Source organism: Gossypium raimondii, chromosome 12 (assembly GCF_025698545.1).
Source record: "Gossypium raimondii isolate GPD5lz chromosome 12, ASM2569854v1, whole genome shotgun sequence".
In the NCBI taxonomy this organism is placed as follows: domain Eukaryota; kingdom Viridiplantae; phylum Streptophyta; class Magnoliopsida; order Malvales; family Malvaceae; genus Gossypium; species Gossypium raimondii.
Window position 1 is genome coordinate 5,337,154 of NC_068576.1, and position 144,179 is coordinate 5,481,332.

At 33.3% G+C, this 144,179-nt stretch overlaps 9 protein-coding genes and 1 long non-coding RNA gene across 14 annotated transcripts; 8 read left to right on the top strand and 2 right to left on the bottom strand.

Annotated features, from left to right (window-relative positions):
- Positions 1 to 10,704: 10,704 nt before the first annotated feature.
- LOC105762981 (lysM domain-containing GPI-anchored protein 2-like) lies at positions 10,705 to 12,964 on the top strand. Its single transcript, XM_052624837.1, is given in 5 exon segments — positions 10,705 to 11,500; positions 12,124 to 12,126; positions 12,129 to 12,243; positions 12,340 to 12,533; positions 12,659 to 12,964. Coding segments are annotated over 5 exon segments (1,047 nt in total). The 5' UTR covers positions 10,705 to 10,857; the 3' UTR covers positions 12,751 to 12,964.
- Positions 12,965 to 15,181: 2,217 nt separating this feature from the next.
- Positions 15,182 to 19,982, top strand: LOC105762982 (protein LAZ1). 3 transcript variants are annotated; one of them, XM_012580979.2, is made up of 8 exons: positions 15,203 to 15,579; positions 15,669 to 15,725; positions 16,423 to 16,531; positions 17,430 to 17,614; positions 17,704 to 17,792; positions 18,123 to 18,384; positions 18,572 to 18,823; positions 19,184 to 19,982. In XM_012580979.2, the coding sequence occupies exons 1-8, from the start codon at positions 15,442 to 15,444 to the stop codon at positions 19,532 to 19,534; spliced, it is 1,443 nt and encodes a 480-aa protein (XP_012436433.1). In that variant the 5' UTR covers positions 15,203 to 15,441; the 3' UTR covers positions 19,535 to 19,982. The 3 variants fall into 3 exon arrangements, with proteins under 3 accessions (XP_052481312.1, XP_012436434.1, XP_012436433.1); XM_052625352.1 differs by lacking the exon at positions 19,184 to 19,982 and having other exon boundaries at positions 15,182 to 15,579; positions 18,556 to 18,761; XM_012580980.2 differs by lacking the exon at positions 19,184 to 19,982 and having other exon boundaries at positions 15,185 to 15,579; positions 18,567 to 18,735.
- Positions 19,983 to 20,115: 133 nt separating this feature from the next.
- LOC105762983 (phosphoglycerate mutase-like protein 4) lies at positions 20,116 to 22,912 on the bottom strand. Of its 2 annotated transcripts, XM_012580981.2 has the most exons (6): positions 22,735 to 22,909; positions 21,913 to 21,993; positions 21,534 to 21,662; positions 21,240 to 21,302; positions 20,921 to 21,045; positions 20,116 to 20,485 (listed from the first exon to the last, which is right to left on the bottom strand). In XM_012580981.2, exons 1-6 carry the CDS (start codon positions 22,825 to 22,827, stop codon positions 20,293 to 20,295), a joined length of 684 nt encoding a protein of 227 aa, XP_012436435.1. In that variant the 5' UTR covers positions 22,828 to 22,909; the 3' UTR covers positions 20,116 to 20,292. The 2 variants fall into 2 exon arrangements, with proteins under 2 accessions (XP_012436435.1, XP_012436437.1); XM_012580983.2 differs by lacking the exon at positions 21,913 to 21,993 and having other exon boundaries at positions 22,735 to 22,912.
- A 10,853-nt stretch (positions 22,913 to 33,765) lies between these two features.
- Positions 33,766 to 35,425, top strand: LOC128035321 (uncharacterized). The gene is made up of 2 exons (XR_008191690.1): positions 33,766 to 33,819; positions 35,212 to 35,425. It is a non-coding gene; the product is annotated as an uncharacterized LOC128035321 (long non-coding RNA).
- Positions 35,426 to 43,352: 7,927 nt separating this feature from the next.
- LOC105762984 (SEC1 family transport protein SLY1) lies at positions 43,353 to 46,088 on the top strand. The gene is made up of 2 exons (XM_012580984.2): positions 43,353 to 43,521; positions 43,824 to 46,088. The coding sequence occupies exons 1-2, from the start codon at positions 43,491 to 43,493 to the stop codon at positions 45,659 to 45,661; spliced, it is 1,869 nt and encodes a 622-aa protein (XP_012436438.1). The 5' UTR covers positions 43,353 to 43,490; the 3' UTR covers positions 45,662 to 46,088.
- Positions 46,089 to 46,764: 676 nt separating this feature from the next.
- On the top strand, positions 46,765 to 48,817 carry LOC105762987 (isocitrate dehydrogenase [NAD] regulatory subunit 1, mitochondrial). Its single transcript, XM_012580986.2, has 4 exons — positions 46,765 to 47,323; positions 47,409 to 47,648; positions 48,184 to 48,262; positions 48,348 to 48,817. Exons 1-4 carry the CDS (start codon positions 46,820 to 46,822, stop codon positions 48,620 to 48,622), a joined length of 1,098 nt encoding a protein of 365 aa, XP_012436440.1. The 5' UTR covers positions 46,765 to 46,819; the 3' UTR covers positions 48,623 to 48,817.
- An 8,483-nt stretch (positions 48,818 to 57,300) lies between these two features.
- Positions 57,301 to 63,194, top strand: LOC105762988 (ubiquitin domain-containing protein DSK2a). The gene is made up of 8 exons (XM_012580988.2): positions 57,301 to 57,883; positions 58,789 to 59,553; positions 60,273 to 60,484; positions 60,563 to 60,676; positions 60,911 to 60,969; positions 62,350 to 62,378; positions 62,562 to 62,651; positions 62,742 to 63,194. The coding sequence occupies exons 1-8, from the start codon at positions 57,640 to 57,642 to the stop codon at positions 62,888 to 62,890; spliced, it is 1,662 nt and encodes a 553-aa protein (XP_012436442.1). The 5' UTR covers positions 57,301 to 57,639; the 3' UTR covers positions 62,891 to 63,194.
- Positions 63,195 to 86,986: 23,792 nt separating this feature from the next.
- LOC105762989 (protein NLP2) lies at positions 86,987 to 91,697 on the top strand. Of its 2 annotated transcripts, none has more exons than XM_012580989.2 (5): positions 86,987 to 87,448; positions 87,731 to 88,815; positions 89,020 to 89,067; positions 89,149 to 90,169; positions 90,648 to 91,697. In XM_012580989.2, exons 2-5 carry the CDS (start codon positions 87,925 to 87,927, stop codon positions 91,535 to 91,537), a joined length of 2,850 nt encoding a protein of 949 aa, XP_012436443.1. In that variant the 5' UTR covers positions 86,987 to 87,448; positions 87,731 to 87,924; the 3' UTR covers positions 91,538 to 91,697. The 2 variants fall into 2 exon arrangements, with proteins under 2 accessions (XP_012436443.1, XP_012436444.1); XM_012580990.2 differs by having other exon boundaries at positions 87,781 to 88,815.
- A 614-nt stretch (positions 91,698 to 92,311) lies between these two features.
- On the bottom strand, positions 92,312 to 94,865 carry LOC105762991 (cytochrome b-c1 complex subunit 6-1, mitochondrial). The gene is made up of 5 exons (XM_012580991.2): positions 94,728 to 94,865; positions 94,373 to 94,420; positions 93,565 to 93,649; positions 92,673 to 92,762; positions 92,312 to 92,599 (listed from the first exon to the last, which is right to left on the bottom strand). Coding segments are annotated over exons 2-5 (210 nt in total). The 5' UTR covers positions 94,375 to 94,420; positions 94,728 to 94,865; the 3' UTR covers positions 92,312 to 92,566.
- An 11,210-nt stretch (positions 94,866 to 106,075) lies between these two features.
- On the top strand, positions 106,076 to 110,667 carry LOC105762992 (WAT1-related protein At1g68170). Its single transcript, XM_012580992.2, has 7 exons — positions 106,076 to 106,301; positions 109,093 to 109,152; positions 109,233 to 109,349; positions 109,436 to 109,682; positions 109,759 to 109,917; positions 109,993 to 110,144; positions 110,220 to 110,667. Exons 1-7 carry the CDS (start codon positions 106,105 to 106,107, stop codon positions 110,461 to 110,463), a joined length of 1,176 nt encoding a protein of 391 aa, XP_012436446.1. The 5' UTR covers positions 106,076 to 106,104; the 3' UTR covers positions 110,464 to 110,667.
- The last annotated feature ends 33,512 nt before the right edge of the window (positions 110,668 to 144,179 follow it).

The window sequence follows — 144,179 nt, forward strand, 5'->3', positions numbered from 1 at the left end:
ACAATAATCAAATTTCCATATACATATACTTTCCACATCATGTGCCCATATAACATTTACAAATTATATCCATGTATTTCAAATATATTTTCGTAATAATTCGTCTCGAATTTAGATTGTCTCATATCAAAACTTTAAATTATAATATATTTCCACATCATGTGCCCATTGAACCATTTAAATATCATTGGATACATGGGTAGTACACATGAAGTGTACAAATCTGTAATCCGTTAATTTATATACAGGTATGCCCCATACGAGCATATAATCGGAAAGCTCTTTCGGGCCATGAAACAGGAAGCTCATGTAAGTCATGTAACGGGAAGCTCATAAGAGTCGTATTCAAGAAGCTCATGCGAGCCAATATCGAGAAGCTCTGGAGAGCCATTAATCGGGAACCTCATGAGAGCCAATTATCGGGAAGCTCGTGAGAGCCAAATAACGGGAAGCTCAAGAGAGTCATATATGCTCATAAGAGCTAAATAACGGGATGCTCTTGCAAGTTGTGGTGTGTCTGCAACACATGTAGGACCACAACCAATCCAAGAACCCTTAATGATAATGTCATTTGTATCCATCGAATTTCTTAGGTTCAAACGGGACTTAGTACTTGTTAGATATCTTCGGATATGTGATCAATATTTATACATGGCAATTATACATTCCACAAAAATAATATTCAATTTAAACATATAAACATACAATTTAGAGTCCGTTTGATTTCCAGTAAAATATTTTCCGTAAAATGATTTCTGGAAAAGGTTTTACTTTTCTGTAAAATGACTTATTGGAAAATATTTTCGGTGTTTGATTGAATCTGTAAAATATTTTCTCATTGTTTGGTGATTTCAAAATATTTTCCGAAAATTTATTTTACATATATTAATATATATTAATAAATATTTATATTTTAAATTATTTTTACATATATTGCAATGATTTATTTATAAATAAATAATCAAATTAAATATATAATAATACTCAATTATTAAGCTACAATATTAACCGTCATAAATTGAAAATAACCAAAGTCAAATAAATTATTTGTAATTGTGTTAAAAAATAAAAATAAGGGTTGAATAATTATAAATTTAGCTTCCAAACCACAATTAAAAATACTAATCTATGCATTTATTTAAAACATATAAGATGTATTTACCTACCAATATGAAACTTTGGATCTTTTAAACAGATTCAGCAAGACCAAAATGTTAAACAAAAGACAAGACATATTCCAAATCCTTAGTAAATTAGTATAGACTGTGTTTGGCGTAACTGCTTAAGTGCATCTGCTATCAAATTGCTAGCCATTTACAACTAAAAAAATGGCAATGTCTGCTGCCAGGAAGCTTGCTGGGTTTAAATCAAAACACACAAAAACCAAAACTTAGCCTAAATAATCTAATCATAAAACACTACTCCGACTGTTAGCGTTGCATTAACTGATTCACCATCTGCTATCAAATTGCTAGCTACTTGCACCTTTCTTTAATAAGACTTTGATTACTTCCAGATGGGACCCTTGAACAGTATAGTGAAGTGGAGTGAATCCCTTGCGATTAGTGGCTCTCACTTGAAACTCCGATGAAAGCGAGTTCGACAACCTCTAGATGTCCTTTCAGCAAGAAAATGAATCGTACCCATGCCATCCATGGCAGCAGCACCAACATCAACATTTTGCTTGCAAAGATAACTCACTACCTGTGCTTGCCTTTTGGAAGGCAAAAACATATACAGATGGATATTCTGAACAACCCAAAAGAACAATGTTGTCACGGGGCAAAATTGAAGTTAAATATCCAGGTAACTATCATGATCTTTGAAGCTAATAAGATAACAACCTCAAGACATAGATTCAACTTCACATCAACCTCTAAAATGGTTCAGACATATTTGTGTCCCAAGTAATATGATTTATCATAGTAGCTGCAAAATTCAAAGCAACATTAATAGTTACAACATGGTACCAAATACTGTTTTATATAACACAACATGCATTCTTAAATATTTTGAAAAGAAAAATCTTCATAGGTCAGTCCATCTTAATTACATTATCAAGGATACAACCAATGAAATCTATCCAAGCACACACAAAAAAGCAGTGTCGTACCAAAGGCACAAGGATCTTGGCTATAAATAGGGCGGGTCTAATGTATGTTGCCTTCCCCTATTCACAAAGGCTGTTTCAAGGTTTGAACCCATAACCAAGCAGATAGCAAGTCAGGGACGACCTTCAAAATCTTGCCTATTAAAACACAAAACTTGTGGCTATAGTTTGTATCCAATTGGGTGATAAGAGGATAGCAGCTAGGGACCAAATGAAAAGTTTAGCCATAGTCTTTAAAATCCCAAAGGGCATACATTTTAAGTTTAAAATGATTGGTTTTCAAACAATAGGTTTAACACTATGAAACAAGCATTTTAGTCCATCTAAACAACATCATCACTCTAAATAAAACCAAACCTATATTTGCTCGAGGTATACAAATGCCATAATAAGTACCGAAAAATGGTCATTTTATGTTCCACAACATCTCGAACCCTTGAACTGCATACAATTTAGCAACAAGTATATATGCAACTTTCAACAGTCATCAAACAGAATATGAATAACAGTAACCATTTTCTTTGTAATACTTGAAAAATCTTTTATTTTCAGGATTCAGTGAAAATAGACATTCTCATTCTCATCTAATAAGCACAGTAGCAAAAATTAGCATTTTGATATTGATGTTACTTATTAATGTGTATGCTTCTGATTTGTGACCAACTAGAATCAGCATGACAGAGCACTGATGTCTTTCCATACGTGTAATTTTCATAGATTAACTGTTCAAATTTTGAGCATTCTTCACTTTTGCTATAGAGGCTTCAACGCTAAGAGGAATCTTTGGATGATGCATTTTTGGATGACATAAAATTTTCAGAGAACTTAGCGTTGTACTTGCAAAATATAAACTCTCTTGATGAGTTCGAATGCTAAATGAGTTCTTTGCATTTATTTCCTTTTCTTTTCATTTTTCCTCTTCACTTGTAAGCAAACATTTTACCCCACCTTACTTTTACCTTACAAGATCTAAAATGTAGGATCAAAGCTCACCTTGCAAGAAAATAACTCAACAATGCAGTCTTCTTTTGTGGGGATCACTCGCAAGTCAAGTACAGGACTTGCTTCAAAGTTGAAGAGCGCAAGTTTTGGAAGTTTGCACCTGAACAGCATCGAAGAACATATATATAATCAACAGATAAAGAAGATGAAGATAAAAGGCATCAAATTAAGCCCTGATGTTAGAGCTTTAGAATGAATGAGAAACTTGGAATAAGTCAATTAAAAAAATAGTTCCTTAATAGCCAAAGCAAAAAAGAGATTATGACTGAACAAATCAAATTTCCTTTTTCTTCTTTGGCCTCTCTTCTCAAGATTCAGCCATAGAAGCTGGAAAAGCAGAAGAAATACAAAGAATGACAGAAGGAACTAGACTCAATACCCATTCTAGATTCAACTGGACACACTTAAGGAATCTAATAACCAGAATTAGAGAGAGAAAATTCTGTATTACATTAAACAAAAATTAGAGAGAAAAGGAAGGAAAACAGAATGCAGAGGTAAAATATTAGAGAAATATGCAGATACCTCGAGGAGATTAGAGATGAATTTTTCTCGATTGTGGACCTTAATTTTTTAAGGTTTCTTCAAAATACAGATGTAAGGCTGACGGTCGAGCGACAGAGACGACGATGTTGAGATGGTGAGGTGAGGCCAACGAACGGAGATGAGGAGCCGAAGGAAGATACAGAAATGAATCGAAGAACAACAGGACAGATCACATCTACATTGAGGAGGACGTGACGGTCAGACGACGAGAGCTTCGATTGGGGGGAATTGAGTTTTTCTTGGGCATGGGAACAACCGATCAAGGATGGGGGAAGGGGAAGGGGAAGGGAAATGGAAGATTTGTGTTCCTTCTAATTTTCCTGAAAATGTCTTACCGAATTAGAAACGGTAAGACATTTTCCAAAATTAACACCTTCTTTTCCCTTGTTTTGTAATTGGTTTTACAGTAGGAAAATATTTTCAGCCAATCAAACACCGGAAATTTCAGAAAATGTTTTCCGGAAAACATTTTACACCAATCAAACGGACCCTTAGTTACACGAACTTACCTCAATAAGTGTTCGTAAACACAAAAGCTACTAATCTGATACTTTCTCTTTTCCTCGATCTAACTCCGTATTGTATCTATCTGGATCTAAACGGATGAATTTAACTCAATTTAAAACAATTCATACTCAATTTAGTCCAATACACATCTTTGGTAAAATTACTATTTTGCCCTATACTTTTAATTAATTACAATTTTGTCTCTAGGCTCGGAAAATAAAATTCATACAATTTAATCCTTATTCCAAGCCTAGCCGATTTTCATGTATCATAATAGCAGCCCATGCATTTCATAAAATTCATAATTTTCCATGAATTTTCCATCTTTTCAATTTAGTCCCTAAATCATAATTTCATCAAAATTCTCTTTACAAAAGTTGTTTATATATCAACAATCTTTCATTTTCTACCATAAAACTTCATAATTCAACCATATTCATCCTTGACAAAACCTTAATACTTTAATAGTTTTACAAATTAATCCCCGAGATAGCTAGATTAAGCTATTACGATCTCGAAAACATAAAATTATTAAAAATGGGACCAAAATACTTACCTAATTAAGAAAAATAAGCTTGCTTGAGCTCAACTATCATGGCTAGGTTTTCCATGTCTTATTTTAGGAAAGATGATAAAATGATGATATTTTATTATTTAATTCATTCATCATCTTTTATTTAATAATCTTTCCAAAATTAACCTTAATAATTTACTAATTTTCAATGATGAATAATCATTCTTATCTACTAACTCCACTAAATGGCCTATTTATCATATAAGGACCTCAAATTTTGAATTCCATAGCTATTTAATACCTTTAGCTACTAGAATTCATCTTTTGTATTTTATGCAATTTGGTCCTTTTTATCGAATTAAACATGTAATCGGTAAAATTTCTTAACAAAATTTTTATACGATATTTCTATCATACTATAGACCATAAAATAATATTAAAATAAAATTTCTTTCAGCCTCGGATTTGTGGTCTCAAAACTACTGTTCCAATTTCACTGAAATCAATATATTACAGCAAATGTCGAAAAACATGGTTGCTGACGCCACGCGGCCGTGTGTCAGGCTATGTGGTAGGCCGTGTGAGCCACACGTCTGTGTGTCAAACCATGTGGCAGGCCATGTAACTCACTGTTTTCGAATTTGTGGCACACGAGCTAGGGACACGAGCGTGTGTCTAGACCGTGTAACTCACTATTTTGAATTTAGGGCATGTGTCTAGGCTGTGTGAAGGAAATTTTAGGTTGTGGGTCACACAGGCGTGTGCTTGGCCGTGTGGACCACACGGGCTGGCCACCCAAGCCGTATGAATCCAAATGAGCGTATAGGCCAAAAATTAAGATTTTTCCCTAGGGCCGTAATCATCGTTCGAATCAAACATAGGCCTATCGTAAGGTTCGTATTACCTGAATTAGACATTGAAACTGTTATCTAAAAATTTGTTATTTTGGTATATACATTTGTTATGAGATCTTATAAATAAGTGTGATAGCATTACATGAGCATGATCTGAAATTGTATTATTGTATACTTATGTCTGATATCTGTTAAATCTGCATCTGCATCGGTATTGGGACTGTATAAAGAAGGAAGTGTGGGCAGTTTAATAATCTACTGAATCCGGTAGCTAAGCCACACACACTCCAAATTCTGGCGATCTTTCACATTCTAATCTGGCAACTATGCTGTAATTATTCTGAAACATGACATATAGTCACTACGCGGTGTGTAGGGATGGAAGGGTACTTGATGCCCTATTTGGTGTGTTGGGATGGACGGAGATGGTGTGTAGTGGATAGGGGTAGGAATCTGCATATGAATCTAATATGTTCTGCATCTACATCTGAGATACTCTGTGTCTATTTCTATATTCGATTCTGAGAATTTGATTGATTAAAGACGAACTGAAATCAAATATGTTATATTATTGTTTAATTGAGAATATAAGTTACACACTGAGTGTAAACTCATTTAGCCTATTTGTTGGGTTACAAGTAACTCACAAACTTAGGCGGGTTGGCGTGGAAAGAGCTCGGTCAATTCTCTATAGTTATTTTACCCTTTTTTTAAACTTATGCTATTGCGTGTTATTTTGGATTGTGCCTTGGAGGTTTGAATTTCTATGTTTGATTTAACTAATTACATGATTTTCAACTGTTGAATTTCAAGTAGTAAAAGGTTGGTTTATTCTGATATGGATTGATGTAGCCTTCAGACTTGGTCTTAACTTCTAGGTCGAGTATAGGGTGTTACAACACTTCAGCTTGGTCTTAATAATGTCAAAAATATATTATGATAATGGTAGAAATATACGAAAACATAGACTAAATTACACGTTTGATCGCATTATTGTGTTTTTGTTTGATCACCTAATTACAAAATTTCCAATTTTATTATGAGCTTTATTCACATCAATTTCTTTTGTCACTCTTCCATTAAATTACTAAAGTAAAAATGATGCAATATTTTTAAATTGATATAATGGTAATTTAAGCTCTCAATATTTACATATTTTATCAATTTGGTCCTTATTTTAAAAAATAGCTTTCAAAGTTTACATATTTTATCAATTTAATCTTAATTCTAAAAATTTATTTAAAAATATATTTACATTATTGAAAGGATTTTACCTAAATACTACCCCAATTCAAGTAGAATTAAAGCTTAGACAATAAACTAAATCACCCAAGGTTATACCAAAAATATTCAAAAAAAATCAAAAACAAAATAAAAGTTCAAAAAGAATACATAAAAAGTTATAAAATTTTAAAGACATAAAAATTTGGGTAAATTACTTTTAACTTCTTTTTTTTATATATTTTACATTCTCTTCTGCTTCTCTCTCTGTTCTCCTACCTTCTCCATTTCTTTTAAATGCATCAGGAAGTTGAATTGGAAGTCGAAAGTCATCATTGTCTATAACCAAAACCCATAAACTCATACCATTGCTAACTATCAAAACCCTCCACTACCATCTATCATCTTCATTTTATCCACTAACACCTTCACCACTGCCATGACCTCCTTTCGAAAACATCTCAAAAAATCCCCAACTTTTGAACTACCCAAGACCGAATCTCCATCATCGGCCATTAGATTGGCTCGGTTTTTTTTTATATGTGCTCCTCCTCACCAATACCTCCTTCCTAACTGTTAGGATCAACAAAAAGTTGTTGGAGTACCTCAAACCCCCGACTTGAATCTAACCCCTCTCTTTTTCTCTATTTCTCTCTCTTTTTTTACACTATTTTTCTTTGTTGCAAGTCTAACCTTTGGCTCTTTATGATTTTTTGGGGCTTATTAATTGTTGTTTACTGGATTCTTGATTGATTTGAGCATAGGTTTATTTGGTGAGGGGATGTTTTGTTGGGTTTGTCATGAATGAGGTCATGGTAGTGGTGAATGTGTTAGTGGGCGAAATGAAGATGATGGGTGGTGGTAGAGGGTTTTGATAGTTAGCAGATGGTATGGGTTTATGGGTTTTAGTTATAGGTAATGATGGCTTTCGACTTTCTGCTTCTTTTTTCATTACTAATTTGACTTCCTGATGCGTTAAAAGAAATGGAGAATGTGAGAAAACAAAATGAGAAGTAGAAAAGAATGAAAAAAAAAAGAGAGTTAAAAGATTGTAAATTAATCACCCGTAATGATAAAAAAATTCAAAAACAAAATAAAAGTTAAAACAGAATACATAAAAAAAATTATAAAATTTTAAAACATATGAAAATTTCTAAAATTATAAATAAATAAATGAGGGCCACGAAAGAAAAACAGGGTTAAAATTTAAGAAAAGCTACTATTTTATACACCAAGATGGCAGCCATTAATCCCATTGATGAAGGAAAATCAATAAATAAGAAAAGTAGAGCAGAGATTGAGATCGTAGACCTCGTAATGGCTGTGGGGAATTTCAAAGGTTGCATACAGATGATATTATGTTGAAGAAGCTTGTGGGTTTGGTGCCCTAACTGTGCCAGAGCTTTCTTTTTCAGTTTTGAACTTTTTAGGCATATAATTCTGGGTTTGATTGCAAGTGCTTGAATAGGGGATTCTAATGGCATATATACATATGCTTATGTTTGAGTTCCATACCAATTTTTTTTTAATTTTGATACAGATCTGGCTGCTTTCACATTTTTCATCACAAACAACTTATAACTAATCCTAGAATGAATGATTGTACAGCATTATTCATTCTCTAAAATCACACATATGAGGCCCAATACATGAGAATTAATTTGCTATACTAATATTACTTTTTCCTTAAAAGCAATGTTGTGGGAAACCGGATTCGACAGGCTGATTAGTATATTAGTTCCGATAAAGGAATTTTACAAATTTTAAATATACTTTTATATTCTTATGATTTTTTAGTTGTTTATTTATTATTGAACTAAAATTCGGTAGTTTGACCAATTCAACTATCTATCTAGTTTTTAAAACATTAGTTATAAACTAAATAGAAAGAACAATTTGTTTATAAAAATTTGCACTAAAATATGGTACTCGCGATGAACAAGATTGTATAAAGTACAGTAACAAGCCTTCGATTAGATAAACATATTTTAACTTGATAAATCTTCAATTCACGTAAACTTCAAATTCCTTAAAATAATTCGAGTAGGTCTTTAATAAGGAAATAAATATCAAACGAAACTTGATATTTTTAATTAAGAAAACTCAATCACTTAAATTCAACATAATCCAATATAATAAAATACTGCTAAAAATTCTGAAAAATATGTACAAGAAATATTTTGATAAAAAAGATGCTGTACAATAACTTAGTTGCAAAACGAGTTATGTTGTGAAGTGTTTTCTGCTACTACCGTGGATCAACCAAGTGGATCATAGTCAACATTTTTGCTACTTCTGTAAATATTAACATGAAGATCTAAGATAAAAAAGTTGATATGAATAACTTATTCTAGTGACACATGGACAGTTTATCTTTATGCCACTTAGACAATTTTATATTTCTCCTAATTTTTTAACAATTTAAATATGATAAAATTAAAATATACAAAATAAGTATTCAAAATTAATAAATATACACGAAATAATATAATTTAAAATTGAAATTTAAAAAATCAAAAAATTGATGATATAATTTCACAAAATCAAAATTAATAAATTTAAAATTTATCAAAATTTCTAATTTTACATATTTAAATTCTAATCACATTTATAATTCAATTATAAAAATTTTCATTGATTCCATTTCAATTAAAAAATACCTACTGTTTTCTCTTCGTTTCCTCCTTCATAACCGTAGTTTCTTATTTAAGGACTTCAAGTCTAAACCTCAAGGTTCTGTAAACATATTTCAACTTTGAAAACACTCGATTAAAATTTAATTATTTAAAACGCATAAAAATAAAATAAAATCATTAAAAAGATAAATAAATGCAAATGTGACAAAAAAACATGTATCAAGAACTAATATACAACATTTTATTTAAGGATCAAACAAAATACTAAAAATAAGGATATAAAGTATGGTAGTTGGTAACATTCCGCTACCACTCGTACCAAGCGAAACACTCCTTACAGGGTGCCGGTGCGTACCAGTTGATTTCTCCCGTATCGACTGGAATATGGTGTATCGGTCGATACCAATAAATTTATTTTAAAATGTATTTTAAATTTATATTTAAAAATTTTATTTGTACAAAAAATTTTAAAATATAATTTAAACTTAAATTTAAAATTTTTGTTATTTATTTGTACCAAAAAATAATTCTAAATTTGAATTTAAAATTTTTATTATTTATTTTGAATTATTAAATGTTATAGGCGGAAATCTTATTGTTTAATTTATAAAAAAAATTTGCTTGTTTACTTATAGATTGCATTTATGAAGGTTATTAAAGAATAATTTAAATAATTGATGGGTATTTTTATATATATTAAAATTTACATATGGTGAGATTGAACATATGCCACCAACATTTTAAAATTATTTTTACCACTCTAATCAAAGTTTTATTTTTTATGAATATTTCATATTTAAGATTTATTTAATCTCAATATTTGACATTAACAAATACTTTATATATATCAAATATTTTTTTAAATAGTGATAAATCTAAAACGATACATCGGGACAGACTAGTACTGGTACATACTAGTATCAATAGAAAACAGTAATCCTCGATACGGTATTGACTATCTTGATATAAAATATACGGAATATCGTATTGTACAAATTATTAGAATTTTAGCATTATTTTTGTTTTAAATTTAGAATTATTTTATGTAGCACTAATTATATAATTATTATATAATTATTAATGCCCGTGAAATACGTATATAAAATTATTAATCAAAATGACCGGTTATATATTTTTCCGCTATACGACCAAAAGTAAGAAAAGTGTTTGCCGTGTTTGTTCATTTAAAAAATGCAACTACCGAAAGTCGCAAGTCAATTGGAAAATTTCCTTGGACCACTGATATATGGTTGGATTATTCATGAGAAATTTCTGGTCATTGTAACCATGACTTTTCAAAATTGAAAACACTGTCGTAGAAGTGTAGAACAAGGCTCCGTGCGCAGGAAAAACTCAGATTTAGAAGTCTCGGATGAAAAGTAACCCTGCCTAACTGACCCCACTGCACCATTTCTCATTTAAAAACCCACCCACTGTCAAAGGAAATCTCTTGCGAAGACCAGAAACATGGGTTTTGCTCTCCTTCCAGTTTTGGTCTCAGTTCTCACCATTCAGTACTCTGCAGCTCAAAGCTTCAAATGTAGCTCGAGCGACCCGAGTACATGTCATGCATTGGTCGGCTACATCACTGTTAACAACACCAACCTCGGCGCCATTCAATCCCTTTTTAGCGTCAAGAACCTCAGGAGTCTCCTTGGAGCCAACAACTTACCTCTCAACACCAAGCGCAGCTATGCCATACCCGCACAACAGGTCATCAAAGTCCCCATCAATTGTTTGTGCAACAACAACACTGGAACTTCCAGCGGTGCTCCTATCTACACCGTTCAACCAGGTGACGGCCTCTACCACATTGCAGCTGAGGTGTTCTCGCGGTTACTGCTTTACCAGCAAATTGCAGCAGCCAATAATATTAGGGATGCCAATTTGATAACGATTGGGGACAAGCTCAAAATCCCCTTGCCCTGTAGCTGCGATGAAGTGGACGGCCAGAAAGTGGTGCATTACGCACATATGGTGAAGTCAGGGAGTTCTTTGGGGGAGATCGCTCAAGAGTTTGGAACTAATGAGGAGACTTTGGCTAGGATTAATGGGATCAAAGCCGACAGTGACTTAAAAGCTGACCAACCAATTGATGTTCCTCTCAAAGGTATAGTAACTTTTGTTTATCCCTCCGCTCTACAAGCTGTCGTTAAACTAGGCAAGTTACTGTATTTTGGGTCTTGAATCTCTTGATATATGTAGATGGACTTGTTACTTCCATTTTTTTCCTGCAAGTTCTGGTCAATGCAAGTTCTGGTCAATCTTTTTCATTAAATTCATTAAAGATAACAATTATACTTGGTTAAGACTGATTCGATAGTGTGAACAGTCCGTTCTTTTCAAATGTTACTATGATATGGCCTACCACTTGAATTATTTTTCCTTCCCACTTCTGATTTCCACTAGCAAATGTTTAATTCCGTGGTATGGTTGTGTCAAGCAATAACTTTGACTATGATGATTTTTTTGGAATGGGAATAATAAAAATACAATTTTAGTTGTTGGGTAGCTTTTATTTGTCATACATATGAATGATTCCTTTCCTCTGTTTTGTTCCACCAAAATAATCCTATGATTTGGGTTTTATTATGTATTATTTTCCATTCCATTCCTGTGCAGGGTGTTTGGGCTTTATCATTAGGTCTAGGTGGTGAAAAATTACTGATATTTCATTTATAACCTTGTGTCATGGTCGTTGTAATCTTTGATGTTGTCCATCCTTCTCAACAGCCTGCACTCATCCATAAGCAGTGACTCCTTCGACTTCCCTTTACTTGCTGCTAATGGCACATACCTTTTCACTGCAAATGGTTGTGTGAAATGCATGTGTGATGCTGCTAACAACTGGACGTAAGTTTATATCTTCAAGCCCCTTACTATTTCAGGAATTTTGGCCCTTCAATCTGCTAATTTTCTCAGCATATATAACTATGCTGTCTTGGTCAGATTACATTGTGAACCATCCCAGAATAAACCATCCAAGTGGGATACATGCCCATCCATGAAATGCCAAGGTGCCGAAGGTTTGTCTATTGGAAATAGCACCGCTGCAGGTTGCAATCGATCAACATGTTCCTACGCCGGCTTTAACAACTCAACCATCATGACAACCCTAGTTCAAGACTCCTCATCTTGTTCAAGTAAGTAAAATATAAGTCTTTAAGCCTGTGTCTTAAATTGCAGACAGTGCCCCATTATATTCTCAAGTGTTGCCTAATCTCCTCGAACCTAGAACTCACAATGTTTCTCTGTTTTGAAGGAACAGTATCCCCTCCAAGCAATGATGTCTCAAGAATCAATTCGAGTTGGGACTGTCTTTTCATCTTGGTCTTGCTTGGTTTCCATTTATTCCAGTGAAATGTTAGTGCTGCCATTGAAGTCCTATGTTGATCAACATCATGATTAGACTATTGCAATGTAAAGGAAATTTATTTTTGATGATATACGGATATCAGAAATTGTTGAATTGAGTGAATAAACTCATTCACAAGCTCACTGGAAATGTCATCTCCAGAGCTTCAAAACTTTTTCAAATAAAAATAGTTCATTCTAAAGGTTTTTAGTTGATAAATATGGCTGAAACATTTTATATCTCTGGCTACTTTCTCTTATGGTCCATACTCGGAAGCTTTATTTTAATTGTGATCATGGGCTAGACTAAATCGGTTCATACTGGCTATGCAAGATATCCAAATCAATTTTTTAATTCTAGGCTCGGCTCGAAACATGAGTTTATTTTCTGTCTAAGCCCGATCTAATTTAAGAAAGGTAAATTCGAGTCTGACTCAATTTACCTCTATTTGATTTTTTTAATTAGTTTTTATTTAAAGTTTTTTTTTAAAATATAATATACTAAATGCAAGACTAAAATAAATTTTTCTAACACGTTAAAAAGCATTTATATTAAAAAAACACTACCATAAATATAATAAATGTTTTATTGTATTTAAATATAATTTTTATATTTTGGGTTGGGTTATTTAGTTGGGTAAACTTTTTTTTAGGTTTTGGGTAATTGGTTTGATTATTATTGAGTTAGTAATTTAATATAATTATTTTTTTATAACAATATATATTTGGGTTGGGCCAAAAAATTTTACCTAAAGCTTTACACGTATAGAAAATGAGCCTTCAATTTTACCCAAGTTTATTTTTCGGGCCTCATATTTTTGTCTAAACCTTTTATTTTTCAAGTAGGTCTTTGGCCTAAGCAAGTGGTCCAACCCATTAGCAGGTCTAGTACACTGTCAGTGTTAGTAGAGTTTTTAAATGTCAAAAGTAGGATTACGAGTTGACAAGTGTGCTATAAAGATATAGTAAAATATTTAAAAAGAAAGGCACGTGTTAATTTTTTAAGACTACTTGTAGTATAAGAGAAAAGTACACTATAAGTAATAGTATATCAAATACTTGCCCACTAATTAATGAGTTGTTTCTATTTACTAGATATTTTTAAATTGAAAATACTAAAAAATATGGATAATATTTTAATTATTCATATTAAAATTAAAACATTGAAATGTGCCGGTTTTATAATTTATTTTCTTTTACGAAATTTTATGATTGAATTATATTTTTAACTTCTACATCAATTTCAATCACATACGCTTGATAATAATAGGGTTTTTTAAAAGAATTATTAAGGTATTATTTGATAGATTGTTAAAATTTCAGAAAATTATTGAAAAATTAAGTTATGAAATATATTTGATATCTTACTTAAAATTAAGTATAGAATATAATTAGACGGTTTAATAAATATAAATTTTAAATTATGATAATTTTATTTTATATTGTTATCCTTATTTTAAAAAAACATTTCACCTTATCTATAATTCATAATTAATATATATATAAAAGCACGAGTTTAGAAAAATTTTTGAACTGAGGAGAATACTTGTTATTTTTCATTATATTACTAAATAATTATAATATTTAACTTAGAATTATTAATTAAAATTGAAATAAAATAAAAGTTATAATAATTAAATTTTTATTAATTTATAATTAAGAATAGAACAATGACTAAAATAAATATAATTATTTTTAGTTAAAGTTTACTTAATAAATAAATGTGATTTTATCAAGATAAGTAATTGTTGAAGTCCAAAATTTTCATTTATTTCATTGCTTGTTTGTTTCTTACCGCATTTCATGTCATACATTTTCAGTTAATTTTCCTGCCCATAATTTTAGATTTTCTTTGAATTATAAAATTTTATTTACTCTAAATGATAAGTTAACTCCTTCAATCCTTTTCTCATTCACTATTTGTTGAATACATTAAACAAATCTATTTCATAAGCAAAATTGAATAGATATCCTTAAAACACACACGTAAAGGTGTTTATGAGTAGAGTCCGGCTTAAGCATGATATTAACATATTTTAATATTTCTTAAGCTCGACTCAACCGGAGAAGATGAGTTTAAAATTTTGTTCAAGTCCGTTTATATTTGCAAAAGATTGACCTAAGTTTATTTTAGGCTCACCTATATTATTTTTTAAAAATATTTATATTATCTTAATTTAATATTTAATAATTTTAAATATTTTCTATTTATTAATTTTTTTTATATTTACCTTAACATTATTTAAATATTTTCATTAGAGATGTATTATATATTTAGTATAGATTTATTTTTTATGTATTATAAATAATATAATATAAAATATTATAAACTGGAAAATGGGTCAAACTAAACCCGAGCCTTGAATCAAGCCTAACTTATATTTTAAATACAACTATTTTTTTACTGCGTAATATTATTGCCAAAAATCTCTTTCAAATTTTGAGCCAACCAAGTAACCAAACATCAACCCTCTAAAAATATGCCACAAGAAGAACCAGATTGAAGTCAGATGCCCTGTAACACGTGCAGCGTCCGTGCCGGCTTCCCCCCTCACCTATCGATCAAAGTCAAAGCTTTTTCTAGGGTTTGAAAATTTTCAACCCTTTGATTTTTTAACTACTTTTTCTTCTTGGCTTTTGTAAATGGAAAATAAGTTACGCTGATTGTCATCAAGGTAAAAGAAAGTTTAATAGCTGATGAAGATTACAGATTATCTATTGGGTTATTCGCCTCCTATTTGGGCGACTTTGATAGCTGGAGTGTTTTTAGTCATAGCACTTACGCTTTCAGTGTATCTTATCTTCCAGCACCTCTCTTCATACAAGCATCCTGAGGCAAGCTTTTGTTTTCTTAGTCGTTTTAGTTTTTGGCTTATTTTATATTGCTTTTGTTTATTTTTCCTTGGGTGATCTTGGACTAGCAGGAGCAGAAGTTCTTGATCGGGGTAATTCTTATGGTTCCTTGCTATTCTGTAGAATCAGTGAGTTTCTTTTCATTGGATTTTCACTTATTTTCTTAGTTTAGTGGGATCTTTTGAAGCTAGAGCTAGATGTTTTATTTAGTTCATCTTAGTGTTTTGCATTAATGTTTAATAATTTAATATTAAAATCATCAGCATGTATCTTGAGTTTTGATGAATTACAAAATGCTCGTAATTTGTTGTCCTTTGTTCCTAATTCAATTTTGGATCGTTTGGGGGAAGTTGGTATTTTGGTGATTATTGGAATGTACTTGGTAAAACCACTAGCTAAATGTTTATGATCAACTCTGGAAATGTCATGCTACTTGCAGTGGGAAATTTCTGTATCATGCTCGATTATTTTCAAATTTTGAAGTAAATTTTCGAGATTGCTGAATATACATCTTATATATTTGTAAAATTCATTGATCTGGATATGTACATTAAGACATTTAAGTAAAATTCATTGGCATGATCTTCACCAGTGCTGAATTGCTAACATACTTGATTTAAAGTTGTGGTTGGTTGAATTTACTTAATTTTGTGTTTGGATGAAATTTGATCCGTATTAAGCTTAGGTTACTATTTTAAGTTTCTTGTGCCTTTTAGTCTTAGGTATGGTTTGGGCAAGGTGCTTTAAACATGCTTTTCTTTGCACCATGCATCCAGTGCAATAATATGCTATATTTTGTCTTGCTAACATGGATTATGTTAACAGTTTGTATCATTGGTGGATCCATCGATTAGTGTCTATTGTTCGATTCTACGTGATTGCTATGAATCATTTGCCATGTATTGCTTTGGAAGATACCTTGTTGCTTGCTTGGGTATGTCCATTTCTAGAGCCTTGAAGTTCTAATAAAGATTTATTTCTTATTTCTGTATCAGCTTTGCCTGTTATTTCATTGAGATTACAGTTTCTGTGGTGGCATTATCTTGCTATTTCCTTTTAATATAACCTTGAATCTGAACTTTGGGCACCCTGATATTGTTTCCCATGTCTTTGAACAGAATTTCAACGCTTTTCTTCTTCATTTCTCACTGTTTAACAATGTATGTATTCTTCTGATGTCTAACAAACCATGCTGACTCATAATGCCCCCAAGTCACTCTAGTTAAATTCTAAAAGAAAATGTGCTCTACTTTGTTTGTTTTACTCAAGCAAGGTCTAGGTCGTGATTATTTGCAGCCCTCACCTTTAGCAATGATGACTTGCTCTGAAGGCTCAACAGTCAACATTTTACATGGTGGCTCTAGGCTTTTTTTTCCAGTTACTAGCCAGTAACTGGTATTAATTTGAAGTTGTTTGTTCTAAGAATCTCATGCATTGAGCTATCGATGACACATGAAATAAAATGAAAAGCTTACTGTAAATATTTCATTAAAGAAAGAGGTACAAAAGAAGATTGGAATAGGACTGTTCGATACTTCTGTCTACCTGATATACAGGCTAGTTTTTTCTTGTATTTCATACTAGGGGCCTAAAATTCTAACAATAATTACTATCAAAATATTCAGAAATTGAAGCTTGTGATAGACATGCATTTGTGGAGTTTCCAAAGGTCCATCATAGAGGCTATTTGTTAAATATTTCATTTTACTTTTTTCTTCTCCCTTTAATTTTATGATAGTCTTCATTTTTCAGAGTTGAATAACTTTTACATTTGTGGCTCATGTTGAGAAAATCATTTTATTGGAATATTTCTTTCAATTTCTGCTTTTAAGGTGGGGAAGAGCGGACTATTGAATTCATGGAGAGACTAGGATATGCAAGTTCTAAAACTCCACTATTGGGACTCGATTGTGAAAAGGGAACTGTTAAGCACCCCTTTCCTATGAATTATATCCTAAGACCATGGAAACTTGGCCAATGGTTTTACCAAGTTGTCAAGTTTGGCATTGTCCAATATGTAAGGGCTTTTAGCTGGAAGAAATAAAATATTATTTTTGTTTCTTTCATTGTTTCCTTTTTTAATGTAGTTGTATTTTCTGTCTGCAGATGATAATCAAGTTATTGACTGCTCTTTTATCACTAATTCTTGAAGCTTTTGGTGTATATTGTGAAGGAGAATTCAAATGGGGATGTGGGTAAGATGATATTAATGTAGAATGCTGCTGGTGATAATGTGGATTTTGTATGAATTGTCTGTAGGCAAACCTTTTCTGGGTAGAACAATGTAATTTTGAATGATTGTGAATTGTATCGATGCCTGTTTTAGTTCTTCACCTACTAAGCAATAAGCCACCTTAAACCTGAATTTATGATGTTGTTTCACTTGTGAGCAGAGCAAAAGTGTTTGTTTGAAACATTCTGGTACTCTGTTGTTGCAGTAAAGTGATGAATAATCATTAGTGAAAAGTGAATTGGCTCTCTTAATAAATTTCTCATTGTCTTATCAAATTTTCCTCTTTTTTCAGGTATCCTTATATGGCAGTGGTTCTCAATTTCAGTCAATCATGGGCTTTATACTGTCTAGTTCAATTTTATACTGTCACAAATGATGAACTGGCACACATAAAACCATTGGCCAAGTTTTTGACTTTTAAATCAATTGTGTTTTTGACTTGGTGGCAAGGTGTAGCTATTGCCCTTTTTTATTCTCTTGGTCTGTTCAGAAGCAAAATTGCTGAAGGCTTGGAGTTGAAGTCAAGTGTGCAAGACTTCATCATTTGTATAGAGGTAGATGTCTTCAACACTCTTATTTAATATTGGTTTGCACTTATGTAATAAGGATGTAAAAATTAACCTGTGTATGTAAACTGGAACATTATGCTTGCCAGTTAATCTAAATTAAAAAAGCTTGTAAATTCTACAAGTCTTTTTCTCGTATGAAAGTTTGACATGTCATAGTATTCCTCCAGCACAGATGGGCATTGCTTCTGTAGTTCACCTATATGTTTTCCCTTCCAAACCTTATGAGCTTATGGGAGATCGCATACCTGGAAGTGTATCAGTCCTTGGAGACTATGCATCTGTTGATTGCCCTCTTGATCCTGATGAGGTTAGGGACAGCGAGCGACCCATAAAGCTACGCCTACCTCAGCCTGACATAGAGGCTCGAAGTGGAATGACCATCAAAGAAAGTGTGAAGGATGTATTTATTGGTGGCGGTGGATATGTAAGTCTTAAGTTTATACTAATAGTGCAATTTTAGATTACATATTGTACATAGAGATTAGTGGTTAACAATTAGCGACAAAATAATAACAGTATACTGTAAATACCTCAAGGGTGAACCTTTATTGTTGGTTCTCCATAATAGCATCTTTTCAGGAGGATAGGGATTAAGTTGATAATAGAAAACCTGAAAGTATGTTACGCATTCTCCCACTATATTTGTTGGGGGCTTTCTAGACCATAAAACCTTTTATTTTTTGCTTTGTTTACATTTACGTGCCTATAATGTCAAATATTTCAGAGACCAAATTGTTTTTCTACAACATTACTACTGCTGAATCTTGCTCTTTTCCCTGTGCAGATTGTTAATGATGTAAAATTTACTGTAAACCAAGCAGTTGAGCCTGTTGAGAAGGGGATTACTAAGTTCAATGAGAAACTGCATAAGATCTCACAAAACATCAAGAGGCATGATAAAGACAGGAGAAAGACAAAGGATGATAGTTGCATTACAACAACAGCTAGAAGGGTAATTCGCGGCATAGATGATCCCCTCTTACATGGGAGCATTAGTGATAGTGGTATTGGAAGGGGAAAGAAACATCGTAGAAGATCGGGATATACTAGTGCGGAAAGCGGAGGAGAAAGCAGCAGTGATCAGAGCTATGGTGGATATCAGATCAGGGGTAGTAGATGGGTTACAAAGGACTAAACCTTAAATGAAAAATTGTGGTTACATGAACACAAGACATGCTGGCTGGTGTGATTGCTTTGGCAGATATGCTGCTGAACATTATCTCTGCATGAGGCGGCTGAAGATTTGTTTCAAGTTTCTTGCTGTCAATATTCTCATCAATGGGGTAGTTGTTTATTCAGGGCATGGCCATTGCATAAAATGAATCAAGTATTGCTTTTTTTGTTTGGGAGAGATGTCCACGTGGCAAGTTTTTTTCCGGCCTAAGGTATTCCGGCAGAATCAAAGCTTGACTAATGTCTATAAATAGCATTTTGTATCCTTGCTGTGAAATGCACGACATTTGAAAGCATTTTTGCTTTATCTTTAATGTAATTTGGAACATATATGTGGCTTTGTGCTATGAAATGACGTAATGTTTATTCATATGTTGATGACGTAATAAATAAGGCATGGTGCGTTTTCATTTCATGGTTCTCAATGTTTTATAAATACAGGAATGCTGAAAATGTTGAATTCCCATATCAAGGTAATTAGCGATTCATGAAACATCCTGAATAGCTTACAAGTTAGTCTTTACCATTTGTGAGTCTTTACCATTTGTGACCAAGCAATCTCTCTGACTCACTTCAAAATTATTCTTTAAAGTTAACGTCAACAATACATGAAAATTTGATCAAAGGAATGTCAAGTACATCATTCAGTCATGAAACACAGGGCTAATTTTTTCCACATTATTACTTCACACGAGAAATAATATTATGGGAAACAGCTCATTATCGAACAGCTCTGATTTCTCCTGTAAGCAATGCGAACTTTCGATGCTGTGAAAGAATAGAAGGGATTCTAACTGCTTGAATTCTCGATGCTAGGTCATTGCAGCTTGGTTCCATCTGTTTTGAAGCTGCATTGAGTATGGTTTGCAAGATTTGCAAGGGATCGCCATGGCTGACAACCAAGATCGTACATCTGCTTCAGAAATTAAAGAGTATATTAACTTGAACTAATCTTGCAATCTGAGATCAGATCAATATCAGCATGTTATCATGATGTTGCATACCATGTTATTGATATAGCATGTTTGGAAGAACCAATTTGGTAAGCAATTCTACTTTTGATGCCATAAAACTTGAGCAAATTTCTACTCTTGGAGGAGTTTTAGGATTTCAGTCAAAAATGCTCCATGCCTATTATCATATGGCTCTGCTCACAATGACTAATTCAACAGTCACCAGTGTCCAGAGCTATTCATGTTATAAATATATTTCCTGGAATTTGACATTCTAACAATTTGAGATGTTTGCTAAACATTTTGTGTGGTAAAACGGAAATTACCATTGATATGGAACTTTTTACTGGTAGTGTTTGCTCCAAAGTCACAAAAAGAAAAGGCAGAAAATTTACCCTTCGTATTCTGATTCCATGGTAGCCATAGCACTTGCAAGTCTAGAAGCCACATCATCGACACTTTCTCCACCTTCTGGCCTTGTGAATGGATCTTTTTCATCCATTGCCCATATTTCTGTATACTGTTTAGGATGTAGAACAAAAGTTAGGAAAGACAAAAGGCCCAATAGCACTAAACTCTCTGGCTGTTGCTTAAACAGCCGCAAATATCTTCAAAACCCAATAATTCATTTCTTAAATGGTAGACCTCATAATCCTTCAGCTGTAACATTTGCTTGGCAAAATGTAAATTGAGTCCTGCTTAAATTTTACTTACTTTGTCATGAGACAGAAGTTCAAACGAAGGACCAAAGTAACGTTCTCGAAGATCTTCCATGACCTGTCCAACCAGTCAATAGTTTTTATTTACTTCCAATGAGTAGGAAAGTAGAAACAGAAATCTTCATCTAACATGTAAATATGTTTTAATCTTGCCAAGAAAAGATCTGAATCAAAAGCAGAGACATGATTAGCATCTCAATGATGAGCTTTCTTTTGATCCCCTCAGTGCCTCTCTTCTCCAATGGAATATTGTGATTTGTGAGTATTTAGAGATGATAAAATAGCTCACCTTGCATTGAGGGCCCTCAAATGGAAGATTCAAAGTGGATGCAACAACCTCTGCCGTATGTCTTGTCCTTGCAAATGGTGAGTAACACATGCGCACATTTTCAAGTGGTATGTCATTTTCCTTCAGTTCCTGCACTTGGAACGCAATCCATCTGTAAATAAAGCAGCTTTTCTTTTTTCCTTCCTATTAAAGGGGAAAGGAATGACTGTATGCATACGGCATGGCTAGGTGAAGAAAAAGAGGAACAAAAGAAAGCCCTGAAGCAACTTGTTTAGTTCCATTAGAACTAGATACAAGGAACTTGTTTAGTTTCATTACTCAGTGTTGATATCTCAGAAAAACTTCAGCAACTACCGGTTTAAAGTAAGAAAGCAGATACCTTAAGGAATAATTTTCCAGCCAACTCAGCCTGCTCAACACCTTCAGATGCTAATTGGTATTCAAGGCGAATGCCATTTTCCTGGTGAGTTCTAACCAATGGTTAATAACCGGCACCAAGTAGCAAAATCGGAAACTAACAAATGCAGAAGGATACAAATTACAGTCTAGAGTGACAAATTTTATGGTTTCTTTTGCAAAGGGAAGGGTTGTTGCATTCTGTTGTACATCTCCACCATGCTTGGAAGACCTTGTCAGGTCAACCATCACGCATGGAGACCTCGCTCGGTCAATCTCAGAGATGACCTCGTCAAAACATTACATAACTACAGACAGTGGACTATACGCTATTTATACGCAGCCTTAGGCACCCCACACTAATCCCATGTAACTTGAGGACTATATAAGCCAGCCTTTATGACTTAGAAGACGAGCTGTGGCTCTCGGCCTTTGGGTGAATCGCCATCAACTGCCAAACCCGTATTTTCCCATCAACAGATTCAAATCTAAACCTATTGTATGTCACTTCATGAAAATAGCTGTACGAATCAGCTAAGATAAAACCGGGTTCGAATTTTATGGTTCGGCAAACTCCATGAAAAAGAAATTATAGCTAAAATGGAGCATAGCATCACTTGGCATCTCAAAAACATAAATCCTGAACTTGGTAGAAACATAGATAAATTTCACTTTGGGTAGACTCAGAAAAGATGGATGAACCATTGTTTAACAAAACAAGAAACCAGACAGGCAAGGCAATAAAGAAGTGTAAAATGAACCATAATCAAAAGACAGAACGTTAGAGGTGAAGGGATTGACTAACCAATGAAGAAACAATAAGACCTTTCTCGTTTGGGATGCTTTTGCCATGCCTCAGGACCCAGTATCTGTTACGCAGAAACGACGATGTTGCCATCTCTCTTGCTGTTTCTTCTTCTTCTTCTTCTCCCCTTATAAAGCCAACCTGCGGCCAATATTATCTTTTTAAGGCCGCGTTTGGATAGAGAGGAGTTTTGGTTTCACTTTATATGTTACAAATTGTTGTTTATTTCATGAAATTTACCAAACATGCCTAATCTTTATTTTTAAAAATATGTTTTGGTCATCCAACTTTTAAATCTTACAAAATTATCACTCACATTATTAAGGTGTTACAAATAATCACTTAATGTTAAGTGTTGTTTATAGTGTAAAGTTTATTTGATGTACCACATTAAATATATCACGTATTTAAGAAACATCATTGCTTTTTCTTAAATGACCATGCAAGTTTTTTTTTTCTTTTTATATTTTTGTTCCCCATTCTTTTTCTCTTTTGTCTTTCATTTCTTTTCTTTTTTTCCTCCTCTTTCCTCCCAAATGAAATCCTAATTGTCGTTGCTTATCGTTGATTATCTCTCCAGCAACTCAAATTGTCAAAAGCCTCATATTTTCCTCATCTTCTTCCTCTCTGATCTCGTAGCTCTATCGTCAAATCGTTACTAGTTTGTGATATGTTCTTTTCTCTAGATGTTTCCAAGTTTGTGGTTTGCCAATGCTAAATTCCTTTTATTGTTGTTTTAGTTGTAGTCTTGTTTGGTTCAAGTTAGGTAGGTTTTGGGTTTGTGGGTGGTGGTTTCATTAGGTACTGGTGATGGTGGTTACTATGGTGGAGGGGAAGCTAAGTGGCTTTGCATGAGTTCGAAGGTGTGGGGGTGAGTGGGTTAGGTTGATATGTAAGAAGATGGAACTCGGGACATGAGTTGCGTGATACAATTATGGTGGTTGTAACGACTCGTTTTTCAGTGGTATTTGAAATTACGATTTTGGAACCCTGTTTTTGTAAACTAAGTTCATAAATATTAAAGTGGGATATTTATGAAGGTATTATAAAAATATATTGAAATTGGTTAAGTAATTTAGTCGAAAAATAGTTAATTAAGCTTGGAGACTAAATCGTAAAAATTTAATTGCTATAGAGTTTTAATTAAGAAAAAAATTTGAAGACCTAAATAGTAATTATCCAAGGGACTAAAATGGTTAATAAACCAATTTAAAAGAATGGTTAGTGGATTTTGATGATGATATCCATTAAAGATTAAACTATTATTAAGGTTAATTAAATGTAGAAACAGGTTTAATTAAATTAATTAAGGTTAATTAGTAATTAATTCAACTATATAAGTTAAAGGTTAGTGGAAAAACATCATATTTATTATTCGTTGCCTTCCTCCATATATGAAAGAAAGAAAAGCTTCAAACCCCTGAACATTTGACCAATTTAACAATTAAAGATGACGTTGAGCCGTTGAGAGGGAAGGAGAAGCGAGAGTCGTCAACGAGTTATGCGAGACCCTGATTTGTACTTTTATGATTCAAGATTGATTTAATTGTTTGCATATACATGTTAATTGCATGATTAAATGTCGAAGTGAGTATATAACGATCGTATGAGTTGACCTGTTGCGATTGATATTGAATATTGAAATAATGGATTGAATTGAATTTTGTGACAATATGGAATGTCGAAACAGAGAATTGGTTTGAGTATAGTAAAAATGAGTACAATATTATTTGCTAAATTATATATAAGGTATGGAATGATTTGATGATAAGATTGGAATGTTATATGTGGTTATAATGTATATTGATCCAGTATTACCCTATTAATGGTCTTGAGTACCGTCGAATTAGTTGGCATGCCTTAAGTTGCAAACTATTGTTGCCAGGTTATCTGAGATGGTCGGATGTATATATAGCAGAAACCATCGTTTTTTAGCCACCCGGGATGGTAAAATATAAAAATAGTGAAAATCATCATTGTCAGGCCATTCAGGATGGTAGAATATTGTAATAGAGCAGATCATCATAGTCGAGCCACCCGAGATGGGGAATTGTGTATATTGTAAATGTCATCGTTGCTGGGAAACCCGGGATGATGAAAATGGAATAAAAGGTTATAGGATGTTGATGAAATTAGTATATTATGTATATATATGTAGTTTATGATAGAAAAGGCATGTAAACTACCATGTGAACTAATTGAAAACGAGCCCTAAGGACCAAAACGAATACGAATGAGTCAGTGGACTCCGGAAAGAGATTTGGTTGATAAGTTAAATGATTCGTTGATGTTGATTGAATATGATATTTGGATAGTTTGACGTTAAAAGTATATTGTTGATTCTTGAATGGTATTGAATGTACAATTGGCATAAAGATTGACACTTGACAAATTAGTATGAATTAGTCAATCCTATTACAATGTTGAATGGATTGTTTTACCATTTGTTATATGTACACTCGTATACACATATGATGGTAGAATTGCTTGGTATGATAATGTAACAGCCCGTTTTTTAGTGGTTTCAGGGCCACCAAATCCAACAAGTAAGTCTGTAAATATTATATTTAATATTTACGAGTTAATTTTGATTTGAAAAAGGTTTTTAATATAGTGATTTTTGTTGTATAAATGATTTATTAAGTTCAAGTGGTTTTAGAAAATGAGGTATCGGGACCTCGTTTCTATAAATCGAGCCGTAAATATTTTTATAAATATTTACGAAGTGTAATTAAGGTGGTATTAAAGTTTTATTGGAAAATTTTATCGTTTTGATAGTTAAATAAGCAAAAAGGACTAAATCGCGTAAAGTGCAAAAGTTGTGTTCTATAAGTTAAAGGTATTAAATAGCTATAGAAATTTGATGTGGAAGTTCTTATATGGTAAATAGATCATTAAAAGTGTTAGTGGATGTGCATGGCTTGGCAATTGAGTAATTTTTAAAGTTAGGTAAGGGTAATTTTGTAAATAGTTAAAAAGGTGATAAAATAAACAAAAATTAAATGACTTCATCTTTATTGTTTCTTCACCAACCGAAAATGTAAAGAAAAGAAGCCATGGATTTTGGAAATTTTCACCTAGTCAAATTCCTTGCATGTAAGCCCCTAAACTATTAGTTTCTTGTAATTTTTATGTTTTTGATATCGTTGCAACTAGGTCCAGCTAGTCTGTACCTTCGATTTTGAAACTGTTAAAGATTTTGAATATTTAAATTGATGAATATTGTGATTTTTTATGTTAGATGATGAATTTGGAATGTTGATTTATATTTAAAAGTATTTTGTTAAGTGATTTTGATGAATTTTTTGATTAAGGACTAATTTGTTAAATTAATAAAAGTACAAGGATTTAATGTGAAATTTTTGCATAAATGAGATGTTTTGGATACCATGAACATTCGTATAAGCTCAATTCTGGGTAAAAATGGTTAATTTGCATGTTTTGGGCTCAGTGACTAAATTGAATAAACGTAAAACTTTAGGGAAATTTTTGTAAAAATTTAAAAAATGACCAAATTGTATGAAATGAATTTTTTTATTTTCTAAATTAATATATTGAATAAAATTATTAATTTAGATCAAGATCGGGTGGGAAATCGAGAAAAATAAAAAATTACCAAAATACCCCTAAACTTTGGTATTTCTGCAATTTAGCTAGGTAAGTTCGTATGAACTATACTATGTATATTATTGATTAAATTGAATTTTATTATATGAATTTTATTGAAAACGAAACGATATATATATGTTATTATACCATTTAGATTATAATGAAACGAGGAAAATTCAACGACGCACGAGGAATACCGAGCCCTATTTGAACCTTAGGAATTCGTAGAATACAAATGACATGTCATTAGGGTTACCGATTCCAGCTCTTATGAGCTTACCGATACTCAGCTCGTATGAGCTTACCGTTATTCAGCTCAGAAGAGCTTACCGTTTATAGCTCGTATGAGCATACATGTACAGGAATTGACAGATTACAGTTCAGTATACCTCGTGTATAGTACCCGCATATCTAACAATATTTTAAGTAGTTCAACAGGCACAATTCTGTTACGAGATGATATGAGTTCGATACGAACTAATACAGGTATATACATAAAATACATGAAAATGATGGTACAAGATATATTGATATATTGTAATGGATGATATATGTATATAATGAAACGGTAAGATAATGATATGTATCATGACATGTACATATATGAATATCTTTGATATATTGATACATGGTAATTATGTAAGTTGAGATGAGTAATGAACTCAAGTGTGACATGTTGAGAAAATAAGGTTATCAATATTGAATTTATATGAAATATGTTCAAGTATGCTAACATGTGTTGCTGTTTGAAGCTTAGGCAAGTGCCAAGCTATTGGTTGAATGGTATTATGTTTACTTATAAGTCGTATTGAAATGGTAACTGCTCAAATGAAAATATACTTGTACTCCTGAATAAGTGGTAAGGTTTAAATAATGCAAATTCTTATGAAATGGTTTATATTGTGATTAAGGCTCTGTTTGGCAACTTGTAAAGCTTTTTCGTTAAAGCTTTTCAGGCCTTTCTGATGTTTGGTTGGCTGAAAATAATTTTCTATGGTAAAATATTTTACTAAACACGGGAAAATGAGGTCTTTTTTTAGGAAAATGTCTTACCTTTTGAATTCGGTAAGACAATTTCCAAAAAATGACGCCTTCTTCTCCCATTTCCCCTTCCCCTTCCCCTTCCCTTTGGGTTGCAAATCAGTTTGGTTAATGACCTTTTCTGGTTCCTCCTTCATCCAGGTAAGGCTCATTCTCCTTCTTCCGCTCTTCATTCCTTTTCCTTCTTCCGTTCTTCATCTTCTCTTCCAGGTAAAAGCCTGTCGCATATCTTCTCTTCTCAGCATATTCTATTTTGTTTCTTCTCTTTCTCTCTTTATCAGGCAAATCTACCGTGAATACTTAACTGGTTCTTGGCTTAAGGCGATGATCGTTCTTTGATTTCTAACATTTTTATTTTAATGAATTATGTTGATTGTCATCAAATTGAGAGAAAGTGTAGTAGCCGGTGAAGATTACATATTATCTATTGGGCTATTCGCCTCCTATTTGGGCGACTTTTGTTGCTGGAGTTTTTTCAGTCAGAACAATTTCCCTTTCATTATTTCTTATTTTCGAGCACCTTTCTTCATACAAGAATCCTAAGGTAAGTTTTTGTTTTTTCTTTTTTTTCTAATTGAAATTTTCATTTTTTTTCCTTATTTGGTTTTGCATTTAAAAAAATTATGTGTTCTTAGATTGACAGGAGCAAAAGTTCTTGATCGGAGTTGTTCTTATGGTTCATTGCTATTCTGTAGAATCGGTGAGTTTATTTGTATTAGTTGAATGGAAGCATTTGAATATTATAGATACATATTTTATGTAATTCAGATCGTGACACTCCTAGTGTTTTGCATTAATTTCTTCTATATTGTTTGATTAAAATAAGAGTCTCTAATAATGTAAGGCTAAAATCATTATAACTTAAAATTTTTTACAATGCTTGAAATTGTTGTTTATTGTTGCTCTATTTTATGGATCGTTAGGTGATAGTTGGTCCTTTGGCGATATAATAAAATGCACGTCTGAGTGAATTCACTAGCTAAATGTTTTATGATCAATGCTGCAAACTTTTGCTTCTAAATATGCTTGCAATGGGAATTTTTGTTGTTAGACTCTTGTGACTTCTTTTATGCCTCTTCAACAATCTGATCTGATATTGCTAACATGCTTATTTGAAGCTATGAAGTTAATCTACAATGAAAGGTGTGGTTGTTAGTTGGATACGTTTGTTCATAAAAAAGTTGACCTATATTCAACTTAAGTTACTATTTAAGTTTTGAGTATAGTTTTGGCACAGTATGCAACATGTTAATTTTGCACCATGCATCTAGTGTAATTATATGTTATTTTCAGTCTTACTAACCTGGATTATTTTAACAGTTTGCATCATTGGTGCATCCATCAGTTAGTGTTGATTGTTCGATACTACATGATTGCTATGAATCATTTGCAACGTATTGCTTTGGAAGATACCTTGTTGCTTGCTTGGGTATGTTCATTTCAAAGACCTTGAACTTCAAATAAAGATTTTATTTCTTATCTCTGGATCAGCCTTACACAATATTTCATTTAGTTTACAGTTTCTGTGGTGACATTGTCTTTGTTATTTGCTTTGCTTATGCCATTGAATTTGAATTTTGGACACCCATATATTATTTTCAATGTCATTGAATAGTCATTTCAACACTTTGCTTTTTCATATCTTTACTTTTTAAGAATATATAGGTTCTTTTGATGTCTAACATACCATAATCATAATTCCCCTTAATGCACTAAAAGGATATGCACTACTTTGTTAGTAAGCAAGGTACAAGATGTTGTTGAACTTTGGCCTACAATGCAACAGAAACCAAAGAAGAAACCAAGATGCAAACCAAAGATCCAATTTGAACCGAGAAGCAAAGAGATTTTTTTATTTTGTTCATTTGTAACTTGATTTAGTTCCAATGTAATTTATACTTAAAGTTAGTAGGAGTAGTTGTTGATTTAAGTTTGATGTTATAGCTGGCATGTCAGCTACATTTTGTGTTTAATTCTAGCTAGGCTTTAGTCATGTATTAGTGGGAGCAGTTATACATTAGGTAACTACCATATTTCATTGTAACATAAATGCTTCTCAAGTCAATGAAAAAGATCTGATTTTTGGAGATCAAATTCAGTTTTCTTCTTGTTCAAACTTCTTTGCATTCGTTTTTCTTTTTCCCCTTAGTTTTATGCTAAAAAACCCAACACATGTAATCCGAACTACTTATGTATATGGCATATTGCTTATTCAAGTAATGAAGTTAAACTTTACATCATCCAGGTTACTTGCTTCTGTTTTCTTCCTCTGCTGTCAAAACCCCAAAAGATGTGATTTGCACCTCTTCCCTTTAGCATTGATGACCAGCTCAAGGCTCGACATTGCACGTTCTACATGGTGGCCATAGGCTGTTTTAGTTGCTAGCCAACGATTGGTTTTATTTTTAAAGTTATTTGGTGTTAGCAATGTCTTGCATTGAGTTACTGATGACAAACATTTGAAATAACATGCATTAAGATGCACAGACATTGAGAAAAGGGTATTGTAAATATTTCATCAAAGATATTTGAAAGAAGAATGAATAGTTCTGTACTTATGTCAAACTTATTTATACATGCTTTTTTTCTCTTCATGTATTTGCCATTATGGATCTATATGTCAGAATTCATAAATTGGTTTATGGAACTTTCAAAGCTCTGTCTTACAAGACACGCGTCGAAGTGCAGTAATAGTTTTTTGTGCTTTGACAGCACAGGTTAATTTTAAATATTTCTCATTTTGCATTGTTTTTCTCCCTTTTATTTTCTAATGTATATTCTAGCTTAATAATTGAGTATTATTATATATTTAATTTGATTTATTTATAAATAAATAAATCATTGCAATATATGTAAAAATAGCTTTTCCGAAAAATATTTTCAGGAAACCTGCCAAACAACAGAAAATATTTTACACAAATTCATCCAAACACCAGAAAAGTAAATCATTTCAAGAAAAGTAAATCATTTTCTAGAAATTATTTTTCGGAAAATATTTTACTGGCAAACAAACGGAGCCTAACTTAAAAAGAACTATGTTTAAATGCACTAACTTGTGGCTATGGTTGATGATAGGCTTATGTCTTATGTATTATGCATATGAAATGGAACGATGAGTTAAATTGATGATGTTATTTAAGCTAAAGAAAGTAAATGTAATGGAAAATAATGACATGCAAACGAAAATAAAAAAACTGAAAGAGATTTAAAGTTTTTATAAAATCCTACTTTGTTAAGGATGATAGGTATAAGTGATGCTATGGAATTATTCAAATTGTGAGTTGTTGAATATGGTTTCATGAATCGTGTGGTACCGATAAATGATTATTCTTGATATGTATAAATTTCATATTTGAAATGGATAGTTATGATTAAAGTTTATATGATCTTATTAAGCATTCATTGTTTACGTAGTTATTTTTCTTTATTTTTCAGACTATCGGAAGCTCGATTGGGTTGGAAGCTCATCGGGGATTTATCACACTATTCAACGATTATATCGGTAGATTTTGATATCTTGGTTAAGATTATAATGACATTTATAGGTATTTTGGCTAGTGTTAGCCTATGTATTTTGGTTGTGGAAATGATCATTTGGTTAGTTTGCATTTTGGCCTTGTGTTAGTAAAATGATATATATATTATAAGGTGTATATAAGTAGCCTTGTAATGTTTGATATATGCCTTGTTATGGTTGAATGATGGTAGATAGAAAAGTAGATGAATGTGCATATTAGATATGGCATATAACTTGTTGTGAATTGGTGTTTTTCCATAATAAGCATATATGTATTTTGATGCTAATAATTATGTGGTACAGTTGGTACCAAATGGTATGTTTTGGTAAGTGATTTACATGTTGTGTAATGATGCAAATTTAGTTAGAAGTTAATCAATTATTTTGGCCAAATTGAATACATGGTTATACATGTTTTAATGTTGTCATTTGAGGTGCCTTTGGGCATATTGGTTGGATATTATTGTACCATATGTGTTTGGCTTGATTATGCATAGTTTCGGTGCCTTTTGAGGGCTTAGGTATATGTGCAAAAGGGATTATAGGTACATGTTGAAAAAGGTGAGAAAAATGGCTTGTAAAATAGCCTATTTTCGTCCACACGAGTAGAGACACAGGCGTGTGTCTCAGCCATGTGTGACACACGGCCAGGTAACACGACTGTGTGTTCCTTATAGTTTTCAAAGGGTTGCAAGTCAGGTTTTACACGGCCTAGCACACGGCCTGACACACGGGCGTGTGAGGTTATTTCGAAGGGTACACGGGCGTGTGGTTTGGCCGTGTGACACAAGTCGGTGAGTTACACGAGCAGGACACAAGCTGGGACACAGCCGTGTGTCCCTATTTTGAATGCCTACACGAGCATGTCTCTTAGCCGTGTGACCCCTGCAGTTTGTAAATTTTCATATTTTTTCCTGAAATTTCTATATGTTTCTGATTTAGTCCCAATTTGTTTCTAATGTATTTTTAGGGCCTCGAGTGCTCGTATAAGGGACATATGTATGCTATTGATTGGTTTTGCTGTGATTGATGATATGAATTAAATGTTTTAAAATTTTTGATAGTTCTGAAATTTAAACTCCGGTAATGCTCCGTAACCCCATTTCGACGACGAATATGGGTTAGGGGTGTTAAAGATAAGATATAAGTGGATAGGCATTTTGCTTGTGCTCATTTTGATTAATTGCTATGGTTAATGTATTATTGTCTTGAATCATGAAAATACCATTGAGTGTTGTCACTCAGCATACGGTTTGTTTATTTCATGCACAGGTATAGGTAATTCTCGAAGCCTTAAGAGGTGAGTTTAGCATCCGGACTGCAACCTTCAACTCCATTAAGTTTGTATAGCTCCTTTTATTTTGTCAAATGGCATGCACATGAGATTACCTGGTTTCAAGTTGTATATGTTCCTTTTTGAGTAATAATGTAATGAATGAATGAAAGTGATAATGGTTCATATATGGAAATGGTGTTGATGGTTTGGAAATTGTATATTGATCATGTTTTAATTGTGTTGGATGTTCAATTAGGGCCTTAAAGCTAGTTATAATTGTCATATGCTAGTTGGAAATGGATGAACATTGAAATCATAGTGGTTCGTCAAGAAAGTCGCAACGCTACCCCTTGGATGTTGTGACACCAGCCTTCCTCGTCGCAACGTCGACTTTATAACGTTTTGAAAACTTTACAATTTGGTCCTTAGTTTGGGAAGCTTGCTCACTATCTTCAAGGTTACGAAATCGATCCATGGAAGCCGCAACACCCATTTGAGATGTTTTGGAAACTTTGCAGTTTAGTCCTTGTTCGACCCTGGGATAGTATTGAGCTTTCGTAAGCTTGTATGTGACTAAAAAAATGATTATATAATGCATTCAACACGTGTAATTCTAAAATTATAAAGATCGAACTTGTAACAGCCCGATTCTCGGCCTAGTCAGAATAGTGGTTTCGGGACCACAAATCCGACGAGGGAAAATATGGTTATTATTAGATTTTTATGGTCTACAATTTCACGGAAAATTTTCGTAAAAATTTCGTTCGAAAATTTCGACGTTTGGGCACTCAATTTAGTCAAAAGGACTAAATTGTAAATAGTGCAAAAGTTGAGTTCTACATCTTAGGGGTGTCTAATTGTTATGAAATTTTAAATTGGAGGTCTTTATGTGGTAATTAGACCATTAGTTAGTTGATGGACAAAAATAGACATAAGAAATGGGTGAAATAGATTTTTTTAAATGGGGCATTTTAGTCATTTGGTTATTAAATAGAATTAAATGGGAAAAGATGGCAAAATATGCTCATCTTCTTCATGGTGAACGAAATCAGCAAGGGGAAGCCATATTTAGGGTTTTAAGCTTTCAAGCTCCATAGTAAGTGATTCTAAGCCCGCTTTTAATGTTCTTCGTATTTTGGAGTCCCGTAACTTGGTTTAGCTTATTCTACCATTAATTCGTGTTAGGGTTCATATTTGGAAAAATATCCATAGGTGAAATGTGTTTATTTTGCTGTTTTATGGTGGAATATGAAGCTAGAGATTATGTTAAACAACTTTTGCTAAGCAATTTTAAGCTTAAAACGGGTAAATAGACATAATCGGTAAAAATAATTAATATTCAAAAGTATGTGTTGGAGTGGAATTTGATGTTGCCATAGAAGGAAAAATGTTCAGCATGTTATAAAACTTAAGAATAAGTGATGAAGTTTAATTTCGAGCTTGGGGACAAAAGTGTAATTATGCAAAAGTTTGGGGCAAAATTGTAATTTTCAAAAAGTTGGGTGGTGGATTATTTTAATAAATGTGAATAATAAACGAGTTAAATTTGCTATTATAGATCAAGAAAGACGTGAAGAGTATATCAAGCGGGAAAAGAAAAGATAGTGGAGTAAAGTGCAAAATTACGATATTTTGCACCGAGGTAAGTAAACACGTGACTTAATGTATTATTTTGATATTATTTGATATATGTTGAGATTTATTTGGAATTAAAATAAATGTTTGGCAATATCCTAAAATGTTGTTAAATCGGAAAGGTGATAAAGGGTTGCAATATATGGGTTATGGGTTGAACACTCGGAATAAGCGGAGTATGTTGTATATAAAGGGGTTCTTGTGTGCTGATTCCCGATTTATGGGTGGTGCTATGTGCGTGATCCACCATATCTTTGAAATGTGAAAGGGGTTGCTATGTGCTGATTCCCCAGGGGTTGCTAAGTCTTGATTCCCGATTTCATTGGTGGTGCTAAGTGCGATATCCACCATATCTTTGAAATGAAAAGGGGGTTGTTATGTCTGATTCCCGAGGGGTTGCTAAGTGCTGATTCCCCGATTCATTGGTGGTGCTAAGTGCGATATCCACCATATCTTTGAAATAAAAAGGGGGTTGCTATGTGCTGATTCCCCCGAGGGGTTGCTAAGTGCTGATTCCCCGATTCAGTGGTGGTGCTAAAAGGGATCCACCAATAACGGCTAACATTCCGAGTGTTCAACGAAAAGTGTGGAAGATGAATATTGCCATATGGTGGAAAATTTTATGGGGTAAATATTGAGTTGAATACTAAATCGACCCATGTATGAGATGGGAGAAAATATCAAAAACGCAAAAGGAACGATTTAATTATAAACTGTGTTGAACAACAGCAATTGGGTAACTTTGAAAAAATCACCATAAATGGTGGAAAATGAATGGGAAGCTGAATAATATATGAAATTGAAGTTGAATGTATCTATTCTCATATGAAAGAAATAGAATAAGCAAAGGAGTTGTATTTTGGAGATATCTGAATTTTACTGAAACAGGGCTGGATTGATTTCGAGATCCCTGTTCTAACTTTGGAAAATTACCAAAAATTGAAAAAAAATAATTATGGCATGAAATTTATATCCCTGGAATCCTTATTGAGTCTATTTTTATTAGAAACAAGCGAAACCATTTTTCAAATTTTGTACAGAGAGTTAAGTGAATTTTAGTGAGTAAGGGTCAGAACCGTTGGGCAGTGAAACAGGGAAGGTTTAATGAATAAACTGTACTAATTGGCTGGGTTAAAATTCTGAAATTTTATGGTGAAATGGTATATGATTCTAGTTTCAGGAAAATTTACGGAACTCAATTTGGAGCCCTGTAGCTCCAGATAAAAATAAATTAGCGACTATGACGCAGAAAAACAGCTTGCTGGAAATTGCCTAAACAATAAAGTTATTCATGAATAAGTTTATATTTTGGTGTAGTTATGGGAGTAATTACTTATTTATCATGTGTTTACTTACTAAGCTATATGCTTACTCGATTTTATTTTTCTCTTGGTTATAGTGACTTCCAACAACTCGGAAATTGGAACGAAGTCAGACAATCATCTACACTATCCTTCACATTTGGGGTATTTTACTACTAGTGTTCCGAAATTTTATGGCATGTATAGACAATTTATGTAATGTGGGATCATCATGTAAATATATGTTATGGTTCCCTTTTAAATGTAGTGTTTATTAATAGTTAAACTATATGTGTGTTTATACAAATGAAATTGGTTGGTATATTGGAATGTGTTCTAAATTTGCAGGAGGTTTAAGCAAAAATAAGTAGGAATGTTGTCGAAATTTTTTAAAAATTTAGTAATACCTCATACTCTGTTCCGGTAAGGAATACGGGTAAGGGGTGTTACAGAACTTGTGTATAATTAATCGTAGTTACTCCGAAAACAGATGTGACATCTTGTAGCTCGAACCTAGTGACCAGGTTAAGTATGATGTGTTACAGTTGTGGTTCCAAGTTCTAGAATGTTTTAATTGTTTAAATTTTTCATGAAAGTAAAAAGAAAAATCAACTTGATTTGTGTATTATAATAATTTTATTTATAATTTGTTCATATTGGTATTGTAGGGGTGGATGCTGGATATCCAAATATATTAGGATTTTTAGCTCCTTTTTGTGGGGAAATGTATCACACATGTGATTTTATAAGTAGGCATCAACCAAGAGGGAAAAGAATTATTTAATGAGACATTCTTCTCTTGGAAATATGATTGAACAAAATATTGGAGTTTTAAAAGTATATTTTCTATATTAAGAGATATGTCTAATTATCCTTTTAGAAAATAACTTTATATATAATGAAATATGTTGTATTGTGCATAATGTCATTAGGTTAGAAGCCAAAAAGGATGAATTGTTTGAAGTGAGTGAAAGAGGAAATGTGTAGGAATTTGATGACACAAAAGTAACTTTTTCTGATTCAGGCAATGAGTATATTACATTTGATATGTCGTGAATAACTTATATGACTTAGATTAGAGAAGAGATTACCATGTCATTATGGATTAATTTTTGACATAATTGAGAACTCAAAATTATATTACTTAGAAAATGATTATAGTTGTTTCTAGTTAATAGGAGAGGAGCTGGAAAAATTATTTGTAGGGTAGAATTAAATTGCAGCTAAAATGTAATTTTATCATTTTAATAATTTATATTTTTAATTTTAAATGATTAAATCAAAATTTTATTATTTCAAGGAGGTCAAAGTATAATTTTACCATGTAATAACTTAAAAATTCATAAACCCAAATTGTGGCCTTTTGACCAGGTGTTGATTTACCTTAAGAATAATATGAGTTCAAATTATCATTGTACGAGAAAAAAAAAACCTTCAAAGGAAATATGATTTCCCATTTTCAGAGGGTTGAGCCTTTACCAACTCCCTTAACCCTGTTATTCATTGTGTTTGGGAGTTAAAAGTACTTTTTTTATTGTAGAAGCAATGGAAAATACCTAGCTTATGGGGTCAAAATTGTAGTGGACAAATGCTTTTTCACCCAAAGGCAAAAATTGAGATTTAGATGTTTTTAACTTTTGCGTTTGAAAGCGAAAATTATCAAAATAATCTTATTTATATTAACTATTTAAAAGTATATAAAAAATAGTTAATTTATATTTTATGTATCATTATATTAAATTATTTAAACATTTTATGTATCATTAATTTTACAAATAATTTATATTAATTACTTGAAAAATATTTAAAATTTATATTTTATGTATCATTATATTAAATTATTTAAATATTGTATAATTTAACTAATTTTTAACTTTCCACTATTGTCACAGGCCGCAATTCAAAGCCCGTGACCATCGCACCAAATGCATCCAATGGAGGTCTATTACTCAAATGGGGATCATTTGGCCCACGAGAACTGGCCCGATTCAAAGAGCTATTAGAGAAGTCTGTCAGATTGAAGCCTGGTTGGCCCGATAATGAAGAGATGGCAACTTAGGCTGATATGGTAACTAATCTTAGAAGATAGAGGGAATCATATCTTGTAAAGATTAGATTAGATTTGATATGGCATATCTTGTAAATCCCTAAAATAAAGGGATATGGTTAATTTCGTCCGTCGATGTAAATGTATCTTGACAGTCGGTTTTGGGGGAGCTCAACTATAAATAGAGAGCCTCCCCCTCAGTTGTACTCACTCCATTCATTGTTTCATTATTCTTTGTGAATAAGAGAATGGAGAGCATTTACTCAAACACTTTGCGAGCGTTCTTTCTGTTGTTCTTTGTTGTCCTTTTTTTGGCATAAATCGCTTCTGCTCTTCAATTTGGTGCCTTGGAGGAGTTCTTAAGGAATCCTTACTTGAGTTAAGGCTGACTTAGGCGAGTTTGGACGAACGGATCGTCTAAGGCCGCACGGATTGCAAGAGAAAACTCTAGCCCCGTGACACTATCATGTCCAAAAAGAACATTTGAACCTTCAACCATAATTTTTGGTAGCAAAAGAGAATATTAAAAATGAACAAACTGTTGAGAGTTAACCAAGTCAAACTAGACTTGTTATCACTCCTATTCTTTAGGATCTTATTCTACTTAAAATTCAAATTCAAATTCAAATTGTGAATAGCTGTAGATAACACTCTGATGTAATCTTGTATATATTTGCTATCAATAGTCGAATACAATAGAGCTGAATTTACAAACCAAAATCACTATCTTTCATGGTATCAGACTGCAAGTAAAAAGGTTTCAATCACCGCCTCCTCTCTTTTTTTTTCCTCATGGCCAATTCGACTGTTTCCTCTCCACCTTCCATGCCAAATCAAATCACCATCAAGCTTACTCCCTCTAATTACCTCCTGTGGAAAACACAAATGACCCCTCTCTTATATAGCCAAAAACTCATGCATCATGTCGACGGCACAGCAGCTCCTCCCAAGACCGTTGACAATGCTCCTAACCCGGCCTATGAGCCGTGGTTTCTTAAGGACCAAATGGTTCTTAGCTGGATCCTTGGCTCGTTGTCTGAGTTCGTGCTATCTCAGGCAGTCGGAGCCACTACCACATTCGCAGCTTGGACAAAGATGCATCAAACTTTTGGTTCCGCATCTCGGGCTCAAATCTGGACCCTTAAAGGCTCTCTTCATGCCTTGTCTCGTGGCGATGATTCAATCGTCATATACATGGATTGTGCGAAACAGATTTTTGATCAACTCGGGGCTCTAAATGCGGCTAATTCTGAAGACGATCTTGTCGATCATATTTTACGAGGACTTGGTGTCGATTATCGACCATTCGTTCGCAATCTAGAGGCAAAACTATAGTCAACATCCTTTGATGATTTGTTTGGCTTATTACTTTCTGAGGAATTACAATTGAAAGCTGTTCAAGAGCCTCTTCATCCTACTGCCGTTGCCCACTTTGCCGGTCGACAGCCTTTTGCTTCCGCTAATCGTGGACGGGTCGTAATAAGAAGTTTAATGGCAATTATTCCGATCGTGGCGAGCTGCCTCCCCCAAGGATCCAACATGTTACAACTGCAAAGGACGTGGCCACACAAGTCGTCAGTGTCCCAGCCCAAGATATGCCGAGTCCTACCCCAAACCTTCAGCAAACTATAGCTCGTCTCCTCAAACAAATCCCAAGCCATGGATCGTTGATACCGGTGTCACTCATCATTTGACATCTGAATTAGGAAACCTGGGCATTCATTCTGAGTACACTAGTTCCGATGAAGTCACTCTCACCAATGGTAAAACCTTACCTATCTCTCGTGTTGGCTCGTCTGTCTTAACTCTTAATTCTCATCCTTTCAAATTGTCTAATATTCTTCATGTTCCTGAGGCTAACCTAAATTTATTGTGCATTCCTCGGTTTACACTCACTAATGATGTCTCTGTTGAATTTTTCCATGATTATTTTGTGGTTAAGGATCGACGGACGAAGCAAACTCTGCATAGAGGGTACATCGAGAATGGTTTATATCGTCTAGCCACTGATCCAGTATCTCCTGCTTGTCATTCAGTTTCGTTGTCTACATGGCATGCTAGACTAGGCCATGCTTGCTCAAACACTGTCAATAAAGTTCTTAGTTTCAATAAATTGTCTGCTTCTAATAAGCATGATTCATCTCTTTGTGAAACTTGCTGTGTTAGTAAATCACACAAATTGTCTTTTTCAAATTCTACTTATGAAGCAAAACAACCATTAGAGTTAGTTTGTTCGGATTTGTGGGGTCATTCTCCAATTGCTTCTAGTGCTGGTTTTCTATATTATGTGGCGTTTTTTGATCATTATAGCAAATATACTTGGATCTATTTTCTTCGTCGTAAATCGGATGTTTATAATTGATTCATTCAATTTCGTGCTATTGTTGAGAAATACTTTGGTTTACCTATTAAGCAGTTCCAATCCAATTAGGGTGGGGAATTCCAAGCCCTTGAAAAATATTTGGCCTCTGAAGCTATAATCCAACGTAGCTCTTGTCCCTATACCCCTGAACAAAATGGCTGTGCCGAAAGAAAACACCGTCATATAACTGAAACTGGTCGCGCCTTGTTACATCATGCCTCTGTCCCTCCCAAATTTTGGGATCATGCCTTTGTTGCTGCTGTATACACTATCAACCGTCTCCCAACTCTAAAATTACACCATAAATCACCCTACCAAGCCCTTTTTCATCGTGACCCTGATTACAAGTCATTGAGAATTTTCGGTTGTTGCTGCTATCCCTGGTTGTGTCCATACACCAAAAATAAGCTTGAGCCTAGGTCTGCCAAATGTGTTTTTCTTGGTTACAGTGTTCTTCACAAAGGTTATAAATGTTTATCTTTGTCCACCAATAAAGTGTTTTACTCACGCCATGTTATTTTTGATGAACAGGTTTTTCCATTCAAGTCCAGTGATGGGCACATATCGGTTCTCGGTCCTCCACCTTCCCCGACAACCATTTTTTCTCTTGGCCATCGCTCCGATTCTAATCCATTACCTGCCGTCCCACTGCCTACAGCCCCATGCCCCAACCAGCAACTCCCTACTGTCCCAGGTACCCCCCACCGACTGCCGATCAATCTCTTGCCATCACCACCGTGTCCTCCCAACCTGCTCCCATTGTTCCCAATGACCCTATCACATTCCCGATAGGTTCTAGCAGTCCCAATGCTTCTCCTACCACTGCTCAGGCACCTACCGTGCGTCATTCAATGACTTTACGCTCCCATACTGGCTCACTTAAACCAAAGGTTTTTCATGCTGCTGCGTCCACTACACTGTCAGCCCCTTTGTCATACACTGAAGCAGCAAAACAGCAAGTAATGCGTGCTGCAATGGGAGAAGAAATTGATGCTCTTCTATCAAACGGCACATGGGATCTTGTTCCTCGTTCTCGAGCTTCGAATATCATTGGTTGCAAGTGGGTATACCGTGTAAAAACAAAAGCGGATGGTTCCTTCGATAGATGTCATGCGCGGTTGGTTGCAAAAGGGTTTCATCAACGACCAGGCCTTGATTACGTTGAGACTTTCAGCCCTGTTATAAAGCCGGCCACTATAAGGTTAATTCTTTCCATTGCTGTCAATCGTCATTGGCCCATTCGGTAACTTGATGTTTCTAATGCCTTTCTTCACGGGACTCTTGATGAAACTGTTTTTATGGAACAACCACAGGGATTTGTTGATCATTCTAAACCCGATTTTGTATGTGCTCTAAAGAAATCACTATATGGTTTAAAGCAGGCGCCACGAGCTTGGTATTTTTGCCTTTCGAATGCACTACAACAACTTGGTTTTCACGGTTCCAAGGCTGACAGTTCGCTGTTTATATATTCCGGTAATGACGAGTATGCATATTGCTTGGTCTATGTTGATGATTTGGTGTTGACAGGATCATCCTCTTCGCTGTTACAACGGTTTATTGCTTAACTTGGGAAGGTTGTTGCGCTCAAGGATTTAGGACCACTATCCTATTTCTTGGGTGTTGAAGTTGTGTGGTTCTCGAGTGGTTTGCAGCTCACGCAATCCAAATATATCAAAGATTTGCTCCATCGTGCGAATATGCAAAATGCCTCGTCGATTTCGACTCCTTCAACGCCGCAAGCCGACCTCACCGGCACTACTTCTTCTACCTTTGATGATCCTAAGCTTTATCGACAGGTTGTTGGGTCTCTTCAATATTTGGCACTCACTCGCCCCGACATAACCATGGCAGTGAACAAAGCTGCACAATTTATGCATTCTCCTTGCCTCCATCATTGGCAAGCCGTGAAACGGATTCTACGTTACCTCCGCGGCACAATAGATCATGGTCTCGTGCTTCGCTCTTCTCGCCAAGCTTCACTTGTTGCTTTTTTGGATGCTGATTGGGGTGGCGACAAGCTTGATCGAAAGAGCACTTCTGCATATGTTGTCTTTCTTGGCTCCAATCCGATCTCTTGGATTTCTCGTAAGCAAAAGACTGTCGCTTGTTCAAGAACGAATTCAGAATATCGAGCTTTAGCATCAGCTGCTTCGGAGGTTTATTGGCTTCAGTGCCTTCTTCGGGAACTCAATTACAAGCTTCCAACAACGCCGAAAGTATGGTGCAATAACGTTTCCGCTACCTATCTAGCTGCGAATCCCGTTTTTCATTCTCGTAGCAAGCACCTTGAGTTGGACTTTCATTTTGTCCGAGACCAAGTACGCCAGAAGAATCTTCTCGTCTCCTATGTTCCGACCATTGATCAAATAGCCGATGTCTTGACGAAACCTTTATCGACAACTCGGTTTCTTACGCTTCGAGACAAACTGATGGTGACTTCCCCCATCCGTTTGCGGGGGCTGTTGAGAGTTAACCAAGTCAAACTAGACTTGTTATCACTCCTATTCTTTAGGATCTTATTCTACTTAAAATTCAAATTCAAATTGTGAATAGCTGTAGATAACACTCTGATGTAATCTTGTATATATTTGCTATCAATAGTCAAATACAATAGAGCTGAATTTACAAACCAAAATCACTATCTTTCACAAACCACCTTTTTCACAATACTTTTCTACCATATTTTTCAAAAGCAATTTTTCTAAAAAGTAATTCTAGAAAGCACTTTTGAACTGCAAACAACAATGGAAAACTAGCCCTTAGTGTGACCTTTGCCAATTAAACATGTTTAGTTTTTATTACGTTTTTAAAGTACATACATTGCATGTGGTTTCAATTATAGTAATAATGATTGTTAATTTTTTAAAAAATTTTGACTCTATTTTCAAAACAAACTTGCAAAATGCTTTCCACACATACCAAACAAATAATGAGATAAATACAAAAATAATGATTTGAAGAGTGTTTGTTTCACATAGTATAAACAACATACAATGTAACTATAAAAAATAATCATCATATTATATTACCTTGCCATTAATTAAAATAATCTTCAATTTTTCTTGGTGACATTGTAGTTTGAATCGATTTAATATTGTCTTTTCTATTTATATATATAATTTTTTTCTTTATATATATATATATATAATTCTAATTTATTAATGCTAATCATCTCTAACTTTTTATTGATAATTTTCTTAGATGCTACTTAATGAAATATAATTATGGGGTGCTATTTATAATGCTAAACATAAATTTTAATTGGTATATAACTTTAATATCAATTAAATAATAATTAAGATATTTAAAATTTTAATTGGTGTATAACAACCAGATGCTACTTGATGTTCAACGCGGTCTTTAATCGGGAGAGAGAGAGAAAAACATCCATTTCATTTGGATTCTCAGACCTTACAACCACTTTTATTTTACTTCAACTTTTTTAACTAAAAATTCTAAATTATAATTATTTTTATATGTGAATTTATTAATATGATTCTTGTTATTTCAAAAAATTTTCTAAAGTCGTGATTCGATACATATTATTATATTATAGATTAATATTTTTTTTATTGGATCAGTTTCATCAATTTAATTGCATTTTATTATTACTAGGAAAATAAATAAAAACTTGTACAAGTTATACTTTATTTAATATTATTTCTTCAAAATAGATAGCAATGCCAAATCCCTTTTAACATTGAAATACCATTTAACATGTTTATAAATTAGATTGAATCGCTTGAATGACGTGGCGAGATAGCAATGACCAAGTGTAGAATAGTACAATAAGCTCACCGCAGAGGAACCTACTATTGAAGTTTTAATGGTGGATTTCATTTAACTCCCTCGAAATTTCAACAAAGAGACAGAGAGAAGAGAGCTTTTTCAATTCCGGAAGCTTTTTGTTATCACCACTAAATCAACGATACAAAGAGCTCAGCTTTCAGCTTTCCAACTCTCCTATGGCTCTCAATCTTCGCCAGAAACAAACAGGTAATTTCTCTCTTTAGATCTCTCCCTTTCCCCTCCAATTACCATTTAATTTCCCTTTGTAGATTTTGATATCGATGCAATTGGAACAAACTCCCTTTTCTAGTTTTGACCCTGTTAAGATTATGTTAAATTTGATCTATTATTCTTTGAAACGAAATCCTTAAAATCTAGATCAGACCCACCATTGTTTCGTTAAAGTTTATAACTTTGGATCTAGTTTTGCTTTACGGGGTTGTTGAATTTGATCTGTCATTTTCGAGCCTTGATCTTATTGGGTGTTTTCCCTCTGTTTATTTTTTCAGAATGTATAATTCGAATGTTGAATCTGAACCAGCCTGTGAATCCCTCTGGAACTGCTAATGAAGAGGTTTACAAGATCTTGATTTATGACAAATTTTGTCAAAATATACTGTCCCCCTTGATCCATGTTAAGGATCTACGAAAACATGGTGTTACCCTGTACTTTCTTATTGATAAGGATCGAAAGCCTGTCCACGATGTGCCTGCTGTGTATTTTGTTCAGCCTAATAATCCCAATATCCAAAGAATAGTAGCTGATGCATCCCGTTCTCTATACGATAGTTTCCATCTGAATTTTTCTTCGTCTATACCAAGGCCGCTTTTGGAGGATCTTGCTTCCGGGACTTTGAATTCGGATTCAATCCATAGGATCTCAAAGGTTCATGATCAGTATTTGGAGTTTGTGACATTGGAGGATAATTTGTTCTCTTTATCCCAGAAGTCCACTTATGTGCAATTGAATGATCCATCCGCTGGGGACAAAGAGATCGAGGATATTATAGAGAGGGTTGTTAATGGATTATTTTGTGTTTTAGCTACACTTGCAGCCGTGCCCATAATAAGATGCCCGCGTGGTGGACCAGCTGAGATGGTTGCTTCAGCATTGGATCAGAAGTTGAGGGATCATTTATTGTCAAAGAACAATTTGTTTTCTGAAGGCGGGGGTTTTGTAAGCTCATTTCAGCGTCCAATTTTGTGCATCTTTGATAGGAATTTCGAGTTATCAGCCGGGATACAACATGATTTTAGGTACCGTCCACTAGTACATGATATTCTTGGATTGAAGCTTAATAGGTTGAGTGTGCCAGGGGAGAAAGGTGGAATGAAATCGTTTGAATTGGATAGCTCCGACCCGTTTTGGATGGCAAATGGATCGTTGGAATTCCCTGAAGTTGCTGTTGAGATTGAGACCCAGTTGAACAAATATAAGAAGGATGTTGATGAGGTGAATAAAAGGACTGGTGGTACTGCAGGAGCTGAGTTTGATGGGACAGACTTGATTGGGAACACAAAGCACTTAATGAATGCAGTGAACTCCCTGCCTGAGCTGACAGAGCGGAAGCAGGTCATTGATAAACACACAAACATTGCAACAGTGCTTTTGGGTGAAATAAAGGAGAGGTCTCTTGACGCCTACGTAAAGAAGGAGAATGACATGATGGTGAGGGGTGGGATTGATCGAAATGAGTTGATGAGTGTACTTAAGGGAAAAGGTACCAAGATTGATAAGCTGCGTTTTGCCATAATGTATATTATCTCTTCAGAAACCATTAATCCGTCAGAAGCAGAAGCAGTCGAAGCAGCACTGAGAGAATCTGAGGTTGATACAAGTGCATTTCAGTATGTGAAGAAGATCAAGTCATTGAATGTCTCACTGGCATCAGCAAATTCCGCTAGTAGAAGTAACATTGTTGATTGGGCTGAGAAGCTCTATGGTCAGTCAATCAGTGCTGTCACTGCAGGTATGAAGAACCTATTGTCTGGTGATAGGCAGCTAGCATTGACAAGGACTGTGGAAGCTTTGATGGAGGGGAAGCCAAACCCTGAAATCGATTCTTACCTTGTGTTTGATCCTCGTGCCCCAAAGTCGAGCCCTGGCACAAGTAGCAGTCATCTGAAAGGACCCTTTAAAGAAGCTATTGTCTTCATGATCGGAGGTGGAAATTACGTTGAGTATGGGAGCTTGCAAGACCTTGCCCAACATCAGCAGCCAGCCAAACAAGTCATATATGGAACAACAGAAATTTTAACTGGAATGGAATTTGTTGAGCAACTCTCACTGTTGGGGCAGAAGATGGGATTGGGCAGTTCTTCTGCTGCTGCTTCAGCAACCCAGTAAACTGCTTTTCGAATACTTTGCAGAGCCTGCTACTCGCCAGTCAAGTGCATGGAGTCATCATGATCCGAATGGGAGATACCATATATATGACCAAGTAAAAATACAGATGTGAGCTGGTTACATGAGCCCGTAAGCACTTAGTTGGGCCTTGCAGTCTTTTCTCTTGATATTAAATCGCCATGCTGGTTTTAATCGAGACTCGAAACCTTTGACTATTTAGTACGGTGTCCAAAAATTTTGACAATGGATAGCAAGCATTTCTATTTCCTAATAGGTTTCTGCAATTGGGGTTGTCATCAATGTCAAGACCCTCTTCTCTCTTTTTTTTCTTCCTCCTCTTTCCCCTTCTTAGTTGTACTAAAAAGTTTGACATGGATTTCATTCTACTCCTTAATTTCATCTGATATATGAATGCTATTCAGATTCATTTGTGGTTTGTTGGAAAATTGTCAGAAATGACTTGTCCTTGTGCCTATATATGCCTTTGCTGTTTGTTGGTGTATACAAACATGCTACTAACCGGAGATGATAAAAACAACTAGAAAACACTTCATGTATTACCTGGAAAGACGATGACCTGAGTTTTAAGAGGAACTTTTTTCTGTTGTTGTTATTTTTTGTATTAGTTTATTTGTGATTGTTTTTTCCAACATTCAAAGGTTGAAACCTGCATTTGTTCTTTCCGACAATCAAAGGTTCAAACATGCATTTTCTTTGTTGAGGTTCGTAATTATTTCTTTCAATAATTTTTGGAGTTTGTGATCATTATCAATAATGTTATTTTCAAAATTTATATTTATATGTTTCCTTTGAGAATACAATATGCTTTATTATAAAATAGGTTAGGAGCATATTATAAAATAGGTTAGGTTTCTGTTTGAGAGTAAAATATATTTTACGGTAAAACACTTTGGTAGATCAGAGTTGAACTAACATTGGAATCTGAATCTCCTAATATTTACTTTAATTTGCTAAGTTTGATAAATTAAGATTACATGAGATGGAGGCCCAATGGTGGGCCAAAACTACACAGCCCAAACTTAATAATAAAACTTGTAAGTTGTAACAGACTGCCTACACTATCTCTCCAACCTTGAAAACGATCGCCAATAACTTACAAATATTATTATCATTCATACACCTTCGAATCATTCCAGAATGTCCGCCTCACGTACATCCCTCTCTCTTCTGAGAACCCTTGTTCCCTACAAAACCCAAACTCGAGCCGTCACCTATATGCCTCGTCCCGGAGACGGATCCCCGAGACCCGTAACCCTAATCCCAGGGGATGGAATCGGTCCATTGGTGACCAACGCAGTGGAACAAGTGATGGAAGCAATGCACGCACCGGTTTACTTCGAGAAGTACCAAGTTCACGGCGACATGAAGCAGATACCGCAGGAAGTCATAGATTCCATAAGGAAGAACAAAGTTTGCCTTAAAGGAGGGTTGAGAACACCCAAGGGGGGTGGAGTTAGCTCGCTGAACCTTCATTTAAGAAGAGAATTGGATTTGTACGCTTCATTGGTGGATTGTTGTAATTTGCCAGGATTGCCAACCAGACATGAAAACGTGGATATCGTAGTAATCAGGGAGAACACCGAAGGGGAATACTCGGGTCTCGAACACGAGGTGGTGCCTGGCGTGGTTGAGAGCCTTAAGGTCAATTTAAGTTGTTTTCTTTTATTAAAAAAATCTAAACATTTTCTTAATTGGGTAATTTGTTTTATCTGTTTTTGTGGATCAGGTGATAACCAAGTTTTGTTCAGAGCGGATTGCAAAATATGCATTTGAATATGCTTATTTAAACAATCGAAAAAAGGTTACCGCTGTTCATAAGGCCAACATCATGAAACTGGCTGATGGCCTGTTTTTAGAGTCTTGCCGGGAAGTTGCAGCTAGATATCCAACTATCAAGTATGACGAAATCATCGTTGACAACTGTTGCATGCAACTTGTTTCAAAACCAGAACAATTTGATGTGATGGTATGTGAGTTCTTTAATTTTGATTCTTGTCATAGTCCATCTTGGTAAGTAATGATGTTTATGCATTGTATGCTACTGTATATGTAATTACCCGTTGCTGTATTGAACTTTCTCCTGCAGTATCCATTGAGGGACTCATTGTTTTGTTTTAAGTACCAATATCCAAAATATATGTCTAACACATTATTCTAGAATTATTGAAACACTTAGAATTGAGTACACCTGTAGTAGTAGTAGTCGTATGGGTAACGTGGTATATATGACACTCGGAAAATCTTTTAAGATATTTAGAGGAAAATGATCCTTTGAAAGGTCTTTCCGAGTGCGAGATTACCTAGCATCATGATGTTTTGCGTACATTCTTGTGATATACACAAGGACTCTTAAAACTAGTTCAACGTAAAAATAATGATAAATTCCAAAATTTCTTGACATGGGATAGTAACATAGGCTTTTTCTGCCACTTTTTGCAACTTACGTGCTTTAACCTTCTGACAAATTTTCACTTTCTGAATTTCTTTTGTGTCATTATTAGATTACTCCTAATCTTTATGGAAATTTAGTGGCAAATACAGCCGCCGGCATTGCTGGAGGTACTGGTGTCATGCCTGGAGGTATCAATAACTTAATATTGTGATCTGGATTCATATTAATATTGTTTACTTAAATTGATATAAGTTATCCTGTGGGAATTTATAGGCAATGTAGGAGCTGAACATGCTGTATTTGAGCAAGGTGCTTCAGCAGGGAATGTGGGAAAAAAAAAGATGGTGGAGCAAAAAACGGCAAATCCATTGGCTTTGCTTCTGTCTTCTGCCATGATGTTGAGGCATCTCCAGTTTCCAGCATTTGCTAATCGACTTGAGGAAGCGGTGAAAAATGTAATCTTAGAGGGAAAGTACAGGACTAAAGACCTTGGTGGAGATAGCACCACACAACAAGTTGTTGATGCTGTCATTGCTAAGATTGAGTGATTACTTGGGGAAGGTAAGGTTGGGTTCTCCCTCAAGTCTTAAATTTTGTTGCTTTTCTCATTTTCTATTTGCTATTCTTAGATTTCCAGCATTATATTCTTTTTTATCCAAATAATCAATTTGTAATGAAAATTGAGTGTTGAATAAGTTTCTTCGATTGTAAAACTTTGGCATTAGGTGAAATAAGAATCTGGTTTTCTACTTGTACACTTGTTTTTTTCATTTCTATTTATATGAAGCCATTTTGAGGGCCTCTTCTAGGGGTGAGGTTTTAGCACATGTATTTTTATAAATATATATATATATAGACAAAATAATATTTTTATTTATAAAATAATAAATTTTAGTACTTTCACGAGACATCAACTCAATAAAACACTTAAATATTGTAAAGATTTTTAAAATGTAATATTTTTGTACTAGTTTAGTGCTTGCATACAAGATTTTATTTATTTAAATTTGTAGAGAATCATAAGATAACTAATTTGTGATTAGATAAACAAAAAAATTAAGTGTTAAAATTTATGTATAAAAATTCCAGTATAAAATTTTATAAATGTTGGATTTTTTTGGTTATGTTAGTAAAAATTATTTATTTATATTTCTGTTGTTTAATAATAAAATACTTCAACTTTAAAAATTGATTAATTCATAATTCTAATTTTATTAACATAATGTTTTATATTATTTGAAAATTTTAATATTAAATATACCAATTTGAATATTTCATTTATTTTAAAAATTAAAAGTAACTTATTTTAAATGTAGTTTTTTCCTAAAAAAATCAACTTAAATTTCAACATTAAGTTAAAATAGCTAGTTACCTACTAATTCTATTCAACTTTTTTATTGAAAATTTAAAATAAGTGAAATTTTATTAGGATTATAAAACATATTTAAAGCATTAAATTTGAAACTTTATTTTCCAATGAAATGAAAAATTTCAATGGTTTGTCAAATACACCTAACTTAATATATTAAAATCCATATCACCAAAAAAACCCTACATATAAAAATAAAATTTCATTAATTACATGTTTATAACAATTAATAAAAGTTTATTTATTAACAAAATATTATATATATATATATACACACATTATCAAAAAACTATTCTATGTGGCATAGCTTATAATTTGGCATATGTCACAATAATAATCTGTAATGTGTAACTGTTGAATATATTTTAAAAATAATTTAAGATAAATTCCTTATAAGAAAGTAGCAACAAATTTGGAAAAAGAAAAATTGCATATTTTGCTAATATATCCAACACCCTCATTATATAATAAAAATATTAGAGTATATTTGGTAGGAATAAAAAATTTCCTAATTACAATTTGGCTATAAAACTAATGCGGCGCTGAAACAAATTTACTTTCGTGGGGATATAGTTATGCATATAACGCCAACATTTAATCTTTCATTTTTTCCGGCACATTAGCCGCCCACGGTTGTCTGTAACATCTCCTAATATCTTGCCCTACATTATTGTATCTGTCGTCATCCGAGTTGGGGAATCCTAGGAGCAGAAGTCGATAACCACGCCGAATTGTGTACTCTCCGCCCTCCTCAGGGAACCACCAACGATCCTCCAATGCGCGAGAGGCCAAAGGAATAGTCATAATTTTCCGCACTTCCTGGTCAGAAAATAACCCCCGTAATAGCTCCACATTCCATTCACCACTATTAGCACCAATTAGATCAACAACTTTCTCAAACCCACTAAACCGCTCAGACTGAATTTTGCAGGGTATCTCACCCGGGAGCCATGCATCGTCCCAAATAGAGATTGAGGATCCATTTCCCATTTGCCATCCACAACCCATTCGCAACAAACCCTTATCAGCCCAAATGCTACGCCACAGAAAAGAAGGTTGATTTCCTAATCCTGACTCTATAAAATCAGTAGTCGAATAGAATTTTGCCTTGAGTACTCGAGCAACTAACAAATTCGGACTATTCATCAAGCGCCACCTTTGTTTGGCAAGCAATGCAATGTTAAGCTTCGACAGTCACCTAAAGCCCAAACCGCCAACTTCCTTTAAGTCACACAATCCCTCCCAGGAGCACCAATGAATCCCCTTCCTAAAATTAGCCTTACCCCACCAATAACGACGTAACAAGGCCTCCAACTCTTTACAAAAAGAACTCGGAAAAAAAGAAGAAGACATAGGGTAAATGGGAATAGCTTACCTTACCACCCTGCAACAGACATCTGTTAAGCCAGCTTCCAATACGCTCCAAAAATCGGCCTTTGATAGATCGAAAAGCCTGCTTCTTGTTTCTACCAACAATCACCGGAAGCCCCAGATAGTTCACGAGATCTGAGGTACTACGCACCCCGAAAACACCTTCCATGGCAGCTCGCATCTCATGGTTTACATTAGCACTAAAATAGATCAGGGACTTCGCAAAATTAATTTGTTCCATTAAGATGTTAACAACATGACCCGGCCCATCAATCGATGCTTCCCCAAAAATATAAGCTAATTATAAGTTAAATGAATTATAGTAAATACAAACTATAAAATAAATTGACACAAATATAAAAGTATATTTTTAAAAATTAACTTTTAATGTCGAAAATATTAAAATTGTTAAAATATATTTTAAGTAAAGACACATTTAATAACTTTGATTAAAGTAAATTTATATATTTTTCAAATATCATTATTTTTTTCAAATCTTTAATTAATTTAAACAAAAACTATAACATAAAAATTTATAATCTTAATACAAAAATCAACCTTACACAGTAGGAGATCCAAATTAATTGTAAACTAAAACTCTAACTTGTTGATAACACTCTAGAATAACGTATTTTTATGTATTAATTATGTATTTATTCTGAGTTTGATCCTGCTAATTTGAGCTATTTATGATCTTTTATCTCATAGGGGCTAAATTTGAGGCAAAAGCAAAATTAAGGGACAAAAGCGTGAATTTAGAGATAAAATGGGCCAATGTGCGGCACAAGGAAAAGTTGGTACCAAAAGTGCAAGCATGGAGGACACAAGGGTTGAAATGCAAAAAGAAGAGATTTTATTCTATTAAACTCTATTTTAATTATATTAGGATAATTAATATTGAGATAATTATTAAGGATTATTTTTAAGATTTTATTTTATCTTTATTTATCTTCAATTAAATGTATTTATCTGTTAGGAATTTAAGTAGGATTAGACTATCTCCCTAGCACTTGTATTTATAATTTTAAAAATTTAATATAACCATTTGATAGTAATTAAAATTTTAAAATTAATTAAATGAGTATTTCAAAAAATCTATAAATACTAAAATTTTAAATAAATAAATAAAAATTTTGTTGTAAAATATAAACAAAATTAACATGTTTCTTGAAAAAACTAATAAATAAACTGTGTAAAAGTAAATTAAGATGTATTATCATAATAATTTTAAATAAAAATAAATTAAGATTTACTTGTTAGATAATCTAAACCTTACATACACATAAGAACAATTACATGATATTATTTAGAATAAACTATACTAGTATTCACCCAACTATTAGCGTATTTCTATTTTGGTAATCCAAATTTAAAAAAAAATCTATTTTAGTTACTAACATTGTCATCATTTCATATTTTGGTTATCCCTCCATTAAAATATTAATAGAATGCGAAGTCTCTTTTTGTTGACATAATAATAAATTTAGATTAAATATTTACAAATTCTATCAATTTGGTCTAAATTTTAAAAATTTAATAAATTTTGTCTTGATTCTTAAAATTCACTAATAACAATGTGAAATTTAAAATAAAATATTTAAAATTTATTTTTCTATAAAATATATAATATTTTTAAAAATACATACAAAATTAGAAAAATATTTATAAATAAATGAATACTCGTTTTCACTTTTTCTGATATGAACTTTATTTATTAAAATAATAATTTATAAATAAAATAATTTAAGGAAAACCATGAATAAGACTTAAACTAGTTTTAGTGTAAAACCTAAGTCGACAATGAATAATTTGTAATTTGTTCCAAACAATTAAGGTAACACTTCAATGTTTTACATGTTAAAAGGATCGTGAATAAAATTTGATTTGATTCCAAAAATTTGAAAAGAAATTTAAATTTCAAGTTAATTGAATCGAGTTATTTGAGTTTTCAAATTATTCGAGTCAACTTAAATAAATAATTTGAGTTCGAATCGAATTGAATTTTACAATTCAAATAACTCGAATAATTGAATAATAGATTGGTATAAATACCTTTTGGTCCCTATTAAGTTTGAAAATGAGCAAATTGGTCTCTCTCAACAAAAATATAAAATAATTCAAAATAATTTTAAAATTAAAATATTTATAAAATTCTAAAATTTATATTTTTTAAAAATTATATAAATTTAAAAAATCTAAAAATATATAAAAGAAAGTTAAAAATTAAAATTTTCTACAATTATAAGTTTGGGACCTAAATAAGTTAATTAATGATTCAAGTTTATCATATACTAAAGTATTTTTAATTATTTTGCTTTGAAAAAGTTTTCAAATACATATGATTTCAAATTTATGTGCTCTAACATAGAATTAGTTCTAGTGTAACAAGATTTTAATTTGACATGTTTAATTTTTTACTTGAACTCGAATAATTTCGCTCGATCCTATTTGACTCGACTCGATTCGAAAAAATTTTAAATCGAGTTAGGATGATAAAATAGGACTTGTCAGCTTGATTAACTCGAAAATTTTTCACTTGATTCGACTCAATTCAATCGAATGCTCACCCCTACCTCTTATAAAAATTTATACAATTATGCCATCACAAGCATACTTAAATAATGAAACTTGCCTTGTTTGTTAGGCATTAATATACCCATATACCATTTCCTTTTTAAAGAACATTCAAGGGTAGGTTAATTGCCTTCAACCAACAAAGAACTCTACATGTAATCATAGCATACGGCATACCAAATTTACAAGTTAGACGTTAGGATACAAACATAACCATAATGGCCTTTATGGCCTTCTTTACAACTCAAAACATGTACTAAGAGTATCACTACCATATCAATGTATACATTCAAAAGGTAGGATTTTCTTTTTCGTTCTAATGCAACTCATTGTTTAGCTCCTCCACCTTGGTGAAGTCAACTTCCTACATACAGAAACACAAATTCCACACACTAAGCTTTCCTTAAAACTTAGGAGTGCTCACACAAGCTCTAACATAACACGTAATATGCTTTATAACTATTAAAGGCAATTTAAACACATTTCATATGTTTAAGTTATGAATCATCTTTCAAACAAATTTTTTTTAAATGGCTATTCTTTGAACTCTTTTAGCTTCTTTATTATAGTTCTATTAACATTGTTTTAGGACATAACTATTAGTTTTCAAGTAGCATCTAAGATCTTCTTTGCTATCTTTTAGCATTATTTATTGAGGAAGCTATGCTTTAATCTATTAAACTATCTATGCATACTCTAAAGCCAAGGATCATATTTCTTTCCATTTCTTTAAGTCTTTATACTAAGTTCTATGTGATATATCTTTCAAAACTCTAAATGACATTTAATAATATTTTCTCTCTTTGTATTCTAAGTGAGTCTTGGAATGTTTTAACTATGCTATTTGCTACTATTGCTATCTATTTACTCTTTGTTTAGCTTTAAAGACTTTGTAAACTTCCTTTGTACACAAAGTTCATCTTTTAAACTTTAAGACTCTTATGTACACTATGAAACTTTAGTGAACTTGCTTTAGTTTCAATTATTGCACAATCTATGTGATGAGTTTTAACTTTAGCTTTTATGTTTCCTTACCATTCACATGGTAAGCTTTGAATACAGTTTAACTATGTAGTGCTTGTTTTTGAATTGTAAAATTTTTATACAAAACTCAATAAATCAGGATTTGTCATGCAAAATCATTAAGAACAAAATTAAATGTGGAAGCATGCATGAATCCATTGATTTCTTGGAATCTTCAATCTTATGGTTTTGATCTTCCAAATTAGCACACAAGTAATTCAAAGAAAGTGACTTTCTCTTTTCTAAAGATGGGATATTAGAAAAGTTACGTATGTGTAATTTGGGGACCATAACCCTAATATATAACTTTTGCACATTAACCTTAATTTCTAATCAACCCATCATTAATTAGAAATTAGTTCCTAGAGTATCTACGCATATTTGGCCCATACTTCATTTAGTAACTAAAACGAGCTATTTTTTATGATAGTAAATAATATTTAATTACTATTATTATATATGTGATGTTCATATTTTCAAACAATCTCCTATTAATTACTCTATAATTACATGTCATTATATAATCTTATGAGCTCAAAACTTTATTATCATATCCAAAAGGTATTTCAAACAATCTCGTTCATTCATCATGTTAACATAGAACCAAGATGACTTTCGTTACATATATCGTAATTAAATCTAACCCTGATCACGTATATTAACATAACTAAATGACATAGATCAAGTATGTATGTGTAGCATGGAAATTAAATGCAATGTGAACCAAACCTGCCTATTTCCAATTGGTCCTCATTAACTTAAGTGAGGTCAGTATCAAACAGAGTGAATAAACTGAATACTTCATTTCTGATCAGAAAATAACCAAATACATAAATGTTTGAAAAAAAACATAAAGCAAATAAAATATAAACTCCCGCTAAACCATGATGTCCTCAAATAATATAACACCCATATGAGCAGTGTGTTCATGAAAGACCTTGGGTGGTAAACCTTTTGTGAGCCAATCCACTATCATGGAGTTTGTCCTAATGTGCTTTTTGTCCAATGTGCTCTGTGGATATTTCTCCATTTTGCATTGTCTTTCATAACTAGGAAATTTATGTCAACATGCTTTGACTTAAATGAGCTCATGTTGTTGTTGGAATACAACACCGCTGATTTATTATCACAAAATAATTTGAGTGGTCTTTCTACATTCTCCAAAATGTGCAGCCCAGTAACAAAGTTTTGCAACCATATTCCATGGTTTGATGCCTCATAGCATGCTACAAACTCTGTTGCTATAGTGGAAGAAGCTACAAGTGTCTGTTTGACAGTTTTCTAGGATATAGCTCATTTAGCTAACAGGTTAATATAGCATGATGTAGATTTCCTACTATCTTGGCACCCAAAGAAATCAGAATCTGAATACCCTACGACTTCCAAATGATCTAATCTCTTATAAGTGAGCATGTAATTTTTTGTTCTTTAAAGATACCTCATAACTCTCTTAGTTGATATCCAAATGTCCATACTACGGTTACTTAAATATATGCCTAACATCCTAACAATGTACGTAATATTTAGACACGTACATACTTGAGCATACATTTGACTCCCAACAGCTGATGCATACGAAATCTTTTGCATTTCAAGGTTATTTTTTAAGGCATTGAGTAAGACTAAATTTGTCCTTTTTAGCAATTGGAGTGTCATCTAATCTACAACCTTGCATGCCAAACCTTTTGAATACTTTATCGATATAACTCTTTGTGATAATCCAAGAATACCCCGAGATCGGTCTCGATGTATCTGAATTCCTAAAACAAAAGAGGCGTCCCCGAGACCTTTCATTTGAAAATGCTTAGATAAAAACCTCTTGATTTCGTTAATAAAAAAAAAAGAAAAAGAAAAAGAAAAGAAGAAGGCTTAATTATATTTTAGTCTATGAAGTATATCACTTTCCCACTTTGGTCTTTAAAGTTTTTCTTTTTGGTCTAGTTTAGCCCCTAATGTTATCAGACATTTTTGGTTTAGACCTTTGGACGTTAAAATAAAACCATTGGGATATCGAGCCAATAATATGTTTCCATGTGTCATGCAATGACATCATTACGATGCCATCATCTGAAAAAGAACTTTAGAAGTGAAAAAATATTTTTAAAAATTACTAAAATTATTATAAACAAAAATTATTAAAATTTACTATTTTTAAAAAAATTAGAAAATTTAATATTTTAAAATTTTATAAATCACATGTACTAAAGTTTAAACATGAAATCATTGTCTCTTGAAAGGATACCGCCAACAATAAATATTTTATAATTCAATCCATCGAATTGATCATTGGTAGATTTTTAGGTGATAAATTTGGATAATTTTTAAAATTATTTAAATAATTAAAATAATTTTATTTCTATCGATTATCAATTCCGATGGATTGAATTATAAAACAATTAATGTAGGTAATATCCTTCCAAGAGGCAATGATCTCATGTTCAAGTTTTAGGTAGATGTGATTAATAAAATTTTAAAAAATTAAAATTTCTAATATTTTTCTAAATTTTAGATTTTTTATATATTTTTGTAATTTTATAAATTTTTCTATTTTAAAATAAATTTAGTATATATATTTTTAGTTTTTGAAACATTTTTTGGATTTTTTTATTATTAGATTTTTGTGTAAATTTAAAAATAATTTTTAAGAATTTTCGAATAACAATATTAGAATAACATCGTCGACTAACACGTGGTAGCCTACGATTGACTAGATATAAGTGGGCAATAAATATATAGGGCTGGACAAAATGCGTGCCAACCCTGAGCCCATTTTCAAGACCAAAATAAAAGCCCTTCCATTTTCTAGGGGATAAACATGGCATAGCCCTATTGGTTGATATGCCAAATCCTTTGTTTTTAAATAAAAAGGAAAAAGGAAAGAATATCCGGATTTTATTTTCCACTCCTTTCTCTCTCCCCTTTGTTTGTTTCACAAAGGCAAGGCTTTGTTCTGTTAGAATTTAGAAAATCCCCATTTTTCTCCAAAACAACAAAAAGAAATCCTTTTCTCTTCTCTTCTCTTTTTCACGATTTTTTTTATTATAAATTTCATCCAATTCTTTTATTTTTCAGAATTTTTTTTAAAGAAAATACTCACTCCCTAAATAAAAAAAAAAGGAAAAGGAAATACAAACTTACCATACCAAAGGCAAGGGAAAGGAAATTGTTTTTCGTATTTGTCTAATTTTCTGGGGGTTAGGGTTTTGATCGATCTGAGAGAGTCAGATTATGGGTGGGGATGGCGATTCGAGTGAGTCAAGACTCGGTGACAATGGAGGAGGAGAAGAAGAGGGAGTGATGGTTAATATCCGATGCTCTAATGGTTCAAAATTTACGGTTAGGACCAAACTCGAATCAACCATTGGATCTTTCAAAGTTGTTTTAGCTCAGAGTTGCGATATCCCAGCTGATCAGCAACGATTGATTTATAAAGGCCGAATCTTAAAAGACGACCAAACCCTTCAAAGTTACGGTAAGTTTTAATTGCCATTGGAATATTTAAAAAAAAAGAGTCGTTTTCAATTTTTGGTGTTTCCCATTTGACGAAAACACGGAAAAGTAATTGGAAACGGTTCAATTTCTGTAAAAACAGGTTACTGAATTATATAAGTTTCGATAGTATTAAGCAAGTTCAGGAAAATAGGTTAATATTGATTTTGTTGAGCTGTTTTTAATGATATTGAGCTCGTTTAGATGGCCGTGTATTTGATTGTCTAAATAGGATTCACTGAGGATTGTTTCATGATCACAAATCTTTTTGTTGGTTAGCTATATCCATGTATTTAGAAGAAAATAAATTGGGAGGCATCACAACTACCTCTAATTGGGAGTCATTTGGGGACTGATGATATAGTTTTATATGGTTAATGAGTTATGGAGAAAATGCTTCATATTTGATGAAGCTTGGAAAGCTATTAATAATTTGACATGAGGAACTCTTTGATGGCTGATGAAGATTGTGCCATACATGTGCTTTGCTAAACCTTTGCTTCTTTTAGCCAAGCAATTTATCTCACATGTATGTAGCACTTACTGCCCAACTCTTTCTGTTCATCCACCATTGTCTTAATGATTGACTAATGGTTGTTCAGTACATGCATGCAACACAGACATTTGTATGAGTGCCAATCTGAACACCTTGATCAGTTTAAACAACTTTGAAAACTTGATGATGCAATGTAATATGTTTCAGTAGCTCAGTAATCAATATTATGATACCTTAAGGCTTACAGTTATATATGTTGTGCATGTAATGCTTACTTTTGAAGATAAATCTACTTCAGGGGAGGGTTAAAGTATCTTTGTAATACGTGCTTAATTTATGCACTAGTACTTAATGATCACTTGATCATTTTACTTTCTTCACATTTATTGAAGGTTTGCAAGCTGATCATACTATTCATATGGTCCGTAGTTTTGCCCCATCTTCATCGGCCCCTCCTCCTGTTGCTACTACAAATGTTGGAACTCCAAATACTACACCAGGGGTCACACGTGGTGTTGGTTCTAATGAGGGTGCTGGTCTGGGAGCATCAATTTTCCCTGGACTTAATCCGCTTGGTGGTAATGGAGGTAGTTTTGGTTTGTTTGGATCAGGACTTCCTGAATTTGAACAAGTACAGCAACAACTAACTCAAAATCCCAACATGATGAGGGAAATAATGAATACACCTGCTATTCAAAGTTTGGTGAATAACCCAGAGTTAATGCGCACTTTGATTATGAGCAATCCCCAAATGCGTGAGATTATTGACCGGAATCCAGAGCTTGGGCATATACTTAATGATCCTAGCATTCTGCGACAGACTTTGGAAGCTGCTAGGAATCCTGAACTCATGCGTGAAATGATGCGAAACACTGACAGGGCTATGAGTAATATTGAATCCTCTCCTGAGGGATTTAACATGCTTAGGCGTATGTATGAAAATGTTCAGGAGCCATTTTTGAATGCTACAACTATGGCTGGAAATAATGGAAATTCTCCAGGTTCAAACCCATTCGCAGCCCTTTTGGGCAATCAAGGCGGTTCTCAAGCTAGGGATTCACCTAGTAACATTTCTGTAACTGGTTCTGAAAGCATTCAAGGACAAACTTCCCCAAACACAAATCCTCTTCCTAACCCTTGGAACAACACTGTTAGAGGTGGGAACTTCATTAATACATTTTTTTCTGTCTAGCCATACTCTTTGGTAAAACATGCATATTTTTTTAATTGTGTGCATGCTAGTCCTATTGCAGATAAGAAAGGTAGGCTCCTTGAATCCAGAATGTTCCTGATTAATAAGAACACAATTGTGTTTGCTGGAAAAAAGAATGATGCTGAAAGCTGATGGTCTAAGTAATTTAGATTCTCCAAGTACATATTGTTGCAATGTTTAATTTTTCATGATTATGAATTATATAACCTTTTCTTTTGACAGTTTGCAATATGAGTGGGGTTCTTTCTCATATAGAAAAGTTTGCACAGTAAGCTAAAGTGATGTGACCTAGAATATTTTACTACAGTTGCTCCGTGAAACTAGAATATCTTAAATGTTCAAAATGGAATGTTATACTAGGTTTGTGCACTTGTCGGATGAATGATTGTTTGAGACTCACCTAATTGTAGCTTGTTGTCCATGTTTACTGTTGCATGATTATGAATTTATTATATCTTATGTTTTGGTGTTTTCCAACATATGGGATTCATTTATATTTAGCAAAAGAAAAAATAATGTCTTACCACAGTTGTGGCATGAAAACTAATAGAGTGAACTAGAATATCTAAATCTTTTGTTTTCTTTAAATGCAATTTACTACTGTTGTGTATTTGTTTTAAATCCAGATTTCCTGATGAAATGCTGCATGCTGCAAATTGTCAGGTGTAACCCAGACCAATACTACTGCGAGGTCAAATCCTGCTGGGGATGCTAGGACACCAGGTATTGGTGGTCTGGGAGGCCTCGGGCTTCCAGATATGCCACCCATGTTGAATGGAATGCCAGATGCTTCTCAGATGACTCAATTGTTGCAAAATCCAGCTATATCACAGATGATGCAGAGCATAATGTCTAATCCCCAATATATGAATCAGGTCATTGAAGAATCACTTCTGTAAAGGAATTTTTATTTGCTGATTTCCATATGTTAATAATCCGTTTCTACTTTTTAGATTATGAACCTCAACCCCCAACTTCGTGAAATGTTTGATTTGAATCCTCAATTGAGAGAAATGATGCAAAACCCAGAAGTACTTCGTCAGATGTTTTCCCCTGATACAATGCAGGTATATTCTTCTCCATATATATACATCTCTGAGTTCTCTTAAAATGCTTACGTGACTTTATGGTTTTGTATCTTTCTTTCGTTTATATGGGATCCTAGCTGATATGGTCTTATTGGGAAGTTAATGCTATCCCACTGGGTAATATCAGATTATTTGATATTTTTTAAGGAATGTTTTGACAAAAAAGTCACCTATGTTCTACTTTACCTAGTTTTCTTCTTTTATTTCTTGCAGCAAATGCTATCTTTACAGCAGTCTCTTATGTCTCAGCTCAATCGACAGCAAACATCCCAGTAAGTGATAGTACCTCTCTGGTGACTAAAATCTCAATTGCCTTTTTCTCTTCATGCTTTTAAGGTTGTCCAAGTGCGCATGCTTCTGTCACAAATATCAGAATAATTTTCTGAAGTTAATTAATGTCTGATTTCTTGATCAAACATCAGGGTTTCAAATAGTGATGGCATCACAGTGTTGCAGCACCATCTGCCACCGATAAAACCTTAAATAGTGTTGTGAAATAATTTCACGCCAGTAACATGCAATTAGTTGCCCATGAAAAGCAGTCTAATGGCAAATAGTGGCTGTAACCTGTTATTCCCACAATCCCGTTACTTTTTGAAAGAATTCATTGGTTAAACAAAGAGAGAGAGATGAGACAGGGAGAGACGGGAGGTGTGGACTAGAGATCATATGTGAGAAAGGAAAGGAAAAAGTAAAACAGTAAAAGGACAAGGAATTAAACAAACAAGAGAAAGGAAACAAACCTCTGGTTTTTGTTCTGTCTCCACACTTCCATCTTCTCTCTTTTGTTTAACAATAAGAGTCTTTGATTGTCCTGGCTTGAACATGTCTCATTTAGGTTCTATCAAGTCACTTTACTTTTTCTTTCATGACACTTTCGACTGTTCAGACTGGGTTAGGGTGTTTTTACTTTGGATGATTTTGAAGAAGAGAGAATGGCATGGCGGGGTCAATGAAATTGTAACTTATGGGTGGGTGAGTGAGATTTGTTTGGGAGGTGGGTTTTCATTTGAGTGATGGTCAGGTCATTCGAATGGACCAGACCCAAGTATTCTTTTACACAAATTCTTAGAAGAAATTTTAGGGAAATTTTATAGATACTTCTGTATAAAACTTTATTAAGGACAAACTTAATAAGTTACAGATGAAATTTGTATAATTCAAAGAAAATAATTAAAGTTTTGCAGTTAAAAATGTGATCTATCATATAATAATTAAAAGGAATTTGTGATAAAGATATTAATCAATTATAAAATAAAACTTACAAAATTTAATGTAGATTTGATTTTTAATGATGAAAGATTGTGAATATGTATTTTCCATAAAAATACAATATTGTAGGATGTTATAAACACTTTAAAAATCATTAAAAATAAAATTTATTCTCAAAACATTTATTATTTCCTGTAAGAGATTCTGCAAATTTGGGGAAAAAACATTCATGACTGAAACTGCAACTGAAAATGCGACCATGATAAAATTTAGATCTGTCAAACATAGATCTTTTTGTGCCTATGTACAACTGTATTATATAATTATTTGTAACTAGATTTGATTAGTCTTGACATTTTTCTAAATATATTCATGGATATTAAACGGGCCTTTATGATTCATTGCTTATTTTTTAAAACCATAATTGGCTTTTCTTGCAGGGATTCAACACAGACAAGTGGTACTGCAGGTACGGAATAAAAACCAGTCCGAACTATAGTTATGAATATTCTCTAGGAGCCCCATCAAAAGTACTTGGAACTGTCAAGGGCGCTAACATTGAACTCTAAATTGCTTTTCCACCTCCCTTTAGCAGCTCTTCTTTCATCATCTTTATATTTTGCACTTACATTTTGTTTAATTGCGGTTTCAGGAGCACCCCCTACTGCTAGTCTGGATTTGTTGATGAATATGTTTGGTGGTCTAGGTGCTGGCGGCCTCAGTGTTCCCAACCAACCTGATGGTTAGCATTCTTTAATCTTTCCACATCTATTATACGAAGACTTTGCTTTCTTGTGGTTCACTACTAATTTCATGTTGATTGTTTTCCCAGTTCCCCCAGAAGAACTGTATGCCACGCAATTATCACAACTCCAAGAAATGGGCTTCTATGATACACAAGAGAATATCAGAGCACTTCGTGCTACTGCGGGAAACGTCCATGCTGCAGTTGAGAGACTCCTGGGAAATTCTGGGCAGTAATTCATCACAACTTGATGCTTTTTAAACTTTTAGCAAAGAGCTCTCATGTAAGACATGTAAGATGAGTGGCCTGGTGCCTTAGCAAAACCACAGATTATGGGGTATACATGCTGATTCCTTTTTTGGGCGTGTTTAATAAGTTAGTAAACACGATGATATACCCGAGACCGTGTTGATATAGGCTTATGCAATACTTGGATCATCCCATATTTCACCCACGCACTTGCTTATGTACATACACTTTGGATTATTGCTTTCCAATTTTAGACTTAAAAAGGATGCTCATGGCAATGTGACTTGTTTCCTTGGTTGTTTTTCAATTTTATGGAAATTTTACGAATACATGATTTAAGTAGGAATTTGGCTATTCAATTGTGTCCATGCATTGCAGGTTACATTCAATGAAAGTGTCGTAAGCGTGATGGGTAAGGCCAAGATAACCACCATCAAACGAGCTGCCCAATGCAAATCATCCACCATTTTTTACGCTTACCCCTCCACTTAACTCATCACTAATGTTTTGTTTTCTGAGAAGGAATGACAACATTGATTATGATCCGACAATAAACCGAGTTATTAGCAATGTGGTGAAGTCACATGTGCGCGAGGGCAATTCGAGGGCTTCCATGATTAGAATATGTGGGAAGATGGTCCCCTCTTCTTTTTGGTGGAAGCAGAGCATGAATATATGCGGCAAATCGACTTTTAAGGCAAAGTGACATTGGCTAATCTGTTTGCAAAACTCTATTTAATTGACTTAGGATCTAGAAGATAGAGATTAACCCCTCCTAACCTAAACATCCTCTCTAAAACAGTTTAATATGGGAGGACCACATTAATTTGTAGCTTTTATAGCAAATTAAAATAATCAACTCACAATCTTCTTATTGATTCAGAGAGAAATTTGATGGATTATGAAAACCTTTAGGTTTTTTGGAGTAGTAGATATTGATTTGAATAAGGGTGAATGGATGTTTTTAGGTGAAAGAATATTAAATGTCCACCATTAATTATATAAATAACCCAAATTGAATTCTCAATTTCTTTTTTATATTCTTATGGGCGGTTGGTGTTTACTTTAAACAAATGCTTTGCACTTTTTCTGTATAATATATTTTATACGTACACTTGCCTGGGAAAATTTTCATTCTCTTATTTTATAGCTGCATGCTGATGATGCCAGCATCCACCACACCATCCTGCAAAAACATATCAATTAAAAAGGATCAGTGAAATAGTAATTGGATACTTGTGGGTTGCACTTGCATCTTACTTAGCTAAGCTCACTCTGACATCATTCGCCGTTCTTTTGTTTATTAAGAGACATGTCGTCACTCATCCACCACCTGTCCATCTACAATCTGCTTTTAAATAAATAACAAAGTGCAAAGCTCATCATCTAATCCTTTGGAATTCTTGCAGTTTTGCTTAAGTTGAAGTCAATGATTCTTGTCTGATTCCCCACTCCTTCCTCGATCCAATCAGTATTCCATGTGATTCTAGGTATCCACTACCATCTGCCCTTTATTTCAGTCCAATAGCCATTCTTTCATTTACACTACATCTAAACTTGTTTCTCATTTTAGTCTTTCAGATTTCAAGACCTCAATATGTTTCCATAACTGTGACGTGGAATGTTTTAAAAGGGAAGAATTCAAACTAATCAGCTGCCTCCATCTAGCCCCAACAACTGCTGCCTATGGTCTAAAAAAAACAAAAAACATTTGTGATGGGGAATCTTCATCTGCAACTCAAACCCATTTCACATCATCTCTCTCTCTACCTTTTCATCACCCTCAACAGTTCAACACATTAAACAAATAAAGAGTAGTAATTAAATTAAACACAAGAATCTCCAATTCAAGTAATAAAATAAGGGGTGAGGATATCCACCATGAATCCTCTTTCAGTATCTGCTTTGATTCTATTCGCCCCTCCATTCCACTTGCCTACCTATATTTCAAATAATTGAGCTGACTTACGAATCCCCATTCCCATTACCTCACGCAATTACTCACTCTTAATCCTATTCCAATTTCTTCTTTCTCAATCAAACCCAAAAATACATCTCAAATCCCATAAAAAATTATAATTTAACTCGAGAATAAAAGTTAATCGGGACTTAGCTCAGTTAGCACTGTTTATTTTTTTTCCGAGTCAAAGATTAAATAAGGCGAGAAAATTAACAAGTGGGGGATGAGTTCAGCCTCAACAGATCCATAATTAAAACATAGACTAATACATTTATAAAAAGAAAAAAAAAGAAAAAAGGGTGAAGAATAATCTGCCTTTCACAAGAAAATTATGGAAAGCACGTAAGAAAACCCTTAAAAATAGCAGTACTCGTCAAATATACTAATCGCCATTTTGATTGACTGATTAATAAATTAATTAGAATTGTGAAAGGTTTACACCACATCAAAGTGACATAAAATTATGGGTGAAAGCAACCCAAAAGCAAAATATACTATAGTGACTGGAATCAGCAATTATACTTTTAGATGCAGTCATAGGTTGGATATTTGATTATCATTTTATTTCACTTTCGATGACTAATCAAAGTCATTAAAATATATTAAACATCGTTTTCATGTTGCATAACCAGCTTAAATTTCACATTAATATATTTAACAAATAAATAAATAAATTATCATTTCTTCAATTCACCATCACAGTTTTCTTGATTCGAATCCTCCCACACCGATAAATCATAGACGTCTCATGGATGCATTCTGCAAATCCGCTCATCCATCATAATATAACCTTGCACCATCTTTTGATATAATTGTTCATATATGCATAATAATAATCTATCAACAATAATCATAAAACACTAATTAATTACTTTTAACTCAGTTATTAAGCTATAACATTCATATATACAACCATATTTTTCATATATAATTGTTGTATTATCTAAATATTTGGGTATTACTTATCACCCTTGATGTTGATTCGTAAATGAGCAACATATATTATATAATATATATTTATATAACCGACATATCATGAAAATCTATGATGTTAAGGAGTGCTAGGCATGGATCGAACTCATGACATTTAAGATATGGATTTATTCACTTGTAGCGTTCATAGTGTGGCATACCTAAATCTCGAATGGATGGTGGGCTATGTATGCGTGAGTTATACACTTTGATATAAGTAAAAGCCTGAGTTCAAATAGATAAAGAATAAAAAGCTGGTGTATTGTGTACAGCTTCTGTAGTATGTAGAATCATTCACAATAGTGGAATTCATAGCCCAAAACATGAGTAAATGATATCCTCTCATTGTCATTACATGGTTGATGAAAAGTAAATGTGGCCATGGGTTGTTCGTCTTTGTAATGAAAGACTTGATCATTAATTGATAGTGATTGACTTTTCATGAAGGAAGATGTAATGGTTACCATGAGATAAAATAGGATCATATTGGGAGAACGAATATTATTCCAAAAAGGTCAAGGATATCCTATGAGAATAACGCACTAATGGCAAGGTTATTGGATGAGCACTGAGTAGTTGCTTTCGTAATGGTATGTCGTTAGGAGAGCTCAGTCACGATACTATAGTGGAATGACTTCATAACTAAATGAGTTTATAATTAATAGGCGAAAAGTCGAAGCTTAATTATAAATCATTTGAGGCTCAACTTCATATGTCCAATTTGTCCCTCCGCTATCTCATTTAAACCAAAAATGAATTGCGTGTTTGAATAAAAATGAACATAATGAATAGAAAAAGAAAAATAGAAAACATTCAGGAATGATTATCGTTTTCTCCGAAATAGAGAAATCAAATCATTTGGAAATGAATGTAGGTTTCCAAAAATGGAAATGGAAATAGAAATGAAAATTTGCAATCCTATATATGATTACTTAGAAAGTGATGGAATAATGAATTTATATTTTTAAACTATTTTGAAGCCCGAAAATGAAAATAAATCATTCGGTCATAGTGAACAAGTTGAGTTGTGACACATTGAACGAACTTTCTCAAAATTTTACCGGGGGTAAAATCGTCAAATTTTATTGGAGTAAAATTGAGATGAGAAAATTATTTAATATGTAAATATTAAAGTTTATTTTGAGAAATAGAAAAATTGAATCGAGTTGGATCACATTATAGAGTATTGGGTCAAAAAGACCTAAGAAGTACTCGTAATTGGACACGATGTGAGAGAGACCCAAAACCCCTCACAAAACATGAATGGGGCGGAAACCCTAGTAGTAATACAAGAGTGAGCCTTTCACCCCTCTGCTACTCTAAGTGGGATGCTGTTTTTCTATTTAAAATAAACATCTACAAATCTGCAAGGGTTCTACCTTTTCTTCCAATAAATAGATGACACTGATAAAGCTATTAACACAACTTTTGAGAGATTGTTATTCCGTCGAAAAATAGAGAGAATTTATTCTCAACTTTTAAATACATTTTTCTAGAATAACAATTTTATCGGTTTCTTTGAAAGAAGAGAGAATTTTCGTTTTCACCCCAAAAAGAAAACTTTTTTTAGTTCTATGTTTTGATTCAATTTGTTCAAACCCACACTCGAAACAGATAGTGGTACAAGAATAGCATAGAAGATCGTTTGATTGAAAGCTGAAAAACAATAAGGATCCGCTTATCCAAAAACAAATATACGAATTTGGTTAAGGTTTATTGCTATAAATATCACAAACTTGGTCAATTTTCAAAATTTTAATTTTCCGCTGTGCAAGAAAACAATTTTCAAACCGATTTTTTTCAACAAGTTGTGTTTATATACAATGTCTTGATGATGATTCTTTTATATATTTGTTTCTTTATATTCATGATATGTTGATTGCGACTAAGCATCCATCTGAAATTAATCATATTAAAACCATGCTTAACTCTAAGTTTGAGATAAAGGATTTAGGTACAACAAAGAAAATTTTAGGGATGAAAATTTCGAGAGATAGATATTTTGGAAATTATTTTTATTGCAACAAAAGTACATTAAGAAGATCCTTGAGTGGTTTGAGATGCAAGAGGCAAAATCGGTAAGTAATCATTTAACTGCACATTTTAAACTCTCAATTTTAGATTCCTCACAGAATGAAGAAGATGAAAGGTACATGTCAAAAACATCTTATTCAAGCACAGTTGTAAGTTTGATATATGTAATGGTATGTACTCGTGTCGATATTTCACATGTTTTTAGTGTTGTTAGTCAATACATGGTCAATCCTAGTAAGTTACACTGACATGCAGTTAAGTAGATTTTCAGATATTAGCAGGGTATTTTTAACATGTGCATAGAGTTCAGAAGAACTCAAAAGGGTTTAGTCTAATATGTTGATTCTGATTATGCAAGAGACTTAGATCAAAGAAGGTCTCTCACAGGTTACCTATTTAATTTTGGGAATTGTGCAATTAGTTGGAAAACAACACTTCAAGCTACAGTAGCTTTGTCGACTATTGAAGCGGAATACATGGTAATTACTAAAGTAGTAAAAGAAGCAATTTGGTTAAGAGACATGTTTAGTGAACTGGTAAGTGAAGAAGGGGCAATTGTCGTATATTGTGATAGTCAAAGTATTATACATCTCACCAACGATCAAATGCATTACGAGAGAATGAAGTACATAGACATTCGTTACCACTTTGTTAGAAAGGTGATCATTCAAGGGGATGTTCAGATTCTTAAAATTGGCACAAAACGCAATCTGGCCAACATGTTGACGAAGAGTCTTCCAATTTCAAAGTTCGAGCATTGCTTGGACTTGATGAGTATCCGACGAAAATCAAATTAGGCCCATAATAGGGTTTTGGCAAGGGAGTTAAGTCAAATGCGAGTCAAGTTAGATATTTATGGAGTTATGCCTCGCATTTTGGATAAACAGTGTGTGATGTCACAACGAGGAAGTGTTCTTTGTCATGACGAGCAACATATGTCACAATGAAAAGAAAGCATTCATCCCGACTACGCGATCCTCCTTCGTCCCGACGACACGATGCCATTTCACGACGTACACTTCAAGTTTTTCGACTTTCTTCTCCTAGTTAAACTTTGTTTCTAGTTTCCCACTTAAACTCTAATTAACATAGAGTTGTTGTAGTCATATATGCTATGAATTTCAACCTATAAATAGGCCTTAGTTACTCTAGGTTTTACACAATAGAAATATTTAGATTGAGAGAATTATGTTTTTTGTTTCGAAGGGTTTTTCTTGTGGGGTTTCTAGGTTTTCTTTAATTCTCTCCATCTTTTGTACTCTCTTTTATTATAGTGAAATCTCCTTTTGTCTGTGGTTTTTTATCCTCTTTTGAGGAGTTTTTTTTTGTAAAATTTTCGTGTTCGATCCTTTCGGTTTTATTACATTTACTTGTTCATTGCATACACGTGTTTATTTCCTACAATTTAGCCCTTAACGTTTACTCGTTTTGTCATTTTGGCCCTTATTATTTTCTTTGCGTCATTTTTGCCTTCAACCTTTAAATTTTAGTCTAATTGCTTTTTTTTTTTACAGAAAAACTAATTGAACTGTTATAATTTTAATAAAACGACATGGCAGCTCACGTGACATTTTACGTATACTTCTTTGATAACATGGATGCATTTTCTTAAAGTTTTTATACACTTTTTTAAATTTATTGATTTTTAAAATATTTTTATTAATTTGTTTGAAATTTTATGAATTATACATGGATTGCCATGCTAGTGGCCACATCAATGCCATTAAAATTTTAACAGTTTAATCAATTTTTCCGTAAAAAATTTGCAATTTGACTAAAATTTAAAGGTTGAGGGCCAAAATGTCAAAATGAGAAAAAGTTAAAGGCCAAATTTATCATTATGCCTAAAATCTTTATAATGTGTTAATTCTTCAATAGTACCCAAAGGAGGGCATGCGTTAACTATTTACAACTAAGGCACCGTGCACTCTTACCATTCAGTAGCCATGGTTTCTGCTCTTCATCGATTTTAAAAGGCGCCCTTAGACTCTTTTTAGAATTGAGAGACAAAACTTTGAGGGTGTGTTGGTTCTTCAACGACACCCAAAAAAAACAATATCTTTGCGTTATCAACAATTGTCCTATTTAGGAGCTATTGAAGAACCAACTCATCCTCAAGGTTTTCTCCCCTAGCTCTAAAGAGAGTTTAAGGGCGCATCTTAAAGAAGCTAAAGAGAGAAACCCTTGTCATGAAAACTAATTCTTTTAAAATTAGTGGATGCCTTTCACAATAATGCCATCTCTAAGATTTGAAGTTGGGATCTATCATTAGGAGTGTAGTACGCCTTATTATTGCATCCAACACTAATCATTTTCAGTATACAAATATGATTTAACATTATGCTATATTTTGTAGCAATATTATTTTTTACACATGTTTTAGTATATGAGTTAGTAATAAACTAATTCAATTGGTAATATTTTGTCACTCCCATGACTTATTTTAGTAAAGAGAAATCAATTTTTTTCCTATTTTGAAGAAGTCTTATTTTCTACAAGAGTTATTGCTCATATTTCTAATTTTAAGCTAAAATTTATACTACTACTCTTTATTATATGTTTAACTATCGTAATACATACATAATAAATAAGTTTTTTCTCATATTATTAAACTAGTAACCAAACAACACATTAAGTTTTAAATTATGATAAGTGAGTAAAATAATTTACAATAAATCTACTTTATTTATTATCATATTCAAAATAAAATCATAGTATAAAAATTATATTTATTTAATTAAAATTTTGGGTTTTATTATTTTTAATTTATCTAATTTTATAGATTTATAATTTTATTAATTAATAATATATTATGTTATTTTTTAAGTGAAACTCTTAAAAGATATGACCAAATTAATTAATTTCACATTAATATATTATCATATTAATTAATATTATTTTATTATTATCACATAATAATACTCATATATATTATTATAATGTCAATTTAGCAATATAATTAATAATAAAAGATATTTTTGCAAACTCGTGTTTTAAATATATATTATAGATTTTAAAATTAAATTTCAATGTAATTATATTTTTGTAGAAGATATTAAATTAAATTATCATAATGTGATATATAGCATATGTCTATATATGATGCGATGGATGTTTGTAATATTTAATTGTCGTAATTTAAAAAAAACAAAGTGGGGAGAGGCAACTAAGTTGGAAAATGGAAGAAAAAATAATATAAATCGAAGCTGAAGTCATCAATGGAGCCTGCCAATTTTGATTATTTAAGGTTGCAGCAGAAGTGTGGGTAGAATAAAAATGTGATTGTTTCCTGAAAAGCAACAAGGGTAGGGCCTACTTCTTTCGCTAAAGCAATGAGATTTAAGGGATATGGAATCACCAGTTCATGGCCCAGGACAGGAGGATTTCACCCAACTCAATCATATCACTTTAATGAACTCATACTTAATATTAAATCTTTGGCTAATACATTGCTTGGATGCGGCTACTCGAATAAAACATGACATGAGAGAGGAGAGGCCGTTCAACAATTCATGGCCTCCCGGATTTTTGAGAGCCACTTGCTTTTCCTTTTTCTGCATAAAACCAACTGACCCTTCGCAATTCTATTATCTTTTAACTTCCTAAATATTATATGTCTCAGAAATCGAGCTTGCACTAACTAATATCTACGAGGCCAACGCACCAACATCGGTGCAATCTTTCGAGCAGTCCAAATACCCTAGTATGATTATTTCTACCACCTTAAACTACTTTGGGTTCCTATCTCAACTTCACCTCTTACTAACTTAAATGTTGAAGTGCACCTTAGACTACAAGCTCCACTGCCTCCAAATCTCACGTTTATCTTGTAGGAATATCCAACTTCCTAACCTAATAAAGAGACCTTTCTCAAGCTCAGTTTACCACCAAAGAGACATCAACAACAATTGGTGTCATCTATGAGAACTAAACTAAAAGATATCTAAGCTACTCCCATAACATCATCTTCTATGGATGCTTCCCAAGCTTCCACCTTAAGATACTTCTAATATCTTCAAACCCTAGTATTAGTCACGGGCTAGATATCAAAACCACATTTTGATTATTACTGAACTCTCCAAAGTATGAGTTCATTATCAAAACTTATTGTCCAATCATTAACTGTCCCATCTATTTTGGCCTTGTCAATATCATTAAGACTTTTGTGTCACAAGCGTCCACTCTATTAAAAGTATCAACAACCCTATTCCTTAATCATTAATGCAAAACTGTTGCGAGATGACTGTTCATGCAACATGCAAAGTTGGCGTGCCCTTCAAGTTTGACGAACTCTCTATGATTGGCGAACTCACCAATATTGGTGAACTTCCCCAGAATGATGAACACACAATATTGGCGAATCCTCTTGGTGAGCTACCACAAAGTGGCGAGCTCCTTACTTTGGCGAACTGGGGTCAAAGGACAAATGCAAACTAGGGTCGCGAGAAAGATTCGAATTGTGGTCGCGAGAAAAGATGTGAGCTATTTGAAGAAGAACTATGTAGCTGCGAAGCAACTGGATTTGAAGAGCTTGCGTGCAAATTAAGTTTACATATTATGTTTTCCCTTTTTAGAAAATTTAAAAATTATTAGTATAATATATTTGTTATTTATTAGCATAAAATCTCTATTATTTCCTTTTATAGTTGTTATAAATACCCTTGTTCTTCATTGCTCAAAATAGAGTGGAAATATATAAAACTTTGCAGTCAATTTTGTTGCAAAATCTCTCATTTCTTCTCTGAAATTCTCTTTCTTATCATTGTAATTCCAACAAAAACCCAACTCCCAGAGAACCCGCATTCATTAACTTCACTCTCCTAAACATATCCATCACCTTTCATGTTTCATTTTGAAAGAACATTGTCGATAGTTGCAAGAATAAAGAGCAGTTACAATTGCGAGTAGAATTGCAAAAGAACAACATTGGACATAATGCAATTATTACACAGTTTGATTTTCCTACGTCTGCAACACCTTCCCCAAAGAGATAATATACTATCTTCAGCCACATACAAGCAGTGATGCAAGTACTATCACACATTGGTTTAGCAACTTTACTTTTGCACCTAAGATTTAGATCTCCCTCTACTAAGTTTTCCTTTACTAAGTTTTCCCTTTGAAAACTTAGTTTGTAAACTAAGTGATTCACTTGTTTAATTACAAAATACATTGACAATAATGAGTTCCTAATGAACAAACTAAGTACCAAACTCTCTATACAAAGCCTATACAAGTATTATGAATATATGTTATTTTTACTTGTTAACATACTAGATCAATTACAATCTCAATCCCATCAAAATAGTAATAAAATCAACATTGAGAATATTCTAATAAATCTTAACATAAGTTATGCACTTCTAATATAAGATTTTCAAAACATCTGTTCCAATCTCTTTAAAATAGATGATCCAATTGATTGATTTAATCCAATATGCAATGACTTACTGCTCTAAGTGATCGATCTTCAAGGATGGGCCAACAATTGTCCAAAGTAACAATTGTTGGTGCGTGGGGATAAAAGTGTTATTACAAAACTCCGGTAAGGAAAATCTCGAACACACGATCGGAACTCGAAAAGAAAAAGAAGAAATAGGACAAGGCTCCAAGGCGTGTATCAAGCCACTATCTTTAAGGTTATATTCGCCACCACTTATCTTCAGTGTGCAAATGAGTTCCAAGCAAATTAACCTCAAGGATACAATGAAGCCAATGACTATTTGCGTTTTGCACTGACGAGAATAGTCCACTATGCACTGAGTAATGTGTAACAAAAACTCAATTTCTACAAAGGATTTCTGTAGTAATACTTTATAGAATAATCTAATAATATTAGAAAATGAAGGAATAGAAGAAATAATATTAGAATTTGTTCATATATTTCCAAATGAAAATCCATTCCTATTTATAGGAATTTTCTTGTCTCTTCATAGAGACATCTTTCAATATGTGTCTTTATGAATAAATATATAATAATAATTATTCATTTAATTTTGTAACTATTCAAATAATATTTTTGAATAATTATAATTCTTTTTAAAAATCAAATGATATAACTTTTGACCAATGACCAAAAGATTTATCTTTTGATTAATTACACCCATTCATTTATAGTTATTGGGATACTATAAATATTTGAAAATGTTCCAACAATCTCCCCATTTTCAAAATATTTAGATTTTGATATTCTTGGAAATCAATTTGCATAAATAAAGGTGTCTTACGATTGAACCTTCACTTAGTGAAAAACATGTTAAAGTTAATCGAAATTGCATGGTAGACTAAGCTTTGAACCAACTATTCCATTTGATTAACTGAACACATCTCACACAATGATTTCAACATCAGTCAATGCTTAGTATCTAGGGACACTATTATGGCCATGTGTCTATGTCCTCTTTTCATGAGTGCTGTCAGAGCCAAGCCCTTAAGCTCCTAGAAGCGGCTACAATTCCACTCACATAGGTAGATCCCATCAAAAGTGTTCCCGTAATTATAACACTCTAACATACTTATGTTGTGGGTCCATTAAGAGTATATTACTCATCCTTCCCTTATCATTACGGGTACCTAGCACTTTAATCTTAGGATGAATTTATTTATAGTGCTAACAGTCACATACTAATGATGTACTTTGTCTCATTGAACTCAAGACTTGACGTTATACCAAGCGTTGAGTCGAGTTTCCATCATGGGTAACTCTAATTAATAGGCTTGAGTCCCATCCCTTTTGAGGTCCTTTTTACTGCATCTCTAGCAAGACTTTTTGTCAAAGGATCTGCCAAATTTTCACTTGACCTCACATAATTAATAGTGATCACTCCATCAGAGATTAATTGTCGGACATAACTATGTCTTAATCCAATGTGTCTAGACTTTCCATTATATACTTGGCTATATACCTTTGCTAGAGTAGCCTCACTATCACAACGGATAGAAATAGGTGAAATTGGCTTAGGCTATAGAGGTACATCATAAAGCAAATTTCTTAACCATTCTGCTTCTTTAGATGCAACGGCTAATGCAATAAATTCTACTGCCATGGTGGAATCAGTAATACATGTTTGTTTCTTGGAACCCCAAGAAATGACTCCTCCACCAAGAATGAAGATCCATCCACTAGTAGATGCATGATCTTCCAAACTTGTAATCCAACTAGCATCTGAATACCCTTCTAAAACTGGAGGATATCCATTATAATACAATCCATAGTTAATAGTTTTCTTTAAGTACCTAAGTACTCTATTCAAAGCTTGCCAATGCAAACTACTTGGATTACTTGTGTACCTACTCAATTTTCCAACAAGATATGCAATATCGGTCTTGTACAAGTCATTATATACATAAGACAACCAATTAGACTTGCATATTTCAATTGATCAATTTTCCTACCAGCATTAGATACTAATTTTAATTGAGGATCCATGGGTGTAGATCTTGGTATACTGATTGAAGAGATCAAACTTTTAAGCACATTTTCAATGTAATGTGATTGTGATAAAGCTATAGTGCTTTCATCTCGGGTTATTTTAATCCCAAGAATAACATCTGCTACACCCATATCCTTCATAGCAAAGTTTTTTGACAAGAATTTCTTTGTGTTTTCTATTTGTTCCAAATCCGTGCCAAAAATGAGCATGTCATCTACATATAAGCAAATTATGACACCCTTTCCATTATCAAATTTGCTATATATGCACTTATCGGATTCATTTATTTTATAGCCATTAGCTAAAACAACCTTGTCAAACTTTTGGTGCCATTGTTTTGGTGCTTGTTTAAGCCCATATAAAGATTTAACAAGCTTACATACCTTATGCTCTTGTCCTAGAACAACAAATCCTTCCGGTTGGTCCATGTACACTTCCTCTTCCAATTCACCATTTAAAAATGCAGTTTTAACATCCATTTGGTGAACAACCAAATTATATATAGAGGTAAGTGATATTAATAGTCTAATTGTAGCAATTCTTGCTACTGGAGCATAGGTATCAAAGTAATCAATACCTTGTCTTTGTGTAAAACCTTTTGCTACCAACCTTGCTTTAAATTTATCAATGGTTCCATTGACCTTCATTTTCTTTTGAAGATCCATTTACAACCTATTGGTTTGGAACCCGGTGGAAGATCAACTAAGATCCAAGTTTGATTTCCCATTATTGAATCCATCTCATCATTTATTGCTTCTTTCCAAAAGCGAGTCTTGAGATTTCACGCCTCTTCAAATGTAATAGGATCGATTCGATATTATAACAATAAGGTATCTTATTGCATATACTTTCACCTTTTCCTTCTACAAGAAACATAATGAAATCTGGTCCAAAATCTTTTACCTTTTAATCCTCTTACTTCTTCTTAATTCTTGACAAGATTCATCATTATTATCAATTTGTTTCAATGGAATCTCATTCTCATTTGAAGAATGAATCAATTGTTGTGGTTGTAATTGTCTTGATATAGAATTAAATCTATTTTCATCAAAAATAGCATCTCTTGATTCAATAACAGTATTAATTGAAATTGAATCATTTGGTTCAATTACCATGAACCAATATGCCTTGCTATTATGTGCATAACCTATAAATATGCATTCAATTCCTCTTTCACCTAACTTTTACGTTTAGGTGTTGGAACTTTACAATAGCTCTACAACCCCAAACCTTCAAATAATTAAGGTTTGGTTTCCTTTCTTCCATTGTTCATAGGGGTTATTTTAGTTTCCTTATTAGGAACTCTATTCAATATGTGACAAGCTGTTAGAACAGCTTCTCCCCAAAAACCTTGTCCAAGACCTGAATATGATAACATTGAATTTACCATTTCAGTCAAGACTCTATTTTTTCTTTCAGCTATACCATTTTGTTGTGGTGTGTAAGGGGCTGAAACTTGATGGACAATTCCAGTGAGTTCAAAATAACTTGGATTATAGTATTCTCCACCTCTATCCGATCTTAAGCACTTGATAAATGATTCACATGAAGTTCAACTTGATTTATAAACTTTAAATTTATCAAGCGCTTCATCTTTTGAATGCAATAAATATACATAACAATATCTAGAACAATCATCAATAAAAGTAACAAAATATTTCTTTCCACCTAATGTAGGAGTATTATGCAAGTCACATAAATCACTATGTATCAAATCAAGCAATTTTGTTTTCCTTTTAACCTTAGGGAAAGGATTTCTTGTAATTTTAGTCATCATACAGTATTGTATTTTTCAATATTATTATTAAAATAGGAATTAAATCTAATTTATACATGTAATTCAATTTTCTATAATTCAAATGACATAATCTATAATGCCACAAACAAAATGATTCAACCATATAAGTAGAAATAGTATTTTTATTCTTATTAATAATATTAAGTTTGAACATGCTTTCATACATATACCCTTTTCCCACAAAAATTCCTCCCTTAGACAAAATAAACTTATCTGCCTCAAAAACAAGTTTGAAACCAAACTTATTCAACAGACTTCCAGACACTAAATTTTTCCTAACTTCTGGTACATAATGTATATCATTTAAGGTTAAAACCTTTCCAGAAGTGAATTGTAGTTCAACAGACCCTTTACCTTTAATTGTTGCGGTGGAAGAATTTCCCATGTACAAGACATTGTCATTTTCACATTGTGTGAACTTTGTGAACTTTGTGAACATGCTTTTGTCTTTGCACACATGTTTGGTTGCTCCGGTATCAATCCACCATGTATTATCATCTTGTGCCATATTAATTTCAGATATCATTACAACGAACTTTTCGTTATTATCAGCCTTAGAAGATGATTTCTTCTTTAAAAATCGACATTCATTCTTGAAATGTCCCGGCTTTCCACAATGATAGCATGAGCCCTTTTGTTTCTTTTTGAACTTAGGTGCTCTATCACTGATTGAACTTTCTTTTGAATGGTTTAGTAGTCATACTTCCTCCGTAACATGTACTTTGGCATTTTCGTAATTTAGGTTCGATCTTGTTTTCGATACTCTTCTTCAATACGAAGATGATTTGCCAAAGCCTCAAGAGATATTTCCTCTTTCTTATGTTTTAGACTTCTTTTAAAGTCTTTCCAAGATGGAGGAAGTTTGTCTATTATAGAGGATACCACAATCATTTCATCCATTTTCATATCATATTGCTTAAATTGATTCAAAGATCTTTTCAAGATTCACGAAATTGTTCCATAACAGAACGACCATCAACCATTTGATAATTATTGAAACGACTGACAAGAAATTTCTTACTTGTAACATCTTCAATCATGTATCTTGCCTCGAATTTGTCCCATAATTTTTTAGCGGTGACGTTGTTTTGGTAGGTGTCGAACAAACCATCAGATAAACCATTCAATATGTGGCCCGTGCACATGTAATCAGCATTGTCCCATTTTTGTCTTTCTCGGGTTGCAGCAACAGATTCGTTTTCATTCTCTTCAGGTCTTGGAGTATCCAAAACATAAGCAATCTTCAAAGTTGATAACAAAAAGTGCATCTTTTTCTGCCATCGTCGAAAATTGCCACCATCAAAACGATCAAGTTTAACAAAGTTGGAAGCCAACTCCCTTAGTGTTCCACTTTCATGTGTTGTGGTAGTCATCATAATATAACCTTAAAATTGTTATTACAAAACTCCGGTAAGGAAAATCTCGAACACACGATCGGAACTCGAAAAGAAAAAGAAGAAATAGGACAAGGCTCCAAGGCGTGTATCAAGCCACTATCTTTAAGGTTATATTCGCTTCACTTATCTTGGTGTGCAAATGAGTTCCAAGCAAATTAACCTCGAGGATACAATGAAGCCAATGACTATTTGCTTTTTGCATCGACAAGAATAGTCCACTATGCACCTGAATAATGTGTAACAAAACTCAATTTCTACAAAGGATTTTGCAGTAATACTTTATAGAATAATCTAATAATATTAGAAAATGAAGGAAGAGAAGAAATAATATTAGAATTTGTTCATATATTTCCAAATGAAAACCCATTCCTATTTATAGGAATTTTCTTGTCTCTTCATAGAGACATCTTTCAATAGGTGTCTTTATGAATAAATATATAATAATAATTATTCATTTAATTTTGTAACTATTCAAATAATATTTTTTGAATAATTATAATTATTTTTTAAAAAATCAAATGATATAACTTTTGACCAATGACCAAAAGATTTATCTTTTGACTAATTACACACATTCATTTATAGTTATTGGGATACTATAAATATTTGAAAATGTTCCAACAAAAAGTAAACTTATGAGAAATTAACGAAGGCTTCAAGGCGCATATCATTGTCACTTTATTTAAGGTTCTATTTGTCCCTACTTACATTATGGTGTGCAAAAGAGTTACTGGTAAATGAAACTCGAGGATACAATGAAGCCCAATGACTGTCTACGTTTTGCATTGACTAAAACAATCCATTGAGCATTGAGCGGAGCATAGTAAGGATATCAATTTCTATAAAAAAATTTTACAGTAATTCTTTATAAAACAAATTAGGAATATAAAAGATGGTGGGAGAAATAGAAAGAAACTTTGTTTCTATGTTTTTAGGTATGTCCTACAAATAAAAGTTCACTCCTATTAATAGGAGATCCCATGTCTCTTCATAGGGATATAACTACCCAAATAGATCTCTAGAAATTTTCAAAAGTCTTGTTCAAAAGCATCTATATCCCCCCCTCTTTTTGTTTAAAAGTCTTGTCAAAAGACTATTGATTCTTCTTGGAAAAAAAAATCAAGCTTAAGGTTTCCAACACGATTATTCAACAACTGAATAGTCTTCATTTGAACCTTTAGTTAGGTGAGTGCTTTTCCATGCCCAACTATCTTAGCCTCAAGTGTTCAAGCAATCATTGATCAAAGGCTAAGTTTGAACTACTAATGTAAGCTACAATTCCAATTGTATCTATGTCATCCCTTTTGGGGTTCGTAGATTAGTTGAAGGATGTTTTCCTTCATGCCGCTTGAGTAAGTATGTTAACTCTTGAGACAACTTTTCATATATTTTAGTAGCATTAAAAATTCTAGAATTTTGGTTAAACAAAATCTAAAATATTAATAAAGGAAAAGGTAAACATAGTCTAATATGTACAAACTCTATATGTTTGATGATCTCCTCAAATATGGTCTCCCTAAGGTTGAATTAAATAAAGGAAACAATCTTCCTAAGCAATACAACCAACTTCTTCTTCACTGTATTCCTTTAATCGTTACGAATCCAGTTCCGTGTAGCAATATCGAACAAGGCTGCATAAGTCAGTTCCTTGAACTTAACACCTTGTGGCTAAGTTGGTCATACTTCATAGTGATGGTATTGACAATTTCATCAAAAGATACTATCAGCTATGCATAATCCATACGATAATGATTCATTAGGGCACTAATTCTTGTAGGATTGAAATCATATTATCTCTCTCGTATAAAAGATTTTTTAAAATACTTGCTTTTGTGATCACCAATAGACTTTAGAAGATTGGTGCAAAACTCCTAAACCACATATCTGACATATGGCTTTATAAATCTAGTTGATCCCAACAAATCACTTATTTTAAAGGAAAACATCTATGCCATGGCCATAGAATCCCTTTTTCTAAATATTCTTCTCCTTAATAAAAGCTTTCTTGGCAAAATCCTTGTATCTACTGGCACAAGAAGATGTGAGGAATGTTTGATTCTGTAACTTGGAAAGCTCCTCCCTATTTTCTCTAGCCTTCTTAGCAGCATCTTATAACATGGAAAGAACTCCAAATTCCTTCTCTTTTTTTCTCTTTACTTCACAAACAATAGAACATTTGGTGATTTTGTTCTCGACTTTCTCTTAATAACTAGTTCCCTTAGTGGAATATTCTCTTCTATGCTTTCATCTACCTCAGTGGCAAATGAATCAATTCCTCATCCATTACTCTTGCTTTTTGGTTTTGATGGGATCAAAGGAGATTTTTATTATCTTCCTCATCATTTTGTTCTTGTTCTTTATTTTCCCTTTATTGAGGAATAAACCTCTTATATTTCTTTAGCAGAGTAAGAGTGAACATTTCTCTTCTCAACTAGAGTATTGGTGGTCCTAGTGACAACTCCAGCAATGATAAGTTCATAGTCATCTCCTTGAAAAACCTCAATAGGGATATTAGTTCTCTCAACTGTAGTAATAAAAATACAAACATTAACATCAGGTTAAAAAATATTAGTTACAAAATCATTGAAAGGATTTGATGGACTATCACATCAATAGTAGCATCAATAATATATTCATGACTAGTGGTATAAGTGATATTACCTTATTAGATTATTGTATCAATTAGGGTCTCCAATCAATCTACAGGCATGGTGTGTGTGTGCTCTTGAAAGGTTGTATTGTCAAGTATATCGTTAATTTATGCCACAGCCCTTGTAACATCTTCAAATGGTTGAACATTTGAAACAAGGTTGGCAAGAAGTCAATAATTTTCAACAGCGTCTACGAATACAATTTTTCCTTTTTCCTTATCTTCTTGGATAACAAGATCCTCTATTTTCTTAGTATTGTCAAAGGTTTCATAAGGGACAAGATTGTTAGAGGCTCCTTCATCAACTTGAGTAACTCATTCAAGGGTAGTGCCAATTATTCTTGTATATGCGTATGAAACAATGGGCATAAGAGACTCCATTTGTTAAGCTCCTTTAGAAGAAACTCCTTAATTTGGTTGAACCTTTTTAGTAGGTTGAGAAACTTCACAAGCTAGTCTATTGAATTATTCTTGGGAAGTGACTTTTACATGAGCCACTATAGAAAAGAAAAGAAGAAGAGTTTTCCTGAAAAAGAATACAAGAATTGGAATCAAAGCCAAAGATCTCAAAAGGCTTATTAAGGAACTAGGTTTTAGAAAACTTGGAGAAAAGTGATAGACACATATTAAAACTCCACAAGGGTATTTAATACCCAAATCCCAAAATATATAGTTATTAATTACTTTCCCTCCAAAAATTTGAAAGTAAAAATAAAAAATATTACCCTACCAAAAATAAAATATTTTATGTCAAAAGTAACCAAAAATAACCACATGGTAAAACATATCAAGAATTAACATTTGGATGTTTTCACAAAATCACCAGGACTTATGCTTTTCACACACGCTTCAAACTTAGTTGAATTAAGCACTTTAGTAAAAAGATCAATCAATATTGATTTTCAGGAGGCATATGCCTTAATTTAATAGTGCCTATTCTCTACCAATTCACAAATAAAATGATGAAAAATATATATGTGCGTTGTCTTTAAGTGCATCACTGGTTTTCTTCAATATGTTGATAGCACTAGAGTTGCCATAGTAAGTAGTTACCACGCATAGTGCCACTCGAAAATCTTTCATAATCTTTTTCGTCCAAATAAGTTAAGCACAATAACTTCTAGCAGTGGTGAACTCTGCTTCAAATATTGATAAGATATTGAAGCTTGTTTCTTGCTGTACCATGAAACAAGATTCGACCCCAAGTAGAAACAACCTTTAGAAGTGCTCTTTCTATCAACCACATTGCTAACCCGATCAACATCACTATAACCAAAGAAGCTCATTGAACTGTCTTTTGGAAGTCAAATCCCTAAATCTAATGTTTTATTTACATATATGATAATACGTTTGGCTAATTTGAGATAAGAGTATTTCGGATTTGATTGATATCTAGCACATATTCCAACATTGAAGAAAAATTTTGGTCTACTTGTTAAATATAGTAGGCTATCTATCATGCTCCTATAAGTGGTGGGAGCAATTGGCACTCCTCTTGTATCTGTGCTAATCTTTTCACTTGGAGACATTGGTTTTCTTTTGTCTTTGCATTTTCTGGGCCAAATTTCTTTACAGGGTCTTTAGCATACATTTTCTTGTGAAAGAAAAATACCATTATCTTATTAGTTCACTTAAAAACCAAAAAAGTATGAAAGTTCCTCTACTATGCTATCTCAAATTCATTCTTGCATCATCTTCATGAAGTTATCTTTGGTGTGGACAAAGGTTGATCCAAATATAATATCACCTACATTGATTTGAGGAATAGTGGTGATACCACTGTCTCCTTATGAAAATAATCTTGTCTACATAACCCCCTTTGATAATCTTGATAAAGAAGGAACTAAGATAGTTTCTTATACCAAGCACAAGGGGTTTCCTTCAGCCCAAAAAGAGCCTTACTAAGTTTTAACATGTGATTAGGATACTTAGGATATTTAAATCCATTTAGTTGAGCCAATACATGTATTCCTTCAAGAACCCATTTCGAAAGGCGCTATTAACATCTATCTAAAATAGCTTGATGTTGAGATGAGTGGCAATTGCTAGTAACAACCTGATTGCTTCTAGTCTCGTAAAAAGGGAAAATATCTCATCAAATCTGATCCCTTCCACTTGTGTATATCCTAGAACTAATAGCCTTGATTTGTTGCAAGTGATATGACCATTTTCATTGGTCTTGTTTTTTAATATCCACTTTGTTCCAATGATATTGCAGTATGATTATCTAGGCACAAGCTTCCATACTTCATTCCATTCAAATAGGTTTAGTTCCTCTTTTATAGTCTTCATATTTCAATGCCTCATCTACTTTCTTTGGTTCAATATGAGAAGTGTAACATGCTAGTCTCATCATGTCTCTATAATTAGCTCTTAGTTTTCCTTTAGTTCTTACAATATCATTAGGATTTCTAATAACAACATCAACTAAGTGGTTCTTTCTTACTCTTTAAGAGACTTGAGGTTGTTCAACATTATCAATTTGATCAAATTCTTTGTTGGTAACATCAACTTCATGAAATTCTACAACAAAGATACGCAAAAGATTACTCATTTATATCTTGAGTAATCAAGAAGTATGATGTATGCGGTTGATTACTCAAGATATAAATGAGAACCAACAAACGTTTTGATCCTTCATTCTCCATACAATATTTTACTTCTGTCTCCGAGCAATGCCATTAGTAGTTGGAGTAGCAACTATATTTGCATGTTTCGTTGTCAGGTCTCTAAATATCTTGGCATATCTTGGCTTAATGTGTCCAAACACTCTATAGTAGTGGCACACAATATTGTGATGTTGACTTACTTTCTTCTCGGTATGAATCAACACTTGATTTTTAGAACATTCACGATGGTCAACATTATTAGTGGCTTTGACAAAAAAAAAACTATGAAAGTTTATAAAAAAACCCTTTACTTTCTTCTCAAAGTACCCAAGGCTATCTTTTCTTGGACTCCTCCTTCCAACAATAAGTATTTCATCAAGTTTCTCACTACTTGCATTAATTTTTTCCAGTATAGATTAGTTGTTGTAAGATCCTTTTGTGTGGCCTCCAATTGAGCAGTTCTATCATCAAGAAGAGAATCCTTTACTATGATATGCTTGATCAACTTATGATTTCCTCCTTCAGACATGTATTCTCATAAATAATATGACATTAACCTCACATACTTGCTCCTATTTCTTCAACATCATCTTGTATGTTTGCGAGATTTTTTGCATTTGAATCACTATTAGTGTCAAATTTAGTAGCATTAGGAATACTAACTTTAGTAGTAAACTCCACATAATTGCTCACATGCTCCATGTCAATATTTAATTTCAAAACTACATGGCACCCATTACTAATCACTATTCACGCATATTAAATAATTTACTTTTTCAAGCCTCTCACTTTGTACACAACAAAGTGACTAAGTAGGCTTTAAAAAACTCACCAGAACACATCTTTCAACAAACAAATTCATCTTTTGGGAAAAATAAAATCACTTTTGCACAACGTACTTCTTATCGAATCACTCTAACAACATTAAGGCTCTAAAGCAACCCGAAACTTACTTTGCACAACACATCAAGGCTCCAAAGCAATTCAAAATTTTCTCAAGGCACCGAAGCAACCTAAAACCTACTTGCATGCCAAGGCACCAAAGTATCCTAAAACCTACCTCGCACAAAATATTAAGGCCTAAAATAATCTATAAGGTTGCCTCATATAGCACATTAAGGATTTAAAAAAAACTTAAAACCTGCTCTATGCATCATACTAAGACTCCAAAGCAACCTAAAACCTACTTTGTGTAACAGGCTAAGGTTTCAAAACAACTCAAAATATGACTCATATAGAATGCTAAGGCTCCAAAGCAACTTAAAAAACTACTATGCATAGCACATCAAAACTCCAAAGCAGCCTCAAACTTGCTCCGTACAACACCGTATGTCTCCAACGCAATCTGCAACCAAAATTGCATAGAACACCTGACACTACACGCAACTCTAAACAAAAAACCTAATCGAGCTTCTATCCTTTGGGGAATGCAACTAATCAATCTAAAATTAACTCTACAAATATTTAGTCCCCAACATAAACCTTGGCCGAGAAGATGTCATTTCAGAAGGAACAAATAAGTTAATCAACACATTAATTCCTAGATTATTAAATTTCCAATGAGTTCCCACTTTTAGGTTTAGGTCATCGCCTGACCACTTTATAACTAGCCTCCCACTTAAGGGGAGCAATTGTTGTATCAACCTATAATGTAAGTTGTAGCTTAATACTGATAGGCCAAAGCCCAAGAAAAATCTAAGCACATAAGGCCTTTAACATACAACATTTCAAACTATCAAATAGGAAACAAAGTCATCTAGCATAGCAAATAGCTACCAAAACTTGGCAACCTTGTAATGAAGCCAAGGTTGTACGGCTAACAAACTTACCACTAAGAAAAATCAAGCAAGCCAATGCACCAATATGATCAAGTAGATAATTAATGGCAATTCACTAAGCAACCATGCAAGCAGCATAAGCACAAAGTATAATTACACAAGTACAACTAAAAGCTACTTTGCCTTAGGGTATTATTATTATTTTTGTTTGATTGATCCTATTTTCTCTATTGCCTAGTCGTTTTGGTTGGTTGGTTGGTGTTTGATGTGCATTTTGGTGGGATTTAGCGAGTCTGCAATTTTCGATAGGTTTCTAATGTAATGCAAGACTTGATTATTTTCTTGAATGCAATTATTTTCTTTATGGCAATTACATTTATTTTTAAAAAAGGCTACTTTGTGATAGTATCTCGATTTCACTTTTTGTTAACTTAAATATCAAAATGCCTTTTGAAACACAAATTTCAACACACTCAAAATTCACATTCATCTGGCAAGAATATCTAGTCTCCTAGTCCTGTCGACCTCCATAGAATTATGCATCTTCGGTGGTGAGCTGAGCTTAAAATTCACATTCATCTTGCAAGAATATCTCGACCTCTATAAAAAACCTTTTTTAAGCTCAAGCTATCACTGAAAATACATGAATAAACATGTTCATCTAATGGCATAATTTACTAAAGGTTTTCTACCCTCTCAATTAAATCATTTCCAAAATTTGTACTTGAATTCTCTTACTAAAAATGCAAGACATCTTATCACTATATGAGGTAAAAGTTTTTCCAATTGTAGGCGGAAATGTGTGGAAACTGCATGCTAAGAGGAAAAGGTTACTATTATTCTAATATTATCACAACTTTACTCATTTGGTAAATGGTTGGCATAACCAATATATGTATGTATTTGTCATGGTAAATCGGTAATTACCATTCAATCCAAATTCATTCGTGCAAGACAAGTAATTTCCATGAATGATCAAGCCATGTTTTTCAATGGTGAAAGACAAGATATTATTGTAACAATTTTTGGCAATGGTAATTTCCTTTTAAATTGAAAGTTGAACCTTTGAAAACAAAAATGGAATCTTGTGAATGAGATGACAAAGCTGGTTTGATTTTTTTTATTAAATTGCAATAATTGCACTTGAAATATATTTAAATAATTTCCATTTTTAATAAATTTATTTAGTCTAATATTCAATTTTGGCCTCATACATTTACATGTAATATAGTCATTAAAAGTTATTAACTATTCTATTTAATATAATAATATATTAAATGACGTAAGTAAATATGATGGACAAAAAAAACATAAGTACAAAATATGTTAGTTAAACAAGGTTTAAATTAAAAGCAAATTGTCCAAACTAGAAAGCAATATTAAATATAAATAAAATGCAGGGAATCCGAAGGCTGAACATGCAAGGCAACCAACATTCAAACCTTTGGTTTCATCAAACTCAAGTCCGAAGAAGCTCTGGAGAGAGATTTTATTTTATTTTCACCCTTTATTTGAAGGGGTTGCAGTAGAAAGGAGAGAGAAATGGGAATATTGTGATTGGCTGCTGAAGTGGGGTCCTAAGGTTTTCCATAGACTAGAGAGAAGATTCTTCGGTGTTCACGCGCGTAGCTTTGGGAGTTTTTAGTTTATATAATATCATCGCCAAAGACAGCAACAGAAACTAGTGATGATGATAAAAATAACAGAAATGCAAGTTGGTTTTTTGTAATATATTTTCTGCTTGTGTGGTTGGGGTCTTGTGAGAAAGGAAAACAAAAGGGTACATTCATCCAAGAACAGTCACCACATCTTTTGTTAGATTAGATTGTTTCACTCAAAAGCCTATACTACATACTACACAGTCACAGAAACCTAAACTACCAAACTGGGATTTCCTCATAGATTCTTTGTAAAGTGAGTCGCTTTCTTTTCTTTCTATGTTTATTTCTTCTTTGTATTTGTTTCTTTTAGCTTTACATTTAAACACTAAAATGATGTTGCTTGTGTGATTATTGTATTGTGGAAAGCTGATGTTGGGAGTTGTGGGATCGAGTCATCTAAAATTTGAGTTGGTTTAAAATTAGAAATGAAGATATAGTTTTCATAGTGGCATGCTTTGCTTTGCTTTTCTTAGTATTTAACTATGAATGAAAAATATGGTAGGTTTCTTCCTCTGAAATGCATTTCTGATTGCAGTTCAATCAAAACAAATTTTTGTTGATACGATGTTTCTGCGCCTCCGACAGATTGGGTTTTTGGATACTGGCAAAAGGAAACTTTCCTGGAAGTTCCTCTTTTTGTTTTTCATCTTTACTGTGGTCTTGATACTGCTTGCAATTCGAATGTAATAATAAGGGCTCTGCTTGAAGCAAATTTGAAGCCTTTTCAACATGGAAGGTGGTGGTGGTGGATTTTCACCTAATTCTACTACCTTCGGGAACTTGTCTGATGCTGCTATGGACTTGGATTTTATGGATCAACTCTTGGTTGAAGGATGCTGGTTAGAGACTAGCGATGGCTTCAACTTTATGCAACCTGCTCCTTCAACATCTACCCCTTCTCCTCACTGCTTCCCTGTATCCGGCTCTAATACTTTTCCTTTTACCATAAACCCTCATCAAATGCATCAAGGAGAGACAGATATGCAATTTGCTCCCTCTCAAACTGACAACCTTTCTAAAACTCAGTCAAAAAACTGGGGTGGTGTTGAAAATGCTTCATCGTTATCCCAAACTGGAAGTTTTATAGTTGAAGGCACTGAGATGGGCAGTAGATGGTGGATAGGGCCTAAAGCGGAATCCGGTTCTTCTTTATCTGTGAAAGAGAGACTAATGCAGGCTATAAAATATTTGAAGGAATCTACTAAAGATAGGGATGTTCTTATCCAAATCTGGGTGCCTGTTACAAGAGAAGGTAAGCATGTTCTTACTACTGAAGGCCAGCCTTATTCTGTTAACACAAATAGCAAGTCCCTCAAAATCTTTAGAGATGTCTCCAAGTCCTATAACTTCCCTGCTGAGGAGGATTCAAATAAATCGGTTGGGTTGCCTGGCCGTGTCTTTTTGGGGAAGTTGCCTGAGTGGACACCTGATGTTCGTTTCTTCAGAAGCGAAGAATATCCGCGTGTTAGTTTTGCACTAAAGTACAATGTTGGTGGATCTCTAGCTCTTCCTGTTTTTGAACGAGCCAGTGGAACTTGCTTGGGTGTTGTTGAGGTTGTCACAACTGCTCAAAAGATCAATTATCACCCAGAACTGGAATACGTCTGCAAAGCTCTCGAGGTCTCTATTTTTCTCTTCTTCTACTTGTTCTTCTTTGTTTATCATCTGAAGGAACCTTACGAATTCATTTGAACATTGTAATAACTAGCTACAATGCTTGCAGTGTATATATTGAATCTTAGGACTTGTTTTTATCGATAATAGTTGTCTTTGTACTCATATTGCATCCGAATATACATTTAAATAAAGCATATCTGTTTGCAGGCTGTTGATCTAAGGACCTCACATAACTTCAGTCCTCCTAATGTTGAGGTAAAAGAACGGTATCGTAAAACTATAGTTTCAATGGTTCAAAATTTTATCACTCATTTCTGAGACCCTCTATATCCACAGGCTTGCAATGAGTTGTATCAAGCTGCATTGCCTGAGATAGCTGAGGTTCTGAGATCTGTCTGCAAGACATATAAGCTGCCTTTGGCTCTAACATGGGCCCCATGCCTCAGTCAAGGTAAAAGTGGATGCCGACATTCAGACGAGAACTATTATAATTGTGTTTCCACCGTGGATGCTGCTTGCTTCGTGGCTGATGACAAATTTTTGGGCTTCCTTGAGGCATGCTCTGAGCACCACCTGTTCAGAGGCCAAGGAATAGTTGGTAGAGCATTCACAACAGACAAAAAATGGTTTGCAACTGATATAACTGCCTTCAGTAAGACAAATTATCCTCTCTCTCACCATGCTAGGATGTTCAAACTGCGTGGCGCATTAGCTATTCCACTACAAAGCATTTTTACTGGATTGGTTGAATTCGTTTTGGAGTTATTCTTCCCAAAAGATTGTCATGAAAGCGAAGCACAGCAGCAGATGCTGAACTCATTGTCCAGTTTTATGCAACAGGCATGCCAGAGCTTGCATGTTGTTATGGACAAGGAGCTTGAAGAAGAAGTGATACTGCCCGTTAAGGAAGCGGTAGTTGCTTCTGATGGGATATCAGACAAAGAAGAAACTAAATTTAAGATTTCTTCTCCAAACGAGAACTCCCCAGAGGAGTCATCATGGATTGCCCACATGATGGAGGCCCAACAGAAGGGGAAAGGTGTTTATGTCTCCTGGGAATATCAAAAAGAAGAACCAAAAGAAGAGTTCAAGATGACAACCAGTTGGGAAGAAACTCGGCAAGAGTTATATAATAAGCAGGTACTTTCAGATTTTGGGCTGCTTCATCAAAATGCCGGAAGCATAGCTAGTCTTGAGGGAGGAGGTGGTGACTCCTCCTCATCTGGCGGACGTCACATTTTCGCACGTAAAAAAGCAGGTGAGAAGAGACGAACCAAGATGGAGAAGACAATCAGCTTGCAGGTTCTTAGGCAGTACTTTGCAGGGAGTCTTAAAGATGCTGCTAAAAGTATTGGTGGTAGGAAAATATTCCATTTATACTTAGAAGCCTCACATTCTTTTTTCACTTTATGTTCAACTAAACATTACTTAGTATATCGAAGTAACTACCATTAGTTATTCAAATAATCATACAGCTCGTGAAATTTTACTACATATAAATATCACAGTTTAAGCTTAAACGGTCGATCTTTCTCATGTCCTACCTCTTCTGCGCAATCTATTGTTGGTGAACCAGCTGCGACAGTGCTTCTCTTTTTGAAGCTAGAGATCGATTTAGCCTAGTGTATGCATCAATATATAAGGTGTCATATAAGTTCATACCGATATACTGAAAGGTTAATTTTAATGTGATATATCTGTGTCATACCTCATTTTGGAGTGATAGTATAAACGCCCTTGACCTCCATGCATTAGCATTTCGATCTATTTCTCTTTATAATGTGTAAAAGGACCCAGCTCACTTGGAGTCGCTTACAGAGTTTACTGTATTGCAGTGTGCCCCACTACTCTGAAAAGGATATGCAGGCAACACGGGATCACTCGATGGCCTTCTCGAAAAATTAAGAAGGTAGGCCACTCTTTAAGAAAACTTCAACTTGTGATTGACTCGGTCCAAGGTGCTGAGGGTGCCATTCAAATTGGATCCTTCTACTCAAGCTTCCCCGAACTGAGCTCACCAAACTTTTCTGGCAAGGGTCCTTCGTCATCCAAGATAAGTAACCAGTCAAAGCCATCAGAACCTCAAATTCAGAGCGGCGTGCTCAGCCAAGGAGCTGCTGCTGCTGCTCCAAAGTCTCCATCTTCTTCATGTAGCCAGAGTTCTGGTTCAAGTACCTGTTGTTCCACTGGAGCAAAACAGCGTAGTACCAGTATAAGCGCATTGTGTAGTACAGACGGGTTGACAGTGGAGAACCCCGAAGGAGCACTAAAGAGAGCTCTCAGTGATGCTGATTTGCAAGCCTTGAATCAAGAGGAGCCAAAGCTTCTTGCAAGATCCCAAAGCCATAAAACATTTGGTGAGCTACCTAGTTTTGAGACTAAACCTCCCTTGCCAAAAAGTGGTGGCCACAAATTACGAACTGCGGGTGCCATAAAAGTAAAAGTTATGTATAGAGAAGATAAGGTACGGTTGAGTTTGCAACCAAGCTGGGGTTTCAAAGACCTGCAACAAGAGATTGGTAGGCGTTTCAACATCGAAGATGTCAGCAGAATTGATCTCAAATACTTGGACGATGACGAGGAGTGGGTTCTTTTGACATGTGATGCTGACCTTGAGGAATGCGTTGATATATATAAATCATCCCAAAGCAAAACAATTAAAATCTCCCTTGAACAAGCTTCTCATCCGAATCTAGGAACTTCATTTGGTAGCAGTGCCCCATAATAACGCCGCGGGATGGATAGTATAACTTGATGGTTGTAGCAGTTTTTTAGGAACATATGATTTATTTCCCACATAATAGTGTAACCAACATTTATGTAATCTAATTAGTCAATACTGGGAATTATAGACTCTGCAATAACAAGTTTAGACGTTCACTTGATGATCTGCTGTATTTCCTTGTAATATTGATTCATTGCATTCAAGGGCAATTTGCAAAACCTGCGACGTATATTTACTACTACATATGCATGGATTTATATATTGCGCCACATGCATGACTTTACGCATCCATGACCAGATGAAGAGTACGTTTTAAAAAGGTAAAAATATATCAAATTAATCTCATCACTTTCTCGATATAATATTTATTGTTTTAAAAAATTATTTTTTTCATTTATAGTTCCGTATTTAATACATTAAAAACCTTGCAAAATATAACTATTAAATAATAAATATTAACTCCATTAAGATAGGACTCCCAGATACCTCCATCGTTTTTTTCTTTAAAAGAAAAGAATGAAGAGTAGGGGTGAATCTAGGCAAGATGATTCTAGCTTGAAGCATTACAAAGGCCGAGGGTTGCAATAGAAATTTCCCCGGGTAGTTAATCTGTGAATGCAACATTTTATCCAGTTAAAGGGTAATATTTAACAATAATTTTTAACGATTTTAATGGCGAAGCATCTGAAGAAACTTCTAAAAATTACACAACCAACTTAAGCACTAGTGGCCCATTGCATCATCAAAAGTCTATTCCAAATGAAGAGTGGGAAATGTAAGCAAAGATCGTTCCAACTCTGTCGCCCATGGGCATGTCTACTAGGAACCAAATTTATTGACAATGAGTAAACGTTTCCACAATAACAATAACAATAACAAAAATGTTTACCAGTGCTCAGATTAGCCACGCAGCAGGCACCATCTCATGTCTAAGGTACAAGGATACCAATAGTTTATGAAACAATTAACTCGCTTTTCAACTCAAAACAGCTCCACATGATGCTAATGTTACACAACATTGGCCCTCAATTATTTCAATTTCGAGAATAGAGTCTGTGCAACCTGCATTCCACCAACCCGGTATTAGGACACAGTACACAATATCACCTAAATGAAACTAAGGTAAGCTACTTACACATTTATCAATACAAGCCCAATAATCAAAATATTGACCAGTGCAATGCTTGTGGCCACTTTCGTCACCTTCAATTCTCTTAACACATGCCTGCAGGAAGCAAGTAACTTGTGTAAGTTGATGTGTAGTTCAGAATGTAGCAGAAGATTGTTCTAAAAAAGAACCAAGTATTTAGGACAAGAAACATAATGTTCATAGGAGGTTAATGTGAGTGTCTGGGTGTGAAGCCTATTATTTTCAGATATTGCCTTAAATCTGTTTTTTGTGAAATATCAAGTTGGGTCTGGCTCAATAGAAGAAAACAACTTGCATTTTCCTATGGTTTCACATATATACATATATATACAGACATATCCCAATAACTAGTTCTGGCTGCAAGCTTTTCTTGTGGTTAAAATGGGGTTTCAAAGAAGACAGAATGAAACCAACTCCTTAAAGAACCAACTCTTTCTTTTCCCCTTTTTTGGGTGTTCGGCCAAAGAATCACCGACTGTTGAGAAGGTAGACTCTTCTTCCTTCAATTTTCCTCCAACAAAGAATTTCTCAGTATAGCCACAAAACTTCAAGAAAATCATATGAAAATATAGGGAGGCAGATTAAAAAACAAGAAATAAAGGAGTAAATATGCCGGTTTTATAGGATTTCCCAAACTGATGCATTATATACAAACAGCATAGCATTTCTGCAGAAATGAAGCTCTGGGTTGAAGTAGGAAATGGGATGAATTTGTTGAAAAGTTTGCTAGCATTATGAAATTCCAATATTTAAAGAATAAAACAACACGCATGAATTAATACTTATAACAGCAATTATCAAACTCATATTTGAAAGAATGGTGAAAAAGATTCAAAAAACCTAGCTCAGTTTGCAAAACAAATCATTTATAACAAACCTCGTAAGCACGAAGTTGTTTCACACATTTAGGCTTGCAACCCTCTTCAAGATACTTCTTTTGATCAACAGGTTCCTCATCCGCCCTAACATTTTTAAACCATAATAGCTTAGATATTGACACAGTATTGAAAGGCATTCATAACTTTGAGGAAAAATAACATCACTGTTTCTTAAAGATAAAAATGTAATCAGGAAGCAACTATGGACCATAACCAAAGTTAGACCATAAAAATAACAATAAGGAACTAAATATTTCAGAATATACTTAATTTACGTTAACATCTACTGATATTAGATGATAAATAAATAAAAACTTAATTTTGATATTTTAAGCTTTGATCATTGTTAATTATTTCTTTTCCTGTAGTTTTCAGGAGAACAGCCTATCCTATGCGTTCCCACTACCTATCCAACTGATTGAATTAGAGGGAAAAAAAATGCTAATTTAATTCCAATTTGATATCATACGAGATCATTTCATCTGAATATCCAAAAATACGATGATTGTTCAATCTGTTGCAGTGTCCATGTTGCCCCTTACAGACAACCCCACAACCCAACAACATACTTTAATCACAAACTTATATAACAGATGCACCACACAGGCTTTATTCACAGTAGTATGATTATTTCCTATACCCAAGAATGATTACAGATCAAGAAACAAATAGAAAAAATATTTAACAACAGAATGCAAAACAAACTAAATTAATTGAGATAAAATATATCATCAAACTCACTCCACTTGCAAGCATATTATGAAACAGATAGAAACATATGTATAAGGAAAAAAAATAGAAGCTTACATTGCAAATGAAATGAAAAACGCAACAGTCAAGAGCTTTGGAGGTCACCTGGTAAATGAATTACAAAGTCAACAAAATAAAGCAGAGCGAGCAATCAAGTAATTTTGCAAAACCCTAAATGGATAATGAAATATTAAAATTAAAACACACACAGACAAATACACACCAGATATGAGATTTCTCATTAGAGAACCCAACAATAAATCTATTAAACCCAAACCCTAGATTTACAGATCAAGAAAAATTCCTGATCGCCTATAAAAATATTTAAAAAAAAAAAAACCCATCCGTAAGAGATCAATTAAGATAAAAGTCTAACACGAGTCAACGGAAAAGAAAATGTGGGAGTGAATACCTCAGGGATAGGAGCAGAAAATACTAAGCTACGGCTACCCTCTTTCCCTGCGGAAACTGCGAGTATAAAACAAACGTGACCTTAATTCAGACTTTAAAGTGCTCCCGTAATACGCACCGTCTGCATTTGTTCAGTTTGGGCCTTTTCAAGAACATTGGGTCCTGAATTTAGTCTGAGTATAATTAATTGGGCTCAATTTTTTAACGATGGGAGAGGTAGGACGATTTCAACCAATTGGAGATAGGCTAAGCCACCGGAGGAAGTGCTTCAGTTTCTACACGATGATTAAGTTGAAGATTCGCCTTGTTTATTTTATTTTATTTTTGTTTTATTACTTCTTTTGTACCAAAAAAAAAGAAGCTAACTAACTAGTTAGTTCGTCCCGATTAAATTACAATACGTTTGATTCACTAGAATGGAATAAGACTGTAATTGAATAATCATTCTGTAGAAATAAAATAAGGCTGTAATGGAATTGAATAGGTATAACAATAGTTTGGTTGGATGGAATGGGATGAGTATTGTATTAATATTCATGCATTTGGTTGAGAAGAATATAAATGTAAGGGTAAACTATACCCATAGTCATTTTTATTTTTCTCAAGTTACATTTTAGTCACTTATATTTGAAATGTTAGGTTTTAGTCAATTATGTTATTGTGTTGTAACATTTTAGTCATTTAAGTAGTTGATTGTCCTTAACGGTATAACTGTAAACTGATGTGACACGTTAAATCATCATTTCAAACAAAAATTTGAGGTTAAATTATATAATCGGTGTCTATATTTTTCATTTTAAGTAATTTACTTTTTTCTTTTATATTCTTTAAACTTTTCTCTTTTTTTTTTCTATTCTCTTCAGTTTCTCCATCTATTTTTCTAAAGAAGCAGGAAGTCGAAACTCATCATTGCCTATAACCAATACCCATAAACCCATACCATGCTTCTTTATAATAGTTTATTATTATTAAATATAATTTATATTTCAAAATATACCTTCCAAAAATTTAGAGAATTTGTTTATTATTAGATGGATTAATTTATAATTTAATTGAAGTTTGTTGAGATTGTGCTTAAAAAGGTGACAGTGACTCCGGAGATAGCAACATGAGGTTTTGTAATGTTTGTTGGATAGGGATGAAAGTCGTTGCTGACAGCTCAAGAGTGATGTGTCCTGGTTAAGAAATCTTATTCATATCGTATCGATAGTTGAGTTTAGTTAAAATGAGTAGCATAATAATTATGTTTCATTTATGAATTAAATCTTTGAAAAATGGAATCGCAGTATGAATTGTTAAAATGATTTATGAATTAATTTGTAATGCGATGGAAATGATTAATTGAGGGAGCACTAAAATTGAAATTTTCCTAAGGACTTTGTGGCGATTGATCCATGATTAGATTCTGTTAGTGATGAGAATGAATAATGGCCATGGATTTCGTCCAAATTATGCCAGCACTAGGATGCTCCAATTTTTACTAATAAATCTATAATATATATATATATATATATATATATATATATATATAAAGTCAGGAGTATATTACTGAAATAATTATAGTTTAAATAAAATAGAAGTTGCAGTAATAACACATTTAAAAATAATTTTAACTTAATAGAAATTGTGATAATTACACATTTAAAAATAATTACAATTACAACTACAACTATTAGTTAAAAATTGTACTAATTTTGTCACGTCCTAAAAATAGAGTAAGTGGACTGGATACGGAATTAGATTCAGTATTAATAATTAGGTAAAAATATTAAAATAATAAACAAGATTAAAATTCAGGTAGGGAAATTAAAATTAAGCGTTTGCTTGTTAATTAATTTAAAACGGATTTTAAATATGAAGCTGGTTTTGAAAAATAATTAATGAAATGAGTTTTTAATTACATTTAGACTGGTTTGGAAAAGGGTGGAAATCCAAAGTGGTTAAAAGGGTAATTGCTCAATTTTTAAAAAATGGTTGTCTAGCTAAACACCCCACCGTCACTTTCCCTCCATCTCTTCCATTTGAAAACTCTCTAAAAATCTCAATCTAAGTTTTCCTCTCAAATTAACAACTCAGACTCTCTAATCTCCCAAACACCAAAATAACCTCCAATTTCAAAGAAAAAATTGTGCTTTCTCCATCAATTTCGTCATTGTTCTTCTCACGTTCATCCTCAAATTAGATCCATAGTTCGTCATTTTTAACAAATTGAGGTAACATTGTGACTTTTTATGATCAAACAAAACATGTTAATTCAATTCGAGTGTGTAGTGTACTTATTATGTATGCAAAGTGTCAGATTAATCAGGAGCTTCTAGAGCAACGCAAAAGGCAAAGAGAAGCTTACCTAGCCTTTGACGTTCGAGCGAAAGCAATATGGTGAGTGATCGAAATTGCTACTTCTAGGCACAATTTAATGTGTTATTAGGGAGCTTAGGTTAGCCTAAACACCTATCCTAAATTCCGAGAGTAACTATCATGAAATTGATATGCTATGTTAATTATCATGAAATGTCAATGAAAATGTATGTGATTATAATGGAATATGATATGAGCTTGTTGATATTTACGCACACGATATGTGACCAATGTGATATGGCTCTTTGATCATTATGTGAGCACTTAAAAGTGCCTTATATGAGATTTGATTAAGTGATATAGATATGTGTTATACGATATGTGCATAAAATAGTAAGTACATGTGTGTTTAAATAGATATGTTGCCATTGTGATCTTTTGGAACCATTGGGTATCATTGGCATGTCATAAGATTGTGAGTACTCTCCATTATTTGCTTATGAATGTGGGCATTGAGTGTTGAAAAATCGGGCTTGAAAAACACAACGGAAAATAAGTTTAAAGGAAAAACCAAAGTTTTAAATTTTTTTTTCAAAATAAGAACTTGGTTGTGATATCTAAAGTAATAAACACTTAATCAAAATTATACATTTTCGATTCATCTAGGATGAACGCTTCGACCGAGTAGTCATCTTCGCTATTCTCAAGCTCATGTCTACTGAGTGTCGGCTCGTTTCAAATCAGAAAATTTTTCACAAAATTACTAATGGGGGAATTTCATAATTTCTCTAAAATTTGAGGTCAAGTTAAATTCAAGTGTATGAAAAATAATGACTCATAACTCTCTTTATATAAGGAGAGTTTATAGAGTTCAATTTTGATTAAACTTAATCACTTTAATATTTAATTAATAAATTATTAGATTAAATTTAGTATTAAATTTATTAAAGTAATAGATAATTTACCTATAAGATAAATATTAAATTAAATTTAATATTAAGATAATTATTTTAATATTAAATTAATAAAATACTATCAATATAAGTATTAAATTAAATTTATTAAAACAATATTATTTTTGAAATAGTTAATTTGAAATCAAATTATCCGGTAGAGCCCTAGTAGAAGTGTGATTCCTTTACTACTCAACCATTGAAGGACCACCCACCGACCATTAGAATGCCACTATTGCCACTGTCAACACTGTTGTGTCCAGTGGTGCCATCGTAGGTGCGACACCCTTACAGCACCCTGAGCAGGTTTAGTCCGAGCCTAGTGACGGCCCGGCCTGTCATATCCAACAATTGGTTGGATTGTCGACCCAATTTCACATACCATGCCCGGTTTGACCAGTTTTTTGGTCTTGCTCTCGATATCGATTTTGGGTTTCGGGCCTAATTTTAAATTTTAGATCCAATTTTCAAGTTCAATGGCCCATTGAGCCAATTAATTGGCTTGAAAATTAATTTTCAAAAATATCATATTTATTTTAATTAATTTGATTAATTTAATTTAATTTAATTTAATTTAATTTAATTTAATTTAATTTCAAATTACTTTAATCAAATTCTCTAGTTAAATAATTCTCATGACCTCCTAATTTAATTCCACATCGAATAAATTGACTCAATTAAATTATTTCCAAAGTCGTAGAGTTTTATTCTGATTCAAATGTTGAGCTAGTAAGGTATCAATTGGACATATACAATTAGGATCTAGTAATTGCAATTATGTCCAGAAGCATTGCTCTGATAATTCGCAATTACTTAATCATGGAGTTAGTCCACAAGAAGTACAATGATTGAAAATTCTTTATTGTATACTCTTTACGAAGCAATTCATCCAATTGCTTTGTCCAATGACCTTGTCATATGTGTGTTACCCTCATATGATATCCTTAATTCCTTTGAGTTAAATCCGTTCACTCAATACAATCATATTTTATCTAATTGTGACCATTGTGGCTTCTTAATGATTAATATGATCACTGTCAACAAATGACTGTGATAAATTGCTTATTCGAGAATAAGTAACCCGTGACCACGTTTCATATCGATCAATCCACAAAATGCCAATAAGAAGATATTGTTAACTCTTTAATTAAGCTATGAATTCCATTATTGCAAGTAAATTCATGCCATACACAAGTCATGTACCCAACATATCGGCTATGAGCTTGATCATCTTTAAAGCATAAGCCTCCATTTATATCAAAGCACATGAGTTATATACGCATGGACAGTGACTAACTCAATATTTAGGTAAATCACACAATGAACGTCACAAGTGAATTAATTCTATAATAGCCCGATTTTTAGTAGTGTCAGAAACAGTGGTTTGAGACCACCAAATCCGGCGAATAAGCTCATAAATTTTATTATTTAATATTTAAGAGTCAAATATGGTTTTAAAAAGATTTTTGAATTAATAATTTATGTCTTATAATGAATTATTAGATTTGAGTGATAAAACCCTAGTTCAAGTGGTTTTGAAAATTGAGGTATCAGGACCTCATTTCTATAAACTGAGCCATAAATATTTTTATAAATATTTTGAGTGTTATTAAGGTGGTATTAAAGTTTTGTTAAAAATTTAACGTTTTGATAATGACTTAAGAGTAATTAGGTATAAGGACTAAATTGCATAAAGGGTAAAAGTTGAGTTATAGATTAAATAAAAATTAAAGGGACTAAAGAAGTAATTATGCCATTGTTTCTTTATGAGGCGACATAAGGTAGATTTTTTGTGAATTTATTATATATATTATAAAATAAATCTTAAGTGTTAAGTATATATATTATATTATATAATAATATATTAATTTATAATAAAACAAAATAATAAAATAAAATAATTAAAAAGAAACAAAGCAAAAACGAAAAAGAAGAAAAAAGAAAGAAAGAAAGAAAAAGAAAATGGAGAAAGAAGGAGACGAGGGCCTTAGGGGTTTCAAAGTTCCAAGTTCAATTGATCAAGATCGGGTGAAAAATCGAGGAAAATAGAAAATTTCTAAAATGCCCCTGAACTTTGGTATTTCTACAATTTAGCCAGGTTAGTTCGTGTAAGTAAATTGTCTATATTTATATGTTTGAATTGAAAGTTATATATGTGAATTGTGTAAGTGCTATTTATATGAAATTAATTACATATCCGACAAGCCTGATAAATGTCAAGTTCCATTTGAAAAAATGAAATTCGATGGATACAAGATTTTTCGTATTGGTTGTAGTCCTGGATATGTTGTGGACACACCACAGCTCGAAAGAGTGTCCCGTTGTTAGCCCTCTCGAGCTTTCCGTTATGTGGTTCTTGCGAGCTTCCTGTTAATAGCTCTTCGGAGCATCCCGATTGGTTGTGATCCTGCATTTGTTGTGGACACACCACAGCTCTTATAAGCGTCCTAATATATAGTTCTTCGGAGCTTACCGATTAAAGGCTTTTTCACGAGCTTCCTGAAATATGGCTCTCTGAAGCTTCCCGATATTGGATCGTATGAGCTTCCTGTTAATGGCTCTCCGAAGCTTCCCGTTATACAGCTCACATGAGCTTCCCGTTATATGGCTCGAAAGAGCTTCCCGTTTATGTGCTTGTGTGAGCATTCCTGAATATGAATTGACGAATTTCAGATTTGTACACTTCATGTGTACTACCCGTATATCCATCAATATTTTAAATGATTCAACGGGCAAATTTTTTACTTGAGACAACATGAAATTGAAATGTACTATACCAGTATATACCCGAAATATATGGAATTGATATATGAATACAAGAAGTGGAAAGTTTATGAACATGAAAATTTTATTATTATTAAGCTCATACATGTTTCTTGATATTTATCTGAAACACATGGAAATGATGGTATATGATATATTGATATAATGAAATGAATGATATATGATTATGAAGAAACGGTAAGAGAATGATATGTATCATGATATGTATATATATGAATATTTTTATATGACGATACAAGGAAATTATGTAAGTTGAGATGAGTAATAAACTCGGTGTGACATTTTGAGAAAATAAGATTGTTAATGTTGAATTTATATGAAATATGTTTAAATACACTATTAAGTGTTGTTGTTTGATGCTTAGGCAAGTGCCAAGCTATTGGTTAAATGGTAATATGTTTATTTATATGATGCATTTAAAGGGTAAGTACTCAAATGAAAATATGCTAGTGCTCATGAAAGAGTGGTAAGGTTTAAGTTATGCAATTTCTTATGAAATGACTTATCATGTGATTAATTCGAAAAAGGCTATGTTTAAATGCACTAGCTTGTGGCTATGGTTGAATGATATGCTTATGACTGGTGTGTTATGCATATGGAATGAGTGTAGGAAGTAAAAAAAATGCAAATGAAAATAAAGAAATTTGGAAGAGTTAAAGTTGTTTAAAATTCTACTATGCTAGGAATAATATGTATAAGTGATATTGTAGATTTATTCACCTTGTGAGTTATTGAATATAACTTCACGAGTATTGCAGTGTCAATATTGGATTATTCTTTATATGTATAAATTTCATATTTGAAATGAATTGATATGATTAAATTTTATACGAGCTTACTAAGCATTCATTGCTGACGTAGTTGTTTTCCTTTACTTTTCAGATTATCGGAAGCTCAATCGGGTTGGAAGCTTGTCGGAGATATATCACACTATCCATCGATTTTATCGGTACTTTTGGATGTTTTGATTTTGGTTATAATGGCATGTATAGTGATTCTAGTTAATGTTGGCCTATATGTGTTTTGTTAAAATTAGTCACTTATTTGGCTTGTATGTTGGCACATTTTGGTTTGGTGCATATTATTTGCCTTATATGATTGATGTGTGATTTGGTTTATGATTGTATGGTAAAGGGGTAAAATGTTAGCTAAAAGTGCAATTATATAGATGTGTTTTTGGAATGTGATGAATTGATTAGGAATCGGTACCTTAATATATAAGGTATAAATATATTTAAATATATTAGTATATAAAATACATTTTGGCACCAGATGGTATGTTTTGGTAGGTAAGTGACTTGGTTTGAAATAATGCAAATTAGCTTGGTAAACCTTGGGGTACAATTATGCATATATGTTAGTTGTACATATGAATATATTGAATACATGAACACACATGTTATAATCTGTCATCTGAGGTGCCTAAAGGAATATTGGTCATAGGTTAACATATTATATATTTAAGGCTTGATTTTTAATTGTTTTGGATGCCATAATATGGCTTGTTTGTATGTATGATGATAACCATAGGTACATGCCTTGTTGGGTGAGAAAAATGGCTTCTAAAATAGCCTATTTTCATCCACACGGGTAGAGACACAGGCATGTGTCTCAGCCGTGTGTGACACACGGCCGTGTGTCTCCTGTATCTTTTAAAGAGTGCAAGCCAGTATGCTCACATGGCCTATCACACAGGAGTGTGGCTTGGCAATGTGACCCAAGTCAGAGAGCTTCCAAGTTTGGACACGGGTTGGGACACAGCCGTGTGCCCCTGTTTCAAATGCCCACACGGCCTGAGACATGGGCATGTCTCTTGACCGTATGAGACACATGGCTTGACCACACGGGCGTGTGTCCCCTATACCTTGGAAAATTTTTTGATGTTTTTTGAAAAATTCTCTGAGTAACCGATTTAATCTCGACTTATTTCTAATGTGTATTTTGGGCCTCGAGGGCTCATATAAGGGACTTTATGATTGAATTTTGATATGAATACTATATGATGTGAAATATCTGTTTACTTAATCTATAAATTTCGGTAATGCTCCATAACTCTATTCCGGCAATGGATACGGGTTAGGGGTGTTACAAATTCACAAACGCATTCATAATTAATTCATCTTGGGTCCAGTCCAACGTACCATTCTTTCAATGAATACATCTATGTCTCTACTTGTGGAGTCAACTGCTCCAATAGCCAAGACTAGTCATCTCCTCAATTGAAGTTATAGACGACATAATAATCCTTCTAAGTATTTGAATCAAATGCTTACTTTAATTCTTTTACAGGATTACGGGCTCGTTTAGATCATCTACTAATGTAAGTTATTTTTCTCGCAATGTAAATGTTCTTACAGTGCCACTTATCATCAGTTTGAACTTAGACAATCAATGAACTAATATTTTATTGTCACAATTTTTCTATGCATGCAAAATATGAAAGACAAGCACAAAAGACATAATAATGAAATGTGAAATAAATGTTATTTATTTATTCATTGTTCAAATACATAGAAACAATTACATGTTTACTATAATATGAGCACATTTCTCAACATTGAGGCCCCGAGATTAGTTTGGAGAGACAAGGAATTGTTGAACTTAACTCCATTCAATAGGATTGGTTGGTGTGTTTGGAGAGTGTTAGCTTCATGTTACATTTTTATAGGACTAGTATAGATTTTATGGGTCATTTGGAGTGTTAAGAGATCCGCTTATCAAATGCATATATGTTTATACATGTTTCTTAGTCACAATATGTCAATATATCTATATGATTGATAGGAGTTATGCTTAATGTTATGCCATGAGTGAATGGATATAGTATGCTTCCTTATAACCTTGAGATTGTCGTTTACTTGTGGCCATTTTGAGCACTCATTGAGCTTGTAAAAGCTCACACTCTTGTGTATATTTTACAGATAAATAGTTGGTTTGTTGGAGGAAAAGTGAGTCATCCAGGCAATCCAAAGCAAGGCCAAACTTTCTTAAGTATGTATTGTGTTTTCTACTCTAATAAGGATGGCAATGTGGGAACTTAATTGTGGAGTTAGACTTTGATATTTTCTTGGGTTGTAATAGACATTTTAAGGAATGTTTATGGACTTTTATAATTGCCTTTTGATCATTGACTGCTTGAGAATGTTGATTTTGAACATGCATGTTATGATGGTTTGAGTTGCATGATAAATGATTTGTATGCCTATAGGTGAATAATGACATAGGTGTTTTTAGTGCATGCTGGATGTTGGAGCAACTTTTAAATGACTTATTGATATGAAATAGACCTTTGATGCACATAAAAATGTTGGTAATGTAAAATTGGTATGCTAAGTAATTGATTTATGAAGTTAGAAACTGCATGCTAGCATAACTATTTACTTTGGATATCGAATTGTGTGTTGGTAAGTTCTGAAGTGTGTGAGTATGCTTAATATGATCTATGCATGTTATATGATATGTTGGATTAGAGAAATTAGGCTAAATGTACGAATTGGTATGCTTGGTAATGTGACAAAGTGTCATGTGCAGTTTTGGGTTGTTTTCTGTAGAAATTGTAGAGGACGTTATGATGAAGAATGTTGCATGGTTGCGAAGTGACATAATAAGTTATTGAACCATGTTTTGATAATTTTGCAATATAGTCTTCATTTTTATACTATGAAATTAGAGTCTTTAAATGCGATGAGATTACTTGAAATTTTGCATATTAAGTCCTATTTGGTTAATTTCATAATTATACTCTCGATTTTACAAAAAAATTCAAAGTATTTTACTAAACTTACAAAGTAGTCCTTAAATCTTTGTTTTGTAATTAATTGAGTCTTTCTTATCATTTTGAACTGTTTCTTTTAAATGTAGTCTAAATTTAGATGCTTTAAAGTGTATGTATGCTTAACTTGTTGAGTCATATATGATTTGTATATTGCATGAGAACAAAGGAATTTACCCTGTTGTTGTATTAATCAGAGTAGCGCAACGGAAACATGATTTAGAGTTTATATGTTTACCCTAAACTATATGATTGATGTTTATGCATGTAAATATGTTGCATGAATATTGTGAGGTGTGAACAGTGGTTTTGTGGTGTGTTTGGTGGTCGGTAAGAAGAGTCACGTAAGTGGCTAATGTGACATTCTGGATTCGGGTCGGATCGTCTCGACTGGGTTTGGGGCTCCACAAATTTTAAAATAAAGTTATTACTTGAATAGAACACTAAACATGAAATATAAGAATAAAGTTGTATATATTATTATTTAAGTTTCTGATTGAGTTGGTTTCACGATTCTACCATACACCAACTTGATTAAGGAAATTATGAAAATATCATTTCATAATTAAAATAAGTTATATTATTTTAAAGTACTTTAGTCTTTTTATTTTAACAATAACCAATAAAAATAAAAATATGTATATAGTGGGATTTAAACCCACCCAATTAGATTAGTAAAACCTTAAATTTACTATTAAACAAAAATTTTATTTTAATATATTTTATACATTTTTATTTTAATATGCACTATTTATTATCTCCATCAGTTGTATATTTATACTTAGATTTATTTAGGCCTTTAATTGAGTTGATGTCACGAGTCATCATGGCACCAACTCCACATATGATGAGATTTAAACCCACGTCAATTATGTTGATATAACCTTAAATTTACCACTCAATTGAAGCTTCATTTATTTTAACATGCACGTTTTATTACCTCCATCAGTTTTATATCTATACTAACGTTGTTAATTGAGTTGGTGTCACAAGTCAACTTGACATTGACTCACAATTGATGATAATACCATGATAAATAATTACAGTGTATTTAATATTTCTAATATGATGTATTTATGAGTTTAGATTTTATTTCACTCACAATTTAATCGAATTTTTAATTTTAATATCGTACATATTTCACGAATGATTATGATTAATTAATTTCAAACTGTATATTTTGTTATTTATTTCGCGCATATTTATTTGAAAATGTATTGTTTATGAATTTATTAAATACTTAAAAAATAGTAAGTGTGGGAATTGAACTTCAACGTAATCGACTACGTCATAATTAGCTTCCCAACACATTACGAGAGTTCCCCATGTGTTTAATTGCTATTGTTATACTAACCAGAAATTTACATCTAATTGAAAAAAAAGAAAAACTAAATTCCTCAGCACTCTCTCTCTTTCATTATTTAATATCTGAGGTTATGAAATTGAAATGTGCAGTTGCAGTAGAAAACGACAGTGCAGAAGCTTCTAAAAAGCTTTTCCTTTCTCTTTAAGTGTATAGAAAATATACGATAAGAGTTTTTTTTGTGTTTTGGAATATTGATAAAAGAAAAATGGGGAAGAACAAGTGTAGTATTTTACAAGGATTGAAGCCAGCAATGGCTATGGTGGTGGTTCAAGCAACATTTGCTGGAATGAATGTGCTGTATAAATTGGCTGCTAATGATGGAATGAGTTTGAAGATTATCACTGCCTACAGATTCTTATTTGCAGTTCCTGTTATGCTTCCTCTTGCTCTTCTCTTCGAAAGGTTTGCTTTTTTTTTTTTTTTTACATTAATACTCACTTCAAGTAGGATCTTAAGTATTTTTATTTCTATAGATCGATCTCTCTCCATGCTACTAAGTAATTGTTTTTCATGTAATTTCCTTTCTCCCCAAACAATGTTAACTTTAGGAAACAGTTTTGAATAAACATGCATAAAGGATCAAAATTTCATTATAAAAAAGAGAAAAATTCTACCATGAAGAAAGCATGCATGACTGATCAAGGGTTGCAGGCTTGTAGTTTATTTATTTAAAAGAGTCCAGTAGATTTAGAAAACTTGTGGATGATACAAAAAGAAAGTTGAGATCATTGTAAGTACAAGGATGACCATTTAAACTAAGAACTAGAACCATTTTTACCATGAAGTCAAAGTAGCGTTTAGTGTTACCATAATTTTCTGTCTACCAAGAAAAAAACTGTTGAAGTTGATTTAAGTCAAAGACTTAGGTGAGTTTGGATGCTCGGTGCCTTTATCTGCGGTTAGTATAAAAATAATAGTAACGGTGAGAGTAAATACTGTAGCGTGAAACGCACCACACCACACCACACCAAATCGCTCATCCAAATTTACCCAGGTTATATTTTGAAGAAGTATGAGTAGAGGAGAGGTGCGTGTTACCCTTTTGATTTGGTATGGCAGTTAGATTTGTTTTGGTAGTATTGTGTTGCGACTTTTGAATTTATTTAAAAAATAGAGTTCAACCGATTTGGAAAAAATGTTGAAAGCATGAGCTATATATGTATATATAATCAACAAAACTTACAGTTTTGGATGCCATATGGAATTTCCTTGTATACAACTTTTATTTATATTAGATTTTGTATAATATTATATTTATATTTCTATTTATATAATAAAAATTGAGTTATAAGTGAAAATGATAAAATATTTAGGCATAATAATAAAGTTAGTTCTTAATTTTTTTATTTTTTGTCAATTTGATTCTTATTTTTTAGTTAAATTTGATTTTTAAAAGAGTTGAATTTCACCACCAATATTTCAAAAGAGTTAAATTATTTTTTTAACCGAAATACTAACTAAAATGTTAAATTTTGCAAACACAAGAACTAGCATGATAATCCACGTATACCCACTAATTTTTTTGAATTTTTATTTGTGGATATTTTTATAATTTTAAATTATTTGTTGACATAACACATAAGATAAATAATGACATATCGGTATGAAATGTAAGTAGATATTGTCACGTAGGTTGCAGGTTGCTGCTTGACATTATTAAAAATAATATTTTAGTCAATATTTCTATTAAAAAGCTATTTAACTCATTTTGAAAATTTAATTGCTAAATTTAACTAAAAAAGGGTCAAATTGATAAGAAAAATAAAATTGAGGGTCAAATTTAACATTTTGCCAAACGCTTATCTTTGGGTTCAATCCTTAAACATTGCATTTTTAGTGTTTTATTTATCCATTTCAGTATAAAAATAGTAAAAGATGCAAAAGATCATTATATTCATATTTAATGCTTTATTAAAAGAGTTTTTAATTAATTTCCTAACGTGGCGAATTAACTCATAATATTATATACTAGATTTTATCACTCACAATGTGGGTGAATGAAAATATCTTATATTTTAAAAATATATTTATAAAAATATTTCAATATACTAGGTTTTTATATGAATATATTGATATTGTGCTTGATTCTTAAATAATGTTTTTCATTTATTTTATTTGAAAATTATATAAAAGTATAAAAAGATAAAAATACTCTTCTAATAATATTAATTTCCCTTTAAAATAAGGGTATTTTAGTAATTTTATTACTAAGTTGATTTTTAATTGACTTGTGACGCCAACTTAGTCAGCCATTTTATATTATATATATATAGAGAGAGAGATCAATAGGTATATGTTGAGGAGGAATCGATTCTCTTATTGGGAAGTCTTTCAAGTGTCGTCCTCTAAGCGGCTGACCTGGACCTCAAACAATAGAGGTATTGTACTAGGAGTTGTGTCTTGACTCTAAAGAGAGTTCAAATGGGTTTATGAAGTTTATCAAAAGTGCCTAGGATTTGCCTAGCCAAGTATGACCCTTTAGGGTTTGGGTTCGAACCCCACCAAAGCTAAAATGGTACAAATATTTCATTGGTGGATTCAAGGTGCTCTCGGTAAACTCTATAAGCCTCTTTAGGATCTCTTTGTAATAGGGAGACAAAACTTTGAAACTAAAATCAAGCATAGACACCTTAAGTACAGTACCTCTACTGTTCGAGGTTTAGATCGACTTTTTAGAAAATTTAGTACAAATTGGTAATTTATTGATTTTAGGAAAAACAACTTATTTTAAATAAATTAATACATACATATAGGATGTAAATGAGATAGTGGTGTTTGCAAACTATTCGAGTGTGACTCGAAAAAGAAAATTTAAATTCGATTACATAATTATCAAACTAAGCTTGAGCAACCAATCAAACCGAATTCAAGTTTAATAATACTCAGCTTGATTGAGTTTTTCATTTTAATATATATTTTAAATATTTTTATGTTATTAAATTATGTAGTTGCCTTTATATATATATATATATATTGTTAACCTTAAACTTAATTATCGATCTAAGGTCAAACTTAAATATGTATGAGCTTAGTCGAGCTTGAATTTATCAGTATAACTTCAATAAATCATAAGATTCCATTTGTTAAAAAATCTAATAATTAAATTTAAAACTCTTTAATTTATATGACTGTGTACATTATCCGTGCTTAAATAAATGTTATGGTTGAATAATATTATTCTGATTTGGCGCAGAAATAGGCCGAAACTCAGTTGGACCATACTCTTCCAGGCATTTCTTTGTGGATTATTTGGGTAAAGTTTCTAACTAATCATGTTCTCCTTTTTATATATGTATATACTAGTGTGTGAAGAAAATTAAGCATGTATTGCAGGGGATCACTATCTCAGAATCTATACATTGCAAGCCTAGCTCTAACTTCTGCAACATTTGTTTCTGCCATCACTAATCTCATGCCAGTCACTACCCTCATTTTTGCCGTCCTTTTAGGGTATATATAATGCATCTTTCAGTACTCCACCCTTATTTTAGCCCATACCAGGTTTTAAATTTATATATTATATATTTGAATGACAGACTGGAAAAGCTAGCATTTGGAACAATGGCAGGGAAGGCAAAAGTATTTGGAACATTAACAGGAATAGGAGGTGCAATGCTTCTCACATTCTACAAAGGAGTTGAAGTTAACGTTTGGCCTACACATTTGGAGCTTCTAAATCATGGTCCACCTGCATCACACCCTGCTGCCTCATCCAAATCTCTTTTGGGTCTTTTGCTAGCTTTTGCCTGCTGCATCTCTTACACCTTCTGGTTGCTCATTCAGGTAATATACCTACATTTTATTATTAACTCAAATGTTCTGTTAACAAGTATTTAGGTAAAGTAGTGGGATGATGTAGGCTAAGATGAGTAAAAATTACCCATGTCCTTACTCAAGCACGGCTTTGATGTGCATAATGGGAGCCATGCAATCAGTTGGTTATGCGCTTTGCTTGGAAAGAGATTGGAGCCAGTGGAAACTAGGTTTCAATATTAGGCTTCTCACTGTTGCTTACGCGGTGCGTGTCCATTAATCCTTTCCTTTTTATACTTGTATTATACGAGGAATCTGCAACTTTTTGTTTGTGTTGCAGGGAATTGCTGTGTCGGGATTGACTTGTACCATTGTAATTTGGTGTGTGCGCCTCAAAGGCCCTCTCTACGGTTCCATTTTTAACCCTCTAATGCTTGTTTTAGTCGCTTTGGCTGAGTCGTTGCTTTTAGATGCAAAGCTTTACCTGGGAAGGTTAGGGATGTTAATTTCTAATATGCAAAAATGAAGAGCTACTTATTTAACTTTTTCCCCCTCCTTAAATTTCAGCATACTTGGAGCAGTATTCATAGTGCTGGGGCTGTATATTGTGCTTTGGGGTAAAGGCAAGGAGATGAAGGATCAATTATCAGCATCAAGAAATGAAGTGCCACCATCAACGATAAGCTCCCTGCAGGAAGAACCTGTTGACATCATTGTCGACTCTACGGATGATAACATTTGTATTAACAGCCAAACGAATGTAGTAGCCCCCAAGGCTTCACCGATTAATCATCGACAAGATGAAGGATAGGAAAAGTAACAGGTGATAGGAGCACCAGAAAAAAAAGGAACTTGAATTTGGTTAATATTCAGTGAACTAAACCATAGACTACATTCGTGGTAGTACCAAATAGTTAGCTGGCTACCTTAGTGCATGAAATGCCATAAGCTTGTGACTAATGCGGAGTCGATTGCAAATTAATTAATAAGTGTAGTGGTTAATTCTATAAAACAACCCAAAGTGTAAATGAGCCGTCACTCAAATCAGGTTCACTAAGGGGATTTAAGGAGATAAAATACGATTTTTGTTTCTACACTTAATTACTGAAAACAACATTTTGTCTTACCCCTAAGGAGGCTTAGTAGCATCATTTCTTTCGATTAATTAATATTAATTAAAATTACAAAAGAATATTCGCACCAAACACATAATTCAAGTATGACACGATATGAATATTACGACACCTAATTTTTAAAAATTAGGATACAAGTACAACAGGACACAATAATAAAAAATATTTTTATAAAATATTTTAACATTATAATGTTTCATTTTAAATAGAAATATTAATATTTTCAATAATTTATAATTAAAACTATATTTTTAATTAAAAGTAAAATTTTAATCAAATAAGTAAATTTAGGGGTGAGCAAAATTCGATTCGACTCGAAAAAATCGAAAAAAAATTCGAATTTCGAGTTAAACGAATCGAGTTATTCGAGTTAATCGAGTTATTGAATCAACTCAATTTTTTTCAAATTCGAGTTCGAATCGAGTTGAGTTTTCAATTGAATAACTCGAATAATTGAATAATTCGAATATCAAACTATAATATTTTACAGTTTTACCTAAACTCTCAAACTTTTTACTTTTCCTCAAAACTTTTACTCCTTCCCACTTTTCCCCAAAACTTTTACTCCCTCCTCCCAACCCCAATCTACTCAAAATACATTTCCTACCAAAATTTTACTCTTCCATTCATTTTTTTCAAAATTTTACTCTCAAAACCCTTAAAACTTTTTATTTTCCCCAAAATTTTACTCCTCCCACTTTTCCCTAAAATTTTTATTCTCTTCCCATCCCACCTCCCATCTACCCCAAACCCTCCCCTCCAAATTTTTTTAATATTTTCCTCCAAAATTTTACTCCCCTATTTACTTTCCCTCAAACTTTTATTCCCCAAAACTTTTATTTTCCCCTAAACTTTTACTTCTCACCCTTTACTCTCAAATAAAAATCAAAATTATCCAAAAAATCACTAAACATAAATAGTAATAATTTTATTTATATATACTATTTATATTATTAAATTAAATTTTACATTTTATATTATTTATATTATTGAATTGTTTAGTCATATTGAATATTTATATTAAAATTGAATTCTTAATTATGCCATAAAATATTCGTGTTAAAATTTTATATTGGTATCAATTTCAAATTTTATTTTAAAATAAATTTTATTAAAAATCATATTTTTATATTTAATATATTTTAATTCCAAAATACATAGTGACAAGAATCCGAAGATAATTGAAACAACTAAGCAAACAAATAAGCTAACCAGTATATAAAAAATTAATAAATAAATTATGAGGTGATGAAAGTTAATAAAAAATTTGATTAAGGTGGACAAATTTTATTATGATGGGTGACAATGGTTACAAGGACCTAAAATTATTTTTTAAAATTTAACTCGAACAAATATATTCGATTCGATTCGATTCGAATTCCATCTCACTCGACTCGATTCGAGAAAACTTCAAATAAAGTTAGGATGATAAAATGAGATTCGAAAACTCGATTAACTCAAAAATTTTCGATTCGATTCGATCGAATGCTCACCCCTAAGTAAATTAAGTAGACAAATATTATATATATAATATTATAATATTTGTTTACTTTTAATGGTCCCCTAATATTTTTAACCTTTACGTTTTTTTCAATTCACGGTTCCCTGATTTCCTTATTTCCCATGCCCCTTTCTATTTCTCCTCACTTTTTTTCCTGTTTTCTTCTTCCCCATCTTTTCTTCTTCCTTATCGTCTTTCTTCTCTCTTCTAGATTTTAAAAATTTTTCGTTTTTGAAATATATTTTCACGAAAAAAAAGATTTTTTTTCAAAATTAACTCAAATAAATTGTTAAAGTTGTGTGACTCAAATTATAAGAGATTGCTTGCAAGTCAAGTTAAACAAAATATATCTTCTTTCTAGAAGATTTAGTATTTATGAGTATAATATATTTAACATTTATTAACATAATATATTTGACTTTAATTAGACTTAGGTTTTTTCAGCCTATACATAGATGTAGTCGAAACTCTTCTTGTAATCATTCAAATTCGACATAGTGAATTTTCTTCTCCTCTGCCCGTGGTTTTTCCCTGAAAGGGTTTACACGTAAAAATATGTGTGTTCTTTATTTTTATTTCTCTTTTTCTTTGCGAAATATTGTCATTACCGATATTCTATTTTTACAAATTGGTATCCGAGCTTCTAGACTATTTATCTCAATCATGGTAATGACGTCTTTAAAGTATGAAATTCCGCTGTTGGATTGCAACACCAGATTTACGTTGTGACAGATTAAGATGCAAGTAGTTCTTGCGCAGATGGATCTGGAGGATGCCCTACTAGGGATAGATAAGATGCCTTCGACATTAACAGATGAAGAGAAGAAGTGTAAGGATCGAAAGGCGTTAACACAATTACATCTGCATTTGTTTAACGAAATTTTGCAGGATGTGATGAAGGAGAAGACTGCCGCTGCATTATGGAAGAGGCTGGAACAAATATGTATGTTGAAAACTCTAGCCAGCAAGTTGCATATGAAGCAACGTCTTTATACTCATCGTTTGGAGGAAGGTACGTCTGTGCACAAACGCTTAACAATATTTAAAGAAATTCTCTCAAACTTGGAGGCCATGGAAGTTCAGTATGATAAGGAAGATTTAGGTTTGATTCTACTTTGTTCGTTTCCCCCGTCTTATTCAACCTTTAGAGACACGATTTTGTATAGCTACGAGTCTCTCACAATTGATAAGGTTTATGATTCTTTGACCTTGTACGATAAGATGAAACATCTTTTGGTTAAACTCGATTTTAAGGGAAAGGGTCTCATTATTCGTGGGAGACAAGATCGACATGCTGGTGATGATCGTGGAAGGGCACAGGAACGGAATCCTCGCGATAAATCTAAGGGTAGATCGAAGTCTTCAAATAAAGGTAAAACTTGTAACTTCTACAAGAAGAAAGTGCACATTAAATCTGAGTGCTATAAGTTACAGAACAAGATCAAAAGGGAGCCTACGAATCAAAAAGAAAAACAACCAGAAAATTCTGGTGAAGCTGATGTTGTAGAAGACTATAGTGATGGTCAACTTCTAGTCGCTTCTATCAACAATTCTAAAGTGAACGAGGAGTGGATCATTGATTCGAGCTGCACATTCCATATGAGTCCTAATCGAGATTGGTTTACAACTTACGAAATAGTGTCTGAATGTGTTGTTTTGATGGGAAATAATACTTCGTGTAAAATTACAGGTGTTGGAACGATTAAAGTTAAGATGTTTGACGGAGTTGTCAGAACACTTAGTGACGTACGTCATGTTCCAGAATTGAAGAGAAATTTAATTTCGTTGACTACTCTTGATTCAAAAGGTTACAGATATACAACTGAAAGTAGGGTTTTGAAGATTTCCAAAGGTTCCCTCGTTATGATGAAAGGGCAAAGAAAGAATGACAAGTTATATATTTTGCAGTGTTCTACTGTTACTAGTGATGCAGCTGTCGCTTCCTCTTCCTTGTCAGATGATGATATTACTAAACTTTGGCATATACGCCTAAGGCATATAAGTGAGAATGGCATGACAAAATTGAGCAAAAGAGGACTTCTTGATGGGTAAGGAATTTGCATACTAAAGGTCTGTGAGCACTGCGTTTTGGGGAAGCAAAAGAGAGTTCGATTCACTAGAGGAATCCATAACACGGAAGGAATGTTGGAGTATATTCATTCTGATCTGTGGGGGCCATCCAGAGTGCCTTCGAGAGGTGGGGCTAATTATATGCTAACTTTTATCGATGATTTTTCTAGAAAAGTTTGGGCATTCTTCCTGAAGCAGAAAAATGATGTGTTTTCCGCATTTAAGTATTGAAAAACTATGATTGAAAAACAGACGGGAAAATAAATAAAATACCACCGCACAGATAATGGCTTAGAGTTCTGTTCTAATGAGTTTAATAAACTGTTAAGGCAGAAGAGATCGTGAGACACTTGACAATTCATCATACTCCACAGTAAAACGGCATTGCAGAACGAATGAACAGAACGACCATGAAAAATGTTCGATGTATGTTGTCAAATGCCAACTTACCAAAGTCGTTTTGGGCCGAAGCAGCCTCTATTGCATGTTTGTTGATCAACCAATCTCCATCCATTGCCATTGAGAAAAAGACTCCACAAGAGGTATGGTCTAGTAATCCTGCTAACTATTCTGATTTAAAGATCTTTGGGCGTCCTGCATATGCTCATGTTGATAATGAAAAATTGGAACTAAGATCCATTAAATATGTTTTCCTTGGCTATAAAGCTAGTGTAAAAGGGTATAAGTTATGGTGTCCTGAAAATAGAAAAGTTGTGATTAGCAGAGATGTTGTTTTTGATGAAACTGCTATGCTACCTAACATATCTCTTAAACACTCTTCCAATAAAGAAAACAAAAACAGGCGGAGCATCAGATTAATCCAGAATCTACAACAGAGTCAACTCCTCAAGCCAGTACAAAAATTCATAATAGAGTTGCTTCTTTACCACAATACTCTTTCGCTAAAAACATAATTAGAAAAGAAATTAAACCTCCAAAGAACTATGCCAAGGCTGATCTAGTTGGTTATGCTTTAAATATGGCTGAAGACACAGATACAAACCAAGAGCCATCTAATTATTCTGAGGCGGTTAGCTGTGAAGACTCAGAAAAGTGGATGTTTGCTATGCAATAGGAGATGAAATCACTCCACAAAAATAGAACATGGGATCTTGTGAAACTTCCTAAAGGTAAAAAGACTATTCGTTATAAATGGGTGTTTAAAAAGAAAGAAGGAACTACAGGAGTTGAAGAACTCATATATAAAACAAGGTTTGTTGCAAAGGGTTATAGTCAAATTCCAGGAGTAGACTTCACAGATGTGTTCTCCCCAGTTGTGAAGCATAGTTCGATTCGGGCTTTGCTTAGTATTGTGGCCATGCATGATTTGGAGCTTGAGCAGTTAGATGTAAAAACTGTATTTTTGCATAGAGAACTTGAGGAGGATATTTACGTACAACAACCAGAGGGTTTTACAGTCTTAGAAAAAGAGGACTATGTTTGCTTGTTGAAAAAGTCCCTTTACGGTTTGAAATAGTCACCAAGACAGTGGTACAAGAGGTTTAAAGAATTTGACAGTTGTGTTTACTTTAAGAAAAACAGTGATGGTTATTTTGTGTATCTAATCCTTTATGTTGATGACATGTTGATAGTAGCAAAAGATAAAGGAGAAATAAGAAAGGTCAAAGCCCAACTAAATGAAGAATTTGAAATGAAAGATTTGGGACCAGCAAAGAAGATACTTGGTATAGAGATTCTCAGATATAGAAAACCAAGTAAATTGTACCTAAGTCAGAAGGGGTACATTGAGAAAGTTCTTTGGAGGTTCAATATGTAGACTGTTAAGCCTGTTAGTACTCCTTTAGCAGCCCATTTCAGACTTTCATCGGCTTTGTCTCCACAATCAGATGATGAGATTGAGTACATGTCACATGTTCCATACTCTAGTGCTATGGGATCTCTCATGTATGCTATGGTTTGTTCACATCCAGATTTATCATATGCAATAAGTGCAGTTAGCATATATATGGCGAATCTCGATAAAGAACATTGGAAAGTAGTTCAGTGGATTTTAAGATACTTACAAGGTATTACTGATGTTTGCTTACAGTTTGGAAGAACTAGAGATGGAGTCATTGGGTATGTTGATACTGATTTTTCTAGAGACCTTGATAGAAGAAGATCTCTCACAGGTTATGTCTTTAAAATCGGAGGTTGTGCAATTAGTTGGAAAGCCACTTTGCAAACTACAGTCGCTTTGTCTGCCACTGAAGCTGAGTACATGGCGATTACTGAGGCTTGTAAAAAAGCTATTTGGTTGAAGGGACTATTTAGTGAACTCAATGAAGACCTTGAAATCGGTACAGTATTTTGTGACAGTCAGAGTGCCATCTTCCTTACAAAAGATCAAATCTTTCATGAGAGAACAGAACACATTGATGTTCGGTATCATTTTGTTCGTGATATTATTGCTCGTGGTGATTGTTGTGAGCAAAATTAGTACTCATGAAAATCCTGTAGATATGATGACTAAGTTACTTCCTATAACCAAGTTTGAGCATTGCTTAGACTTGGTTGGTGCTCATTGTTGAAGTTAAACCCTTAAGGGTTTTATAGAAGAGGTGAAAAACTTGTTCGTTAAGATTTCGTGTCAAGGCGGAGATTGTTAGAGTTGTGTGACCCAAATTCTTAGAGATTGCTTGCAAGTCAAGTTAAACAAAATATATCTTCTTTCTAGAAGATTTAGTATTTATGAGTATAATATATTTAGCATTTGTTAACATAATATATTTGACTTTGATTAGAATTATGTTTTTTCAACCTATAAATAGATGTAGTCGAAACTCTTCTTCTAATCTTTCGAATTTGACATAGTGAATTTTCTTCTCCTCTACCCGTGGTTTTTTTCTCGAAATGGTTTCCATGTAAAAATCTATGTTCTCTTTATTTTTATTTCTCTTTTTCTTTGCGATATTTTGTCATTACCGACGTTCTATTTTTACATAAATTAAATAATTACAAAAATGATCTAGAAGTAAAATCATGTACAAGAATTACATGAATTCTACAATGCCTGCCGATGCTGCCAGATACACCGACAGCACCGCCCCTTCATCATTAGCCAATCATTGGTTTTTTAATTTTTTTGGGTGCCGCCACTATATCCGACGGCACCTATATATATTTTTCAAAATTTTCGTATTTCTCACAGGTATTCACGGTGGAAGAAATTATTATTATTTATTTTGGTGTCACCACTGTGTTAGGCGACACTAGTTTTTTTAATTTGGTCCTACCGTCGTATCAGGAGGTATCGTTGTCAAGTTTTTAAAAAAAATTATGCCGTCAGTGTGTTAGGTGGCACCGGTGACCCTTTTTAGAAAAAAATATTTTTTTATGGTTAAAAAAAAGCAAGCAAATCTTAAATATAGTGAAAGAGAGAAAAAATAAAGATTTTGAGCAAGCCGCTATGGTGAAATTGATAAACACGCTGCTCTTTAAGAAACAATGCTAGAGCATCTCGGTTCGAGTTCGAATAACAGTATAGTATTTTCTAAAAGAGATAGAATAAGTCCACAAAATGGAAAAGTTTTTTTCTTCTTTTTCGGGCAAAATACCAAAAAAAGTTTTTTTTTTTAATTACCAAAATTGGCCCGGTATTTTATTATTTACCGGAATGGGCCCTTTTCTCTGAAAATGCGTCCATGTCAGCACGATGTCAGGGGACGTGTCAGCAAAACACGTCCTTGAGGGCGCGCTTTGCTTAAATAGACACAAAGCGCACTTATGAGGACGCACTTTGTTGCCATGTACGCAAAGCGCGCCCTCAGGGACGCGTTTTGTTGACATGTAGCGCGACCCTGGGGACGCGTTTTTGCCGTTTCTCCCACGTTAGGTTTTGGGTTTTTAGGGTTAGGGTTTAAGGTTTTTAGGATTTTGAGGGTTTTAGAGAAAAAATTAAACAAATAAGGGATTAGGGTTTTAGGTTTCTTAATTAAATTAATTATAATTTTTTCAAAATTATATTAGGTTTCGTGTTTATGGGTTTTAAAGATCAAATCAAAGTAGGATGTTTTATCAGAAGAATTTCTGAAATCGCACCCACGTAGACGCGCTTTTGCTACAGTAGGTCTTGAAAAAATAATTTCGAGTTGACGTTTCTGAGAAAATAGTACAAAAACACGCTTCAGGCATGATGCTTTATCAAAAGAATTTCTGAAATCACGCCCACGTGGACGCGCTTTTGCTACAGTAGGTCCTGAAAAAATAATTTTGAGTTGACGTTTCTGAGTAAATAGTATAAAAAGACGCTTCAAGCAGGATGCTTTATCAGAAGAATTTCTGAAATCGCGCCCACATGGACCCGCTTTTGCTACAATAGGTCCTGAAAAAATAATTTCGAGTTGACGTTTCTGAGCAAATAGTATAAAAAACGCTTCAAGCAGGATGCTTTATCAGAAGAATTTCTGAAATCGCGCCCTCGTGGACGCGCTTTTGCTACAGTAGCATGTTTGGGCTGAGGCTATAAATGAGGCAAAAAATGTTCTCAGATTACAGAAGTTACATAGCAAAAACAATTTAGAGAGGCTAAGAAGGTTAGAAATTAAATATGAGTGAACGTATTAGTGTTGTTATTTATTATGATGGTGAGGTTTGCCACACCGAGAACGGTGTTATTTTTTCTCGGAGAATACGGTGTGACTGATTTTTAACTAGAACATAGATTTGACAAAACTTCGTAAAAGAATTAGGCGTAAAATTTTTGAAACGATGCCAATGAAAGTTCTGTCTATTACGTATTGATTTTTTTCTGTTGATCCGGTGACATATGACTCGTTCGACATAAAATGTGCTCGTAGCTTGGAGGCAATGGTGCAGACTCATCTTGCTAGTGGAGCACCTTATATTGAGTTATATGTATAATTTACATCACCAAATGATGTACTTACGACCGGTGTTCGAGATGTATACACGACCCATGGTCGACACTCGAATAGCGGGTTACGAAACACAGAACAGTCCATGTTTGTTAGCGGTGTGGAATGCACATCCCCTGCAAGATACTCTGTCGGTGGATAAGACATGTACGTCGGTGGCTCGATATTTGATGCTGGAAATACGTATTAGGGAACGGCATCAAGTTCTAGTAGTTGACAATCTACATCCAATTTGGGACGTTATGAAATGCCCCGAAGAAGGGATGATGTACTCCCTACGACGTCCACCAGTGAGGGGACCTCGTACGTTACAGATGATGGTGGGTTAGAAGATGACTCCGATGTGGATCCACCTCGAGAGCGCGGGCCTGATGGTGCAGAAGTTAGCTTATTTTCTAAACTGGAGCCTATTCCAACAGAACCTGAAGATGCTAAAAGGAGTTCAGATGAAGAAGAAAATTCACGATTCAGAGTATACTCACCTCTAGCCCATATGCATAATGTCGATCTGTCTGCAGATGATGCATTGGAGTTTCCAGATCTACCACACCGGTTGCATGATCGTACAAGTTCGGGGCTAGATTCGGGTGAATTTGAAGTTGGTAATCAGTTTTCCAACAAGGATAGTTTTATTGGTGCTTTGAAACAATATAGCATCAAAAACGGCGTTAACTACCACATCGTTAAATCCAAATATGATAAGTTTGAGGCGAAGTGTGTCGTGCAAGACGACACATGTTCATGGAAAATCTATGCCTCGTTGAGGAAAAGGACAGAGTTGTTGGAGATAAAAAAGTACAAAGGTCCACATACAAGTGCTGCATGTACAGTATTGACGGTTTCTGAATAATAATGTTATTATGTAATGTTGCATTATTTAATGTACTCCGTTTATAGGTGTTTCACAATATCATCCCAAGATGGATTAAGCTATGTTAGCTAGCTTGATACTGCCCACGGTGAAAGCAGAACCCAGGACTTCAGTGTCGATGTTAATTGCCAATATTTGTAGCCAAATAGGGTACACACCCTCTTATCGCAAGGCTTGGATAGCTAAGCAGAAGGCGTTGGAGAAGATGCATAGTGGGTGAGACACCTCATATAATGGAATATGGCGGTGGTGTCAAGTGCTAGAGAGAAACGTCCCAGGTGCCATCACAAACATTGAAACGGAACATGCGTACTACAATGGCCGATTGCTACGTGGATGCCAAGTGTTCAAATGCCTATTTTGGACCTTTAAGCAATGCCGAGACGCATTTTCATACTGCAAGCCATTGGTACAAATTGATAGTACCTTTATGTTTGGTAGGTATACTCATCGGCTAGTGCTTGCAGTGGCACAGGATGGCGGTGGGAGAATTCTTCCAATTACGTTTGCAATAACACCGGGGGAGTCATCTGATGACTAGGATTTCTTTCTATCTAGGTTAAGGACGCATGTGTGCCCCCAACCTGATATCTGTGTTATTTCAGATTGGGGCACCGATATACTAGCTGTACTTAATCGACAGGGAAGCTTATGGCAGCGCACACACCATCGATATTGCCTAAGGCACGTTGCTTCCAACTACTACAGGCAATATCCATCTATGAGCGAACGTCGACAAGTGACCAACATGGGTATTTAGTCTCTATCTATGTTATTTTGTTTGTCAATTTGAATTAGTTGTAAATGAAGAAATGGTATGTAATATTCGATATGAACTTATATTGACAGGGTATGAAATAAATAAAGATCGTTTTCTCAAGATGTTGGCAATTTTACGTTCAATTAACGAAGAATGCACGGACTACCTTTGTAACATATGTCTCGAACAGTGGGCACAAGCATACGAAGGCGGCCTATGATATGGTCATATGACCTCAAACCAGGCTGAATGCACAAATTTTGTTCTAAAAGGAACGCGCCATCTACTGATAAAATCGGTTGTGCGAGGGACATATTTTCGTTTGGCGGCTCTATTTCCAAAGCGAGCAGCGAGTTATGCAGGCCAGATACAGGGAGGCCATGTATGGTGCAGTAAGGTAGTGCAAGAAATTAACAAGGCCAAAGCGCGGGTGAACACCATGCACACAGTATGTCACGATCGAGACAACTTATGGTTTTGCGTGACAGAGTTTGACAGACCGTACGTAGGTGTTGTTGGTGGGCAATATCGTGTACACTTGCGAAATAAGACTTGCGACTGTGGGATGTTTGATGCACTTCATTATCCATGCACTCATGTTATTGCAGCTTGTTAGAATCTTCGTCTGGATTCGATGAGCTATGTGGACGAAGTGTACAAATAAGAAAACATGTAAAACGTCTGGAGACACTTTTTCCCACCGGTCCTTGATGAACGTAAAAGGGCTAGGATAAGCATCTGACATCATCTGAAAAGGCTGTGTCATGGGTATCGTTGGTTGAACTGCTGGGTCGGGTGACTGTGTCGGTGCTCTCGCTGGGCCTGGTGATTGAATGGCCGCTGATGATGGGCCGGGTGAATGTCTGGGCCTCGTTGATGGGTCTGCATCATCGTCCCTTCATCTTGGATTTAATGGCCCACGTCGTTCCCTTTGGACACGTAATTACCGCTGCCTCTCCTCTACCTACAGTAAATACGGCTTACCATGGATCCTAAACCATGGCATGTATTCCGGCATGCACGCTAACTCCGGAATTATGATCGATTCCCGAGTAGGTATATAATCATATCGATTTTCCTACATTTGGATGTAGTGGGACCAGAATCTCGGCCAATCCGTATGCAATTGTCGTAGGTCGATTTTTTGGTGATCATCAAACACCTTAGGTGCCACCGGAATCGGTTGTCTAGATCCAAATTACCGTAACACTCTGTCTGACTGGTGCATCTCCAAGGTCGCATAGCTGATTAATGCGACTTTCGCGTGCCAAGTATTTTCATTTTGGAAGAACTCATCCGGAATTACTGCCCGAATTGCCGGATCCTCGTATGGTCTCCATTGAAACTATATGAACATGATAGAAATATTAGTTATATACATAATACTAAATACTAAATACCAATCGACTAGCTCATGATGGAAATATCAATTTTATTTAATACTTACATTTGCTTCCGACTGTTGGTCTAATAGAAGCCGTATATCTTCAAGAGAGGTAGGTAATCGAGCATAATTTTCCAGATGGCTCCACCTAATTAAATAATTTTTTAGCATACTATTATTTTTAAAAATCTACATAATAATTGTAAAAAATCTAATATAAAATTTACCTCGTTATGAGTGGGAATATATATGGGTGGTCCACTCGAGGACGTAGAAATAGAAAGTGAAACCGTGCCCATGACTGTAGTAGTGACAGGCAACCTCCGATTTTCGCTTTACTCAGTCGCGTCGCCCCGCACATCTCCCGATATAATGTTGCCAAGACGGCAAACCCCCAACTCAATTCACCAGCTGCTCTAAAATCAACGACTTTCAGTAGCCATCTTAGAAGTACGAGGTTCCGTGACTAGTCCTGTATCAGATAACCTCTAATTATCTGAAGAATGTATGCCCGAGCATATCAAATTTTTTCTACTTCGGCTGAATCATCATCCGGATTCAAGCATGTGTCTTGTAACCAACCCATCTCGATCTGACCTCTGTTAATTTTCTCCGGAATAGCGCCCAAAAGCTCGTAGCACACCGCTCCCCAATCGCCAGATTGAACAGACTCGGTGACTGGGTACCCGTCCACCAGCAATCCCAATTACAGATTGACATATTCCAAAGTGATAGTGCACTCTCCACATGGAAGATGAAATGTGTGCGTCTTGGGTCTCCACCTCTCGATCAACGCACTGATAAGTTTCGAGTCCAACTTGCATCATCGGCCTACCGTCGTCACGTGCCAAAAACCCGCTTTCCGCATGTAATTCTCTACCAACGGTGATGGAGGACCATGCATATTCCGGATATAGCATTCCAATATCCGATCTACATACTTTTATAACAAATAATAAGTTAATAATTATCTAAAAATGCATAAATAAAAAAATCTTAAATAATATTTAAAAAATAAATTTAACATTTACCATTTTCATTTGTTCAACGGATATGTGTTGGTTATCAAGACGAATCAATTCTCCGGCCATTGCTAAATTTAAAAAATTTATTTTTTTAAAAAATAATTAAAAATAGGGATTTAAGATAAATTTAAGAGGAAATTGAGAGCAAATTGAAATTACATATGGATTTGAGAAATTTGGAAGGAAATTGAGAGCAAATTGAGAGGAAATTGAGAAAATAATTGAGAGATGATTAGTTTATAAAAAAAATGAAAGGGTAGGGGCGTTTTATAGTTTTTTTTACCGTTGAGGGGGCAACGGTCAAAAAAATGACTGTTGCACTGTTTACGCGCGGGGAAAACGCGTCCCCAGAGGCGCGCTACGTGGCAGCAAAACGCGTCCACGTCAGCGCGCTTTGCCTACGTGGCAACAAAGCGCGTCCAAGTAAGCGCGCTTTGTTGCCACGTAGGCAAAGCACGCCCTCAGGGACGCGTTTTGCTGACACGTCCCTTGACATCGCGCTGACGTGGACGCATTTTCGGGGAAAAGGGCCCATTCCGGTAAATAATAAAATACTGTGCCCATTTCGATAAATTTAAAAAAAAGGGGCTTTTAATGGTATTTTGCCCTTCTTTTTCACTATATTTAGCTTACTTTTTTTTTCTTCTTTGAACTATAAAAAAAGTAATCTTTTTTAAAAATGGTCATCATCAACGGCACAAAAAAATCATTTTTTTAAATCTGACAATAGTGCCACCTAATATGGCGGCCGGTCCATTTTTTAAAAAAACACGATGGCAACACCAAAATTAAAAAAATATTTTTTTCATTGTGAATACTCGTGAGAAATATGAGTATTTTAAAAACTACATACAGGTGTCGTAGGACACAATGACGACACGTAAAAAAATTATTTTTTTAAAAAAGCTGATGATTGGCTAATGATGAGTGGCGGTGCCGTTGGTGTGTCTGGAGGCATTAGAAGACACCGTAGATTTTAGGTCATTCTCATTCATGATTTTACTCCTGAGTTATTTTTGGGGTCAATTTCGAAAAAGAAGCCCAAAAAAAGCATTATACTCATGTCTAGTAGTGTCCATTTTATGACACACGTGTCCAGGCTGTGTTCAATTTGAAAAATAAATTATGTTATGTAAGTGGCGTGTTCATGTCAGGCACCTGTACGAAACTAGTACTTGGAGGCTTCCTTGTTTTGGTGCTTCATAGATTGGTACCTATTATGTGCACGATGTTAAATATTGAGATTGAGAAAATCGAAGATGTCCCTGCATATTTCTTTTTATCGCGAGGGATTTTCTAATTATCTAACATATTATATTCGATTTTTTGGGTAAAAGTATCATGAAAGTCTCTGTATTAAGAGTTAGATAGCATTTTATCGTTCTACCCAAGAAATGGGCCAAAAAGTTACATTAGATCAAAGAGCAAAATGATCTTTCTGTTAAAATTTTCATTCATTTATGCTGTTAAAAATTGATATATATAGATTAGCATGAGGAACATGGGCACATAACATGTCAATATCTAGTTATTTCGTTAACCATGCCAGTTTTTAACAGTACAAATAGATGAAATTTTTAACAGAAAGAACCAATTTGATCTTTAATCTAATGTATAGGGATTAATTTGCCTTTTTTTTAGTAGAGGGAATAAAATGCAATTTGACTCCTAGTATAGGGGTCTCCATGGTACTTTTACCATTTATTTTTTGTCGTGTCTTGTTTGATGTTATACTTTAATTAATGGCTTATAGGTATAAAAAGAACTCTTAAAAAGCTAAAAAGGAAAGAAGCAATTAAACCATTCGATTTAATTTTCACTCATTGAGCTCTTGTCATTATTAAAAAAATCAATTAAGCTCCTATGTTATCGAGTTATGTCTTTGACCACATTGACCGTTAAAATAAATTTATAGACCAATCATAAGGGAACTCGTGGTAGACCATGATTTAATCTTTCATTTTCAAATAAAAATCATAAAATTATAAAATAAAAATAAAAAATTGTACAAACTTATTAAAATTAGAAAAAAAATCATAAATATTATAAATATTATAAAAATTCTAATAAAATATATAATATATATTTTTAAAATTATAATTACAGTAACATAATAAATTATAAATAAGTTATTTATTGGTACCTCATTTTGAAAATTAAACCTTTAAAGTCAAAATGAACATGTGGCATCAGACTAATCGTTGGATGATGGGAATAGTCATCAAAATATTTCATGCTTGACATATGCAAATATTTGCAATTGTTGAATAATGAAAATTTGTTTTATAGTATCTAACTGTACCAAAAATACTTTATAGCATACAATACTTAGCAAACAATTTTCAATTTTTCAATGTCTAGACTACTAGATATTAAAATTACATAATAAAAATTATTAATTATAAATAAAAAGGAGTGGGTCTCACCATTGTCGTTTTATATGTGGAAAGTCGAAAACATTTGATCGAACAAGAAAATGATCCCAACGATCTGACGACTATTCCCATTATCCAACAAGTGGTCTAATGCCAGATGTTTTTTTTTTTTTTGAAATCAATCTAATGCCAGATGTTAATTCTGATTTTAGGGGTTTAATTTCTAAAATTAGGAAGCAATAAATGAATTTTTTTAAATTAATTTTTATAATTTTTTATAAGTTTATATAAATTTTGTAAATATTTTTAAATATTTTATTATTTTTATAATTTTTATAAGTTTATATAAATTTTTAATATTTTAATATTTTTTACGATTTCTATTAGAAAAATTAAAGATGAAATTAGAGGCTTCTACATGTCGTAATCTAACTGATCTTTTAGTTTATTTTAACAATCAACATAGTCAAAGATAAAAATCGGTGACAGAGGGGTGTAATTATTTTTCTTATTAACAATAAGGCTTAATTGATGCGAATTAAGTTGAAAGACTTAACTTTTCAGCTTTTTCCTAAGATTCTTTTAAGCCTTAATATATCACATATTATGTGTATTAGAACTAGAGGGGTAGTTAATTAGTTTGAAGGGTTGTTGTTAGTTTATGTCAGATTCAAAATTTTTTTGGTTTGATATTTTTTGGATTCGAACATTTTTGAGTTTAGAATTTTTCTCGTTTGGATTTTCTCATATTCAAATACTTTCAAATTCGAGCTTTTTGAGTTTGAATCTTTTCAAGTTTGGGCTAGACTTCAAGTTTGAGTTTGGATTGTTAGAACCATAAAACTTTTCTATAAAACTTAATAAATCAATATTTGTTATGTCTGATCATCAAGAACAAAAACTAGATGTGGAAGTGTACTTGAATCATGATGTGTTGAGACTTTCAAGTCTTTTGGTTTTGATCTTTATAATTTCAATAGATTTATTTCATCCTCCCTTGGGTACGATCCTCAAAATATTTCCTTATGTTCTGTTGTAACACACATACTATATTACAATTTGACTCGTATACTTGCGGAAACCACCGATTTAATTATATATATTGGTGTGAAATTTATACTATAAACGATAACAATTTTATAGGCAGTTAATGAATCTAGTTTTTCATAAGATGGGATGTCAAAAAAGTTACATATGTATAATTTGGAACCATACTCTAATACATATAACTTTTGCTAATTAACTTTAATTTTAATTAACCCATCTTCAATTAAAATTAGTTACTAGAGTATCTTCACATATCGACTCATATACTCTAGATTTCAAGGATCGTACCCTTACAAGATGCGAGTTTCAGTATATATCTTAACTAAATCCGTCATTGATAATGTATATTAACTCAACCAAATGATATAGATCAAGTATGTATTGTAGCATGAAACTTACATGCAATGTGATCTAAACATATCTATTACCAAAATCAAAATGTGAATAAACCAAATAAACTTTATTTATGCAGAAAATAACCTTAAGATATCCGTAAACTAAAATAACAAAAAAATGTGTCTATAATAGAAAAGTTGTAACATCCCTTGCCTGACTTGATCGCCAGGTCCAAGCTACAAGATGCTATATTCATTGTCGAAGAAACTACAACAAATTTCAATACGTTTCAGTTAATACAACATGCTCACCTATATAAAACACATTTTGAGATGATGTAAAATCATTCACGGGTCTTATACGAGCTTACAAAAGCTCTTTTACTAACCCAAGGTCAGTTAATGGCTTAATTAAAAAGTTTTCAAAACCTACGATTTGAAGTCGCAACATCATTCGTCAGTGACTTACATCGAAACTTTCAAAATCTTAACGTCATGATGTTGCTCACTGTCAATCTATGTCGCGATGTTGGGGACCTATAGTTGCAACGTCAGCCTTTTTTTGGAAAAAAAAATCACATTTGGTACATAGTTCATGCTTCTAACCAATTCCTTTCATTTCACCTATGCACATACCTAGATTACCAATATCAATTCATATAAATTCATACCAATTCAAGTCAATAACATCTTTGAAAACAAACATTTTAATGGAATAAAAAATCATGATCAAAACATAATGATTTTCAAACCATTCATCAACTTATCTTGCCTAACCACTTCACTTTACAATCTTTAACATGCCATACTTATGCAAATTTAAAATCATCACATCTAATAGCATCAAACATACCAATTTGCACAACAAGATGCCTTTATATACATGCCACAATACTTGGACTCAAAATGAACATAATTTTATTGTCTTAATGATAATGTGTGATTGTGCTGATCCGACCCGGTGAGTTTTGCAAGCTGATGATCTACAAGTAGAAGAAACAACTAGAGTAGCATATAAATGCTTAGTAAGTTCAAATGAAAAATACTACACTTACCTTGATCATACATAAGCATGTTAGCTACCATAGTGTGTTATTAGATGGACAAATTCTGGGGAACTCTTTTATGGTGTATAGTGGAGTTGGATAGGAATTTTTCTGAAAATTCTGCACCAATTTTTGAAAAACTCCGCATTGACATCATCATGCATATCTATATCTATGAAATTGTATTGCTTACATATAATTCTGCTATATTCTAAAATGTATGTTTTAATTACTATTTGTTACCTAAGTTTACTGTCCTTTCAAATTTTTCACAAGGTTAGGATTCAATGACAGCATTTGGAGGATTTTTTTGGAGTTACTCTTAAATTAAAGTACTTAAAGTTTATTTTGGTATTTTGTTATTTTGGGACTGTATTAAGTTTTTTTATGGATTGTGGCATGAGACATTACTTTGGGAATTTTTATTTTGATTTGCATGACTTGTTTGCATGACACTAGAGTTTTAAAAACTATTCAAACGGGTACTTTAAACGATTTCGCATGAAACTAGGTTTTTAAATAGAATCTGTCAATAGCATTTTTTTTTTGCTGCAAATATAGAAAAATGAGTTTTTAAAACCCAAAATAGTTTTGAATAAATGACTGGATTTTAAGAAATGAAATATTATTTATTTTCATTCCTAAAATTAACATTTTTTTTATGAAATTAAGATAAACATTTGATTTCATTTGTTTTGAATTGATAAGCTAGTAATTTTAAATTATGTCCAAACTATGGAAGTTTGTTTTAGGCCATTTTCGTGGACAAATGGTTTTGAAATATGAGTGAAAATAAAGACAAATGTTCGACTTTACCAATTTTGAATGAATCAATAAATGGCTTTTAAAAAGTATGTTTTTTCGAAAGTTTACTTGGGTCATCCTGGTGGCCAATATAGCTTTCCAAATTCGGCCATAACGTCTGGGCCGAGTTTGGGAGGTTAAAGATTCTTTTGCGAGTTCTAGCTTAAGTGCTTTCATTTTTGAAGTAAGATGAGACATTTTCATTATGTACTACTTGATATTACCTTTCCTTTTATACCTCATCGAAGTTAGATTTGTCAAAAACGTACTAATGTCAACATTTTCATTCTTGAAAATTTTGGACAAATTAGGTTAAGAAAGCAGTTTACAATTATAGTGAAAGTTTAAAATTTTCAAAATCGAGTCGGTTTGTAATATTTATAGAAATAATGTTTTTACCAAAAAGTATTTGTGCTTTATGCTAGATGAATACGAGTTGATCCTTACTTTCAACCTAATGGCCTTCTCCGCTATCCTTGTACCACAAATTGTGCCGAGTGTCAGTTCAAGCAATACAAACCAAACACAGAACAAGAAATGATATTATTACTTTCAGTAGGAAAACGATTCTCACAATAGAAATTGATAAAAATTATAATTCACAGAAAATAGATTTTAAGTAAATAAATTACCACTATTTTTTTGACAGAATAATGATAACTCAATAATCAAGAAGTGTGTGCATTAGGTCAACTAGTGACATCTATTTATAGGGAGTGATAGAAGAGTCTTGGTTGAATAATCTCTAAACAAATAATATTTATTTAATTAAGGCTCAAATGATTTATAATTAAGTTCCACTTTTCACTTAATAATTATAAATTTATTTAGCCACGAAATCATTCCACTATAGTATCGTGGATGAGCTCTCTCTAATTACATACCATTACAAAAGCTAATTAATAAGTGCTTATCTAATTACATTGTCATAAGTGTGTTACCCTCATAGGATATTCTTAATCTCTTTGGGATAAATTCGTTCTCCCATTATGATCATATTTTATCTCATGGTAACTATTACTTCCTCCTTCATAAAAAGTCAATTATTATCAAATAGTAATTAAGTCATTTATCACAAATACAAATTACTTGTGGTCATGTATCTTTTTCTCTATCATGTAATGCCAATGAGAGGATATCATTTACCTATTAGTTGGGCTATGAATCCCATTATTGTATGTAATTATAGATACTACAAAATTTGTATACCTAATGCACCAACTTTCGGTTCATTATCTATTTGAACTCAAGCTTTTACTTACATTAAAGTATACGAGTTATGCATATATAGTCCATCATTCACTCAAGATTAATGCATGTCACACTATAAATGTCATAAGTGAATAGATCCATAAACGCATCTAGGATCTATTCTACTAGGGTCCTATCCAATGTACTGTCTGTCCAGTCAGTCACATCTATATCTCTATCTTTCGTGAGTCATCCGCTTCGACGAACAAGACAAAACATCTCCCAAATTAGACTTGATAAATGACATATTAGTCTTTCAGTTGACTTGCTCATTTTTTATTAGACTAATGACATGTTTAGACTTATCTTCTAATACAAGTTGCCTTTCCATATTACGATCTAACCACCTAACACCGCTTAGTATTATTTAAATATTAGATAACTAGTGAGTCAATATTTGCTTCCATTTTTCTTTGCGTGAAAAAAACCATTGAGGACAATATACAAAAACTATTAATGTAATCAAAGAATATTTTATTAAAGCAATATCGGGCAATCTCAATAGTAGTTTTTAACATAGGAATTGAATTAATGCTAGTAATGATGTTGACGGGTATAATAGTAGTTAAAACAAACAAAACAAGCTCATATAAGACTTCAAATATAACCCAAAATAATAAATTTATATAACGATAGTGTCAATCTTAAGATATCATACATTCTATTAATATTTCATCTTTGGACAAAATATTAACTTTTAAGTGATATCTTAGTCTGTAATCAAACACAAACAATAAGAATATGTCGAATAATAAATCTTTCTTTCAGTCAATTTTTATTCATATGGAAAACTGAATAACCGTCACATGTTTATTACCACATTTGCATATGTACTTTTGTTAAATATTAACCTTCCTTTGGGTCGATCGATGTTAACATGACTTAAGTTACATGCACACAATCTTTTATATATATCAAACAAAATAATTTCTACAACATTTGTCACTTTGGCAACTCATTGATTCTATTAAGTTATTTTAATATACATACATAATCATGTCAATATTCAAATTTAAAATTTCTATAGCAGTCAAAGGTCTAAACCGAAATTATAATCGTTAACACTTTAGACAATTACTTCATACTTTAAACATATAATATGGAAATAACTATTAATAATCAACCATCACTATGAAACCAAACACATTAGCGATGCTTTAAAAAAACACATTGCCAAAAAAATTAGTATGAATTATAGGATATTTTAGATTTTGGAGAACACAAATCGATAATCTAAGCTATAACCACTTCGATTTCAATCAGTCTTCAATCACCTTCTTTTTTCCCTTTCACTTTGGAACGTTTGACAACTTCTTGTACTTCAATAACACATTCAAAACATCAAAACTAATAATATTAACCAATAGTAAACATCTAAGATATTTAATCAACTGATATGGATTAAATTGATGCAATGAAACCTTTTGCTTTCTATTAGAATTAAGTGACTCGAATCCTTATTTAAATAAAATACGGTGGTAAAATAAAATAAAAGTAAAATCCATATAGAACTATACTTCTTTCATTTTATTTTAGAATAAGGTTTTTTAAAACTTATTAAACTCCATCTATTTGATATTGATTAGAATAAGGTGTTTCAATCTTACTACAGTCCTATTAGAATATGGTTTTACAAGGCTATAAATAGACATAGTCTACTACTTTTGTAATAATTCAAAATTTGATATAATGAATTTTCTTCTCCTCTGCCCGTGGTTTTTTCCCCGAAAGGGTTTACACGTAAAAATCTGTGTGTTCTTTTTTTTTGTTTCTCTATTCTTTGCGATATATTATCATTACCGACATTCTATTTTTTTTACAAATTGGTATTAGAGCTTCTGAGTTGTTCATCTCGATCATAGTAATGGTGTCTTTGAAGTATGAAATTTCACTGTTGGATCGCAACACCAGATTTGCGTTGTGGCAGATTAATATGCAAGCAGTTCTTGCGTAAATGGATCTGGAGGAAGCCCTACTATGGATAGATAAGATGCTTTCAACATTAACGGATGAAGAGAAGAAGCATAAGGATCGAAAGGCATTAACACAATTACATCTACATTCGTCTAACGAAATTTTGCATGATGTGACGAATGAGAAGACCGCTGCTGCATTATGGAAGAGGTGGAAAAAATATGTATGTCGAAATCTCTAACCAGCAAGTTGCATATGAAGCAGCGTCTTTATGCTCATCATTTAAAGGAAGGTGTGTCTGTACACGAACACTAAACAGTGTTTAAAGAAATTCTCTCAAACTTTAAGGTCATGGAGGTTTAGTATGACAAGAAGATCTAGGGTTGATTCTACTTTGTTCTTTGCCCCTGTCTTATTCAACCTTTAGAGACACAATTTTATATAGCCGTGAGTCTCTCGCATTTGATGAGGTTTATGATTCTTTGACCTCGTATAATAAGATAAAGCATCTTGTGGTTAAACCCAACTTTAAGAGAGAGGGTCTCATTGGTCGTGAAAGACAAGATCGAAATCCTGATGATGATCGTGGAAAGAAATAGGAATGAAATCCTCGTGGTAAATCTAAGGGAAGATCGAAGTATTCAAACAGAGGTAAAACTTGTAGCTTCTGTAAGAAGAAATGGCATATTAAATCTGAGTGCTATAAGCTACAGAACAAGATCAAAAGGGAGGTTCTGAATCAAAAGGGAAAACAACTAGAAAATTTAGGTGAAGTTGATGTTGTAGAATACTACAGCAATGGTAAACTTCTAGTCTGCGAATCAAAAGGGAAAACAACCAGAAAATTTTGGTGAAGTTGATGTTGTAGAAGACTAGCGATGATAAACTTCTAGTCGCTTCTGTCAACAATTTTAAAGTGAGCGAGGAGTGAATCCTTGATTCAGGCTGCACCTTCCACATGAGTCCCAATCGAAATTGGTTTACAACTTATGAAACAGTGTCTGAAGGTGTTGTTTTGATGGGAAATAATGCTTCGTGTAAAATCGCAGGTGTTGGAACAATAAAAGTTAAGATGTTTAATGGAGTTGCTAGAACATTTAGCGACGTACGACATGTTCTAGAATTGAAGAGAAATTTAATTTTTTTTTAGTACTCTTGATTCAAAAGGGTACAAATACACAGCTGAAAGTGAAGTTTTGAAGATTTCCAAAGGTTCCCTCGTTGTGATAAAAGGGCAGAGAAAGACTACCATGTTATATGTTCTGCAGGGTTCTATTGTTACTGGTGATGCAGCTATCGCTTCCTCTTCCTTGTCAGATGATGATATTATTAAACTTTTGCATATGTGCCTAGGGCATATGAGTGAGAATGACATGGAAAAATTGAGCAAAAGAGGACATCTTGATGGGTAAAAAATTTACAAACTGAAGTTTTGTGAGCACTGCATTTTTGCAAAAAAAAAAAGAGTTCGATTCTCAAAAAGAAATCCATAACACAAAGGGAACATTGGAGTATATTGATTCTGATATGTAGGGGGTCATCCAGAGTGCCTTCGAGAGGTGGAACTAATTATATGCTAACTTTTATTGATGATTTTTTCAGAAAAGGTTGGGCGTTCTTGATGGGTAAAAAATTTACAAACTGAAGTTTTGTGAGCACTGCATTTTTGCAAAGCAAAAGAGAGTTCGATTCACAAAAGGAATCCATAACACAAAGGGAACATTAGAGTATATTGATTCTGATATGTGGGGGTCATCTAGAGTGCCTTCGAGAGGTGGAACTAATTATATGCTAACTTTTATTGATGATTTCTTTTTTAAAAATTTTGGGCGTTCTTCCTGAAGTAGAAAAGCTATATGTTTTCTGCATTTAAGTCTTGAAAAACTATGATTGAAAAACAGACAGGAAAACAAATAAATACCTCCGAACAAACAATGACTTAGAGTTATGTTCTGATGAGTTCAATAAACTGTGCAAGTCAGAAGGGATTGTGAGACACTTGGCAGGTCGTCATACTCCATAGTAAAATGGTGTTGCAGAACGAATGAACAGAATGATTATGGAGAAGGTTCGATGTATTTTGTCAAATACCAACTTACCAAAGTCATTTTGGGCCGAAGCAGCCTCTACTGTATGTTTTTTGATCAACCGATCTCCATCCATTGCCATTGAGAAAAAGACTCCACAAGAGGTATGGTCTGGTAATCCTGCTGACTATTTTGATTTAAAGATCTTTGCATGCCCTCCGTATGCTTATGTTGATAATGGAAAATTGGAACCGAGATCCATTAAATATGTTTTCCTTCGTTATAAAACTAGTGTAAAAGGGTATAAGTTATTGTGTCTTGAAAATAGAAAAGTTATAATTAGCAGAGATATTATTTTAGATGAAACTGCTATGCTACCTAACTTATCTCTTAAACACTTTTCCAATAAAGAAAATGAAAAGTAGGTGGAGCATCAGATTAATCCATAATCTACAACAGAGTCGACTCCTCAAGCTAGTACAAAAATTCAAAATAGAGTTGCTTCTTCACCACAATACTCTATCGCCAAAAACAGAACTAAAAGAGAAATTAAACCTCTAAAGAAGTATGTCGACGCTGATCTAGTTAGTTATGCTTTAAATGTAGCTGAAGATATAGATGCAAACCAAAAGTCATCTAATTATTCTAAGGCGATTAGCTATGAAGACTCAGAAAAGTGGGTGTTTGCTATGCAAGAGGAGATACAATCACTCCACAAAAACAGAACATGGGATCTTGTAAAACTTCCTAAAGGTAAAAAGGTTCTTCATTGTAAACGAGTGTTTAAAAAGAAAGAATGAACTCCAGGAGTTGAAGACCCCAGATATAAAGCAAGGCTTGTTGCAAATGGTTACAGTTAAATTCTAGGAGTGGAGTTCACAAATGTGTTCTCCCCAATTGTGAAGCATAGTTCGATTTGTGCTTTGCTTGGTATTGTGGCCATGCATGATTTGGAGCTTGAGCAGTTAGATGTAAAAACTGTATTTTTGCATGGAGAACTTGAGGAGGATATTTACATGCAACAACCAGAGGGTTTTATAGTCTCAGAAAAAGAGGACTATGTTTGCTTGTTGAAAAAGTCCCTTTACGGTTTGAAATAATCACCAAGATAGTGGTACAAGAGGTTTGATTCCTTTATGACTTCTCATGATTTCAAAAGAAGTATCTTTGATAGTTGTGTTTACTTTAATAAAAACAATTATGGTCCTTTTGTGTATCTACTCCTTTATGTTGATGACATGTTGATAGCAGTAAAAGATAAAGGAGAGATAAGAAAGGTCAAAGCCCAACTAAATGAAGAATTTGAAATGAAAGATTTGGGACCAGCAAAAAAGATACTTGGTATAGAGATTCTCAGAGATAGAAAATCACGTAAATTGTACCTAAGTCAGAAGGGGTACATTGAGAAAGTTCTTTGGAGGTTTAATATGTAGACTGTTAAGCCTGTTAGTACTCCTTTAGCAGCCCATTTCAGACTTTCATCGGCTTTATCTCCAAAATCAGATGATGAGATTAAGTACATGTCACATGTTGCATACTCTAGTGTTGTGGGATCTCTCATGTATGCTATGGTTTGTTCACGTCCAGATTTATTGTATGCAATCAGTACAGTTAGTAGATATATGGCGAATCCCGATAAAGAACATTGGAAAGCAGTTCAATGGATTTTAAGATACTTACGAGGTACTACTAATGTTTGCTTACAGTTTGGAAGAACTAGAGATAGAGTCATTGGGTATGTTGATACTGATTTTTCTAGAGACCTTGATAGAAGAAGATCTCTCACATGTTATGTCTTTACAATCGGAGGTTGTGCAATCAGTTGGAAAGCCAATATGCAAACTACAGTCGCTTTGTCTACCACTGAAGCTGAGTACATGGCGATTGCTAATGCTTGTAAAGAAGCTATTTAATTGAAGAGACTATTTAGTGAACTCAATGAAGACCTTCAAATCAGTACAGTATTTTGTGACAGACAGAGTGTCATCTTCCTTATAAAAGATCAAATGTTTCATAAGAGAACAAAACACATTGATGTTTGGTATCATTTTGTTCGTGATATTATTGCTCGTGGTGATATTGTTGTGAGCAAAATTAGTTCTCATGAAAATCCTTCAGATATGATGACTAAGTCACTTCCTATAACCAAGTTAGAGTATTGGTTAGACTTGGTTGGTGTTCATTGTTGAAGTTCAACGCTTAAGGTGTTTTATGGAAGAGGTGGAGAACATGTTCGTTAAGAATTCGCAATGAAGAACTTGTTCATTGAGATTTTGTGTCAAGGTGGAAATTGTTAGAATTAAGTGAACCAAATCCTTATTTAAATAAAATGCAGTGGTAAAATAAAATAAAAGTAAAATGCATAGAGAACTATACTTCTTTTATTTTATTTTAGAATAAGGTTTTTTAAATCTTATTAAACTCCATCTATTTGATATTGATTAGAATAAGGTGTTATAATCTTACTACACTCCTATTAGAATATGGTTTTACAAGGCTATAAATAGGCATAGTCTACTTCTCTTGTAATCATTCAAAATTCGACATAGTGAATTTTCTTCTTCTCTGCCCGTGGTTTTTTTCCCGAAAGGGTTTCCAGGTAAAAATTTGTGTGTTCTTTATTTTTTTATTTCTCTATTCTTTGCGATATATTGTCATTACCGACATTTTATTTTTTTACACTTTCCAAAAACACTACTAAATTCCTATCAAGATTCAACCCGATCAACACTAAATTGGTTTTTAAAGATTAAATATCGATTTTGAAACTCATTAACACTCAAATCCTTTCCAAAATCTATCAACAAACACCAAAATTGGAATCTCTCCTATTATGGCTTTGGTTTGGCGACAATAAAAAAGGAAAAAGTAAGAATAATTATGAAAACATGAAAAATCTCGCTTACATTCCTTCATATGAAGATTTTGGCACCAATATTGAAGAAACGATGAAATATTTTTTTTATTCCTATACTCTTTATTTTTCGGTAATAGAAAAGAATGGCAATAAAAAGCTCATATCAATAACTAAAATAACCATTTGGTAAAATTACCGCATAAACCCCCTCTTTTTCCCTTATTAAAAACCTATACCTTAGACTTGTCACCACTCAATTTGACTTTTCTTACAAAATAATCCATAGCACAATTAATAAAATTTTAACCACAACCAATTTAATAAATAATCTTGGTAAAAATTCATTTTTACAGTATTATACAAATAATACGATATTAGTTCTAAAGAAATCTCTCGTTTTAAATCTAGTAAGATTGTGAATTTCAACACCAAAATTTTCGTAGTGTTACACCAAGTGCTCTATACCAATGGCAAACAAATATGGTGATAACGAGTCTCCCTGTCGAAATCCTTAAGTTGTCTTAAATTCCAAAGTGAAACTTCTATACTAAAGGATTTGTATGGTCGAAGTTTATATACAATTCACAATAGCCTAAATTAACTTATGAGGAATGCAAACTTCTCTCATCGAGACCTCCATAAAGTCTCATCGAATTCTTTCATAGTCTTTTTCAAGGTCAACTTTTATAGTCATCCATCTTGGCTTCCCTCTACAAGTTCTTATAGAGTGAATAACCTCTTGAGCTATGATAATGTTAATATTCCTTCCAGCAACAAAATTCACTTGGTTTGGTACGATAAGTAGTGGCATCAATGTCTTCAATTGGTTAACAATAATTTTAGAAATCACCTTATATAGTATCAAGCACAAACTAATAGATCTAAATTGTGAAATCCATTCCGGTACCTCCACTATCAAAGATAACCCCAACAAAGTTTTATTGAGCTTTGGATCGGACTGCTCCCTTTGAAAAATTCATTGTTGAGTCACCCACAATTTCCCACTAGCTTTAATTGAATGGAACATGGAACCCATCGATACCCAGTGCTTTTAAGTGGCGTCATATAGAACGCACTTTCTCAATTTCCTCATTCGTAATATCCACATCAAGTATGTTGACATCATCCCATGGTATTATTGGAAGACATTTGTAACATCCCTTACCCAAGACCATCGCCGGAATCGAGTACGAGATGTCATCCAACTTAACTTACCAATTCGGAACATAAAAATGTGCTTATAAAATTAAATTCACTGTTCACAACAAAATAGTCCACCTGCGCGACTGTCACTAATTTAATTATATCTCGAGTTATGAAACTCAAAATTTAAATCCGCAAATTTTCCCTGAAACTATACTTATATACCTCCTTACCATAAAATTTTTAGAATTTTTGGTTTATCCAATTAGTACAGCTTATTCATTAAAGTCTCCCCTGTTTCACTACTCGGCAGTTCTGACCTATTGCACTAAAAATCAATTATCTCATTGTACAGAATTCATATAATATTATCGTTTGTTTATTTTGAAAAAAGACTCACTAAGGAATATAGAAATATAAATTATGACCCATAATTATTTCTTTACAATTTATGATGATTTTCTAAAGTCAGAACAGGGGACTTCAAAAAACCATTCTGACCCTGTCTTACTAAAATTCAAATATCTCAAAATATAAAATTCCTTTGCCTACACCGTTTTTTTGTATATAAAAATAGACTTGATAAGCTTTAATTCTATATATCATTCACTCTCTAATTCCATTTCTAATCTTTATGGTGATTTTTAACATTCACGTCACTGCTGCTATCAAAGAAACCGCTTCTTTGTATTAGCTACCATTTAAACATACATAACACCAAAACATAATCTTTACTACCCATTTCAATAGCTAATCTTAGTCATATCATATGAACATACTTAAAATTATTAAGACTCTATACATGCCATAGTTTTAAACATTTTGAAAACACATAATACCGAGATGGTTATGATAGTGTGATACGAGCTCCGACGATCCCCAATTCGAACAAGCTCAAATCACTATAAAACAAAGGAAATGAGAAAATGTGTAAGCTACAAATAGCTTAGTAAGTTTTATGTAAACAATAAGTACTCATTTAATAATTGACATTTCTCTCATATAACTAATCAACCTTTTCTTGGCAATTTCAATCACTTGCACATGCATAATCTTACCCATTTCACTTGCACATGCACTTATACACTTAACATTTATCACATATGCTCATTCTTTTAAACGTACCTGCATACACACTTCATTTTATATTCACTTTAACTCATTATTAATCCCGTTGAACACTCGGAATATACACAGATACGTAGAGATTTAGCACATAAGTGCCACACTGATATGTAGCCGAAGCTACCACTGAAATGTAGCCGAAGCTACCACTGATCAATAACACTGGAAATGCCCACTGGCCTGCTCACACAAGCTGTCAGGTGTCTGCAACACATGCTAGATCACCCAGCACCCGGGACTCACTGTAACATTGTAACACTGATCTCTAGTGACATGTCACTTGTATCCACTTCTATTCCTAAGTTCAACCGGGAATTTACACTTAACGCTTTATTTTCAACACTTTATAACTTGAATAATTCATGAACAGTTTTCCTTCCACGTTCAATATTGATTCACATATCAAATAAAATTCACAATTTATAAAAATATATTGCTATTATTTACACATAACTTACCTCGGATGCAAAACGACTATTTTTGTAATTTAGTCGATAACCTTCTCTTTTCCCCGATCACTTCCACTATTTCTTCTTTCTTGATAATTGAGCCTAGAAAAATCAAGAACTCTAGCCTATAGAACATGAAAGTTTCAGCAGCAACTCTTCAATTTTGAAGAAGATGGACACTTATTTTCTCTTTATTTTGTCTTTTATTCAATTTGGACAAAAATGCCCTTGACCCATTACTTAGATATTTTTCTAGAATTACCCTTTTGTGTCCATAACACTAATTTATGGTCTAATTGCCACATAAAAACTTCCAATTTCATGCAATAATTCAATTAAGTCATTTAATCACTAATTAGACACACTTTGCATTTTTTCTCAGTTTAGTCCTAAAACTACAATTAAGCACTAAATCATTAAAATTTCCTATCCATATTTTCACACAATATTTCATCCAATCAATAATTAATAAAAATTTATAAAATTAAACTATTTCACTTCGAATTTGTTGTTACGAAACCATTATCCCGATTAGGCCCTATTTCAGGATATCACAATTCTCCTCCCCTTAGGGATTTTCATCCCCAAAAATCTCACCAGTGAATAAGTTGGGATATTGTTTCCTCATAGCCTCCTCGGCTCTCCATGTTGCCTCATCCACTCCATGTCGTTGCCATAACACTTTCACTAAAGCAATTTCTTTGTTTCTCAAGTAATTTACTTCCCGTGCTAAGATTCGAATCGACTCTTTTTCGTATGTCATATCCGATCGAATTTCCACTTCAGTTGGTGAAATCACATGCGATGGGTCTGATCGATATTGCCTCAATATAGAAACATGAAACAAATTATGAATTCTTTCCAATTCCGGTGGTAAGACAATCGATAAGCCACTGGATCGATTCTTTCTATCATTTTATACGGACCAATAAATCTTGGACTTAATTTACCTTTACGGCCAAATCTCAAAATTTTCTTCCATGGAGACATTTTCAAAAATACTTTATCACCCACTTGAAATTCAATCTCTTTTCTTCTCAAGTCCGCATACGACTTCTGTCGATCCGATGCAGCTTTCAAACAATCACAAATTATCTTCACTTTTTCTTCGGTTTCTTTTACCAAATCGACTCCATGTAACTGATTTTCATTAAGTTCAGTCCAATATAATAGAGTCCTACACTTTCGTCCATACAACACTTCATAATGTGCCATTTTTATGCTCGATTGATAACTATTATTATATGCAAATTCCACCAAAGGTAGATATCTTTCCCAATTACCTTCAAATTCCAATACACAACATCTCAACATATTTTTGAGTACTTGAATTACTCTTTCAGACTATCAATCGGTTTGGGGATGGAATGTTGTACTAAAATTCAATTTAGTACCCAATGCCTCTTGTAATTTCTTCCAAAACCTTAAAGTAAACCGTGGATCTCTATCAGATATAATAGACATAGGCACACCATGTAATCGGACTATCTCAGAAATATACAATTTAGCTAACTTGTCAAGTGAAAAACTCATTTGCACAGGAATGAAATGAGCCGACTTAGTCAATCCATCAACTATCACCCAAATTGAGTCTTTCTTTTTTGGTGACAATGGCAATCCGGAAACAAAATCCATAGTAATTCTATCTCACTTCCACTCTGGCACCATAATAAGTTGAAGTAACCCTGAAGGTACTTGGTGTTTAGCTTTTACTTGTTGGCACACTAAACACTTTGTCATATATTCGGAGATATCCCGTTTCATACCCGGCCACCAATATAATTTCTTCAAATCATTGTACATTTTTACACTACCGGGGTGAATTGCCAAACGACTATCATGTGCTTCTTGCAAAATTTTCTGAATTAAATCAACATTTTTCGGAACACATATTCTATCACGAAACATTAAACATCCATCTGAATCAATCCGAAAATCAAAATTATCGTCCACTGCACACTGAGTCTTTTTTCTTTGCAATTCATTATCTACTTTTTGAGCCTCATAAATTTCTTGAAAAAACAATGATCTAGCTTTTAACTCTGCAAACAATGATCCATCTTTAGTCAATGTTAATCTCGTATTCAAAGCTCTCAAAGCAAAGAGAGACTTTCTGCTCAAACCATCAGCAACTATATTGGCTTTTCCCGAATGATAATCTATCATAAGTTCATAATCTTTCAACAATTCCAACCATCTTCGTTGCCGCAAATTCAGATCTTTTTGTGTCATAACATATTTTAAACTTTTATGATCTGTAAAAACACGACATTTCTCACCATATAAATAATGACGCCAAATCTTCAAAGCAAAAACAATAGCAGCCAACTCTAAATCATGGGTAGGATAATTTCGTTCATGCGGTTTCAATTGTCGAGAAGCATACACTATCACTTTTCCTTCTTGCATCAATACACATCCGAGCCCATTTAACGACGCGTCACTATAAATAACAAATTCCTTTCTTGACTCGGGTTGCACTAACACTAGTGCCTCAATTAAACATTTCTTTAATTTCTCAAAACTTTGTTGACACTCCTCGGTCCATTCGAACTTAACATCTTTTTGCAACAATTTTGTCATCAGTGAAGCTATCATCGAAAAACCTTCTACGAATCAATGGTAATATCCCGCTAAACCCAGAAAACTCCTAACTTCAGATACATTTCTTGGAGGCTTCTATTCAACTATTGCCGATATCTTATTCAGATCCACTCGGACGCCATCTCCCGAGACAATATGTCCCAAAAATCCAACTTCACTAAGCCAAAATTCACTCTTGCTAAATTTAGCAAACAATTTCTTTTCTCGCAAAGTCTGTAGCACAATTCTTAAATGTTTGGCATGCTTAGCTTCACTTCGGGAATAAATAAGAATATCATCTATAAACACCACCAAAAATTTATCCAAATTGGGCCGAAAAATTCGATTCATCAAATCCATAAAAATAACTGGAGCATTAGTCAGACCAAAAGGTATTACAAGAAACTCATAGTGGCCATACTAGGTTCTGAAAGCAATCTTTGGCACATCTGACTCTTTAACTCTTAATTGGTAATATTCGGATCTCAAATCAATTTTAGAAAACACTATGACATCCTTTAATTGATCAAACAAATCATCTATTCGGGGCAATGGATACTTATTCTTCACTGTCACTTTGTTAAGTTGACGATAATCAATACACAATCTCAATGTCCCATCCTTTTTCTTCACAAATAGCACAGGAACACCCCATGGAGAGTAACTTGGTCTTACGAACCCTTTATCCGTCAACTCTTGTAATTGCACTTTTAACTCTTTCAGTTTAGTTGGTGCCATTCTGTAGGGAGCAATCGATATTGGAGCGGTATCTGGCATTACTTCAATAGCAAACTCTACTTCTCTAATCGGAGGCAAACCTGGCAACTCTTCTGGAAACACATCTAAATATTCACATACCACTGGCACTGATTCGATCTTTGTTTCAGACACTTTTGTATTCAACACATAAGCAAGATATGCTTCACAACTATATTTCAAACATTTCTGAGCAGACATGGCAGAAATCACAATTGGCATCACATTTGACTTATCTGTTTCAACCCGAAGAACTTTACCACTACTACACTTCAACTCAAGAATTTTCTGACTACAATCTATCTTGGCCTTATGTAATGTCAACTAATCCATTCCCAAAATAACATCAAATTCATCAAACGGCAACAACATCAAGTTGGCAGGGAAACACTGACCTTGTATCATCAAAGGACAATTTTTACATATTTTATCAACTATCACATGTTTGCCTAAAGGATTTGACACTTTAACCACATACTCAGTCAATTTAACATACAAATTCTTATCAGACACTAAATTCATGCATACATACGAGTGAGTAGAACCAGGATCAATCAATGCAAGAACATTAGTGTCGTAAAGAGAAAATATACTAGTGATCACATCAGGGGAAAATTGTAACACCCCTTACCCAATACCGTTGCCGGAGTCGAGCATGAGGCGTTACTTGACTTAACTTAAAAGTTCGGGGCATAAAAATTTACTTTCAAATTTAATTTCACCATTATAATAAAGTTGTCCACCTACGCAACAGTCACTAAAATAATTATAATTCAAGATAAGAAAATAAAAATTTAGATCCGTAAATTTTCCCTGAAACTAGACTCATATATCTATTCACCATAAAATTTTCAGAATTTTTTGTTTATCCAATTAGTACAGTTTATTAGTTGAAGTCTCCCCTGTTTCACTGATCGACTATCCTGACCACCCATCACTAAAATTTAATTATATCTTATTACAGACTTCATATGGTGCTTACACTTATTTCTACTGAAAATAGACTCATTAAGGAATCTATAAATATAAATTATTACTCATAATTCCTTTTGTACAATTTTTAATGAATTTTTAAAGTCAGAACAGGGGACTTCAAAAACATTCTTGCCCTGTTTCATTAAAATTCAAATATCTAAAAGTATATAATTCTTTTGCTTACTCTACTTCTTTCATGTGAAATTATACTCATTCAGC

What these genes read in the sequence shown, in the direction of transcription:
- LOC105762989 (XM_012580989.2), top strand. Translation starts at nt 87,925, where the DNA reads ATGGAAGGTGGTGGTGGTGGATTTTCACCTAATTCTACTACCTTCGGG. An exon ending in ACGTCTGCAAAGCTCTCGAG is followed by an intron (nt 88,816 to 89,019) that starts GTCTCTATTTTT and finishes ATCTGTTTGCAG; the next exon opens with GCTGTTGATCTAAGGACCTC. An exon ending in TCAGTCCTCCTAATGTTGAG is followed by an intron (nt 89,068 to 89,148) that starts GTAAAAGAACGG and finishes CTATATCCACAG; the next exon opens with GCTTGCAATGAGTTGTATCA.
- LOC105762992 (XM_012580992.2), top strand. Translation starts at nt 106,105, where the DNA reads ATGGGGAAGAACAAGTGTAGTATTTTACAAGGATTGAAGCCAGCAATG. An exon ending in ATTTTTGCCGTCCTTTTAGG is followed by an intron (nt 109,350 to 109,435) that starts GTATATATAATG and finishes TTTGAATGACAG; the next exon opens with ACTGGAAAAGCTAGCATTTG. An exon ending in GCAAAGCTTTACCTGGGAAG is followed by an intron (nt 110,145 to 110,219) that starts GTTAGGGATGTT and finishes CTTAAATTTCAG; the next exon opens with CATACTTGGAGCAGTATTCA.
- LOC105762982 (XM_012580979.2), top strand. Translation starts at nt 15,442, where the DNA reads ATGAAGATTACAGATTATCTATTGGGTTATTCGCCTCCTATTTGGGCG. An exon ending in ATACCTTGTTGCTTGCTTGG is followed by an intron (nt 16,532 to 17,429) that starts GTATGTCCATTT and finishes TCTGCTTTTAAG; the next exon opens with GTGGGGAAGAGCGGACTATT. An exon ending in TTATTGGTGGCGGTGGATAT is followed by an intron (nt 18,824 to 19,183) that starts GTAAGTCTTAAG and finishes TTCCCTGTGCAG; the next exon opens with ATTGTTAATGATGTAAAATT.
- LOC105762983 (XM_012580981.2), bottom strand. Translation starts at nt 22,827, where the DNA reads ATGGCAACATCGTCGTTTCTGCGTAACAGATACTGGGTCCTGAGGCAT. An exon ending in GTCTTATTGTTTCTTCATTG is followed by an intron (nt 21,994 to 22,734) that starts GTTAGTCAATCC and finishes AGAACTCACCAG; the next exon opens with GAAAATGGCATTCGCCTTGA. An exon ending in AACTTCTGTCTCATGACAAA is followed by an intron (nt 21,046 to 21,239) that starts GTAAGTAAAATT and finishes CATCCTAAACAG; the next exon opens with TATACAGAAATATGGGCAAT.
- LOC105762991 (XM_012580991.2), bottom strand. An exon ending in AACAACTTCGTGCTTACGAG is followed by an intron (nt 92,763 to 93,564) that starts GTTTGTTATAAA and finishes TGCTTCCTGCAG; the next exon opens with GCATGTGTTAAGAGAATTGA. An exon ending in GGGCTTGTATTGATAAATGT is followed by an intron (nt 92,600 to 92,672) that starts GTAAGTAGCTTA and finishes GGTGGAATGCAG; the next exon opens with GTTGCACAGACTCTATTCTC.
- LOC105762984 (XM_012580984.2), top strand. Translation starts at nt 43,491, where the DNA reads ATGGCTCTCAATCTTCGCCAGAAACAAACAG. An exon ending in TCTTCGCCAGAAACAAACAG is followed by an intron (nt 43,522 to 43,823) that starts GTAATTTCTCTC and finishes TTATTTTTTCAG; the next exon opens with AATGTATAATTCGAATGTTG.
- LOC105762988 (XM_012580988.2), top strand. Translation starts at nt 57,640, where the DNA reads ATGGGTGGGGATGGCGATTCGAGTGAGTCAAGACTCGGTGACAATGGA. An exon ending in TTTCCCCTGATACAATGCAG is followed by an intron (nt 60,677 to 60,910) that starts GTATATTCTTCT and finishes TATTTCTTGCAG; the next exon opens with CAAATGCTATCTTTACAGCA. An exon ending in AATCGACAGCAAACATCCCA is followed by an intron (nt 60,970 to 62,349) that starts GTAAGTGATAGT and finishes CTTTTCTTGCAG; the next exon opens with GGATTCAACACAGACAAGTG.
- LOC105762987 (XM_012580986.2), top strand. Translation starts at nt 46,820, where the DNA reads ATGTCCGCCTCACGTACATCCCTCTCTCTTCTGAGAACCCTTGTTCCC. An exon ending in GCGTGGTTGAGAGCCTTAAG is followed by an intron (nt 47,324 to 47,408) that starts GTCAATTTAAGT and finishes TTTGTGGATCAG; the next exon opens with GTGATAACCAAGTTTTGTTC. An exon ending in TACTGGTGTCATGCCTGGAG is followed by an intron (nt 48,263 to 48,347) that starts GTATCAATAACT and finishes GGGAATTTATAG; the next exon opens with GCAATGTAGGAGCTGAACAT.